This window comes from Podarcis raffonei, chromosome 6 (genome assembly GCF_027172205.1).
Source record: "Podarcis raffonei isolate rPodRaf1 chromosome 6, rPodRaf1.pri, whole genome shotgun sequence".
NCBI classification, from domain to species: domain Eukaryota; kingdom Metazoa; phylum Chordata; class Lepidosauria; order Squamata; family Lacertidae; genus Podarcis; species Podarcis raffonei.
The window spans coordinates 80,350,964-80,462,889 of NC_070607.1; the positions used below are offsets into that span (position 1 = coordinate 80,350,964).

Sequence of the window (111,926 nt, forward strand, 5' to 3'; positions counted from 1 at the left end):
TCATAAGTCATTCTGACGAAGATGGAAAGGGCTACTTTTTCCTATCATGAAAAATGTATGTATTGTATGTACTGCATGTATGCAACGCAGTCGTGGGCGTAGCTAGGAATTTTTTAATATATATTTTTAGGGGATCGCAGTCCCAGCTGATAAGCTGAAGAGAAGCGATACGAAAGGAGAAGGGACCAGGGCGGGACAAGGAATGTCCGCGTCACCCATTCCTGGGAATCCACATGCAACTCCTTCTCTCGTCATCCTTTCCGAGCACAGCGGAACAGGGCGACACGTTTCGGAAGGGCGGGTGTGATGTCGAGCGCCGACCACGCTACGGTGACGCCGCTGCCAGGAAACCCGCGCGCCTCACTCGCTCGATACTCACCCCGCCCTTTTGCCATGGAAACGCCTCGTCCGGAGCCCAGAGAGGCGTAAGCGAGAACCCGGAAGTGTGCCGCGGCCGGTTTAGCCCCGGCTCTCTATGGTGGCGGGGTGAGGGTGGGGGGTGTGCGGTGAGGTAATAGTTTTCCCTCCCCAGTTAAGATCCGGGAGGGAGAAGAAAGCGAGGAAATGGCGGAAATGGAGTGAGTGGGTTCTCCTTGCGGAGTGGGAGGGGGAAAGCGCGCCCCGTGAGAGGGGCTGGCTGGCGCGTCCGCGGGGAAATCCCCGGCAGGCCTGAGGCGGGAGGAATGGAGGCCCCGGTTGCCAGGGCGATGCGGGCGAGAGGGAACGTGGGAAGGCGAGGCCGGGCCGGGCCAGGCAGGCGCTGAACGGGGCAGAGGGGAAAAGAGCCACGGCAGGCGCTGCCCCGCCCCTCAGCGGGTGCCCTCATGGACCTGCTCGCCCCAGGGGCACGCGCCTCTGAGCATATGCAGAGCGCCTTGGGGCCAAAATCCACACCCTTGTTCGCACCCTTGTTTTCGTCTGCCTCAGCCCTTTCCTGAACCAGCCTCGTTGCCAGTTAGAATGAGGATGTTGGACTACAAGCCAGGAAGCCAGGGTTCAAATCCTTGGAATGAAAAATACATTGGGTGACCTGGGGCCAATCCCTGGCCCAGTTCACACATAGGCCATTTGCCCTAACTGGGGGATCATCCGGACTGAGGTTCGTGCCGCAGTTTCTAGGCACAGCTTGTAGGCATGGGGTCAGAGTGGGTTTCTTTTCTTGACTCTCCACTTTCTCTAGGAAAACTCAGGGCTCATCCAGACTTCCTTTTGTGCTGTGTTTCTAGACACGGGCCAGCTTTAAAGAGCCGTATATTGAGTGCTTTTTTGTTTTGTTTTTTGACTCGGTGCATGAGAAAACCTGCTCCATACCACAGAACGGGAGGAAACGGTCATCCTCAGTTTTTTATGAGGAAAGCAATAGGACAAAAACAGAACCACCATTTGGACCCGTGCCTACAAAGCGCTGACCTATGCCTATAAATTATGGCAGAAACAGAAGTGTGGATGCTGTGGTTTGGTGTGAACTCATGTGGATTACCAGGGTGAAGATTGTGGCTGCTGGACATTCTGTGGCCACACTATGCAAGGCTAAACCATGGTTTGGCATAGTGTTGCATCCTGAACTCAGGCTTATGATTTGTATCTCTCAGACAAACCATGCATAGTACGCTGAGAACTGCCTTTGGTTACAGCTTGTGATTTGTCTGGAGTGAGACAAACAAGGCAAGGTTCAGACATATACCTAAGCCGCATCATGGTTTAGTCCTGAGTAGCTCAGCAGCAGTAGAACCAGAGGAGAAGCAGGGCCTGGGTTTTGACTCCAGGAACCTGCTTATTTGTGTGAAAACATGGTTTGGCCTAGGGTTATATCTGAACCAGTTTATAGTATCAGCCTAGTCTACTTTACAGAGGTGCTCTGGGGATGGAAAATTGGGGATGTAAGGGAGAATTGTACATGCCACATTGAGCACCTTGGCGATAAAAATGTAAAATAAATCAACATTAGATTGCTATCCCATCCTTTGGAATTTACGGCAGCATATAAAGTCCTCTCCCTTTATCTGTTGTCCAAATGTAAAATCTACCTTGGGCAGCATGCTCCCATGCATTTAGGAGACGCCTTTTATTCTTCTGTTGACAACCTGAATGCTTGCACACAAATAGCTCATAAAAGTGCTTTTAAGTGTTGCATGTGAATACACACCTGAGTCAGCATATAGGGGCCCTGGGGGTATTACCAGCTCAAGTTCCAGATGCTGGTACATGTCATTTGAGAAATCAAATCACTTATGCCAGATAAGCTGATCCACAATCAAGGACATGTTTCTCCTCTTCACTTCCTCCTGTGTATGGATTTATCTGGAGTTCTTTTCTATAATAGCTTAGTATCTCAGGGTGGGTGCAAATCAAAAAGCTAACCACTGCCAGTCAGCACTTTGCTTTCAGCTAAGATTTGCAAGTATGTGAGAATTGGGGTGATTAAGCGAGAGAATTAAGTGTGGATGCCTGTCACTTCTCCCTTCCCAACAAATCAAACCACCTACAGAATTTTAGAAATCAGAGTTGGTTGTGCTGCATGCAGTCAGCTGCAGCCCCTGAAGATGATCAGCACATGGCATGTCTACCAGTAGGCAGTACTTGCCAAGTTGCTAGGCTGAAAAAGAGCTATTACAGTGGTACCTCGGGTTAAGTACTTAATTCGTTCCGGAGGTCCTTACTTAACCTGAAATTGTTCTTAACCTGAAGCACCACTTTAGCTAATGGGGCCTCCCGCTGCTGCCGCGCCGCTGGAGCACGATTTCTGTTTTCATCCTGAAGCAAAGTTCTTAACCTGAAGCAATATTTCTGGGTTAGCAGAGTCTGTAACCTGAAGTGTATGTAACCCGAAGCGTATGTAACCCGAGGTACTACTGTACTGCCTTGCTGTATACTTATTTTCAGCCTTAGCAAGGCCCCTAGAATTGGTTTGGGGCTATCTTAGACTGGAAGGGAGAGGATGTTTGTTTGCTTCCTTCCTTCCTATTTAATGAAATCATCTGCTCAAAGGGATGGGCACATTAGGTAACTTGCAGGATGGCCCAACACATTTACAGGGAGAACTGGCTGCTGACTGAAGGAATATGGAGCCAGAGAATCTATCAAAACATAAGCAAAGCCCTGGTGGATCAGGCCAAAGCCTTATTATAATCCCACATCCTCTACTCACAGTGATTCCTAGCAAGTAATAGTCAGAGGTGTACTGCCTTCAACATTAGAGAAAGAACTTAGCCATTGTGGCTTGATAGCCTTGTCCAATAATTTGTGTAATCCTTCAAAGTATTATCCAAACTGATGGTCACCAGTACATCTTGTGCCAAGTAGCTGTAAGAAAAGTGAAGGGGGAGAGCAAGTTGACTTGTTTTTCCTCTCCCCCCCCAGCAAAATATTGCTGCTCCCCACTTGAATTTCTTTATGTTGACACACTTTTTGCTAGAGGTTTTTGAGGTTAGTTAGGATGAGGGACAATGACTTGTGGACCTAGTTCACACACTGATGCACTTCACAACTGTTTCACAAAGCAGTGGTTAAGGGAACAATCCTGTATACAGCTGGTGGTATAAATTGAGCCGGCATAAAGTACAGTGGTACCTCTGGTTACGAACACTTCAGGTTACAAATGCTTCAGGTTATGAGCTCCGCTAACCCGGAAGTAGCTGCTCCTGGTTGTGAACTTTGCCCCAGGATGCGAATGGAAATCGCACGCCAGAGGTTCATGCGCAGCAGGAGTCCCCATTAGCGAAAGCGTGCTTCAGAATAAGAACAGTTTCAGCTTAAGAACAGACCTCCAGAATGAATTAATAATAATAATAATAATAATAATAATAATAATAATAATAATTTATTATTTATACCCCGCCCATCTGGCTGGGCCTCCCCAGCCACTCTGGGCGGCTTCCATAAAAACCAAAAATACAGTAAAATATCACACGTTAAAAACTTCCCTGAACAGGGCTGCCTTAAGATGTCTTCTGAATGTCAGGTAGTTGTTTATCTCTTTGACATCTGCTGGAAGGGCGTTCCACAGGGCGGGCGCCACTACCGAGAAGGCCCTCTGCCTGGTTCCCTGTAGCTTTGCTTCTCGCAATGAGGGAACCGCCAGAAGGCCCTCGGCGCTGGATCTCAGCGTCCGGGCAGAATGATGGGGGTGGAGACGCTCCTTCAGGTATACTGGACCGAGGCCGTTTAGGGCTTTAAAGGTCAGCACCAACACTTTGAATTGTGCTCGGAAACGTACTGGGAGCCAATGTAGGTCTTTCAAGACCGGTGTTATATGGTCTCGGCAGCCGCCCCCAGTCACCAGTCTAGCTGCTGCATTCTGGATTAGTTGTAGTTTCCGAGTCACCTTCAAAGGTAGCCCCACGTAGAGCGCATTGCAGTAGTCCAAGCGGGAGATAACCAGAGCATGCACCACTCTGGCGAGACAGTCCGCAGGCAGATAGGATCTCAGCCTACGTACCAGATGGAGCTGGTAAACAGCTGCCCTGGTCACAGATTTGACCTGTGCCTCCATGGACAGCTGTGAGTCCAAAATGACTCCCAGGCTGCGCACCTGGTCCTTCAGGGGCACAGTTACCCCATTCAGGACCAGGGAATCCTCCACACCTGCCCGCCTCCTGTCCCTCAAAAACAGTACTTCTGTCTTGTCAGGATTCAACCTCAATCTGTTAGCCGCCATCCATCCTCCAACCGCCTCCAGACACTCACACAGGACCTTCACCGCCCTCACTGGTTCTGATTTAAAAGAGAGGTAGAGCTGGGTATCATCCGCATACTGATGAACACCCAGCCCAAACCTCCTGATGATCTCTCCCAGCGGCTGCATGTAAATGTTTACGAATTAAGTTCGTAACCAGAGGTACACCAGATCCAAGCTCTATCCAGGAGCAGGGCTGTTGCTGGCTCAGCTGGCCTAAGTCTGGCAGATGGAAAACAAGCCTATAAAACAGTGTTTGAGTTTACTCCACTCTTTTTGTTGGCTTAACTGGGTTTCTGGCTTAACTGGGCGCTGGGTTGCCATGTCATGTGACTAAATTAAACAGGCATAGGATTCAGCCTGTCACCCCTCTGGTCCCACCCGTGCCACATTCCCAAGCAGTACTTCTTTTTCAGCCATGGCTCAGCAAACTGGATCCCAGCTGAGCTGGGATAGGTAAATTAAGGTGGCGTAGTCCAGAAATCCACTCTATCCCTCCTCTCTCATTTTTACATTAGAGGTTCCTTTGCATTTAATGTGCAAGTTTAAGAAAGAAAAAGAAAATATAGCTTTTATTTTTAAAATATGGTTTGTAACGTTCTTTTATTAAGGGTCTCTGAAGGTATTCACAGCAAAGGACTTAGGTAAATAGCTGTCAAATATCAAACAGCAATAAGGATTTTATATAAATGATACGATTTACATAAGTGTAGAAAAAGAAAGAGACCAGAGAACCATCATCCCAAAGTTGTGTCCTTCAGGTTGTGGCTGGAGGGGTGAGCAAAGCCATTACGAAGTCTTTGGGGAAAGTGTGGACATCTCATAAGTTTGTTGGCATACGAGTTTGGGCAGGAAAAAGAGGAAGAAGCGGCAGATTACAGGCTTGATAGTTTAGCAGAAAGGTACAAATGTAGGATTTGTATGCCAAGCTTTGGAAGATTCTCCCTGCCCCACATGCCACCCTCAGCATGTGCCTGTCCCCCACCACTCCAGCAAAGCTTCACCAAGCTGCCAGAATAATGCTTCACCTGATGTGATGTGGGCACCATAAATCATTCTCAATTTTCTTTGAATGTGGGCCTAGGGATGCCTCAGGGCTCTGCTTGCAAACCTCAGAAAAGTCTTGTGTGAGATCAGTTTTTTAAAATTTATTTTTAGTTATGCATTTTCCAGCATACATTATACATACCTTTCCCCATCCTATCAGATCTAATACAGACTTCCCAACCTATCTTTCATTGACATCCTATTACAGATTCATTAGTTTGCTACATCTCCATGGGTTATCTATTCTTTTCTCCTTCCATTCATGATCCTTTATTTTGCCTGCTGCTGATCACAGATTTATCCCTGCTTGTAGATTTATCTTAGTACCACTTCATTTTAAATACCCTTCAAATTGTTCCCCCTCGCTTGTTACTATCTTTCCATCTATATTTCTTATTTTGGCCGTCATACTTGCTAGTTCAACATATTCTATTTAAGCAGCCATTGATCCTTTGTTGGGATAGCCTTCTCGTTCCACATTTTTGCGTACAGTATTATTGCGGCTGCTGTTGCATAAAGAAATAAGTTTTTAACTTTGTTTGGTATTTTCTCACCTACTATTGCTAACAGGAATGCTTCTGGGTTTTTGGGGCACTTAAGCATCTTTTTTAGTTTGTTATATATAATTTCCCGTATTCCCCCCCCCCCCACAAATTTGCATTGCCACCACATGTGAATTAAGGAGCCCTCTGCATCTGAACATTTCCAACATAAATTTGATCCTCTTTTGTACATTTTTTACTCTGTCCTAACCCCACTCATCCTGGTGGCTCTTCCTCTAAGATTGATCCCTTAGTTTTACAGTCACTGTTGAGCCATTGCTTAATGATATTGCATTTTTATATCATTTCCTCTTTTTCTGTTGTTCAGATTGTGAGTATTGTTGCTTAAGTAGCCAAAGCAGCAGTACGCCTGCACAAGAGGGTTTGGAGTAACCCCAAAGTGAGCTGAAGTACATTTTTTTTAAAGGAAGAGAAATTATAAAGGGGGGAACCTCCAAGATACCCCAGTGAGTTTTAGGTGTGCTAAAATTCTGCCTGACTGTTGGCGGTAAAATGCCCCGGAAAAGCAGTAGTGGGGAAGGAGAAATGGAACAGAGCAGCTAGAATCTGAACAGCAGCACCTCACTGCAGCATTTTGAAGCAGGTCATCTTTTGTTAGTATTCTTCAAAAAACAGCACTACATGTATTTTATTAAACATGAGCATTCTTTGTAAATATAGCAAAATAGCCTGAAACAGCAAGAGTAGGCCAGAGTTCCCAGTCTTCAGAAGCAGGCTTTCAAACTGTAGAGATAATAAAAAAGGGAACAGCAGCTTTCTTTGCTTATTATTTATGGTTTATTTTATTTTCTCACTCTTATGTTTATCCTGACTTTCTTCCCAGAGAAGCCCAGGGCAGCAGACAATACAAAACAAAAGCAATACAAACAGTATCAAAAGAATTAAAAACATTTAAACATGAGTAAGGTATCCTCAGGGATGCGGGTGGCACTGTGGTCTAAACCACTGAGCCTAGGGCTTGCCGATCGGACGGTCGGTGGTTCGAATCCCCGCGACGGGATGAGCTCCCGTTGCTCTGTCCCAGCTCCTGCCAAGCTAGCAGTTTGAAAGCACGTCAAGTGCAAGTAGATAAATAGGTACCGCTCCGGCGGGAAGGTAAGTGGTGTTTCCGTGTGCTGCTCTGGTTTCGCCAGAAGCAGCTTAATCATGCTGGCCACATGACCTGGAAAAACTGTCTGTGGACAAATGTTGGCTCCCTCAGCCAGTAAAGCAAGTTGAGCGCTGCAACCCCAGAGTCGTTCGCGACGGGACTTAACTGTGAGGGGTCCTTTAACCTTTACCAGGTATCCTCCTTTGAGCGTGGGCCCTTATACAGTGGTACCCCGCTAGACAAATGCCCCGCTAAACGAAAAACGCGCAAGACAAAAGGGCTTTCCGATATTTTTTCTGCTTCGCAAGACGAAGTTTTCTATGGGGCTGTCTCGCAAAACGAATTTTTTTCCGTGGTCTCCCCTTTTTTTTGCCTTTTCTGAAAGGCGCTAAGCTCCTTATCTGTAAATTGCCGCTTATCCACTAAGCCGCTAAAAGCCGCTAAGCCGCTTATCTGTCAATTACTCCGCAAGACGAAAATCCCTGCAAGACGAAGGCACCCGCAGAACGGATTATTTTCGTCTTGCGGGGCACCACTGTATTACCCAAACAGCACAAAACACATGAAAGGAGGTATCAGCAGACTTTGGGGAACGCCTCCCCAAGCTTGCAGAAGCACAAACTATATTTTAAAAATACATATAAGCCACCCCCCCCCAAAAAAAAGACTTGGTCATTTTTTATACTAAAAGTGGCAGTTGAACTCTTAGGCAAGCATGCTGTACAACCTAAACCTACTTCTTTGTTTCCTTAGCTTATTTGGTGGGTTTCTCTCTGAGAAAAACTTGTGACATGCTGAGGTTTTGCATATAGTGGTTCAAGATATGACACCATAATTCCTGTTGTGAAATAAAATCACTTTGCCCTTTGCCAATCCCTACTCTACTACAGTGGACACAGAATGCTGATTAACCGTTGGATAGATTGTAATGAGAAACAGGTGGGAGAAGAAGAATGAAATGGCATATACTGGAAAAGGGCATCTTTGGCTGGCTGGCACTTTGTACAGGAGCACAATGTACTGCAACATTTTATTGCAGGTTCTAGTTATTTTCACCTTTTATAGATAAAAGCTTATGATACCCTCAGTCCATGTCCTCTTTTAATCCAGTACCTAATGCTAGAGTCCATTTGTCATCATGTGCTACTATTTGTTTTTGCCATGTGCGTGACAATATACCAAATACTCTTGTCTTGTTGAATACTTGAATATATGACTGCACCATAATAATTCAACGTGTATTTCCCCCCTTCACACCTTTTTTTTCTTCAGGTATATTCTGCAACATGTCACCGATTTAATAATATTGCATTAGTGATAGATTTACACTGGACTGTCCACAAACCATTCCACTTTATTGCTTGTTCTGCAATAATTCCCCAAGGTTATGTTATTGCCATTTGGAGGGGCATTATTTTACTATAGTGCAACAAAAGTGGAACAAAAAGTTACAGGATTTCAACAGGAAAGTATGGAGCATGCACTGATTGGAAACAAAGCAGAATGTCCACCCCAAAACATTTGCTGGCCTAAAGCAGTATTGAAAAAGGAATCATATATAACCTCCAAAATACCATCACAAACACAAAACAACATTGATGTAGCGTAAAAAGGATGATTTGAGGAGCCCATTGTGTCTAGCAATAATTGCCCATTATTTCCATCTTGGCATGAACTTGTATATGTTCTGCTTCCTTGAGAACACCTCAGGTTCTCTTGGGGTCTTTCTGTGTTGTTTAGGTAGCACAAGACCACCCTCCCCTGCCAGTCATCAATATCACGAAGTGCATGATCCACATCCGCGCCCCCGCGTGCTTCATCATCCAAGACTGTCACAACCTCAATTTCTCACCAACTTGGCCTAGCTCAGTGGTGTCCAAACTTTTTTCAAAGAGGGCCAGATTTGATGAAGTGAAGGGCCGTGAAGTTGTTGAGCTTTTTAGGGTTAAAAGTTGTTGAGGGATTGACCCCAGGAAATAATTTCTTGAAACAAAGCAAGCCAGATAAGCATCCTTGGGGAGGCATTCCACAAGCAGGCAGTCATTTCAGAAAAGTCCCGTTCTCATGGTTCTCGTGGCCCGTTCTTGTGTTGCGAGCCTCCTGTCCTCCCATGGAGGAGGAACACGAAGAAGGCCCTTAGAGGATGATTGCACAGTCTGAGCTGGTTTATACGGGGAGAGGCGGTCTTTGATGTATTGTGGTCCTGAGCTGTTTAAGATACTGGTTGCATGAAGGTACCCTAAGGCATCTACCCTCTCTTACGAGGTTTAAGTCCAAGGATCAACGTGGTTGTCTCTTCCCTCTCAAAGAAGTAGAACAAGAGTGCCAAGCAAAGTGCATAGCTGCTCATTCATCACAATATTGCCATGTAATTGAAGCATTCTGGGATATCCCTACCACCAATACTCCTGCTTGTTTGCTTGCTTCTGTAACCTGCTTTCTGCAAATTGTGGGTGGGGGTTTTTTTGCATCACATTGGGAAGATTTACATCCAAGGCTGTCAGATAAAACATCAGATACAGGGGTTTTGGGGTGTGTTTTTAATGTCCTTGCTGCTTTTCCTTTCTAAATGCTGACATGGTCCTCAGTTGCTGGACCTTGTGCAGTTGGGCTTAAGCCTTGCTCCATAAGGCACTGAATTTCTGGAAAATCACAGGCCTCCTGGGGCCCAGCTACTTCTGCTGGCTCTTTGCCCAGTTCCACCACTCCCCTCTTTGATTTGTGAATGCCCTTTTTTGTCCCTGTATAAACTTCCTCTTGGCAGCCTTTGCTCTGTGCAGCAAAGCATTTACTATAGCTTCTCTCCTGGCTTTTGCCTGTTCTTGTTATGTTTTGCTTTGCATCTTGCCTCTGCTGGCCCTTTCCTGATATCTCACTTTCACAAACCCTGCTAACTCCTTTACTTCCTGCACTTACCTCCTTTTGTGGCTGCCTTTCTAGAAATGACCATATACCTTGCTGAAATACATTCTATCTCCATCAGCAGCTTTCCCCAAATCACCTCCCCACTCCTGTGAAGATCCAGCTCCTCCTCCTCTTTGTCCCAAGGGACCTGATCCTGCAGGGAACACCTTGAAAGCTGCAGACTATTCATGAGCAGAGAGCCCTTTAAAACACCCACAAACACCCACACCCACACACCCCATCTTCCTGTGGCATCTTTAATTTGTTTTTTGTCTAGGCAGGCTCAGTGCTGCACAGCAGAAAATTTAAAGCAGCAAAACATGTCACCTCGCATACCCGAGGCAACATACTCGTATATAGGAACATGTACTTAATGAGCACTTAATTTCAGTGTAGCTTCTTACTGAATACTCTATTGTGGCATCTGACACATGTTCATTCAGAGCAGAAGTGCAGGACACTAGGGTCTCTGACAGGTGCCCACATTTTCACAATTTTGGGGGGGATAACGGGGGAAAAAAACTTTATCCAGTGAACATTTACTGTGTACTAAATCATTGGTGGGGGTGAGAGTAATTCAGAGATAGTGCTTTGCATGTATAACATCCCAGGTTCAGTCTCTGGCATGTCTAGTTAAAAGGTTCAGGTGCCTGCAGCGGACGGGGAATGACCTTTTCTTGAAAACTTGGAGGTCTGCTCCTCCTCTGAAACTTCAGCAATGGACTAAATCGACAAATTGTCTATATCAGGCATAGGCAAACTTGGCCCGCCAGATGCTTTGGGACTACAACTCCCATCATCCCTGACCACTGGTCCTGTTAGCCAGGGATGATGGGAGTTGTAGTCCCAAAACATCTGGAGGGCAGAGTTTGCCTATGCCTGGTCTATATCAGTGTTCTTCAACCTTGGCTCCTTGGGTGTTACTGGACTACAAATCTGATCCAGCTGTGCCAGTGGTCCAGGATGATGGAAGTCGCAGCCCGGCAACATATGGTGGACTCATGGTTGAAGAATACTGGTCTGTGGTCTTAGGCAACATCGCATGTTCCTAACCTTGTTTTTAGTGCATGCAGCTGAGTGTAGGTAGTTCAGTATGTGGACCAGGATTAACACCATTTTGCCATGTTTATTATATCAAAGATGGCTGAAATGAAAGCATAACTTGAAAATGAGTTTTTAGCTTTCAGTGAGTCATTCAGTAATGATTCCTGCTGGAAGAAAACCAGCTGAGTGTCTCCTCAGTCTGACCTGGGTGTGCTTTGTCTTACAGGTTCTCAAACACTACCCATGAAGTGCTCAGTGCCACCCTCCACACCACGCTGGCGCTCACCACGAAGCTGGTGCTTCCTACACCTGCCAAGCCTATCCTTCCAGTGCAAACTGGGGTGCAAGCTCAACAAGAGGAGCAGTCAAGCGGCATGACTATATTCTTTAGTCTTCTTGTATTAGGTGAATGTGCATCCAAGACTTTCTGATCAGTTATCTTGGCTGCTCTCCAGAGTAAATGCAGGTGGACAAGTGGAAACATAGGAACATGGGTAACCTAAACATGTCTGTTACCCAAGTCCCCTGTTTCACTGTTCACAGGCCACTGTCATTTACATGTTTGCTATTCCTGTCAAGAATTGGTCGCTGGTACAGTGGACGTTCGAGTTACGAATGTGATCCGTGTGGGATGCACGTTTGCAACCCAAAGTGTTTGCAACCTGCGTCTGGCATCTGCACGGGCGGGTTGCAACCGCCGAAACCTGCAAGTAACCCATTCCGGTACTTCTGGGTTTCGGCGGCCCGCAACCCGAAAGGACGCAACCTGAAGCGGCTGTAACCCGAGGTATGACTGTATTATGTTTCTGATCCTTAAAAAAACAAGCAAACTAGTCTGCTTCTGAGGGTCTGAAGTCAAATAATAGTTGAGAAAATATCTCATAGTACTTTCTTTTCTCCTCCCCGTCCCAATCACTAGCTTTATTTCAGTGTGGAGCATTAGTAAACTTTTTTGTTCCTTTGAGTTTTTGCATGGTTTTTGTTTGCATGCTTATTTAGTGCATATGAACTGGGCGATTCTCTATGTGGATTGTTGTATTTACACAAGCCCATGAGATATTAGGGACCCGTTAGGATGATCTGCCCTCAGAGGCTGATAGATTCGTTTAGTTTCCAAATGGCTTTGGGAAATTTTTCCAGATAATATGACTGGCTGTCTTACTGAAGCCCTGGTTGATCTGTGGAATATATGGATGCCCCTATCCCACTTGGTGGGAGACTTGTTGGTGTATACCAGTGTTGACGGCAATGAAACAAACTGGGATTCTGCTTGAATTCATGTGAGGAAAACTCCAGAAGACTGGGATGGAATGACAGTGAATGCTCATTATTGAGCCTGCTCAGTGGCAGTGAAGAAGACACACTTTGCTGCTTCCATTGCATCCTCGCTGTCATGCTTTTCTGGGTACTGCAGGGCCCACAGTCATTTGTTCACTAGTATTCATGCCATCGCAGAAGAAGAATAGCTCTGTTAGCACCAACAAATGTCTCACAAAGTAGTGAGCAAATCTTTTGAGTTCTGGAGAGCTCTTCTTCAGGTTTGTGCTAAGCAGAAGGGAGTGGGAGGGCTGGACAAGATGCTGCTGCCCTAAAGCAGGGAAAAGAGAACCCAAGGCCCTCCAGATGTTGCTGGACTACATCACCCAGTGTCGCTGATCATTGGCCCTGCTGGTAGGGCTAATGAGAGTTGGAGTCCTGCAACATCTGCAGGGCATGTAGAAGGCGTTTGGCAAATTTAATTGCAATAGATTGAGATAGTATTGCCCAACTGGCATTTTCCGCTCTCCAAAGTCATGTACCTTTCTGTGTTGATGGTGATAACATATTTGTACTAGGCTAGAGGAACCTGCCATAGGCCATCCATCACACCTAGTATTGTCTACTTTGGCAATGGTTTTCTAGGGTATCTGGCTGAACTTGACAACACCTGCTACCTGATCTTTTTAACTAGAGATAGAAAGGGCTGAATGTGGGGCTTTCTGCATGCACACCATGTGTTCTGCCACTGAGTTGTGATCTCTTAGGGCAAGGGTTGCCTTTGAAGACCCTTGCTGATAAGTGTGTGGACACCTGGCCACAGACAGAGGAGTTGCAAGGCCACATTTAGCCCATGGGACAGACGTTCCCCACCCCTGCTTTATGCAGCTCCCATGCGCAAAGGTAGTTTCCTGCTAAACACCTGTCACTTGGTGGGAATATTGGGGCGTCAGGGACTGCTGCCTTCATACTTTGCTTGTGGGCTTCCTGGAGTTACCTTGTTGGCCGGGATGTTGGACTAGATGAGCTGATTCTTCAGGACTCTTGTGTTCTTACATAGCGTACCTGTGGAGATGGTCCTGTGCGCTCCATCTTATGTGCTGGTTGGAGACCAGGAAAGGTTGGCACTTGGTGTGTGCATTCTGCTGGGAATACCACTCTGAAACAGAGCCGTGTTAACTTCAGGTTGTTCTTTATTAATTGCAAGTGTGTGTGTGTGTGTGTGTGTGTGCATGTCCTTTCCAGAAAAACACAAACGTTGGACAGTTTTCTGTGATCTTTTAGACGTCTGCTGTAATAAGAATATTCACTTCGTGTGAGAAAGCACAGGCTTGTTTGCAATACCGTAGACATTTTGTATAAGCACAGGGAGGCAGATCCTATGATAAAGTGCCAAGAGACTTTAAACAAAGCAAAAGAAGGCAGTAAAATTGAGATAGTTTTTATTCCAAATAAACGAACATTCCTTGTTTGTGCAAAACAGCCCTTTGTCTTTAGAGGAAACCGGCATCTGCCTTGCATCCAAGGCTAACTTGATGTTTAAGTAGTCATAAAAATGAAAGTTCCAAGCCAAAGGAAAGGGCAGAAGATAATGCAACTCAAAGTCTAAACATCACAAAGAATTTAAAAGGTTGCTTTGGAGTGATGGAAGATTCTTTCCCTCCCTTTTCTAGCAAAATATACTAATATAAACTTAAGACCTGGACTGTATTAAAAACTGTCCTGGAAGCAGCCAGTGCTGCGAGTGCCATCTACCTGCTACTACCCACCCCTACCCCAAGTAGTGGTTTTGTGCCATTAACTGTCCAGCTACTACACCCGTAACAACAGAACTATAACTAGCTGGCACAAAATAAACACGTGGGCTGGGGAGTCCGCAAAGGCTGGCTTGGTGGATTAGTCAGCCATTTTTTTTATGGTTGCCACCAGCCTTCTGCTCTTCACAGAATCCCCTTGAAGTGGGCAGAGGGACTAGCAGAGAGACTTTCATTTGCACTGAGGTATGAAGACGTTAAGAAGCAGCAAGAGCCTCTCATTCTGCTCGGACAAGACTGCTCCTCCTAATAACTGCTCCAAATCACAACTGAGAGATTTGGGGGAACGGATCTGAGCACTCCCATGTACCCCACTTATCAGAGTAGTAGTCTTCAATATTTTCAGCCCTGGGACCCCTTTCAGCCCAAATCTGTATTTGGGGAGCCATTTTTAATGCTTTGTTTCTATCCATCTACCTGTGACCTGGTTATGGGTCCTGAACTACCATTTGCAGACCAATGCACTAGTGGGCCAGTTGTCCTTGTCCAGTTTGTAAATGCCAGATACCAGATTTGGACAGTCCACCACAGCAATGGCACTTCTGCGGAACTGATAGGGATAGTATCAAGAAGTTCTTGGCCTTTTGGCTAAGATCAAGTGTTGCATCTGTTCTTATCAGTTTAATATCTGAGTATGTTTTACCTGTAAGGTAAGTTCTACTGAAATCCATTGGATTAATGGCCATGTAAACAGCTGGCATCCTAAGGTAAGTTATTTTACAGAAGACAGTGGAAAGGAAAGTTTTCTACCCCCTGATTCCCCTGCAGTCACCAATCTTGGGAGAGTCGGGATGTCTTCCTAAGCAATGTGAGATGAAGATAATTGGCCAAAATTGGGCTGGCTCCTAAGAAAAGTTAACTGAAGGACGTTCGTAGAAGGAATATTTCCTTTTCCCATCTCCCCAAAGAGCTCTCTCACCTTATTCCAAATTGTTTAGTGGAGCTCTCCTGACTCTTCAGTGAGGCTTTTGGGGGCACACAGGTGGCTGCAAGAGGAGAAGAGAAATGTGCCTTCTGTAAGCTTCATTTATCTTAAGATTTGTGCCAATGTGTTTAGGATCAGGACTTTTTAGGGCACTCGAAAGCCCTGTTACGCAGGTTCACTGTCATGCATGGTTCTTTGTAATCAAGTCATCAAGAATGATTCTATCCACCTGGGGGATACTGAAGGAGATTTTCTTAAAAATAAAAAAACCCGCACAACACTGTAAAACCTACTATTTCATCTTTTAATGCACTTGTCCCTGTTCTGGCAATATTTGATATTTCTCAACTCCATCGCTACTACATCTTTTTTTGGCTTTGCATTTTTTTTAATTTCCAAAGGGAATCACACAATTTGTTTGAATTGTGCTGTGTAGCTGCTGTTCATACTGTACCTAAATGTTGTTTTGTTTCCCTGCCAGGTATCTGCATCATATTGGTGCATTTATTGATAAGATTCAGGCTGCATTTCATGCCAGAGAGTGTTGCTGTTGTTTCTTTAGGTGAGTACCTCATAACAATGGGGAAAAGGAACTGTATTCTTGTGTACTTATTAATTGTTCAGATAAAACACACCCTTTCTTTCCAGTGCTCATTCTGATTCAGTGAAGCAAATGTGCTGTAAGAGGGAGAAGGGACGGTGCAGGCTGTTTTGCAGAGAATGAACCAGGTCTTGTCTGAGAGCTAATCTAGTTCACAGGGGGATCTGTTCTCTCCAGAGCCAACCATTGCTGTGCTTGGGGGAATTTGTTTATTTATTGTTTATTGCATTTATATCTCACCATTTGTCTCTAAAGAGCTCAAGGTTGCGCACATGGTTCTCCCCCCTCCTTTAATCTCTGCACAACCCTGTGAGATAGGTTAGGCTGAGAGGCAGTGACTGGCCCAAGGTCACTCAGCAAGCTTTATGTGGCTTGGTGGGAGAGCATCTGCTTTGCATGCAGAAGGTCTTGGATTCAATCCCCGGCATCTCCAGGTTGGCCTAGGAGAGAGTTTTGCCTGAAACCATGGAGAGCACCTGCCAGACAATACTGAGCTAGAAGGACCAATAGTCTGACCTGATATAAATCAGTTTCCATGTTCCTAATGGCAGCCATAGCAGCAGGCATGCAGCCATCTGCTTTTCTCATGGACTCTGTGTCAACAGCCAGGGAGATGCTTATCATAAGGATGTGAGCAGCTGGAGAAAATTCAGAGGCACCAACCGGGTTGTGTGTGAGGCCTGATGAATTAGATCATTATTAAAAAATACACAAAAGCAGAGAAGGCAGAATTTACAGGCAGGGGCACAGAGTTCTTATAAACAAGACCCAGTATCATAAAGTTAAGAATTTATGGTGTGAAGAGCTCGTAAGGGGCTTTTTTGCTTGCCTTTTTTTTTTTTTAGGTTTCCTTGATTTTGGAGAGAACTTTCACCCCCAGTTTAATAGTGTCCTGTGGCAGGAGTTGGCCTAGATATAGCCATTGCTTCTCTCTCGCTTTCAGAAGCAGATATACTGTGTGTAGCTCTCCAGATTTCACAGTTCTCTGTAGGCAGATGCATGGAGGTTATGCTTGACTTGTTAGTGTATACAAAATATTGCTCAGCTGAAGGTCTTGGAAGAGGTATGGAATCGAAGAAGCGTTCTGCAGCTGTCTCCAAACGTGTGACTGACAGTTAGCAAAAGACGATAAATGATAGGCAATAGGAAAGTAGGCTATCGTAATAGAACACGAGAAGGAGTCCTGCAGGGAAAAGAGATTGGGAACAATAGACATAGATCTGGTATGGATGTGTAACACTAAACTATGGTTTAGTTTTACATGAATGAGCCTTGGACTCCTGTCCTCACTCCTCCGGTACAATTGTGAAGAGGAGATCAAAAGCCTCCACTTAGTTTCAACTAACTTTGGTTTATTTTTATGTCAGTCTCCAGATTGTGCTCAATCTTAGCTATGGCTTAACCAAAGAAGACAGGATCGTAAACCACAGTTTGATCCCTTAACTATAGTTAACACGGGTCACAGTTTGATCAGGTTTCCACATAATAGCTGTCTCTCCATCGTGAGTATCTTGAAGGGAGTGGAAAAGGAAGTGGGAGTGCTTCACCTTGAGATCTGTTCAGGTGTTTTGTATTTTGTCCAAATGAGACTATAGTGGATTTTATGTTGCATGAGGAAGTCAAGTTTTGTTTACATTGTCAACTGAAAGGAGAAGAGAGACTTTCCTTCAAGTCTTGTGAGGAACAATTGAGGGAGTTGGATATGTTTAGCCTAGATAAAATGAGACTGAGAAGAGATAGGGTAGCCATTGTCAAATATCCAAAGGGCTGACACATGAAAGATGGAGCAAGCTTGCTTTCTCCTGGAGGGTAGGACCCATACCCATGGCTTCAAGTTACAAGAAAGGAGATTCCAACGAAACATCAGAAAGAATTTTCTGACGATAAGAGCTCTTCAACAGTGGAACAGACTACCTTGGGAGGTTGTGGGCTTTTCTTCTTGGGAGGTTTTAAAGCAGTGTTGGATGGCCATCTGTCATGGATGCTTTAGTTGGGTTTCCTACATTGCAGGGGGTTGGACTAAAGGATCCCCTGCGTCCCTTCCAACTCTACAATTCTGTGATTCACCCAAGCTGAAAGTTGGAAGATTTATCCAAGATGGAAAGCTATTTTTAGGGAAATCTGGTAGCTAAAAGCATGAACTGTGCAATTCAAGTCCCTTACATCCCTTACATCTTAGACCAGTCATGAACTCACTGGTTGTGGTCTTTAGTGCAGGTGTCTCCATCCATCAGGCGATGTTGTATTGCAGCTCTCGTCATCCCTGACCATTGGCCATGCTGGCTGAAGATGATAGTAGTTTGCATCCAAATCATTTGAAGGATACAGGGTTGGGGATGGTTCTATTGCCTACCTTTCAGCAGCAGCTCATTTCCATCTTTAGCATGGGTAAAATAGCTATGTCAACACTAGTCTGCCTTAAGGCTTGTTGTTAAGTATTGCTGAGCTAATGTAGATAAATAGTCACTAAACAACTAGCCCTTCTTTTAACTGCAATTATTAGCTGTTCTTCTTAAGATTGCTCTTTTCTCTCCCTGTTCTTATGTTGCATTGTTAAGTTGTAAGCCTTTGGCAAGGAATTCTTTTTCATGGAGCTATTCTACAGGGCCCAGTATAGTTTTAAGCTCTCTATAAATAATCAAGGTCGTAGTGCTGCTTCTTATTAATATGTAAGTAATTCTGATAAGCTTTGAGCCCTTTGGAATTAAGTACTACATAAAGGCCATGTATTAATTATCATGATGCTACTAAAACATTGCATGCCATTGAGGAGCTGCCATCAAGACGCCAAACTGAGAATAAAAATGCCACAAGAAAGGAGCAAAGAAACACAGAAGCTGACTAGGGGAACAATATGTCCTGTGAAGCACATCCAAGTTGAACTGAGGAACACGTTCGAGACATTGTCTGAAGAAGATGGGGATTAGATGCTGAGTTGGCCCTGGAACAAATGACAAAAGCCTTAGGATAAATAGGACTTTAGCAGTGGCTGTGGACGAGCCATGAGACACTTAGGAAAGAGCAATAATATAAGGGAGTGCTGTTTTGGAAAGGCCATTAAAGTACGAGCAGAAAGAGAGAGAGACAGAAAGTACAAGCAAGGAGACCATAAAATATTGCAGTGGGTAGAAGAGTTAGTTCACTTGTGATGGTAAAGCCTAGAGGTGTGGAGGCTGTGGTGAGACCACTGTTGAAAAAGGCATGATTGGATCCCATTGCCCTAGATAATTCTCAGACTGTGTCCACTGTTCTATTCTTGATTAAGGTCCTGGAACGTGGCAAACAACCTCTTGCCTTTCTTGGATGAAGCTCACTATCTGAATTCTTTCCTATATGAGTTCAGGCCTGATTCTGGTTTGTTTAGGACCGACCAGGTGGATGATCTATGCGGGAACTGGACAGGGGAAGCACATGCCTGTTGGTTCTGCTGAACCTCTCATTGGCATATGATACCACCAGCCACATTATCCTTCAGGAGCTGTCCTGAAGGGGGAGGGATGTAGCTCAGTTGGTAGAGCACATGGGCTGAATCCAAAAAGATTCAATCCCTGGTATCTTCAGATAGGGCCGTGAAAGATTCCCTTGTGAAACCTTGGAGAGCCATTGCCAGTCAGTGTGAACCAAGGTGGGCAGCATTTAGACTTGCAGGATGTAAGCCCTGAGATCTACCAACTGGGAGCAGGTACAAAAGACATGTACCTAGAATTAAGGGATTCTGAATTTGTTGTGAGTACCAGAACTGAGCTGAGCTCGTCGTCCTTCATCATAAAAAAAAATTGGTTACTGCCCCCTGGCTGTCATCCTCTTCCTTCCTTCTTTCTTTCTTTCTTTCTTTCTTTCTTTCTTTCTTTCTTTCTTTCTTTCTTTCTCTCTCTCTTTCTCTCTTTCTTTCTTTAGCAAAAAAAAGTATTTTTGGAGGGTGGGGCAGATTTATTTGTTTTTTTAAAAAAACCCTGGAAGTCATAAATCTTATAGGAAATAGATCTCTTATCTGCTTCCTGCCCGCCCTTGATGTAGATAGTACTGAGCCAGATAGACAAATGGTCAGATATGTTTTTGTTCCAGTTTTTATTGCTAAATGGAAAAGCAGAAGTGGTTAGCAGAAGTGCTTTCACTATGACATGCAATGTACCTGCTAACTTTGGACTCAAAATGAAAGAGCTTGTTTCGGATCATATTTGGCACAAAAAATAAATAAACCAGATCTATCCATTAAAGCTTTACTAATCTGCCTCTGAAATGGTTCAGGCTGACTTCTCTAATTGTTTATTACAAAACTGAGATGTGCCTAGGAGCTGGGGAGGAGGGGCACCTTAATCTTGGTCAATCTTACAGAAGTGCTTCCTTAAGGGTGTATGCTACTGAGCTTGCTCTGAGAACCTAATCTTTGTATCTTAAAATTTTACAGCTACTGCAAGATTATGAAGCATCTTCACTGTAGCGTAATGAGGGCTATTTCTGTCACTTGGAGAGTAAGAGATTGTCATCTTAAATCCAGATCAAACTCTGAGGCATTTGCGAATATGTTTGAAAAGTTCAGCAGCTGGATTCTGCTTACCCACTGGTTTGGCATGCTGGTGTAGCATTCCTGATTTCTGAGAAACTATGCCTTCAAAGCATGAGAACGTGTGCCATTGTAATTTTATTTATTTATTTGGGAGTTTTTTTATCCTGCCATGTGGTCACAGGGTGGATCGCAATATATATATAAAAAACAAAACAAACAAAAAAACCCACAACCAATGAGATACAGCTCAAGAGCATCTGTTAATAAAAGCACAATTTAGGAATTTAGCACTGCAAATTCAGTATGCATACCCCGTAAACAAGAACAGAAGACTGAATTTGCATCTAGTGGAAATAAATAAAATAAATAAAAAATTGTCCAGTAGCACCTTAGAGACCAACTAAGTTTGTTCTGGGTATAAGCTTTGCACGCACACCTGAGACGCCGGTATTACAGCCACCAGCCCATAGGGGCCCCTCATTCACGGTAGAGGAGCATGAGGTGAGAAAGGTATTGAGGATGGTGAATCCGAGGAAGGCGGCTGGACCTGATGGCATCACTGGAAAGGTGTTGAAGGGCTGTGCGGATCAGCTGGCGAGGGTCTTTACTAAGATCTTCAACAAGTCCTTACACCAGTCTATTGTCCCACCCTGCCTGAAGTCGTCAACTATTGTCCCTCTGCCTAAAAAATCCACAATCAGTAGTTTGAACGACTACAGACCAGTTGCACTGACTCCAATCATCATGAAGTGTTTTGAGAAACTGATGCGCCGTCATATTATTTCCTGTCTTCCATCAACTTTTGACAACTACCAGTTTGCATACAGGGCAAATAGATCCACAGAGGACGCTATCACCACCACTCTCCATGCTGCTCTGTCCCATCTGGAGCAGCCGGGGAGTTATGTGAGGCTGCTGTTTGTGGACTTTAGCTCAGCTTTTAACACTATCCTCCCCCATAGACTGGTGTCCAAGCTAGAGGCGATTGGACTCTCCAACTCCACCTGTCTCTGGGTTTTGGATTTTTTGTCAGAACGTTCTCAGAGGGTTAGAGTAGGGTCACATATGTCCACAGCCCTTAGCCTTAACACCGGCTCACCACAGGGTTGTGTGTTGAGTCCCCTGCTCTATGCTCTCTATACGTATGACTGTACAGCCACCTATTCCAGCAACAAAATCATCAAGTTTGCTGATGACACTACGGTGGTAGGGCTCATTTCAGGAGGGGATGAGTCCGCCTATCGGGACGAGGTGGAGCGGCTCTGTGTTTGGTGTGGAGAGAACAATCTGGCTCTTAATACGGCTAAGACCAAGGAATTAGTGGTGGATTACAGGAAAAAAAAGGCGGACATTCAGCCCTTGCATATCAATGGGGAACGGGTGGAGAGGGTGGCGGAATTCAGGTTTTTGGGAGTAACTATCGATCAGGGCATGACTTGGAGCGCAAATACCACTGCTCTGGTGAAGAAGGCCCAGCAGAGAATTTATTTCCTCAGACTTTTAAAGAAGAACAATCTGAGTGAGAGACTGCTGGTGTCCTTCTACCGAGGCTCCATAGAGAGCATTCTTACATACTGTATTTGTGCTTGGTTCTCCAGTTGTACAGCTAGGGAGAGGAAGGTGCTCCAGAAGGTCATAACCACAGCACAAAGGATTATTGGTCAACCTCTCCCATCTTTGGAAGAATTGTACGGTTCCCGTTGTCTTAGGAAAGCAAACAACATCCTGCAGGATTCATCTCACCCGGGATACAGTCTGTTTGCACTACTGCCTTCTGGCAGGAGATATAGAAACATCAAGTCAAGGACAAATAGACTGAAAAACAGTTTTTACCCGAGAGCTGTGGCCCTTTTGAATGCTGTAACTCGATAGTGTGACCTGGGAGATTGATGGGTGTGGGTGTGGCTGGAATGTGGTTTGTTGGTTGTTGTTGTTGTTTTGCTTTTGTTGTTTTTAAGGGATGGCATCCAATTTCGTTGCACTTGTGCAATGTTGCACGTGTGTAATGACAATAAAGAATCTATCTATCTATCTATCTATCTTATAGAACAGACGTGACATATTCTGCTGAGTTTACTATCTTGATCGACAGTTATATGGAAGACGGGATGTAAGCAACTTTTAATTCTAAACAAAGGAGCATTTTGTTTAATTCCCTTAGTGTGAGAGCATCAAGTTCTCCTTTTTCTTATTAACTTTTATTTGCACGAATTTTCCTGGAAGTTCCTTCAGTAGGAGTCTTATGTTCATACTGATTGCAATCTCATTTGGAGGGAGGAATGCAAGGATTACGTTTCGGGCAAGTTCTCCTCTCAGTTTCCTCAGGAATCCTGTATGTTGTAACATTTTTAGTGTTGTATCAACAGGATCCTGACAGTTTACTTGTTGAATAAGCAGGGTATGAGTTTTTCTTTTCCCTCCCGACTCTTTACTGGAAATTGGGCTTCCGGGTCCAACCGTGTTTCACAATAAGGGTTGTTACGAACTCCCTCTGCCAAAGAGATCCAAATTTGCATGCCAGGAATGCTTACGTTCTGTGCTCAAGATGAGTTATTTGCATAACCTTCAGGGGATAAAATTCATTATCATTTAAGAGCTTGTTTTAGAAGCAGGTTTTTATTGTTATTATTTCCTTGTACTACTGTAGTTTCTTCCTCCCAAACTCCTTACCATTGGTAACATTGCAAGGTAATCTGGTTATAATTTTGCCATCATCCTAAGAGGTCCAGTTTAGGGTCAGCCTAGCATTAGGCAGAAGGAGGTGACTGCCTCAGGGGGCAGGTTCTTGGTGTATCCACATGGTCTATCCTTGGTCACCATAATTAGTACGCTGCCTTAGGTGTGCTGGAGGATGCTATCCCATTTTGGAGGTTGCATTAAGTTTCAGCTGGCAGCACTAGTGGTGCACGTGCTGGGGGCAGAGCCACCATCCCAACACCACCGTCGCCACTACGTACCTGAGCTGGGTGTAGCTGGAGTTGCATAGTTACATTGGCAGGAGTGTTAGATTGGATCTGTTGGGGCATACACACAGCCCCAGCCTTGCCACCACCCAGCCCCAGCCATGTATAAAGCAGTGAAGCTAGTGTTGGAAAAACAGTTCCCACCACATGGGCCGGTGCTGGTTGCTAGTCCTGTTGCCTTCTGTAAGTGGACTGGGGCTGTAGTGTTACACTGTCCTTTTCCACAGGCAGCAAATAGTCTTGGGCTTGCCCTGGTTCAGCTGAATACACTTTCCCCCTGCATTCAAGATATCCCATTGCAGTATTGCAGAAGGCGACCATTGAAGATCTCTATTCTAGTCAGAGTGGTGGAAGTGCTAATCCCATTAGTCTCCTGTGCTTCTGCCCTCTTAAGCCTCTCTGTGTGCAAATTTTTCTAGTGCTCTGTAATGGTGCAGTTACTACTGAATATTACTAGGAATGGTTCCTCATGGACCACAGTGGGTTAGCACAGAAATAAAACCAGCCGCTTCCCTCAGAATTTGTAAATTGCTGAGCTTATTTACGAGCCAGTCCAAAGTCCCCGTTGAAATCAATGGGGATATTTGAAAGAGGCTGCAGCTTTGAATGTAGCTGGGGGGATGGGATAGCTGGGCGACCTTAACTCCATCCTAGAGCACATGCATTGCATGCAGAGGGTCCCAGTTTCAACCACTTAAAACCCAGTTAAAAGGGTCAGGTATTAAGTGATGGGTCAGAATCCTGCTTGAGATCCCAGGAGTACAAACACTGGGTTTGATGGGCAAAAGGCAGCTTCCTATGTTTGTAGACTCCTTTTTTTAAAAAATATTTTTTATTAAACAGTTTTTATAACCACACAAACATAACATAAAAACAACAAATACATAAACAAACAAAAACAGAAACTAAACAAAAAACAAGTACCATTTCATATCTTAATTTCTTATACCTTTCTTCCCCGACTTCCTCATGCCTCCCTTTTCTGTATTCCAGATTCTAATCGATTACTCAGCAAATCTTCCCTTATTTTACTTTAAATTTAAGCTAATCTTCCTTATTCTCCTTGTCTTAACCATTGCTAATAGTAACCATTTACTTTCCAGTCCAACATCATTCTAACTTTCATTAATTTTGTAATATTTCTTTAGATAGTCCTTGAACTTTTTCCATTCTTCTTCCGCTGCTTCTCTTCCCTGGTTTCGGATTCTGCTCGTCATTTCTGCCAAGCCCATGTAGTCAATCACCTTCATCTGCCATTCTTCCAGTGTGGGTAAATCCTGTGTCTTCCAGTACTTTGCAATGAGTATTCTAGCTGCTGTTGTAGCATACATAAAGAAAGTTATATCCGTCTTTAACACCCCTTGGCCGACAATACCCAAGAGAAAGGCCTCTGGTTTCTTAGGGAAGGTATATTTAAATACCTTTTTAAGTTCATTATAGATCATTTCCCAGAATGCCTTAATCTTCGGGCACGTCCACCAAAGGTGAAAAAATGTGCCTTCCTTTTCTTTACATTTCCAACATTTATTATCAGGCAAATGGTAAATCTTTGCAAGCTTGACTGGGGTTATGTACCACCTATAGATCATTTTCATAATATTTTCTCTTAAGGCATTACATGCCGTGAATTTCATCCCGGTGGTCCACAACTTTTCCCAATCAGCAAACAAAATATTATGACCAATGTCCTGAGCCCATTTAATCATAGTTGATTTAACCGTTTCATCTTGTGTGTTCCATTTCAGCAGCAAATTGTACATTTTTGACAAATTCTTAGTACTGGATTCTAACAATTCAGTCTCCAATTTTGATTTTTCCACCTGGAAGCCAATTTTACTGTCCAATTTAAACACTTCATTTATTTGGTGATAGTGCAACCAATCTCTCACCTTCCCTTTTAATTTCTCAAAACTCTGCAATCTCAGTTTGTCCCCTTCCTTTTCCAGAATTTCCCAATATCTTGGCCACTTCGACTCCATATTTAACTTTTTAACTGCCTTAGCTTCCATTGGCGACAGCCACCTTGGAGTTTTGTTTTCCAGCAAATCTTTATATCTGACCCAGACATTTAATAGTGCTTTTCTGACAATATGGTTTTTAAAACTTTTATGTGCTTTAACCTTGTCATACCACAAATATGCATGCCACCCAAAAATATTGTTAAAACCTTCCAAATCCAAAATGTCTGTATTTTCAAGAAGCAGCCAATCTTTTAGCCAGCAGAAAGCTGCCGCTTCATAGTACAGTTTAAAGTCTGGCAGGGCAAACCCCCCTCTTTCCTTTGAATCCGTTAATATCTTAAATTTAATTCTGGGCTTCTTGCCCTGCCAGACAAATTTAGATATATCTTTTTGCCACTTCTTGAAACAGTCCATTTTATCCATTATTTGTAATGCTTGGAACAAAAACAACATTCTTGGCAATACATTCATTTTTATAACTGCAATTCGACCTAACAAGGAAAGCTTCAAGTTTGACCAAATCTCCAAATCTTTTTTCACTTCTGTCCAAGTTTTTTCATAATTATCTTTAAATAGGTTCACATTCTTAGCTGTCATATTTATACCCAAATATTTCACTTTTTTAACCACAGTCAACCCCGTCTCATTCTGAAACCTTTCTTTTTCGACCTGTGTTAAATTTTTCTCCAATACCTTAGTCTTTAACTTATTCAATTTAAATCCTGCCATTTGACCAAACTCTTGAATTATTTCCAAAACTCTTTTCGTGCTAGCTTCTGGCTCTTGTAATGTAAGTACTAGGTCATCTGCAAATGCTCTCAGTTTATATTGTTTAACTCCGACCTGAATCCCTTTAACCAGCTGGTCCCTCCTAATCATATTAAGCAAAACCTCCAGGACCGATATAAAAAGTAGTGGGGAGATAGGACACCCCTGACGTGTCCCTTTTTCAATCTTGAACTCTTCTGTGACCACATTATTTACAATTAATTTTGCTTTCTGTTCAGAGTATATTGCACCTATACCATTTTCAAACCCTTGGCCTACCCCCATCCCCCGGAGGTTCTTCAACATAAAACTCCAAGATATATTGTCAAAGGCTTTCTCGGCATCCACAAATATCAAAACAGCCTTAGTGTTTATGTTCACTTCCAACTTCTCCAAAATGTCAATTATATTCCTTACGTTATCCGACAAATGCCTTTTCGGGAGAAAGCCCGCTTGGTCCCCATGAATCTCCTCCATCAAAACTTATGTTTGTAGACTCCTTGAGGCAAGAAGTTACTCAGCGGTAACCACTATTTGCTCTGCACCAGCTATTTTGGGACTGAATGAGGAGGTAAACTGAGAACTCTTCTCTAATTTGGCTTCCAATCTGAGCTGGAGAACAACTGAGGGCCTTCTAATTCTTTCCTTTGTGATGAGCATTGCTAAGCACTCAGATCTTGTTTCTGAACCTCTGCCTTGTGAATTTTGCTGGTCCCTCTTTTTAAAAAAGCAACAACCACTTTAATGTGGTTGATGGAAAGTATTTAATTGATTTTACTGGGTTTTTTTAATTGGCTGGTTTTTAGGTTTGCCTGAGGCAGAATTTGTGGTAACCTATGTTGGATTTGCACTTGGTCTCCTATCCACATCCTGGTCTGTCCCAGGCTAAATATGTTTTGGAGCATTCTGAAAAGCTTACAAAAGAAGTTGGTATCATAACAGCTGGTATGTCAAAGTGTGTGTGTTTAGCAGCAGGTTTGAAAATTGGTTGAACAGGCTTAATGTAGCAGGTTCTATTCTTCGACAGATGAATGCGTAATACATAAGAGAATAAAGTAAAATGTGTATGGGGAACGAAAGCATTAATTATGAACAGTTACGGAAAATGTGTCACTCTTGAGATTTCAAGCAATCAGCTATGTTATGACATTTTCCACAGTTCACTCAGTGCAGAAGTGACACATCAAACATTGTTTGGAGCAAGTTGTCTCTCGTTTTGTTTCTCGATAAAAGCTTGCCAGCCAGTGACTAGGCAGAAGATTACATGGCTAAATTCAGATACCTTCCTATCAGTTGCTGAATCTTATTGTTTAAGCAATATTCTTGGTTTCTCCTGTGGATTTGCTTTTTATCACATCCTTCCTGCTGGCTAGGAGATTGCACCCATTCCAAAATAAGCTCACCTGTCCCATTTTACATGCATACCTTTGTAGCTTTCCATGGAAATGCCTGCAGGGCATCATGTTCTAGGAAATGCTTCAGTTGCAATCTCTCTGATTTAATAAGACTTCTTAATTTAAAAAAAAAGCAAACTCTTCTCAGCACTGTGGGTTGTGGGAAATAGATTGAGCTGTTCGACACGGCCTGTCAAGTTTGGAAATGTAGGTCTTCTCTTCCAGCCTATGAAATGCAAACGTGACCAAAGCCTTGTTAACAATTTTTAAAGGCAAAGTAAGCCTAACTTGTTTTAAGTTTGCAGGGTATATGGAAAGCTTGCCTACAATTCTGAAATGAAGGGGTAGTTGTCAAGCCCCACACTGGACAAAAGGTTCTTGCATTATAGGGGTCCCTTGGGGTCCCTTCTGATTCCAAGATTCTATGAATATCTGGAAAGTGGTAGATTGGAAAAGGCTAAGTTGACACTGTTCCATTTGATTGACTGGTTTTGGTTGTATGTTCCTTGGAGGAAGGATGACTTTGCTGGAATTAGTGAGAATCAGCCCCTCATAGCTTCTGCTTCTCAACTATTTCTTTATTTGTAAGATTTATATAACCTGTGCCTCGTCACATGTGATCTTGGGGTGGATCACAACAAACAGCATAAGCAGATAAAACAAAAATGCTGTTTAAAATGAAAATCCACAAAATAATGCAACAACTCAGTCTTGAACACAGAGTTACCCAAAGGCCTGCTGGAAAAGAAATGCCTTCCACAAGTAAATATAAGTTGGGCTTCTTCTTATTCCTGTGTTTAAAAGATTAAGAGAAAAATTCTGTTGCATCACACACTGCTTTCTTTTTGGTTTGTAGCTGCACTTCTTCCCCCCCCCCTTCGTTGCAATCTTTTAAGGGTTCATCCTATACTTAGAAGGTTGTCCCTGAAAGACAAACAAGCTTCATATTTTCACAGTATATTGCGTTACAACACATTCATCAGGAGCAGTTCATGTGATGCTCTTTTGATCACTTCTGTAGGTCAGAGTGGCATCTTCCTCTTCTAAAAAACTACCCTTCCAAACTCTCACTTCCAGTTCTTAAACCATATCTTCCAGAGTTAGAATAAAGAATTGCTCCTGCATCCTAACACATGCTTTTCTGTGTTGAGGTAAATCCAAGCATTCTCCCACCCACACTTATGTGTGATTGCCTCGTGCGCAAGCAGCATCAGGAAATAAATAAATGATTGAATTCAAACCGGGAAATGGTGGGAGAGGGCTAGAGAGGCCTCATGGCTTGCAAGAAGACTCTCCCCAGAGCCCAAAGAGATCAGAGGCGCAGCAGGGCTTTGTTTACGCTGCTCAGCCTCCACGCCTGACAGCTGATGTGTGGGGTAGCTCAGCAGCAGTAGCTGCTTTCCCTTGCGTCCTCCAGCCTCCTGTCAGCCCCAGAACTTCAGTTCTAGTTGTGGATATTTGGGGATGCAGTATTTTCTGTGTGGATTGAAGAGATAGAGTGGCCAAAACGGTGATTAGAGGGTGCCCCCCACTTTACGTGAATTCACTTATGTGGGGAGAGGGTGGAATCTTGTACAAACTATAGATGCCAGACAGACCTGTAGATATCTCAGTTGAGTTAGAACAGTGGTTCTCAAAAGGTGAGGCAGAAGGGGATGGCAAGTGTAGTGGGAAGATTCAAGGACAATCAAAGAAACATTTAAATAGTGTTGTGTAGTGTAGTTTTGTGTAGCTAGACAGACAAGCAGACAGACAGATACAACAGCGTATGGATAGATATTTTTTCCAAATTAGAGCAAGAATATTGGCTATTCTGCAATTCTGTCCAACATATTGTGGGTGAACAGGAGTTTTCAACTTTTATAGTTCAGAAATATGAAAGTTCAGAAATGAGAGAGGCTTCTTTGTGTTGATGAGGATATGAGAGTTTGTTTCAAATTAGATCTAAGATAAATGAGATCACCTCTCAAACAAGGTCACACCTCTCATTGAGTTTGTCTGCATACGTAAAGTACACATGTAAGAGGCTCATTTATAATTATATTTTGGGAATGAGTTATGTTCTTATGCAGTTGCATTGTTTTGTATTTTCTGGGTGTTCATATTATGGAGTGGTTGTGTTCTATATTATAAATCAAGCATTGCGAGGAGTTGTTTCTTTTTGTTTTCCAATGCATTTTTTATCAATGAAAAATTGGTGTGGTGCGAGCAAATTTTTATTCTGAAAGTGTGGCCCAGAGAAAAAAGTTTAAGAACAACTAAGTTAGAAGGAGGAGTTAGAAGGTTCTTTCCTTGAGAGTTTAGAGGAAGAAGGAATGAACTATTAAGGAAGAGAAACCAAGGCATTACCAATCCAGTAGAACAATGACTTCTTCTTCTGCTAAATGTTTTGAAGCAGGAGGTTGTTTTCTGCAGTCAGGCTACCAGGTGGTTGTTTCAAGTTTGCAATAGGGGAACTGAGGGCAAGAGATCTCCTTTTAGCCTCCCTTTTTTCCTTCTGGGTTGCAGGGATTTCCTGGATATGAGGTGGCAGGGAATACCATAAGGCTATGCATCTCCTGGAGCCCTGGCTATTTTGTACTCTGCCTAAAAACATAGGTGGAGAAGGAAAATGGGTGGAAAGGGGAGGAGGATGAGCAAAGCTCACTGAATCTGTACTGACGTCGATTGAAAACAACAACAGCAATAAAAATCCATCGGCAGCTGACGTTAACAATAATAGTCCATGAATCATGTTTATACATTAATATAAGCAGTTTAAATAGGTATCTAAATGAAATGGACAATGATAAGCTATGTGTGCAGACTTAGCCAGCTTTATAACCCCATGGTGTCAATATGCTGCCATTTATATCTTGCTATGATAGTCATGTTTTTGAACAGCCTAGTTCTCGATCCTTTCGGCTCCCGAACACCGCAAACCCCGAAGTGACTGTTTGCGAACTATTTTTGGAAGCTGAACATCCTACGGGGCTTCCGCAGCTTCTGATTGGCTGCAGGAGCTTCCTGCAGCCAGTCAGAAGCTGCGCTTTGGTTTCTGAACGTTTTGGAAGTTGAACAGACTTCTGGAATGGAATGGTACAACTGTATTTGCATGAAATGTATTATCATTGCCTGGATTGTGGAATTGTGTTTTGGAGCTGGGGTGGGCTGAGTCATAGTTGCGATGTGCACAGGATTGTCCTTTAGGCGAGGCGACACCACCCTAAATCTTTGTGTTCCCCATTTACACAAAACTGAGCACCTGAACACTCTGATGGGTCAAGTTCACTCTGATTTTCACGTTTCACATTGTGCTTTTCTCTCTTTCTCCTTTTAGGTATCCTCATGGGAGCATTTATAAAAATTATAGAAGCTCAAAAGCTAGCCAACTGGAAGGTACTCCGACAACATTTTAAACTTCTTGGTTTTTTTTTACCATATCTTTTATGCTGCGCTTAATTTGAGCAAGCCAAAGAAGTGCCACTTAGGGTTCCTTGCTTTGTATCCCTGAAGCAGGACGAATCTTGCACTGGTCATCCCAGCCCAACAAAAGAAGCAGTAGCAACAGCGGCTGCCTGGGGCAGCACCATTTAAGAAGCATTGGGCTAGTCCAGGGGACTCGGAAAGGGGAATGCAGTTGCCTGCACCTACCCTCACCCCTGCCACACAGATTTTATCATTATGAGAGATGTGTGTCCCATTCCTAATAATTTTCTAGTTGCAGCTCATTTTCCTTCCCGCAGTTCAACAGTTTCCTCTCTCTCCCTCCCTCCCTCCTGCCCAGATGCAGGAGAGGATAGGAGGCAGGCAGCACAAGTTTGTTTTTTTATAAAATTTTTATTGGCTTTTCAACATATATTATAAGACATTACAAACAACAAACACAAACAAACAAACATAGAAACATGTATAATTTCATGAATTTTTTCATGTACCCAATTTCAGCGACTTCCCCATGCCTCCCTTTTCTGCATCCCTATTTTAAACTTTTTCAGCAACCCCTGATCTAAATTACTTATAAATTCCTTTCTTTAACCCTTTTCTTTCCTCTTGTCCAATCATTTATCTCTGCAAATCTGCTATGCTTTACCCATGACATTTTAACACTCACTAATTTTACAACAATTTTTAAGATAAAATTTAAATTTCTTCCAATCTTCTTCCACCGTCTCTCTCCCTTGGTCACGGATTCTGCCCGTCATCTCTGCCAGTCCCATGTAGTCAATCACCTTCGTCTGCCACTCTTCCAGCGTGGGTAGTTCTTGTGTCTTCCAATACTTTGCTAGTAGAACTCTTGCTGCTGTTGTAGCATACATAAAAAACGTCCTATCTTTCTTTGACACCAATTGGCCTACCATGCCCAGGAGAAAAGCCTCTGGTTTCTTATGAAAGGTACACTTAAGCACCTTCTTAATTTCATTATAAATCATTTCCCAGAAGACCTTAATCCTTGGGCACGTCCACCAAAGGTGGTAGAAAGTACCTTCAGTTTCATTACATTTCCAGCATTTGTTATTGGGCAAATGATAAATTTTTGCAAGCTTGACTGGGGTCATGTACCACCTATAAATCATTTTCATAATATTCTCTCTTAAGGCATTACATGCTGTGAACTTTATACCGGTGGTCCATAACTGTTCCCAGTCAGCAAACATAATGTCATGACCAATGTCCTGCGCCCATTTAATCATAGCTGACTTAACCGTTTCATCCTGTGTATTCCATTTCAACAGCAAGTTGTACATTCTTGACAAATTCTTAGTATTGGGTTCTAACAATTCTGTTTCTAACTTTGACTTTTCCACCTGGAAGCCGATTTTCCTGTCCAGTTTAAAAACTTCATTTATCTGATAATAATGAAGCCAATCTCTTACTTTAAACTTCAGTTTCTCATAACTCTGTAATTTCACATTTCTACCTTCTTGTTCTATAATTTCCCAATATTTTGGCCATTTAGATTCCATATTAAGTTTTTTAACTTCCTTAGCCTCCATTGGTGACAACCACCTAGGGGTTTTATTTTCCAACAAATCTTTATAGCGAATCCAAACATTGTATAATGCTTTCCTAACAATATGGTTTTTGAAACCTTTATGAATTTTTACCTTGTCATACCATATATATGCATGCCAACCGGCAGGCAGCACAAGTTGTCACTTACGGTTCCGACATAGCTTAACTGGGCACTCTTCATCTCTAGCCAACCTGGAAATGCTGCTAAAAACGAGCCAAATCAATGAATGAAAAATAAAATCCAGTAGCTAAAAACTGTCCAGCATGTTCCTTTAAGGCATATGCACTTAGGTTCAACCCTACCTGTTTTGGCACACCAGCCACACCAGCGGGGACCGGCTGGTGCATCTGAACCAAGCAGGATTGAATTCACGGCTTCGCGTGACATCACGTTTGGTGCCACATAAGTCATAAGTTGTGGGGCAACTGGGCATGGTTTGGGGAAAACTGCCTCGGCAGGCCAAGTTTTGTCTATGTGCTGAACGTTTCCCACCACTGCTTTAAGTACTGCCAGCTCCCAACCAGCCCCATGCTCTTTTATACCTTTAACTACTACTTTTTATATCTCAGAAGCATCTCTTGGGCTTCAGTTTCCCCACCACAGGCTGCTGCAGTTACACAGTGCTTTGACCCACTCTGTTTTTGTCTAGTTTCAGAAACAGCTAGGGAAGGAAGTTTGCATACAAACAGATCAGTGCTAATCTAAGTGTTGTCTGCTTTGCCTAACTGCAGCTCTCCAGAATCTCCCAAGAAATATTTTGTGGTCCTGTTACCTTAAACTGGAGGTGCTGGGGATCTTACTTGGAGCGGCAGACGTCATTACTTTATGGAATTGCCTTGCCACAGGATGTGGGGATGGCCTTTTTGATGGCTTTGGGAAGGGATTAAGAGGTGTTTAAAAGCGATTACTGTCTCCACCTCATTAATTACCTGGGGGTGGGCATTGTAAAAGGTGGGTGCTATAATAGAGTTTTTGACATTAGGGTTGGGATGGACACCCTGGTCCTTAATCCCAACTATATTAAAGTATTGGGTTTCTCTATTTTTATGGGCAGCTTTCACTTCCCCCCTGGTGCAAAATAGCTCTTCACTGTGAAACAGGAAATAATCTGTCTAGACAATGAGATAATTCTCTCTACACCTTTTATATCACTATATCTCCTTTTCCATCCATTTGATTCAATTCTCCAACCCACCTGTAATGGTTATATAACAATACCTAGTTGCTTAGATTTCTTTTTTAAGAATCATAATAAAAAATGTGGTCTACTTCAAATCATAAAATGTGTTCAGCTCTTTTTAAAAAAAGGGTTATCAGCACTTTACAAGCCTGATATTCAATTGGAATGACGGACTTTAAAAGTCAGCACTTAAAAAATCTGCAGCCCTATGTAATTTCCAGTACAAATGTTGCACTTGTAAATATAAAATGCGGGAGAAAGCCATGAGAAATTGACAAAATGGTTTTGCTGATGTCAGCTTGCTGCATTTAAAAAACAGAAAGTGTGGCAAATGACTGTTTAAAACCAATTTGTCTGAGTTAAGCTTTTCCCCAACACCCACAATATGTGAGCTTTTAAGCTCCATCAATTATATTAATATCAGAGATTTGCAATATTTGGAAGAAAAAGCAGCTGTTAGTCCTTCCTGTGTAGCTTTGTGGATCACTGAATAACTTAGTATTTGAGGATTTGACCTGGAGCCACAATTCTGAGTTTCAAAACATCTTACTACACCCTCCTTGATTCCCCACTCTGCCCTAGAGCCACTATCTTGTCCTTCATTTTAACTATGGAGTGACTCTTTTTGACCCCTCTCTATTGACTAGTTCCTTTGCTGTTGCCTTTCTCCCTGGTGAGATCTCCACCTGTGCCTAGGTTACCTGTTCGGGCTAGTGAGCCAACGCTGAAAACACTTGAGGTTTCAGTGCTGGACCATTATAGATTGTGTATTTTATGTAGCTGTTTCCCTTAGTGGGTTTGGGCAGAAAAAGGGGAAGCAGCCTTAGTACTGCTACTAACTATGCAGTATTACTACTCTATGGCCCCTGAAGAATGAGTGTGAATCTGTTGCTTGGGTCATGCAGCCTCAGAGAGTTGGTTAGGGTGCCTCCGCTATTTTGTGTTTGGGGGGGTGGTTCAGGCACATAAAGCTGGAACAATTAAAGAGGATTAAAGTACTCTGTCACTCTAGCACTACAAATCCACTTGAAAAAAGAAATCGACTTTTTGCGGTTAGGAAAGTGATGGAGAAATTTTGAACAATGTGGGATGAATGGATGATGAAGGGAAGACATACGAACACCCTGCAAGCATATCAGGATGAACGTTCATTGTTACATAATAGCCCCACAAACAGATGCTCAGTAAAGATCAGATATAATCTAATGTGTCAGAATGCACACTCTTTCTTTAGTGTTTGTCAGAGAAAGGGAAATCTCTTAGCTCTGGACCAAGAAGTGACCATGCTGCTTATAGTCCATTATAGTTCACCAATAAAATGCCATTAAGAGTATTCCCAGCTGATGGTAGGTGTCGTGACTGGGCTTTAGGAAAGGGGTGGTACCTGTGGATTGTAAAACATGGCATTTAAGACTTCTTGGTCAAAGCAAGCCTTTTGAAACATGCTTACTTTCTATAAGGAACCAGTGCAGATGCTGAGCTACAAGAACAATGTATTTCCTTTTTTAAAAAAAATAATATTTTATTAGGTTTTAACAAGAAAAAAGGTTACAGAATCAACAAAAAAAGAAAAATAAACACCAGAAAAATGCAAAAACCAAAAATTCAACACAAAAAACAAGAAAAAAATAAAAATAAAAACCCCTCCTTTCAATTTGTACCATTCTTTTACTTATTTTCCTGACTTCCTCTCACCTCCCTCTTTGTATTCCATTTAGAAATTTATTCAGCAAATTCATACCCTCTTATCTTACCCTTAATTATGTATCCCCATATAATATTACTTCATCTTTTCATTTATAATCAAACCATTCTTGCAAATTCTTATTTCGCCTTATTACTCAAACCACTTCATTTTTGCATTAATTTCATTAATTTTATCTTTTAACCTTTCTGCTAAAGCCAATTACTTCCTTTCCAACATCTCTTAAAATTTCATTAGTGTTACACTAATTCCATAAATATAGATTCATTACAAAAACATTTCTCATTCTAAGTTTATCGAACGTCCTTTTTCCTGATTCCGGGTAATGTCAGTCCTTATGTCATTATATCCTCCTCAGTCAGGTGTCCTAATATCTGAGGCTCTCAGGTCACTTCCAAGCCCCTTCTGGGGGTTTTCTTGTTTCTGTTTATAGTTGCATACCTCCTTGTTCCCTGTTGGGTTCTTTCGCATTTTCTTCTCTTTCTCTTTGGGGAGCCAATCACCGGGGAGTTCCATACAGTAGTATTCTTCATTTCCTTTTATCCAATTGTCCCATTCCCCGGTGTTGCACTCCCCAGTGTTTAGTTTGTAATCCCAAGAGTAATTGTTCCAAAAAAGATCTTCCACTTGTTTCACAGTCCCACCAGAGATAGGAATTTTCTTAAATCCAATATTCAGCCAGTGTCCTCCAAGTTCCATCTCCCAGTGTTGCAACTTTTGGTCATGTAGGACTTGAAGTCTCTGTGTCTTTTGAGGTGCATTCACAACCTCTTCCATCTTTCTCTGCCCTTGCACTTGCGCTGTTGAACCAGTTTCCTGGGTAGATTGTTGTGCAGTTTCTATAACTGCATTTCCCGTTGGCAACTCTTTGCTGACTGCAGCTGTTATATAGTCCATCTTTTGATTCATCAAAGACACTTTCTCATCCAGCTGTCGCAGCACATCATGTATTTTGTCCAGGGCAGATAAAACTTTCTCTCTAATCATTTCTGTCAAGGTCAGGGAGCTGGTCCCATGGTCTGATTTTCCCAGTTACTATGTTCTCTTTATAAATTGAAACAGACACACTGGTAGACTTCCTCTGGGGGGGGGGTAGTTACTTTTTGACATCCATTTTTAAAATGTATCCAACAAGGGAGAAAGAAAAAGTTACTTTCGATTTTCAGATATTTTGTTTCCTTTCAATATAAAACAAACAGGCAGAAAGCAGCGTTGGAATTATTTTTTCCCTTTTCCAATTCTATCTGACAGTTTTTCTATATTCAAATTGCAAGCATCACCGACAGTTTCTTTCCTGTCATTCCGTCCCCAGGTTAAGGACAATGGAGACTTATTTTCTTAACTCACTCTCTGCAGGATTAGAAAGTCAAGTTTTTTCCCCCTTTTCCTCCTGCTGTCTGGGGGGATTTGGTGGTTAAAAATGCAGGAATTTTCAAGCTTTCAATTTATCCGGCTTTTAGCTTATAAAATCTTTGCTTTGATCTTTATACAAGGAACGGGAGGCGGACTTCCTGTTTGCGCCTTCCCGTCTCGGGTCAAATTCAGAGGTATATTTTGATCCAAAAGTTTCAATTGTCCTACTCATGGGTTGTTGTTTAAAATCCGAATTGTCACAGGAAAAAGGACAGCGCTCTCCGACATCAGCTGTGCAGCTTCGCTCCGCAGAAGTAGCGATTGACTCTCAGCACCACGCCAGCCCCCGTCTCACTCCGGAGCCCTTTGTAGGGTTCCTTTGCCAAACGGGGGGGGGGGGGCGCAAACGGTGCCCGCCGAGTCCCACGGCCGCAGGCTTCTTCCGCCTGCGGTTTTCAAAGGGTCCCCGCTTCGCTGCAGCGGTAGGACCCGATTTCTGCGGAGCTGTCTCCCTCTGAATCAGAGGGAATCCGCCATTGTCGGAGGCGCCGCCTCCGGAAGTCCTCAAGAACAATGTATTTCCTGTATCTCATCTCTGCCTGGAATTTCTGCACCTGTTGTGGCCTCCACACTGTGGAAGAAGGACTTTCCATAGTATGGAAGCCACCTTTGTCAATGTAGATAGCGCGCATCTGTGACAATCAGTGACAGAACCCATCACAGTTCCACATCCATATTAAAGTTCCACTTATTACTGATTGCATTTCTGATTCTGAAAGCCAAAGATAAGAATGCTTCAGTATTTCCCATAGTGAAATGTAGTTTTTTGCGGCACAGTAGGCTCACTTTCCCTCGCTATTTATTTGGATGTAGCAATTCAAATTGTGCTTCCTTTTTTCAGCAATTGAATGAAAGGCAATTTAAAGGTAATCCTGAGGATGTTTGCTGTCCCAAAGCCCTCTTCGTGGTGGGTTTTGAGGCAGATTAATATAAAATTCCTTTCCTGGTGTATTTGTTTCTTAAAATATTCCCATTTTGGTAGACGCTTCAAAAAAGCTGGAGTTGGGTTTGTTTGTTCCAGATGTGCTATCTTTTTAATTACAAATTTTGAAATTTCCTTCTCATATATCTTTTTGTCTGCTGTATTTTACAGGAAGAAGAAATGTTTCGCCCAAATATGTTTTTCCTTCTTTTACTTCCGCCAATTATATTTGAATCTGGGTATTCATTACACAAGGTGAGAAATCGTAGATCCTTTGTAGCTATGCTTGTGTTTTGGGCAGTGCTGTGATTACAGCTACATTGGAGTTGACAGGAGACATTCACTAAAATTTCATCATTTTATGTCAAGTGTATCTGAGGGTTGGCTCACACATCACTTAGCTACTAAAGTGCTGGAAACTCTTGGGAAAGACAGAATGTTGATTTCTCATCATGGTACCTCAATGATGTGATGGGCCATTCATACATGTTTGAACCAGCCCTTAAGAGAAGAACATGGGTGATCCTAATATTGAGGCTTGTATCTTTCATTACCATGCCTTCATTACTTATGCCTTGATAAAAAAAAGTCAAAACCAAAGAGCGTTCTAGTTCAGTCCTTTGTTGCAAGGCCTGACTATCTCCATGCCCAATACCAGCATTGCAGTCCACAAGATTCCACTAGATCCACTAAAGAAAGATTCCAACAGGGCAGAATTCCAGAGTGCTTCCTGAAGTAAGGGAAAGAGAGTACCTTAGTCTTGGTTCATCTGGCTCAAATGCATTTAATAATCATATCACTACTGATCTGAGGAAGGGAAGTGCCAAGATTGTACCTCCTTGCAACAGCTACACAGGCAGTTTGTTGGGCGAGGTGGGTGGGAACAATCTATTTCATCTTGGAGTAAGCCCTGTTTCTGCACACTGATTGCTCTCATCAGGATGGGGCATGTAAGTGCCCCAGCAGCTTTAAAACCAAACAGTTGTGAAAGCACTTGGTTCTTTGTTTGCTCTAATAGAATGAAAAAGTGTCTGCACTTTGCAATTAGCTTCTAAGAACATGAGATGCTAGGCCTTCCTGAAAGTCAGCGCCCCAGGTTCTGAAAGCCCTGTCTGCTAATCCTAGCCATGCATGGCTGAGCTCTGTTTACTTACTCATGGGCAAACACATTCTGTGCTTCTCCAGTACATTATTCTTTATGATTACTTCATGCGTTCAGAGGCTGAGCTTCCAGGTTCCGGATCTGAACCCAGATGATTCCTCACCCAGATTTAAGTCCTCTCTAAACTCACTATTGTTTGTTCCTCCCCTCCACCTGTTTTTAGGGCAACTTCTTTCAGAACATCGGCTCCATCACTCTGTTTTCTGTGATTGGGACAGCAATTTCGGCTTTCATTGTCGGTGGAGGAATTTACTTCTTGGGTCAGGTAAGGTCGCCTGAGTGCATGCTATTTGTTGTGGTGTGAAATATTGGGCCGCTGCCAAGGGCTGGGTCCTTTGACCCACATACAGGATTGTGGAAAGAAATGGCTGAAGACACGAGATTTTGTGGCGCTGGAAAGATTGGCATCTCAGACACACAACTAGGAAGCAGACTTGGGTCAGCAGACTTGGCTGTGATGACATTCGGGGTGCAGGGTTGGGCTGTTACTCTGGCTGATTTGTCAAGCAGATCAGTGTAATGTCAGACACAACCTTCAGAAATGCACATTCCCTCTTGGACTGAACGTTGCATCGTACCAGGATCAAAGTATCTTTGGTGATGTTGATCTAGGAATAGGGCCAAGCTGAATGACATGAGGGATTCAGAAACAAGAGAACTACCTTCCCACAGGGGCAAAAAGCAAGGGAGAAATATCCAGAAGTGCTGAGGAAATTCTTTTTTAAAAAAATACTTTTTTTAAAGATAAATTTCATAGGTGTGTGTATACAGAAATTTTAGAGTAACTTGATGGCATATTAGAATATTCCCTTCCTTTTCTCTCGAACCCCACCCCCCACCTGGGCATTCATAGAATTATAGGATTATAGAATTGGAAGGGACCATGAGGGTCATCTAGTCCAACCCCCTGTAATGCAGGAATCTTTTGCCCAATGTGGGGCTTAACCCACAACCCTGAGATGAAGAGTTTCATGCTCTACTGACTGTTCAGAAGCACTTTCAACAAGTTATCATCTCCATCTTACACATTACAGATACAGTGGTACCTCGAGTTACAAACAGTCCTGCTTACGAACACTTTGGGTTACGAACTCCACAAACCCGGAAGTAGGTGTCCCGGGTTGCGAACTTTGCCCCGGGATACGAACGTGATCCACTTCCGGGGCCGAGGGAGGCCTATGTAGGGAATGGGCACCTTGGGTTAAGAACGCTTTGGGTTAAAAACGGACTTCTGGAATGAATTAAGTTCATAACCCGAGGTACCACTGCATTCAGCTTTTCATGCTGACCATGTTGGTATTTTACATGAGAAAGAAACTGCTGGTGATAACCGATGTTAGTTATACTCAGAGTAGGCCCACTGAAATCAGTGGACCTAAGCCCATTGATTTCACTGAGTCTGAGTATGACTAATGTTGTATACCACCCAGTAGTTGCTCCTCTGCCTTATGCTACTTTAAGCAACTACTGTATTCTGAACTGCAGAGACTTTTAATAAATCCCAGGGCAAAGGGAAAGAAAGCAAATTTTTCACACTGGGGAACTTCTGGTAATTAATTACACCGCACCAGGGACAGAATCCTTACCTAGCATCATGGTTAAGGCAACCCTGCCCTAGACTACAGCATCCCAGAGGGCCATTGTACACAGAGGAGAAAGAGAGAGACTTTGCAATGTGTCCAGCAGTCTTTGCAAGGGAGCCATTACAGTGGTACCTCGGGTTAAGTACTTAATTTGTTCCGGAGGTCCGTTCTTAACCTGAAACTGTTCTTAACCTGAAGCACCACTTTAGCTAATGGGGCCTCCTGCTGCTGCCGCATCGCTGGAGCACAATTTCTGTTCTCATCCTGAAGCAAAGTTCTTAACCCGAGGTACTATTTCTGGGTAGTGGAGTCTATAACCTGAAGCGTATGTTGCCTGAAGTGTATGTAACCCAAGGTACCACTGTATAAGTCAACTTTTCATATCACTTTCTCGTTGTGTTCTTTGACAGGCTTTTCATTTGCTTGCCAAAAAAATGGAAAAATGCGGTATTTTACACCTTAAATAAAACCAATCATTGCAATGCAATGTCTGTAAATTTACAATTGTAAGCCAAAGGTAACAAAATAAATTTCAGTTGGGACAGATGCAAGGTCCTGCACTTAAGCAGGAAGAACCAATTGTACAAAATTCAGCACCCCCTGCCCTTCCTCTCATGCTCCTCCAGTCTAACTCACAGTTGTGGTGCCCCTGAGGCTCTGCACCCAGTGCGACTGAACGAGTTTTGCGCTTCCCTAAATCTGCCTCTGCATGGTCTGGCTTATTCTTTTTTCTGAACGCAGGATCATGGTTTGTTTCATCCCAAACAGACCACAAGGAAAGCCACTTAGTGCTTGTAGTTTGAGTGAAACAAGGTTCGGGTAACACAAGCCAGACCACAGCTTCTTTCCCAATAGGAGTGGAGAAGGCGCGTAGTGCTTGTGATTTCAGTGGCATAGCTTATTTTAACCACGATTTAATGTCGCAGGAGAACCAGGCCATTGTCTCTGCTTTTTCAAGTGGTCATACATCTTCCTTGCTTTTGCCCTTCAGATCTGTTTCTTGTATAAGAGCTTGTTTATATTATGAACATTGCAAAGTATGAGCAAGTAATTTGCTTGTTCTGCTTACGACTCATGCTTCTGCAAGCAAATGTGCTCTTTACTGTTGCCTTGCAGATATATTTTAATTAATTCGGATCTTCCCCGTCCCTCATTAAAAGTGTTGTATAACCTAATTGGATAGCTTAGTCTCCTCATTCGAGCCCCTTCACCGATCACAGCATTGTCACATTCATTGTCCCATACCAAGTTTAAGTCTTGCATTTACCCAGACATGTTTCCCAATGAGGCAAATAGCAGTTTCAGGAGAGAGGATTTATTTTAGGAAAATTGTGTAGACAAAAGGCTTAAGCCCCTTCCCTCAGTGCTATTACCCTAATCTCCCTCCTGTCGTCAGTAGCTGCTTCTTTCCTCCCCTTTTAAGGAAATACCAGGATATCTATTAATAGATTTCTTATGTCTGGTCCAGTTTGATTCCAAATGTGCCAAGAAAACCACCACCGCCCATTTTCGCACTCTGTAATTTATCATTTGTTGTAGTCAGCAGGGGATCAGTCCTTCTGTGGTCTTCTGATTCACCTCAGTAAAGCATCTCTTGACCACCTCATTCTCCATAGGCTTCTATGATCCATTTATTTCTGTTAGCATCCCACTCTTGTGCGTTTTATGTTAGCTGTGATTCCTGCAATGCAGGGGGTTGGACTAAATGACCCTTGGGGTCCCTTCCAACTCTACAGTTCTATGATTCTATGTCATACTACATTTTATTCTATTTTATGTTAAGCATGATGGCAATATATAGCCTTCTGTGGCCCTCTTTATTTTGTGCAATGTGCTCTAGGGAAGGCATGGGAAACTTCAGGCCCAGGGGCCAAATGCATCCTTCCAGGCCTCTGTATCTGGCCCTTAGGACTCATGCCAGGCCCCCTTGGCCCTGCTCTGTGTCCACCTCAATAATGTGTACTTGAACGGGGCATAATTCCCCTGTTTGCCTAGATGGAGGGTTTGTCTGCCTGTCTGCTCCCCCCCGGCACTTTCTTGGTTAACTTCTGTCACACCCTTTGCTCCACCCACTTCTTGCCTCTGGCTCCTCCCACCATAGGCATGCAGCCTTCAGAAGGTTAGCCAAGAGGAAATATAGCTCTTGAGTTGGAAATGTTCCACCAACCCTTCTCTAGGTGTCAAAATAACACTTTGCCAGAAGCGAACCAGCTTTAAATCACACAGAATAGGTGAAGTTAACTCTTTATTAGAAAAACAGGATCTACACAGCAGTGCCATGTCTAATGAGCACAGCAAGTCCCTTCAGTTGGCCTTGCTCCTATGAAGCAATTGCAGAGACTAAAGGTCCCCACCTTCCCACAGCTGCCTAACTCTCCTTCTCTCCAGGGTTTTCCCCAGGCAATCTGAGACTGTGCCAGCATGCCTATCTTTGCTCTTCTTGCTTCATGCCTCTACTGGTCCTGGGGGAGCAATGGGGAGCAAAGTTGATCACAGCAAGAGGAAGAGACCCCCACGCTTCCTCACTAGCCTGACTCATCTCTACCTCTTGGCCTCCCTCCTTTCCCGCTTCAGCTTATGATTCTGGATTTCTCTCTGCCACACACTCTTCCTGTTCACTAAGCCCTGTTACCTCTTCATCTTCCAACACCTCCTCCCCCCAGGCTTCTCCCTCTTCTCCCTCTGACCACTTGTCTTCATCCCACCACCACACCCCAGGCTCTGAGTCTTCTTCCCTTGGGGATTCCCTAGCTGGTTCCCCCCCACAATTCCTCTGAATCCAACCAGCCCATGACACATTCATTAGCATTTAACTTGTATGCATTGGAAAAAATTAAAAATTAAACAGAGGGCAGAAAGGAGGCAGGTGTCCGGGAAAAGGGACTTTGTCAATCCCACCTGCTATTGAACCCAGTGTGTTTTGACAATTTTAGCTATAAACACATAAGTTGTGGGGTTACTGTATTGTCTAATACTATACCTGATCATGTTTTGGTTCACTTTTTAAACAAAATTGCTGTAGCAAGCTGTGCTGCTTCCTTATGCTTCTCTGAACAGTAAATTAAGATTCTGATAACCTGTAATGCCAAATAGTTATCTGGTCTTCAGTGTTCTCAGTCTTTTACAGAATCTGCTTTTCACACTATGGCAGTATATAAATTAATTAGGATGTATGAGCTGTGATGGTAAGTGTTCTCGTTTGTCAGAATTTTCTAGGACGCATGCCTCTTTCATGGCACAAAAATACAAGTTTTTGTAAAAGCACAAAAGTTAATTTTTTAAAAGTCTTCTGTTTTCGTTGCTTTCCCCCCTCTAGGCTGACGTTATTTATAAGCTCAACATGACCGACAGGTAAGCTTTGGGCAGAATGATTTTGCAAAGTTTTTTGCAGATAAAATCGCTCAGATTCGGGAAGAAGTAGACTCCACCGTGGGAGCAGGGCCGGGGCGGGAGAGTGCTAGAGTTCTGTCTAGTCAAGTTGAGTGGGATCAGTTCCAATCTGTTACCTCCGAGGATGTGGACAGGCTGCTTGGACGAGTGAGACCAACCACCTGTCTCCTGGATCCTTGCCCATCCTGGCTTATAAAAGCTAGCCGGGAAGGACTGGGCGATGGGCTTCGTGGGGTGGTGAATGCTTCCCTCCGTGAGGGAGCCTTCCCAGACCCGCTGAAAGAGGCGGTTATTAAACCGCTTCTTAAAAAACCATCTTTAGATGCGGCCACGATGGCCAACTATCGCCCAGTCTCAAATCTTCCATTCTTGGGCAAGGTGATTGAGCGAGCGGTTGCCGAACAACTCCAGGCACGCCTGGAAGAAGCGGACCATTTGGATCCCTTCCAGTCGGGATTCAGGCCTCATCATGGGACTGAAACTGCCTTGGTCGCACTGGTTGATGATCTCCGGCGGGCTAGAGACAAAGGTGAGAGCTGTTTCCTAGTTCTGCTGGATCTCTCAGCGGCGTTTGATACCATCGACCATAACATCCTTCTGGACCGTCTTGAGGGGCTGGGAGCTGGGGGCACTGTCATACAGTGGTTCCGCTCCTTCCTCCTGGGCCGTGTTCAGAAAGTGGTGGTGGGGGATGAGTGTTCAGACCCCTGGGCTCTCACTTGTGGGGTGCCTCAGGGTTCTGTCCTCTCCCCCATGCTTTTCAACATTTACATGCAGCCGCTGGGAGAGATCATCAGGAGGTTTGGGCTGGGTGTTCATCAGTATGCGGATGATACCCAGCTCTACCTCTCTTTTAAATCAGAACCAGTGAAGGCGGTGAAGGTCCTGTGTGAGTGTCTGGAGGCGGTTGGAGGATGGATGGCGGCTAACAGATTGAGGTTGAATCCTGACAAGACAGAAGTACTGTTTTTGGGGGACAGGAGGCGGGCAGGTGTGGAGGATTCCCTGGTCCTGAATGGGGTAACTGTGCCCCTGAAGGACCAGGTGCGCAGCCTGAGAGTCATTTTGGACTCACAGCTGTCCATGGAGGCACAGGTCAAATCTGTGTCCAGGGCAGCTGTTTACCAGCTCCATCTGGTACGTAGGCTGAGACCCTATCTGCCTGCGGACTGTCTCGCCAGAGTGGTGCATGCTCTGGTTATCTCCCGCTTGGACTACTGCAATGCGCTCTACGTGGGGCTACCTTTGAAGGTGACTCGGAAACTACAACTAATCCAGAATGCAGCAGCTAGACTGGTGACTGGGGGCGGCCGCCGAGACCATATAACACCGGTCTTGAAAGACCTACATTGGCTCCCAGTACGTTTCCGAGCACAATTCAAAGTGTTGGTGCTGACCTTTAAAGCCCTAAACGGCCTCGGTCCAGTATACCTGAAGGAGCGTCTCCACCCCCATCATTCTGCCCGGACGCTGAGGTCTAGCGCCGAGGGCCTTCTGGCGGTTCCCTCATTGCGAGAAGCAAAGCTACAGGGAACCAGGCAGAGGGCCTTCTCGGTAGTGGCGCCCGCCCTGTGGAATGCCCTTCCAGCAGATGTCAAAGAGATAAACAACTACCTGACATTCAGAAGACATCTTAAGGCAGCCCTGTTCAGGGAAGTTTTTAACGTGTGATATTTTACTGTATTTTTGGTTTTTATGGAAGCCGCCCAGAGTGGCTGGGGAGGCCCAGCCAGATGGGCGGGGTATAAATAATAAATTATTATTATTATTATTATTATTATTATTATTATTATTATTATTATTATTATCTATTATTTGTGCAAGAGATTCTCCAAAATGATACCTCTTGATGAAATTGGTACTTATTTGAGGAGTGGCTGGCAGATCCTCGAAAGGTGGGAACCCAACTGCCTGCAACCACAGCTCATTCCATGCTGATTCAGTTCTCAACTATGGCTAATGTGGAAATTTGTGCCAGGGAGGGAAGGGGATGCGGGAGAAGGAGGACACAATTCTGTATCGAGCCCTTCCAGTCTGTTAATTGTGGATAAGAAGTCACCTTAGTTTCATCTGCACCACTTTGTTCTGTATTAATTAATAACGTTTCAGTTGGCTTGTTATTAAGCATCACTTAATAGTGATGCTTTGTGTCTAAAGAGAAATGGCATGGGTAACCATTGCAAATACTGCTCCCTTAGGGAAAGCGGGATCTACCCTCAACCAGCCCCCACTTGCATGCCTTCATACCTACAACCGATCCAAGGAGCAGGACTGCCTATCAACTTCTTCCTTCTTCAACTCTGTGTTATGCTTGTAGATCTCAGCAAAGAGGAGGGTGGAGACAAAACTAGAATTAGTTGGCTATGCCTGCCATTGCCTCAGGCTGCACCTGCTGTTGGTCTCCTTGCCTTCTGCCCTACCCTCCCAGGAGGTACAAGCCACTACTGCTAAATATGAGGGACGTTTGATCAAAAATACGTACTTGCAAAAGCAGAAGTGCAACTGCTGAGAAATCTGAAAAGCAGGTGTAAATGATTTCTCAGCTTATGATGATCACTGGCGAGATAATGCCTGCTGGTTTTCACTCAGATTTGGTCAGTTAATGGGTAGCAGAACTTTCCCAGCTGCTTCTTTCTTTGTTAACAGTGCCCTGTTCTTTAAAACTTAAACATTATTATTATTATTATTATTAGTAGTAGTAGTAGTAGTAGTACCCCACCCATCTGACTGGGTTGCTCCAGGATGCTCACAACCTTCATTTTGAATTAGTAACATGGTGAGAATCAGTTCAAAGTGACACACAGACACACACATTTGATCTGGTAATAGTTTATTTCACTTAACAGATTGATCAAAAGGATTTTGAAAAGGATATTGCCACTTAGTTTTTGGTAGCTGTTGTCTTCCAGTGTGAAAAGTCACTCCTGTTAAAACTGATTTATTTTTTTTAATCCATTGATGCATCCCAGGACTGCTCAGCGATGCTTATTATTACATGTACAGTAGCGTTAAATAGTTTGAAAACAATGCTAACACTTTTGTTTATTCCTTTTTTGTACAGCTTTGCTTTTGGCTCCCTGATCTCCGCTGTCGATCCAGTAGCTACCATTGCTATCTTTAATGCTCTCAATGTGGATCCTGTGCTTAACATGTTGGTCTTTGGGGAAAGTATTCTCAACGATGCTGTCTCAATTGTGTTAACAAAGTAAGTACATGGCATAATGTTCCTCTTTGCTTGTCAGGGAGTTGTGATTTTTGGCTGCAGCATTTTGCTGTCAGACCCCCCCCCCTTTGCCTCCAGATAACATATGAAATAGCCCTATTCCCCAAGTGTACTTAGCTTTATGACCTGATGCTTTGTTTATAATCCCAAGGGTCTCAGCCTTCCAGTTTTATTCACCTCCAATGTCCTGATCTGCCTTTTTCCTTTGATCCCTGCTTACACACAGAATGCTTCCCTCCCACATTCTCACCTGCCTTGTTGATCAAAGGAAAGAGCACCTTCTTTTTCGTAGATAATATTTTCCAAGGAGGCAGGATCTATCCAGCATTGTAACACACACACACACAGAAAGAGAGAGAGAGTGTGTGTGTCTGGGCCTTCTGCTGGTGGGTTTAGTCTTAAAAAGTGCATCTCCTCTTTGCTTAGACATATTCCCATCTATTTTGCTGCAGCAGGCATCTTCCTGGCTTATTTTGTACCATTGCTTAAGAGCATCACACAAAGCGAAGCTAGACTTCCAGATTATTGTTGTTTTTTCAGTAGAGTTGTGTTTCCCCCTGGGGGGGATTGCATCAGCACTTGATTTAATGCCTCTTGACATTCTACTTGTTATATCACAGTAAAAGCATTTTAAGAGCAGTTTCAACAAAGAAATAGAGGTTGATGAGGTTTTTTTTTATGGTGCGGAGCTTGCAAGTCATAAGATTCAAATATGTAGCCTCTTTCCTTGTCCTTTTTTTTTTTAATTGTTCCCAGCACAGCAGAAGGCTTGACAAGAGAACATACGTCAGATGTGAGTGGATGGCAAACTTTTCTGCAGGCCTTGGGTTACTTTCTGAAGATGTTCTTTGGTTCCGCAGCGCTGGGAACTCTAACCGGCCTTATTTCTGCAGTAATATCCTTCGCTTTTAGGTAAAATAAAGCAGATGCATAAAGCAGAATGCCTTTCCATTTTAATAATGACCCTCGGTCATGTTTCATACGGAGATTATCTTTTTAAAAAAAAAACAACAACCCAAAAACCTCAAAAGCCTTTTTGTTAGCATTCTGTTCCCTCTCTTCCATTTCGTTTTTAATTGTAGCAGTGCCAGTGGGCGGTGATTTTGGATCGCATTAAACAGTTGCATTTCTATGCAGCTCTCATTAAGGCATAAGCTACTGTATAATAGCTCATCACACATACTAATAGAGGGGTATAAATATGCAGATTGTTTGCTGTGCTAGTCCTAATGCAGTAATTCCATTTTCAGTAATGGGTCATTTTTGTTAGCATATGCTCCAGTTTTCATATGTATAAAACATCCCATAAGCAGATTAGGGATTCTGCCCCACTTCTGCCCAATTTTGGGAAATTCTTCTGCCCAATTTGGGGAAATTCCTCCCCTCCCACTATAGCTTCATATGATTCAATGCTTAGTAAGTTGTCCTTTAACTCTTGGGGGGGGGGAGGGGAGGGGGGAGGGGAAGAGAAAGGGAAAGATTAATTGTGCATCATAGCCCCAAATGTATATACGGCTTGTTGGACCATCATTCTCATTCATTAAGGATTTATGTAAAACTGAATTGGCTTTTCATGCTAGCTTGAACTCCAGAGTCCCTCCACTAGAGTTGCAGAGATTGTGTCTCCTTTGTGCTGACATAGTCTTGCGTTTTTAATGATGCTTGACTTCATCTCCAACTGACTTCATCTTGCAAAGTCAGGGAAGTGCAGGTGGTATGTAATTCAACACCAGTTAAGCAGCTTCAAAAGATTTCTGGAGGGGAAAAAATGGAAAACAAGCTGGCGATTTCAAAATAGTGCAGTGCATGTATATTTCAAAGGCAGAGTATATTTTTAATGTAAATAAAGAAATAGATTTTTTTTTATAAAAAAGCAAACTTTAGCCAAAGGATCTTTTTCATGTCATTCCTAATGCAAACACTGAATGGGGTTGTTTTGTAAAATTAAACCTTTGTGGTTGAGCTGGGTTGGTGGGAAGATGACCTTTTCATCTTTTGATCATTGACAGCTGATAACAGAAGAACAAAAATGAGGAGGCGAGTAGTTCAGTTTCCCTTCTATTAAATTTTTCCATTTCAAAAAGTAGAACCTTAGCTCTGGAGCATAATAATGTGTTAAGGCAAAAGGCAACTTACATTATTTGTTACATCATACAGCTGAATGATTTGGATGAAAAATGCATGTTTCTGGGTCACAGGCTTTCTAATAATTTTATTTATTTAGGTAAAGCATTTATTATACTGTCCTTCCCTAAACTGATTCCAGTGTAGTTTGCAAGGTGAAAAACACAGGGGGATATCCTACTAAGTCATATTCACAGTAGATCCACTGAAATTAATGGACAAATCCTTCTTTCACCTTGTGGCGAATGAGGAGAGAGCTTAGCCAGCCACTTGTCCCAGTTCGGACAACATGCTAGGGCAAACCTTGGCTTAGTGCCATGTGGCATCAAAAAGGACCAGTGAGGAGCAAAGTGGTTGCAAGCTCCACTCCAGGAGCCTGGACAGTTGTGCGATGTTGATAGACCATGATTTGGCCTAGCGTGTTGTGCAAACCAGGCATTTGTATGCAGAGTGGACCAGCCCTGCTTCTTGGAGCCTTTAAAATTCAATTCTTCCAACAGAGCATCACCACATGGCAGGAAAACAGCATCTGTTGTTCTACCTGAAACTATATCAGGCATACCCTATGTGGTGCCCTCCAGATGGTGTTGGATTACAACTCCCACCATCCATGATCATTGGTCATGTTTGCTGGGGCTGATGGGACTTGGATATCTGGAGTGTACAACATTGCCTGCCGCTGCACTATACAGCACGCAGAGAAGAATACCAGAACTCTGCTTTGCACAGGGTATATCTCATGGTTCCTATATATTGGTTCACTATGGGACCTCCACCACCAGCCCTCTTGTTCTCCTCTGGTCAAAAAAGAACTGTTTTTGTATTTATCCAATTTTCCTGCTCCCGTATCTTTCTTTTATTTTGCTTAACTCTTTGATATTAACGTGCTGAAGCATATTGATTTACGGAAAACTCCTTCCCTGGAGTTTGGAATGATGATCATCTTTGCTTATCTTCCCTACGGACTTGCAGAAGGCATTTCTCTCTCAGGTAAGTTGCAAAACGAATAAGCTCAAGGCCTCTTGAGATTGTCAAAAAGATATACAGTCTGTTGGGATCGTCAGAACTTTCTGCTTCTTTGGCATATTTCTTGTCCACAGTTTTCTGCAAGGGCTGTAGAGCTCATGTGCCAAATTTGTGCTACAGAGTCTTCAGTAGACTCTGCGTCCGCTATGTTGCGTCCAAATAAAAAGCTCTTCTACTTCTGAAGGTTGCTTGAGCTCTAGTACATTTTGTAGAGAAACTCCACAATGTGGGAAATGCACTGTTTCAGATCAGTGCATGCTTTTGTTCTACCCCAGTAGCTCAGGGTAGAAGGTATTACCTAACCAAGACTAATGCTTGGTTTATTTGTGTCCTGGAACCCAACCTCCAGTCTGAGACTGAAAGAGAGGGGATGGAGAGTGGGTTTAAATCCCCAACACATATAAACCTGGTGTTGCTCTGAGTTACTTTTACCCATGGGAAGGAACAAGGTGGGGTGTGTACTCAGGCTGTACATTCTAGGTACACTCATCCTGTACACTCAGGCTGTACATTCTAGGTAGAAGAAAGAACAGCTGTACAAGAGCCATGCGTCATATGAAGTTGATACTCAGGTAGTACAGTCATACCTTGGGTTGAATATGCTTCATGTTGAGCGTGTTTGAGTTGTGCTCCGTGGCAACCCAGAAGTAACGGAGCGCGTTACTTCCGGGTTTCGCCACATGCGCAGAAGCTCAAAGTGACGTCACGCGCATGCGCAGAAGCGGTGAAAAGCGACACGCGCATGCGCAGACGTGCCGTCGCTAGTTAGGTTTGCTTCTGGATGCGAACGGGGCTCCGGAACAGATCCCGTTTGTATCCTGAGGTACCACTGTACAGTGGTACCTCAGGTTACATACGCTTCAGGTTACATACACTTCAGGTTACAGACTCCGTTAACCCAGAAATAGTGCTTCAGGTTAAGAACTTTGCTTCAGGATGAGAACAGAAATCGTGCTCCAGCGGCGCAGCGGCAGCAGGAGGTCCCATTAGCTAAAGTGGTGCTTCAGGTTAAGAACAGTTTCAGGTTAAGAACGGACCTCCGGAATGAATTAAGTACTTAACCCGAGGTACCACTGTATAAATAAAGTTCTTGGTTGAACTTAGTCGTGTCTATAGGAAGAGAAGAAGAGGAAGTTCCCACCTTATAGATGGATCTAAGCCTGCTTTGTAGTCGGTTCCAACACTTTTTGCTCATAATGTAACCCGTGTGGTTACATTAGTCCCAAGGCTAATGCTACATTAGCACCAACAAGGGTGCTTCAGGAAACCCAGGTCCCTTTCCAGAGTCTGATATAATGGAACTTAAAACACAATCTCCTGTTTTTAACACCATTCCTACTCTCCTCCCCACCCCTACCCCCGCCACCAAATAAGGGATCTTGAATTAAGACTTGGAAGGAAATGCATGTTTAATCATCATAAAACATAATGTAAGGAGCCTAAGTGCTCCTCTAAAGCATCTGGGGGGTTGTGACTTGACATAAGTCCATTTGCATTTATTATATTCACAGGTGGGTGGGTATGAAAGATTACAGTCAAATAGTGGTGGTTTCTGCATATAGAATTTGAAACATTCTCCCTCATTCTTTCTGCAAATACTTAAGAAAACTCCCATTTGATTTGCCACAAGTTTTATAGTTCTTATTATTACATTTCTTTCCATCTTTCCTTTTTAAAAATAATAATAATATTTATTAACAGTTTAAAGACTATAAAAGAAAAGAAAAAAAAAGAAAAAAAATTCAACAAAACAATACAACACTCTAACACTAACACAAAACATTGGATTAACAAAACAAACACAATTTAGAACACATCCAATAATTTCAATCTCTTAACTTTCATTCACTTGTTTCCACGACCTCCTCACACCTCCCTTTTTGTATTCCACTTCAATTGACTGTTTCAGCAATTCCTTTTCATCTTCCTCTGTTTTCTGTCCTGTAATTTATCTTAACGTATTCTAACCTTATTTTTTCCCTTTAATACATTAAAAATCTATTTGTACTTAATTCCTTATTACATTTCTGCTAAAGCCATATAACTTCATTCCAACATTTTTCTAACATTCATTAATTTTACAGTATTTCTGTAAATAATCTTTAAATTTTTTCCAATCTTCCACCGACTCTTCTCCCTGGTTCGGATTCTGCCAGTCATTTCCGCCAGTTCCATATAGTCCATCAACTTCATCTGCCATTCTTCCCGGGTGGGTAAATCTTGTGTCTTCCAATACTTCGCGATGAGTATTCTTGCTGCTGTTGTTGCATACATAAAAAAAGTTCTGTCCTTCTTTGACACCAATTGGCCGACCATGCCTAGGAGAAAGGCCTCTGGTTTCTTCAAGAAGGTATATTTAAATACCTTTTTCATTTCATTATAAATCATCTCCCAGAATGTCTTAATCCTTGGGCATGTCCACCAAAGGTGAAAGAATGTACCTTCAATCTCATTACATTTCCAACATTTATTATCGGGCAAATGGTAAATTTTTGCAAGCTTGACTGGTGTCATGTACCACCTATAAATCATTTTCATTAAATTTTCTCTTAGGGCATTACATGCCGTAAATTTCATACCTGTGGTCCATAACTGTTCCCAGTCAGCCATCATAATGTTATGTCCAACATCTTGTGCCCATTTAATCATAGCAGATTTCACCGTTTCATCCTGAGTGTTCCATTTCAACAGCAAGTTATACATTCTTGACAAATTCTTAATTTTGGGGTCTAACAATTCTGTTTCCAATTTTGATTTTTCCACCTGGAAACCAACTTTTTTGTCCAAGTTGTATGCCTCCATTATTTGGTAATAATGGAGCCAATCTCACACTCTGTTTTTCAATTTTTCAAAGCTTTGCAGTTTTATTCTATCTCCATCTTGTTCCAGAATTTCCCAATATTTCGGCCATTTGGCCTCCATATTGAGTTTTTTCTGTGCCTTCGCTTCCATTGGTGACAACCATCTTGGGGTTTTATTTTCTAACAAATCCTTGTATCTTATCCAAACATTAAACAGTGCTTTTCTAACAATATGATTTTTGAACGCTTTATGTGCTTTTACCTTATCATACCACAAATATACATGCCAACCAAATACATTATTGAAGCCTTCTAAGTCCAGCACATCAGTGTTTTCAAGAAGCAGCCATTCTTTCAGCCAGCAAAAAGCAGCTGATTCATAGTAAAGTTTAAGGTCCGGCAGGGCAAATCCACCTCTTTCTTTGGCATCAGTTAATATCTTAAATTTTATTCGAGGCTTCTTGCCCTGCCAGACAAATCTGGAAATATCTCTCTGCCACTTCTTGAAACAGTCCATCTTGTCCAAAATTTGCAATGTTTGAAACAAAAACAACATCCTTGGCAAAACATTCATTTTTATCACAGCAATTTGGCCTAGCAATGATAACTTCAAATTTGACCATATTTCTAAGTCCTTTTTCACTTCAATCCAACATTTTTCATAGTTATCCTTAAATAAGTTCACATTCTTGGCAGTCATGTTAACCCCTAAATATTTCACTTTCTTAACCAATGTTAATCCTGTCTCCTCCTGAAACTTTTCTCTCTCATTCACAGTTAGGTTTTTCTCTAAGACCTTGGTTTTCATCTTGTTCAACTTAAAACCTGCTACCTGTCCAAATTTTTGTATCAGTTCCAGTACCCTTTTAGTACTAGATTCTGGCTCCTGTAAAGTCAATACTAAATCATCAGCAAATGCTTTCAGTTTGTTCTGTTTAGCTCCCACTTGTATACCTTTAACCAATTGGTCCTTTCTAATCATATTTAGCAGAACCTCCAGGACCGATATAAAAAGCAATGGAGAGATTGGGCAGCCTTGTCGTGTTCCTTTCTCAATCTTAAACTCTTCTGTCACTACATTGATCACAATTCGTTTTGCCTTTTGTTCTGAATAAATTGCACCTATACCATTTTCAAAGCCTTGACCTACCCCCATCCCCTGTAAATTCTTCTTCATGAAACTCCAAGAAATATTATCAAAGGCTTTCTCTGCGTCCACAAATATCAAAACTGCTTTAGTATTAATATTCACTTGTTGTTTTTCTAGGATATTTATTATGTTCCTCATATTGTCAGACAAATGTCTGCCCGGGAGAAAGCCCGCTTGATCTTTATGGATTTCTTCTACTAACACCTTTTTTAGTCTTTTAGCCAAAATGTCTGCAAAAATTTTATAATCCACATTAAGCAACGATATGGGGTGGTAATTCTTAAGCTGTGTCTTTTCAGTCTCTGTTTTCGGTATAAGTGTAATATAGGCTTCCTTCCACGACTCTGGTGCCCTTTTCCCTTCCAATATTTCATTACAGACTTCCTTCAATGGTTGTATTAACCATTCTTTCAAAGATCTGTAATATCTTGAAGTCAAACCATCCGGCCCTGGAGAGTTACCCAATTGCATGTTCTGAATGGCCCCTTCCACTTCCATTTCTTTCCATCTTTCCTCCAAGAAGCTCAAAGATGGCACATACAGTTCTTTCTCAGTTTTATCCTCTCAACAGTCCTGTGAGGTAGGCTAGGCTGAGAGACAATGACTGGCCCAGGCTCACCCAGTGAGCTTCATGTCTGAGTGGGGATTTGAACCCTGGTTGCCCACATCCTAGTCTAACGCTCTAACCTCTGCACCATGGTGGCTCTCTGATGTGTCTGTTCCATCTAAGCCTGCCTGCCATTCATCTCAAGCATCAGAGCTTGAAATCCATCTTGCTTTACATGTAAGAGGTGCCCTATTCCTTCCCTTTCTGGTTGTTCCTTTATGATTCCATAGGAGGCATGATGGACGACTGCTAACAGCTTACACAATGACTCTAATTCATCTAAGGCAGACATGAAGCAGCTCTTTTGATGACCACTTCCATTTCACTTACGATGGCAACACTTGTGTATTGGCACATAGAATGTAGAGTGGATTTTCAAGCTCTTCCCCATCCTGTTGTTGTTGTTTAGTCATTTAGTCGTCTCTGACTCTTCGTGACCCCATGGACCAGAGCACGCCAGGCACTCCTGTCTTCCACTGCCTCCCGCAGTTTGGTCAAACTCATGCTGGTAGCTTCAAGAACACTATCCAACCATCTCGTCCTCTGTCGTCCCCTTCTCCTTGTGCCCTCCATCTTTCCCAACATCAGGGTCTTTTCCAGGGAGTCTTCTCTTCTCATGAGGTGGCCAAAGTATTGGAGCCTCAGCTTCAGGATCTGTCCTTCCAGTGAGCACTCTGGGCTGATTTCCTTCAGAATGGAGAGGTTTGATCTTCTTGCAGTCCATGGGACCCTCAAGAGTCTCCTCCAGCACCATAATTCAAAAGCATCAATTCTTCGGCGATCAGCCTTCTTTAAAAACCTCCCCATCCTGAGGCGACCCCAATGATCCCATGTTTACCCATCTGTAGCAGTGCATCCCAGATGAAATCTGGGAAACCGTGGAACTATTAATAATTAGAAATTTGGAGCCCATTCAGTGATTTAATAAACACTTAATGAAGTGTTAGGAATTACATTGGGCAAATTGAGTTATTACGTAACTGAGCATTTTTAAAAAATCAGCCAAGGGATTATGGAAACACTGAGGTTTACTGAGCCTGTCAGCTACTATCAGATCACTATCTGTGTTCTAATGCTGCAGGGGCTTGGCCCCTTTTTGTGCCTGTAGCCCAGTCCTGATTGCATAGGAAGTTTTTCATTTCCTTTGTCCAAGCACTTGCACATCTGAGTGAAATTCCTCAGAGCTTGGCAAATGCTGTCTAGGTGGAGTTTGGTGACGTGTCATGTGTGACCTCACTTTCGTGGATGGTACATGCGGTGATTTCCCTGCTGGAAAATATCTCCGCCTGCTTCCTCCAGCTCTGTGAATACATAGAAAGTACACAGGGACTTTGAATCAATGGGCTTAGCTTTAAAACCATAGTTCAGGATCTTCGGTGTACTTTCAGATGGCCTCTGAGACCACAGTCACAATTGGGGGGGGGGGATGCCAAAGAATCATGGCTTTAGCTACGTTCAACCCACTTTTGTGTCTGCTTGAAAAAATAAATTTAAAAAATCAGTTCCGTAGAAGCTTGAATGAGTTCACCTGCTGAATAGTTGGCAAGATGCCTTTAGTTTGATAAGTCACAAGTTATGCAGTAAATCTTATATAAATTTTGTTTTAAAAATTGAAATATTAAAAAAATAGTCTCTCAAAACTAAGTTACTAAGAAGCATCAACTCGAAAAAATTTGGGCTTCTGTAATTATAGTAGACTCCAACCTTGACTCAAAGTCCCAAACTACATACATATATACATACATAGAATCAGAGCTGGAAGGGACCCCATGGATCATCTAGTCCAACCCCCTGCAATGCCAGAAAATGCACCCATACGGGGATCAAACCTGTGACCTTGGCATTACCAGCCCCATGCTCTAACCAATTTTGCTGACCGGCAAGGCTATAATGCTCAAAGTAACTTGCTCTGAGCCATATTCTTTTCCATTCCAGCTCAACCAACTTGTAGCCAAACCTCACCAGTCCTTTAAACTGCTTTTGCTAAAGAAAGTACCGAGTTAATAGTGCTTTCTGAGTTTCAGTGGGCTTTCACCCAGGAAACCTTGTGCCACAATAAATGGGCTCAACTTGAAGGGACCACTTCAGATTCTGCCCCTCCCACCCCCTGAGCTGACTTACTAACTGCATTGAAGGGTGAGAATATTGTTGATGATGAAAGCAGGATATTCACAGACTGTATGTAGTCCAGCGTTATCTGCTATCCCAGAAAATATTTTATTTCCTTCTTGGTTTCTTGCAAGCTTTCCCCCCTGAAATCTGGGCAGCCCATGCTGTGGAAGGACAGATGGTGCCGTTTCCTGGCCTGTAGATGTTTTGATTTATAGCTCTTCTACCCCTAGGGCAGAAAACATGTGGGTTCAGCCTCTCATACGGTGATGCAGCTCGGTAGCCCGATCTAAAGTGCTTTAGGAGTTCCAGCACAAACCTGAGGCTCCGTCATAAGCAGGGACTGCCTCCCATTAATCTCAAAGATGCCTAAACATCAGCATCCATCCTCCGAGCTGTCTCCGATTTTGAAAGGAATAAGGAAGCCCTTGCATATATAGGAGCTTCTGTGTGTTTAGAGCTCATAAAAATGTCCTTTAAGCCTGACAGTGACAAGTCTGGCTATGTTTGCCCAGGTTGAACCAGATGATTGAGGCGCCTTTGGCAGCTGGCCAAACTAATTGTACAATGTCGATGCAACAACAGACACCCAAAGGTGGAATAGGGCTCACTCCCTAATTTATTTTCCCCGTTCCCTTTTCTGCATCACAGAGCAGTGTTGATATTTGCTAATTGGTCTGGGATGAGCAAGAGCTGGGGGGAGATTTGTAAGGTTATGCATTGATACGTGAAATAATATTTATCTGATTTGTGCTGTTGTTTCTCCAGGTATCATGGCTATCTTGTTCTCTGGCATCGTGATGTCTCACTACACTCACCATAACCTCTCGCCGGTTACACAGATCCTAATGCAGCAGACACTGAGGACCGTTGCTTTCATGTGTGGTATATGCTGTCTTCTTCTTGGTCTCCTTAATCTGAACTTCAGCTATTCAGACGATTCCTGATTATCCAGACACTCATGTAGCTCTCTTGTAGCTATAGACTGACTTGCCATTATTATTACACTTGTGCATTGGAAGTCAAATGGAATCCATTCTGGAAGTCCGTTTGACTTCCAAAACGTTTGGAAACCAAAGCGTGGCTTCTCATTGGCTGCAGGAAGCTCCTACAGCCAATCGGAAGCCATGGAAGACTCTTCAGATGTTTGGCTTCCAAAGAACGTTCACAAACCAGAACACTCACTTCCCGGTGAGTTTGCGGCGTTCAGAAGCCAAAACATCTGAGTACCAAAGTGTTTGGGATCCAAGGTATGACTGTATTATTATTATTATTATTATTATTATTATTATTATTATTAATCATTTATATGCTGCCCATCTGACTGAGTTACCCCAGCCACTGGGCAGCTTCCAACAAACTGAAACTCAATAGAGCATCAGACATTAAAAACCCCTGACCAGGGAATTGTTTTCACATTTGTATCCTGCCACGGAGCTCAGGGCAGTGTGGTTAGGAGTTATTTTGCACAGCATGATGCGTGAGAGGCAGTGTGGCCTAGTGGTTGGAGTGCTGGACTAGGACTCGAGAGGCCAGGGTTCAAATCCACACTCAGCCATGTAGCTCAAGGGGTGGCCTTGAACAAGTCACTCACTGTCTTTCATCCTAACCTACCTCACAGGGTTGTTGTTAGGATCTAATGGCAAGGAAGAGAACCCTACGCCCCACCCTTGAGCAAGTAGCAGTGGTTTCAAGTTATCATAAGAGTCCCACTGGATCTAAGGGATGTGAACCTCCAGATGTTGGACTCCAACTCCCATCAGCATGACTAGGAATGATGGGAGTTGGAGTCCAGCAACATCTGAAGTCACACAGATTCTCCATCCCTGATCTAGTTCAATGTCTTGGACATCACTGGGTATCCAGATGTTTCTGGGAAAGCCAGCATGGAGGTGATGTCTCGCCTCTGCTGTTGTCCCTCAGCTAATCGCCTCCCCTGCCTGTGAACCTAGACACTTAAGATACCTTGGGTAGCAGCCACTGCCAGAATGATCACATCTGAATTCATCTAACCACCGTTTAAAGCCATTCAGAGACATGAATTATAGGCAGAGAGAGAAGGAGAGAGAGAAATGTTCCTGTAGCCAGGGGAGTATCTCTTCCACACATTTCCGACTTACTAATACGGAGTCTGCCAAGCAGTCTAAAGTCACCTTTACTGCCAAACAAGATAAAATGTGCAGTAAATCTTTTTCTCTCCCTCATCCTCCAGGCTCTGGCTAAGACTTGCCACAAGATTGATAACAAAATAGATCTCTTTGACTCCTTTCCCCCTCTAGGCTATTTTTAGATTTAGGAGATGCAACATGCCTGCATTGCTGTTAAAAGCTTTTGGATATAAAGAAACTTTTTGGGGGGGGGGGCCTGGTAACAAATGAATACAAAAGAATATAAAGTGACTAAAAAAGTATTCTCTGCATAGCCCATCCTTTCTGATATTGCCTTATTTTAGCCATTTGTGTTTGTCATTTTAAGTGGGGATTACATTATTGTTATTATCACCATCACATTTATGTCATACTTTTTATCCAAGGAGCTCTGGGTGGTGCACATTATTCTCCTCCTGCTCCTTATTTTATCCTCACAATAACCCTGCGAGGTAGGTTAGTCTGAGAGACAAAGGATTGGCCCGAGGTCAGCTAGTGAGCTTCATGGCTGAGCCCTCTTCTCACTGGTCCTAGTCCAACACTCTTAATTGCTAAACACATTAATTAATTTTAAGCACATGCAGTTGTCTACTCCTGATCAACTAGTTACGTGAGCCCAAATGTAAGGCTCTTTGTGTCAGTACATCCAAAGTATAATCCATTTGCTCTCATCTGTTTCTCTGCTGTCCCTGCTCTCTCTCGCGGTTTTCATACAGGTAGCATATGCATGCAAGGTCTTTAATTATTGTCTAAAATTAAGTGGGGTGGGTTGCTGTTGCTTTTGTTTGCCTGTTCAATATATGCTCCCCCAACTTAGAACATAAAAGGAGATACAGCCCGATTTTAGAGCTTTCTACAAAGGAAGCAGAAGAGGAAACTCCTACTCCCTGTTTCCTCTTCTACTGCCTTTAAGAAGAAAATAGAAAATATCAGGGTGTCATGAATGCTTCTTTCCATTTCTCTTTACAACACTATTCCTGCTGCCTGTTCATTTATGCAGCTGCATACGTATCAAGCGGTCCTTTTAAGAATTCCCCACACCGTTCAGGCCACAGTAATTCAGTGCTAATAAACTGCAGCATCAAAGGGTCATGCATGTGGTTTTACATTATCCAGCCTGATTGACTGTTCGTCTCTGTTTTTTCTCTTTCAGAAACATGCGTTTTTGCATTTCTAGGCCTATCAATATTTAGCTTCCCTCACAAGTTTGAAATGTCCTTTGTCATCTGGTGCATAGTAAGTACTTTCTTAAGGGATAAACATTCAGAGAGGTGTTATGTTGAGCTCCTTTGGTGCTGTTTCAAAGAACCCCCAAATTTTAATGGTTCCATTTTCTGATGAGTTATGAACCCACTGAATAGCCATCGTGTTTTGTTTTGGTTTTTTTAAAAAAAGATTCTCTTTTGAAAAATAGGAATAATGGCAAAGCATTCTTGGTCACTGCACTTAGGGGCACCATGTCAAAAGCCTGAGACAGAGCTTTTCAAAAGTTCTATCTTGGTCAAAGTTCTCAAGGGTCTGTGATTTTGGCATATATTCTCTTTGTACTATATTTATCTGGGTATATGTGAAAAGTCCAGAAATGCAGGTCTCAAGAACAGGGTGAATGACAACTCTGGAGTTGTGGGATTTTCATATAATTCAGAAATGTCCACCCTAATGAAATCTCATTGACTTTTAGTGGCTGTGCTCTTAGCAGAGTTAGCAGAGCTCTGTGAATAGATCAGATTAACAAACAGGTTTTTAAAGTCTGCTTAAAGGTTTGTTTGGTCGAGGCCACCCTCACTTCCATGGAGGGGGAGTCCCATAATCTGAAGGCCTTTTCTGTGGTGGCCCCTCAGTTCATGGAACTGCTATTTGTCAGAATAGAATTTAGCAGACTAACAGAAACCTGCAATTTACTCTTCGGGGAGGGGGGAGGATTTGGATGGAGCTATGTCCTCTACCCTCACAAGCTGATGCCTCTGGCCCTAACTGTTCCCCTATGAAAAAATTCACCACACGCCACTACTCTTTTACCAACCTCTAAGAGGCTGCAGCAGGAGCCAGGGTGGGGCTCTGGGTTAAGAGCCTCACTACGAGGCTGGGAGAGCAGCTTGAACAGCACATTGCTACTAGCACTATATCTTGGCCCTGATCTTGACCCACTGCTTACCTGAACAGCCCCTCAGTTTGCCTTTTTCCTGAGCTCTTCATTGACCCTCCGCTTCCTGGGGCACAGACCTTGCGCTGCCCCTTGGTTTGCTTTTCCCCTGAGCCCTTATTGGAGCAAATAACTTGCCTGGAATTGGACCTTGGAACAGCCTTGGACATTCCTGCCTTGCACAAATCCCCTGCAACCAGGGACCCAGCAAGGACAAGACATTGTGACTTGTCCAGTCCCGCATCCTGTTTCCAGCATTGACCTGCTGGGTGCCTCCATAATAAGCTCACAAGCATGACAAAGCAGTGATGGCTACCTTGTTTTGCCCCCCCATGTCTGCTACTGGAGAGATACTTCCTCTGCCCATTTCGCTCTCTGGAGGCCTTGGGAGCTAGGCATTTGCTTCTCTTTCAAAACAAAAGGTGCACAACTCAGAACACAGCATATTGTTTTGCAGTGGTTGTGCAAGAAACCCATAGATCTTGGCTAAGCTGTGACAATATATAGTCACAATTACTTAGTATGCACTCTGCTCCCTTGCATATTTCCTTGGAAGTGTCCCTTTTTATTTAGAACTGCTTTATTTCCAAGTAAATGTGGAGATTATTGGCTGCCTGCTCCATCTCATAGTCAGAAATAGTTAAGAGTGACAGAATGATGGATTCCCCTCCCTGCTTTCAGTGGGCAATTTAAAGAGAATAGTCTACAGCAGGGACTGCTGCTAGCAGGGAGTGTTATTCTGTCACTGTTGAACAGTGAATTGCCAGAGGGAGGAGCATATGAATGATCTTTGAATTGTAGAGCTGGAAGGGACCCTAAGGGTCATCCAGTCCAACCTCCTGCAATGCAGGAATCTCAGCTAAAGCATCCATGACAGATCCCCATCCAACCTCTGCTTAAAAACCTCCAAGGAAGGAGAGTCCACCACCTCCCAAGAAATACCATTCCACAGATAAGTTTGTGTGTGTGTACGCGCACAAACACACAAGAATATATATACCTACTTTTAGGACAATATGGGAAGTTGTCTTTTGATGGGGTATAACTGAGAAATAAAAAAAAAATACATTATTCTTTTACATACATCACACACATTATTGTAAGCTATATCATGAGCTACATCCCACTCCCCTTTTTAAAGGAATAGTTTTCATTATCCCTTTAGTTGGGGCAGTGAGCTTCTTATTTCCATGGATGCAATTCTTCCTCTTCCCGCACAGCCCCTAAATATGTTCTGTGTTTCCCCCTGACCCTTTTGAGCAGATTTGGGGAGGGCACGGGGCATACGCAGGGACAGGAGAGGGAGGGGGAATTGTGCAAAATAGAAATCCTTTTTCCGGTGGAAGCACTTCCTTGGCAGAAGAGCTGGTGTATAATGGGTTATTTGTGACTCTTGATTGTCAGCTGATCTGAGGAGTGTCCTCACAAGCCGCTTACAATTTGGACTGCTCTGATGCGTTTGAAACAATGCTTCCCCTTGCCCAGTGGCTAATTTGCTTGCCTTTTGACAGGTGCTTGTGCTTTTTGGCAGAGCTGTCAATATTTTCCCCCTCTCCTACCTGCTCAATTTCTTCCGCGATCACAAGATCACCCCAAAAATGATGTTCATCATGTGGTTTAGTGGTAAGTATTTTGGCTTACTTGATACTTTAAAAAAAATAATCCTAGTTATTTCTTCATATTGTACTACTGATCAACGTTTATGGAGCAATGCAAGCAAAAAGACAGGTCCCTGCCCTGAGGAGTTTACAGTTTCCATTTATTTTATTTTTGTATGCTACTAATTTAACTGCCCTGCAACAGCCAGCAGCAAAGCACAAGTTTTGCATGCCGAAGTTCTCCGGCTGAGGCATCTCCAGTGGAATGGCCAGGTAGAAGGTTGCTGTGTGGATGCTGTGTTTATGGAGCCAGGTAGGAGGTGATGGGGAAAAACCTCCAGGTGGAGACCTCCGGGCAGCGTTACTGCCAGTCAGAGTAGGCAATACTGGGCTGGATGTGCCAGTGACCTCACTCAGCATAAGGCAACTCAAATGTCCAACGTTTTGTGAAGGAGACACTAGGAACATAGCAAGCTGTCCTATACCAATGGTCCATGTAAATCAGTTATGTCTGCACTGACTCGCAGCAGCTCCTCAGGGCTTCAGCCAGGGGTCCCTCCTAGGCCTGTCTGGAGATGCTGGGGATTGAACCCGAGACCTCCTGCATGCAAAAACATGTTACCACTGAGTTGCAACCCTTTCCCCAACAGAGACAGGGTGAAGGGTAACAAGGGATGACAAATGCAGCCTTGTCAAAAGTCTGTGGGCTGCAGTAGATGAAACCAGGGTGCCGGGCATGGGATGTGCCCAATCTAAAAGCAACAAGCAAAACAACCAAATCATTTCTGTAGCTTAAGAAGCCTGACTATTGGTGAAGAAATTGCTTTCCTTATTTGGCGGGCTTTTCCTCTGCTCATCTAGGCTTGCGTGGGGCCATCCCATATGCCTTGAGCCTCCATTTGGGCTTGGAGCCGATCGAGAAGCGGCAGCTCATTGGCACCACGACAATCATCATTGTGCTGTTCACCATCTTGTTACTGGGAGGAGGAACCATGCCCTTAATCAGACTGATTGACATTGAAGACTCCAAAGCCCGGCGAAAGAACAAGAAGGACATTAACCTCAGCAAGACAGAAAAAATGGTGAGCTCCTTTTCCTTCCAGGCTTGAGCAGGGCGGATCCTTCACTTTCGCCAAACTCTCTGACCGCTTCTGCCACTGTATGGGAATTAAAGGAAAGGAGAGGCCTTCAGGCCAAAAACTTGATGGCCTCCTGAATGTTCTGCATGGAACATCTCTGCCCTTTAATCCTGGCTTGACAGAGCCCTTTCCCAGTTTGTAATACCACTCACAACTTGAAGTTTAATTGCAAGTTATTTCCTTTAAGTGAAATAGCATTTCTGCTGAAATTCAGTCATGATAGCACTGGGTGGACTGAGTCACATATAAGTGGATGATAATAACACATAGATAGTGAGTCACACATCACTCAGGGAGACAGTGGTGTTCCCCTCCGCCATTAAGCAGCAGCTGTAAATCATTGGTAAGCTGTTCAAAATGGGGATATGCATGGCTCTGTTCAGAGAAAGGCAAAGAGAGTTCCCCAAAGAGTAAAGGTTGCTTACGTCCACTATCTTGCCAAACCAGAAGTACTGTGAAACAGTTGGCTGTACCCAAGCTGTTCTGCAATGTACAGAGCAGGTAGCAACGTTCAGAACAGGCCAGTGCTGTACTGAGAAAATGACTTGTACTGGAAGAGCATTCAGATCCACACTTCATGTGAACCTTCACATAAAGCCTAACATGTCTGTTGCACCTTATCCAGGTGTTGTGTCAAACAGGGCATGCCAGTGTGGTTCCCATGGGTGAGATGCACTTGAAGTCTTCCTCTAGTGCCCTAAAGCCTCTGAACTCACCTGTCCACTCCAACTCACGGCCTCACTTGATCATGCAGTGGTTGAGGACGCTTACCTTGTTCTCCCCTGAAAAGCACCTAGAACTGAAGCAGGCATTTGGAAGACTGGTCCTTTCCCCACTTCCTCTTTCATCTCCATGTGCTTTTCAAGGCCCAGGTTCATTCTACCTGATCTGACTTTCACCTAGATCCATTGAAAAGTGAGCAGTGTGTGTTTGTGTGTGAGAGAGAGCGCTCACACACGCACGCACACGTATGCTTTCTTTCTCTTGTGTGCAGGGGGGAGCGGGGAGCTGATCCAGGCTAGGGGGAGAGAACCAGAGCAGTAGCTCCCACATCACTCACTCAAAAATCCGAATGCACCCACGGCCCTTAAAACACTGGTGACTCCAACGTCATTATCTCCCATCGAAGACACTTAAATGCCTAGTTTACATGTTGTGCTAAGCCACAGTTTAGTGGCATGTGCATGGACCTCAGGGGGTTTCGCCCCCCCCCCGGCCGCGCCTGCGTTAAATAGGGCAGGCCACACCCTCTGAGCCAGCCGATTGGCTGTCCAGGGGATGACGCAGCTGAGGATTCCCTCAATCGCGTGGAGGCTGAGAGCCAGCTGCCGCACGCATGGTGTGGGCATGAAGCCCGCAACACCACCTCCTTCTGCAGGTGAAAGTGGCTTTCTTGACCATCCACCTACTTTGATGCTACTGGTGCAAATCCAGACTGGGCAAAGCTCAGTTGGAGGCTTCATTCACAAAAGAGGCAAGCAGCCTTGCTGGATAAATACCAGGTCCCTAGCAGGTGCGCTTGCCACTTTCCTTCTCCATGTGTTTGGCACAGCCATAACCGTCAGCAGTATCAGAGCAGGACTGATGAATGCCATGGCAGTTTTAGCCTCCTCTGAACACACATTCTTGAAATGGTCTGCTGGAAATTGGCATTTCATTACCCGAATGATCGTTATTATTTATATTGCTGCTTTCTGTGGGGAGTATTGATTGGCTTCAGTGAAGTATGTGAATGGGAAAGGCTAAGAAGTGACCGAGGAAACAATGGTTTGGGATTCTGATGTTTCATTTCCCTTCTCTGATCTCTCCAGGGTAACACCATTGAATCTGAACACTTGTCCGAACTCACCGAGGAAGAGTATGAAGCCCACTACTTAAAGCGCCAGGACCTCAAAGGATTTATGTGGCTCGATGTTAAATACTTGAATCCTTTCTTCACTAGGCGGCTCACACAAGAGGTGGGTTCGGCCATTGTGCCTCTGAATACCATTTGCTGGGAATTGCAGGTGGGCAGAGTGCTGTTGTGCTCATGTCCACCTTGCAGGCTTTCCACTGGCATCTGGTTGGCAGCTGTAACGCTGAACTAGATGAGCCATTGGCCTGATCCAGCACATTCTTAGGAATCACTTTGCACAGCAATGTCCTGAAGCAGTTTAGAAGAAAAATATGTAGTGATACTGTAAAAACACACACCCAACTTATTAAAAACACTATTAGTGTAAAAACATTCAATCATTGTTTCTTAGGCATCTAGGCAGCACCAAACAAAAACAAACAAACCTATATTTGCTTGGTGCTGAAACAGTGACAGCATTGGTGCCATTCAGGCCTCCCTGGAGAGAGAAGGTAGGTGTGGGATTCAGGAGAGAAAGGGCATTCCCCAGGCTGAGACAGACCCTGGCAGGGAAACTCCTTCCACCTGCAAAGTTTCTTTATTCTGTGTGAATGTTGCCACTATGCTCCCCTTTTCACAGTGTGGTTGGATGAGCTACAGCAACATTTTGTAGCATACAAAGAAATCTTTCATAATTGGTTTAGATTCAGTGCCTGCTTTGTTCAGAACCCACATGTTCAAAACTCGCACTTCTCAGCCACAGGCTGTTCTTCCAACACAGGGAAAGATAGAAATGCTGTCTTAAGCAGTTGCAATGTTCCTTTGCCTTAGGACTTACATCACGGACGCATACAGATGAAAACCCTCACCAACAAATGGTACGAAGAAGTGCGACAAGGGCCCTCCGGTTCTGAAGACGACGAGCAGGAGTTACTGTGACAGGGTGGAGTCCCTTGCGTCAATGACACCAAAAATTAGATTTATGACAGTACTTGAGTTGTGCAGAATGTACTCAGTATACATCTTTGTAAGAGTGCCACCTGGAAACTCCTTTCCTAAGAAAAGGTTGCACCAACGAAAGACGATCTCTAATGCCAAATGTCTCTGGGAGTTATGTCGAGTCCTTGAACAGCAAGCACCATCTACTTTGGAATAATGAGAAAATGGGCTGTACCCATTATGATTTGTTCTGTAAATGTACATTAGAGAGATTTCGTAGGACTGTGTCAAAAAACAACAACCCGTAATGCACTTTATCCTATACTTTGTCAAATACACTGACCCGTGGTGGGAATGAACAATGAATAATACTGTGAACTTCTATCAGTGGGGTGAGCAAGTTAAATTATTATTTCAGGTCGATCTTTATATTTGCTCTGTTAGTATATTATGGGCTAGGGGTGCGGAGCAAGAATGGTACCAGAAGACTGTTACTGTGCATGAAGAAAAGCACCTAATTAAAACCTCATTGTCTCTGGTATTTCAGAAGACGTTGAGCTGTTTTCTTATTTCTGAGATTGAAATGGCCTGACCTTCTCCTTTACTTCACCTTCCCTGCAGTTGCAATGTAGAACTTTGCTTGAATTTAATCCCCAGCTCTCTCTACATAGCAACTTGAGAACATGTGTATTATTCATTCATTTCCTTTCTTACCCACCCTTCATCATAAGGTCCCAGGGCGGGCTTACGTAAAAATGCAGCATCAGTTAAATCAATCTACAATCTGAATAATAGGGTGGGGACTAAAATGTATACCTCTGAGGTGTCTTAAACCTGGGCAAAGAGTTAGCATATAATGAAAAACAGACAGTCAACTTGCCAGACTCGCCTCCCTAGGGAGGGAACCCCACAGCCAAGAGCTGCCACCTCAAATGCCCCCTCCCAGGCTGCCACCCCTTGAACCTACCAGGGCATTGGAACTATGAAGGGAGCTCCATAATGACAAAAGATTAGGCCCCTAATCAGCACTGTTGGCTTGGAGCCAAAGCAAGGCATTTCTGAACTGTCCATCCACTGATGGTTTGCAGGTGTAAATTGGTACCTAGGACAGCTGGAGTCTCTAAAGCTAAGTGATGGTCCTTTCCATGGCTGATGCCATCAGCAACCTTAATGGGGTAGGAGAGCTAAGGGGAGGGGGGGGTCACATCTGGCAACCAATGCACCCCTTTGGTATCAGACAGTACATGGGTAGACATTTCTGAAAAGCCCGGTACACAAATTTTCACAGCCATCTAGTTTCTGTAGTGGCTTATTTACAGGAATTTAGTGTTTACAGGTATTTAGTGTTAACTCTGGTGGTGTGTACTTGATTCTGACCAAACTAAGCCTCCTAGAGCACAATACAGTGGTACCTCGGGTTACATACGCTTCAGGTTACATACACCTCAGGTTACAGACTCCGCTAACCCAGAAATAGTGCTTCAGGTTAAGAACTTTGCTTCAGGATGAGAACAGAAATTGTGCTCTGGTGGTGCGGCAGCAGCAGGAGGCCCCATTAGCTAAAGTGGTGCTTCAAGTTAAGAACAGTTTCAGGTTAAGTACGGACCTCCGGAACGAATGAAGTACTTAACCTGAGGTACCACTGTATATAGCAGGAGCCTTAGTCTAGGTTATTGATCAGGCCTTAACTTCAGTGACACTACAGCGTCAGGTGTTCCCAAACCATTCACGAGCACTATAGAACAGCCTTTGCCCACCTGATGCCTGCCAGGTGTTTTGGACTACAAATCCCATCTGCCCAAGCCAGCACAGGCCTGATGGGAGTTGTAGTCCAAAACATTGGGTGGGCACCAGGTTGACCAAGACTGCTGTAGGAGGTTGTATACTTGATGGCAAGGCAGCCAGGCTCTAGCCCACACTGTCCCTGCCATGACCTATTATAAGACCTCCACAAGATCTAAGGTATTTTTTTGCAAAAAAACCTCCTTATGCTTTACTTCAGAGAAAAAGATTGGGCTGCACATATCAGAAGCTGGCAATGGAAACTGGAGACAACTGTACCTAACCTGTTTCTGTTACCCTGCACCTTTATGAGCAATGGAGTTTTTAAGGAGAGGTTGGATGGCCATCTGCCATGGATGTCTTAGCTGAGATTTCTGCATTGCAGGGGGTTGGACTAGATGACCCTCAGGGTCCCTTCAGCTCTACAATTCTGATTCTATGAGATCAGCCTTACCCAGCAGAGCTACGTTTCTGATTCTAGAGCTTATTTTATCATAGCTGTAAACATCTGGCCCAAACTAAGGAACTTGCTCCAGCTGCCCATCACCAGATGGTTTCATTTCCTTGTTTGTTTATTAAAAGCCCAGCATCAATTAAGTGATATGCCCAAGCCCGTACTATGTAGTGTCTCCATGTTTTTCCAGAAAGTTATTTAACCATGCCATAAATTTAACCTCAAAGCCCTGGGATGGGCTGGTGCTGCAAGTATCAGCAGGCTCCCTGAAAACATTACGTTCTGATAATGTTAAATTAGCAGTTGACTTTTTAATATTGCCGGAGGCCTAATGCACAAATAAAAAACCCCAGAAAAACCTCTCTCTGCTCAGACTTTGACCTCTGGCCTCACCCACCACTGGAATGTTTCCATCTCATCCAAGTTCGCTCTTCCCTGGGCAGGAAAAGGTTCATCACCCGGCACAAAGAGGCAGGCTATTTTGAAATAAGTCTCCATTCAGGGCTGGATTAGGAGTTACCTTCTACTTCCTCATTGAAGCCAGTCTGTTTTTTAATCTTGTGCATTATAGTAAAGTCAAGGACGAGTTTACTGGCAAGGCTGCAATGAGCAGTAGAAGGAGATGATGTGAAAGAGTGGTAACTTTCATCACCTACGGGAGCATCTGTCTCAAGAGACAATGGAGTGCGCCTCGGGGGGGGGTGAAGTCTGCTGTGTTAGCAGCCCTGAAATGACTTTCCCGGAGTGCAATCCTGGGCAGTGTGTATGGAGGTTCTGGGCTGCCCATATGACAAGACTCCTCTCTTGGCTGACGTGGTGCAAAGGAAAGTAGAGCAATATCTTTGGCACCAGCTTGGCTGCAGGAGTTGCCAGGAGGCGTACAAGGCGCCATCCAACTAATTTAGGGACTCCACGCTGGATTTGTGTAGAGTTTACTCCTTAGCCTTTTCTTCTCCCGAAAATTCCCAACAAGGCAGTGGAGGTTTAAGATCAGTTTTCCTTCTCCTAGATGGGCAACTTTCCCAGCTTGATGAGTCGCATCTGCCCCTCACTTTCCTCTACAGCACGTGCAAAATATAACAACAACAACAACAACAACAACAACAATTATTATTATTATTATTATTATTATTATTATTATTATTATTTATACCCCACCCTCCCCGGCCAGAGCCAGGCTCAGGGCGGCTAACACCAATAAAATCACAGTAAAAACATAATAGGGGGAAAGGGAAGAGAAAAAAAACCCAATTTAAAATACAGGTTAAAATGCAGCCTCATTTTAAAAGTAGCCAATAAATCAAGACCATAAGGGGAGGGAAATATAAGGGTCAGACTGAGTCCAAACCAAAGGCCAGGCGGAACAGCTCTGTCTTGCAGGCCCTGCGGAAAGATGTCAAATCCCGGAGGGCCCTAGTGACAGAGCGTTCCACCAAGTCGGGGCCAGTACTGAAAAGGCCCTGGCCCTAGTTGAGACCAATCTAACCACCTTGCGACCTGGGACCTCCAAAATGTTGTCATTTGTGGACCTTAAGGTCCTCTGCGGGGCATACCAGGAGAGGCGGTCCCATAGGTACGAGAGTCCTAGGCCTCCTTGACAGTTGGATCCACTATTGGTCTCGTCTGCGGAATCCGCTGGAGCCTGGGTTCACATGCAGGGGAAGTCCCTAACTCAACGAGGGGTTGAGACCCATTGGCTACCCTCACCTGGTTTAGCCAGTCAGTCGAAGCTGTTCCCAGGGGGTGGTCGCTGACAGTTTTTAGGAGCCACAGGTGAGAGCTGAGGGCAGGGTGGAGACCTAAGGTGGGCAAACTATCCCAGAAGGAGCGTGGTGGTACTAACCCTCCCCTAACACCCCGTACACCCCAAGTGGGCTGCTGTTAAATCCCATTGCTGTGGCCATAATGCCTTTCATGTGTCTCTTTTGCCTCTGGATTGACCACTGGGATCAGTTGCTGATCTTCTCAGTGCAGCTTCTGCCAATGTTGCCAAATGTTTTACCTTCCATTAACTTTTTCTGCTTGATTTAATTTGCACGCTGGAGAACTTTATGACAACGTTGCTTATGTTCTGCTGTTGCTTCCCTACACAGAGATGTGTCGTGCCCTTTATGTGCAGAAGACTGCGCACGTGGACTGGCATTATTTCATTGCCAGCGTATAATGGATTGCGATTGCTGCAAAGAATTAAAACACACTGCTCCCATTAGGCATTTCCTTCCCTCATCATGGAATAGTACTCTAATCAAATTTAATGAGTTGATGGCTTGCTAGATATGTGAGCCTGTCTAGACTTATTTCCTCCTCTCTGTTCTATGCATTGAAGTTGTTGTTATTGACAGATGAAATGCACCGCAAGGTTATCTGTTCAGAAATCTTAAAAGGTGTCATATGCAACTGATTGTTTCTTGCTTACAGTACTCTTCTAAAAGCAAACCACCAAATCCTGAGACCTTGTTGCTCCAGCATATAAACCAGCCTATAGCAATCTAGTGATCTTATAACAGGGGTCGGCAACGTGCGGCCCATGGGCTGGATGTGGCCCACGAAGACCATTTTACCGGCCCACGAGCCACCCCCGAACCGAGCCGCTTGCCCGGCGAGTCCACCGCACGCTGCGCTAAACTGGCACAGCACGGTGCAGGGACTCGCTGAGCGGCGCCGGAAATCGCATCTGCACACGCACAGATACTGGAAATCGCTTCTGCACATGTCCAGACGCCGAAAATCGCTTCTGTGCAGGTGCAATTTCCGGCGTCTGGGCATGTGCAGAAGCGATTTCCGGCGCCACAGACATGTGCAGATGCAATTTCTGGCGTCATGCTGTACCAGTCCGGCCCACGGATGATCTCCGCGGGAGTGATCCAGCCCATGGATTTAGGTTTAGGGGAGCTAGTCTCAAACGTTTGTTGGGGGAGATATAGGTTTATTTGGGGGGATTTATTTGTCCTGTCTTCACGCTTTTTATGATGGAGGACCGCTGTAGTCACCCCCAACGACACCTTCTCAAGATGGAGGGTGAGGGAACAGCTGCAGTCGCCTGTGGTTCCTGCGCAATGTTTGCCATCTTGCCAAAGGTTGCAGGCAGCTTTACCTGCAGCAATTGCATGTTGATTGCCCTCTTAAAAGACAAAGTCCAGCAACTGGAGGAACGTGTAGCTACGCTCCAAAGAATTAGAGAGCTGGAGCTCTCCTTGGAAGCAACAGAGCACACCGTCTCCACCAAGGAGGAGACAGGGGACTCCCCTGAGAAGGAGGCTAGTTCACCAACACAGGAGCCAGATATATGGAGAAACGTGACTCAAAGAAGTAGGAGGCCCAGGGTTCGCTCTGATTGTTTAGAAATACGCAATCGCTTTGAGGTCCTTTCCCCTAGCATGGAAGACGAAGAGCAGACTCCATTTGAGGATCTCTCCCTCATTACAGTCGATCAGGTATATGAAGACGAGCAGCAAAGGCAGTCTTCAGGGAATGTGCAGGCGACCTTGGAACGGACAGCTCACGGAAGAACCCCGACCAGACCTAAGAGGAGGTGTGTAGTGGTGATAGGGGATTCCCTACTGAGGGGAACAGAAGCAGTGATCTGTGGGCCTGACAAGATGTCTCGGGAAGTGTGCTGTCTCCCCGGGGCTAAGATCCAAGATGTAACTGAACGACTGCAAGGAATCATAAAACCCACTGACAAATACCCCTTCCTCTTGGTTCATGTGGGAACCAATGACACTGCAAGCAATAGCCTCCAGAAGATCAAAAGAGATTACGAGGCTCTGGGCAGGAAATTGAAGCAATTAAATGCACAAATTGTCATCTCATCTGTCCTCCCAGTTGAACGACGTGGCCCAGGGAGAGAGGGAAAAATAGTGGAAGTGAACAACTGGCTTCGCAAATGGTGTAAACAGGAACGGTTTGGATTCTTAGATCACGGAATGCAGTTTCTTGAAGATGGACTTCTGGCAAGCGATGGGCTGCACCTCACAACGGTTGGTAGGAATGTTTTTGCAAAAAATCTCAGAAACCTCATCAGGAGGGCTTTAAACTGACTAATGTGGGGGAGGGAGACAGTGTTCCTGAAGGTAGGAGTCTATCAATTGATGAAGATGATCATCCAAATGTCATAGACCGAATGGAGCAAACAGCACGCAGACCTAGTGGTGGGAGGAAAAAATCCTTAAATAAGAGACACGGGGGAATGATTAATGGACTTCAATGTCTGTACACTAATGCGCAAAGTATGGGAAATAAACAAGATGAGCTTGAGCTCTTGGTACAGCAAACTAAATATGACATAATAGGCATCACTGAAACCTGGTGGGATAAGTCCCACGATTGGAATGTAATAATGGAGGGATACAATCTATTTCAGAGAAACAGACCAGACAAGAAAGGAGGAGGAGTGGCGTTATATGTCAGGGATGTGTATACCTGTGAAGAGATCCAAGATTTAGAACCTCAAAGCCAAAGTGAGAGCATTTGGGTCAAAATTAAGGGAGAGAAGAATAACAGTGACCTCATTGTGGGAGTTTACTATAGATCCCCAAGCCAAACGGAGGACACAGATGATGCCTTCCTGGAACAGATGGCCAAGCATGCAAAAGGAAGGGAGATAGTAGTAATGGGGGACTTCAATTACCCGGATATTTGTTGGATGTCAAACTCAGCCAAGAGCATAAGGTCAAACAGATTCCTCACTGGCCTTGCAGACAACTTCATTGTCCAGAAAGTGGGAGAAGCTACAAGAGGAACAGCCATTTTAGATCTGGTCCTAACCAATGTTGATGACCTGGTTAGTGGGGTAGAAGTGGAAGGATCATTAGGCGCGAGTGATCATGCTCTTCTGAAGTTTACTATACAGCGGAAAGGAGCAGCCAAGCATACTAGGACTCAATTTCTCGACTTTAAGAAAGCCGACTTCATAAAACTTAGGGAAGTGCTGGGTGAGATCCCATGGACAGTAATACTAAAAGGAAAGGGAGTTCATGATGGCTGGGAGTTTGTTAAGAGGGAGATAGTAAAAGCACAACTTCAGGCAATACCAATGAGACGGAAACATGGAAGGTGCCTAAAGAAGCCAGGGTGGCTATCTAAAGAACTTTTAACTGAGTTAAGATTAAAAAAGGATGTGTACAAAAAATGGAAAAGGGGGGAAACCACCAAAGAGGAATTCAAACAAATAGCCAGCACGTGTAGACACAAAGTCAGAAAAGCTAAAGCACAGAATGAACTCAGGCTTGCTAGAGAGGTTAAAAGCAACAAAAAAGGCTTTTATGGGTATGTTCGTAGCAAAAGGAAGAACAAAGAAACAGTGGGGTCACTCAGAGGAGAAGATGGTGAAATGCAAACAGGGGACACAGAAAGGGCTGAACTCCTCAATGCCTTCTTTGCCTCAGTCTTCTCCGATAAAGAAAACAATGCCCGACCTGAAGAATTTGGAGCAAATGATTCAGCAGAGGAAACACAGCCCAGAATAACTAAGGAGATAGTACAAGAATACTTGGCTAGTCTAGATGTATTCAAGTCTCCAGGGCCAGATGAACTGCATCCAAGAGTATTAAAAGAACTGGCAGATGTGATTTCAGAACCACTGGCAGTCATCTTTGAGAATTCCTGGAGAACAGGCGAAGTCCCGGCAGACTGGAGGAGGGCAAATGTTGTCCCTATTTTCAAAAAGGGGAAAAGAGAGGACCCAAATAATTACCGCCCAGTCAGTCTGACATCAATACCAGGGAAGATTCTGGAGCAGATCATTAAGCAAACAGTCTGTGAGCACCTGGAAAGGAATGCTGTGATCACCAATAGTCAGCATGGATTTCTGAAAAATAAGTCATGTCAGACTAACCTGATCTCGTTTTTTGACAGAATTACAAGCCTGGTAGATGAAGGGAACGCAGTGGATGTAGCCTACCTTGATTTCAGCAAGGCATTTGACAAGGTGCCCCATGATATTCTTGTAAAGAAGCTGGTAAAATGCGGTCTTGACTATGCTACCACTCAGTGGATTTGTAACTGGCTGACTGACCGAACCCAAAGGGTGCTCATCAATGGTTCCTCTTCATCCTGGAGAAGAGTGACTAGTGGGGTGCCACAGGGTTCTGTCTTGGGCCCGGTCTTATTCAACATCTTTATCAACGACTTGGATGATGGACTCAAGGGCATCCTGATCAAATTTGCAGATGACACCAAACTGGGAGGGGTGGCTAACACCCCAGAGGACAGGAACACACTTCAAAACGACCTTGACAGATTAGAGAACTGGGCCAAAACAAACAAGATGAATTTTAACAGGGAGAAATGTAAAGTATTGCACTTGGGCAAAAAAAATGAGAGGCACAAATACAAGATGGGTGACACCTGGCTTGAGAGCACTACATGTGAAAAGGATCTAGGAGTCTTGGTTGACCACAAACTTGACATGAGCCAACAGTGTGACGCGGCAGCTAAAAAAGCCAATGCAATTCTGGGCTGCATCAATAGGAGTATAGCATCTAGATCAAGGGAAGTAATAGTGCCACTGTATTCTGCTCTGGTCAGACCTCACCTGGAGTACTGTGTCCAGTTCTGGGCACCACAGTTCAAGAAGGACATTGACAAACTGGAACGAGTCCAGAGGAGGGCAACCAAAATGGTCAAAGGCCTGGAAACGATGCCTTATGAGGAACGGCTAAGGGAGCTGGGCATGTTTAGCCTGGAGAAGAGGAGGTTAAGGGGTGATATGATAGCCATGTTCAAATATATAAAAGGATGTCACATAGAGGAGGGAGAAAGGTTGTTTTCTGCTGCTCCAGAGAAGCGGACACGGAGCAATGGATCCAAACTACAAGAAAGAAGATTCCACCTAAACATTAGGAAGAACTTCCTGACAGTAAGAGCTGTTCGACAGTGGAATTTGCTGCCAAGGAGTGTGGTGGAGTCTCCTGCTTTGGAGGTCTTTAAGCAGAGGCTTGACAACCATATGTCAGGAGTGCTCTGATGGTGTTTCCTGCTTGGCAGGGGGTTGGACTCGATGGCCCTTGTGGTCTCTTCCAACTCTATGATTCTATGATTCTATGATTCTATGATTCATGGCCAGTAAACCTTGCTGACCCATGGCTATTTCCAACCATGGAGGCAGAGCATAGCCAACACAGCTAGCAGCCACCGATAGTCTTACCCTCCATGAATCTGTCTAATTGTATTTTAAAGCCATCCAAGTAGGTGGCCATTGATGCATCTTGTGGGAGCGAATTTCATAGAATCGTAGAGTTGACCCCCATGGCCATCGAGTCCAGCCCCCTGCAATGCAGGAATCTCAGCTAAAACATCCATGACAGGTGGCCATCCAATCTCCGCTTAAAAACCTCCAAGGAAGGAGAATCCATAATCTCCCGAGGGAGTCCATTCTCCTGTTGAACAGCTCTTTGTGTCAGAAAGTTCTCCCCGATATTTAAGCTGGAATCTCCATTCTTGGAACTTGAATCCATTGGTTCAAGTCTTACCCTCTTGAGCAGGAGAAAACAAGTTTGCTCCACCTTCTGTGGGACAGCCCTTGAGATATTTCAAGATGGGTCTCATATCTCCTCTTTCCTAGGCTAAACATACCCAACTCCCTCAACTATTCCTCATGCGGCTTAGTTTCCAGACCCTTGATCATCATGGCAGATTAACTATTGGCTATGCAAAGAAGTCCTTTATTTTAGCAGCCTTGAATCTTCCAAAATTCGGTGGCACTGGATGTCCACAAGTTCTAGAGAGGAAGGAAGACAAGAATCTGCCCACTACTCCTAAAGATTATAATGTAAGGAGCAACGTGAAGTATAGCAACTAAAACCTGCAGGTTCAGGGCAACCCTCCAATTAAAAATACCAGAGTGCTGGAATCTCTCCCATCCTGGCAATTTTATAGAGTCAGTGCATTCAAATGTAGCTCTGTGAATGATTTAGTGAAGGTGGCTGAAAGGGCAATGTAGCGCTTAGCATCTTTTCTCCAAATCAAACTTCTGTTGCTCATGAATCACTCTCACACCTTTCTGAATTGGACGGCCTCTTGCCAGGATCATGCCCTGTAAAACACACACTCATCCTGAGAAAAGACACCCACAAGGCACAGTTCTTTGTGGCTCTCTGCCAGTTTACAAATGGGATAATTTGGAACTATATCATTGCATCTCTCTCAGCTCATTAAGAATGTCACTGTAATTTGCACCTCTTCCAGTTGTTCTCTCAGAAGACACCAACCTTCTAATGCACTCTGTGGCCACCTGATATTTCAGTCCTGCTTAATCTGGCTTTCTGCAAAAGGTATTTTGAAGGCCAGCTGGAGTATACATTGCTATGAAAGAAAGTCACTTTTAGTTCTCCTTTTTAAAAAATATATATCAGCCACAGTATCATATGAAAGAAACAAAGTTAATATTTATAACTGATTTCATCCCAAGTCTTTTAACTGAAGCTTGAGTTGAGATTAATTGTACTTTAATTCACCTGTAACAATTATGTTTTTCTTGGAACAATTTATTTAAATCAAACATTAACACGGACCTCTGAAGAAGAAAAAATACTGCATTAGCTTATGCTTTGTTGTAAACGTTTCATTAAATGCTTTCAGACTATTCATAGGAGTGGGGAAACTAACTTTCACTTCCTAAAATACTCCTCTATAAAAAGGTTTGTTTTATTTTACTTTCTTTAAAAAATTGCAGTTATGTGTTAAACCACCTGAATGGTCCCTGTTTATTGTTGGGGGGAAACTTCTTAGTTTCCTATTTATTAAAGAAAGACATTGTTCTTTTCTTTACCCAAGGTTCTAACATGGACTAACTTGTTCTTTTTATTGTATTGTTTCCTATTTATTAAAGAAAGACACTGTTTTCTTCTTTACCCAAGGTTCTAACATGGACTAACTTGTTCTTTTCATTTTATTGTATTTTCAAAGGCAAACCTCACCCATAAGGCGTATGAACCTTTAGTTGACAGAAATGTATATTATCTTCTTTTAATAATCATTTAAATAGAGACACCTGATCCTATTTAAACACAGCTGAATCCTGCCAATGACTTATTTTCTCCCCAGTTCCACACCTTATCTTTGTGGGCACAAAGGCATCTAAGTTTCATTTTCCCCCATGCAGATTGGTCATTTCTGCCCTCTGCTGGTAGCTTGTGGGAAAGAGCCCAGGTGATAATTTGTCCGGAAGTCTTTGAAGACTTATTTAACGTACACCTCAGTCAAAGGACGTTTTCAAACCAGAGACATGTTCAGATTCCTAGCCTGAAGAATTAGTGTGTAGTTGTTGTTTTTAAAGCACATGTAACTGTGTTAAATGGGATGCGGGTGGCGCTGTGGGTTAAACCACAGAGCCTAGGACTTGCTGATCAGAAGGTCGGCAGTTCGAATCCCCGCGACGGGGTGAGCTCCCATTGCTTGGTCCCAGCTCCAGCCAACCTAGCAGTTCGAAAGCATGTCCAAGTGCAAGTAGATAAATAGGTACCACTCTGGTGGGAAGGTGAACGGCGTTTCTGTGCACTGCTCTGGTTCTCCAGAAGCGGCTTAGTCATGCTGGCCACATGACCCGGAAGCTGTACGCCGGCTCCCTCGGCCAGTAAAACGAGATGAGCGCCGCAACCCCAGAGTCAGCCATGACTGGACCTAATGGTCAGGGGTCCCTTTACCTTTTTAACTGTGTTAAAAGAAACAAGGGCATTAGCATACCTAGCAAACCTCATCCCTCATTCACACTAAGGAAGCAAAGGGCCAAAAATTCAGAGGTGAGCAATAGAGTCAGCCCAGAAAAAAAGGAGTGGCATTGCAGGAATGAGGAAAGCAGAGGCACATTCTCCAAAAATAAATTAAAGCAAACTCTTTTATATAAGCAAGCTCATTATTAAGGTCTCTGTGGGTTATATTCAACCTTCTGCTAAGTTGCTGGTTGCAACGGTGCAAGGATTTCCCTTGGTAAAACAGAATATTCTCCCCCTCTCCTCCCCTTCTGCACCCCCTAAATCCATTCTGGGGGCTCACAGAGCAGATTTGGGGGTGGTGTGGGGTGCATACAGGGGGAATGTCCCCTTGGTCTAGTGCTAATTCTTGCAGGTGCACAACTACTTAGTTGAAGACCGCCCTGCCGATCAATTTCCACACAAGTTCCCTCCTTCTGGAAGACATCTTGCTAACAGGGCCTCAGGAATGGGCCATGTCTGAATAAGTTTGAAGGGAAGCGAAGGCCATGTATGATGGGGACCTCTGGTAAGGGCACACTTGAGGCAGTGGACAGAGGTACACAGAAAGATAGGAAGCTACTTTAAACAGTGAGTCAGATTATTGGTCCATCCAGCTCAGTATTCGTGTCACCAGCTGGCCTTAACTATGCCGAATTTCAGACTGGGGGCGTTCCCAGCACTGCCGGAGCTGCAGGGGATTGAACCTATATAGACAATGGCCTGAGGTGAATGGACCAGTAGTTTGACTTGGTATGAGACAGCTTTCTATGCTTCCCCCCCCCTTTGAATTTTTTTTAAATTAACAATCACAACATAGCAAATTATCAAAACAAATCATCTTCCTTCCCCCCCATTTTTCCCCTCCCACCTCCCCAGCAAGCCCTCCCTCCCTTCCCCCTATGACGTCCCTCAGCTCCTCTCTCTGATTTCTCATCCAGTGTTAACTTCTGCATATTATAAAACTGTAGACATCCTTATATTATCTATCTTCTATGTTGTCCCTCAATAAATTTGTGTATGTTTATTCAAACCTGCCAGGGAGTCCAATTCATTTTGGTTGGGTTTTTTTAGATAATCTGTAAAAGCGAGAAGAGAAAGGTTTTCTCTGAAGTCACAGTTGTCCATGTCTCGTATTTTGCATGTCAATTTCGCCAGTTCTGCATAGTTCGTCAATTTCTCTTGCCCACTGTTCTTTCGTTGGGATTTCCTCATTCTTCCATCCTTGTGCAATCAAGACCCTTGCCGCTGTTGTATCATACAAAAATAAGTTCTTTCTTTTCCTTGGCAGGTCTTTTCCTACAATCCCTAACAAAAATGCTTCTGGGTTTTTAAACAAATGTTAATTTAAACATTTTCTTCAACTCATTATATATCATTTCCCAATTTTTAAAAAAATTATCTACATTCCCACCACATATGGTAAAAAGTCCTTTCTTTTTCTTTACACTTCCAGCATATGCTTTTAAACCTCTGGCTCCAGGCCTCTTTATCTGACTTTTGGAAGTCCTCGTAGGGAACAGTCTTTTCCAGGCCGCACCCATATCCCCAAGCTACACCTCAATGGCCTGGTTCTCCATCCCCTAAGTGCCTTTGGCTGGATAAGTGTTCTCAAGATGTGCTAATGCCTCTCGCTTGCCAGGACGGGGAACAGAGAGAGATGCATGAGAGAGATAGAGTAACAGTTGCCGGCATGTGGCTCCTGGAAGATGGCCTCTGAGGGAATGTGAATGGGGCTCCCCATCCCTGCCCTGAACGCCAACAGTTTCCTGCCTGCCAGGGTATTGCAGAAAATCCACGCTGCTGTGTTTGATGCCGCCCTTACGCATCTGACGGCGTCAACCCTTCCCAGCAACCTCAACAGAGAGACGTTGCTGTCACGGCGTCTTTCAGTTAAAGCAACAGCCTCGCCATTTGGGCCGCTCTGCCGCAGCACTCCTGTTCCTAATGACTGCCATTGCTCAGAAGGTTCCAGTCGATTAGTTAAAAGAACCAGAGCAGCTCCCATTGGTCATTTTTAGCCTTAAGGCCCCTCGGAAAGCGAGCGGCAGGCACTCGCACATCCATCTTCCTCAGAGGTGAAGACGCCCTTGGTGATTCTCTTTATAGTTGTGGGCCTATGAGAAATCACACTCCCTCCTGCCAACTTTTTGAAAAGAAGAACAAGTCTTAAGCTTTGTCCTTTTTCTGTTACGAGAGAGAGAGAGAGAGAGAGAGAGAGAGAGGGAGAAGATCTGCAGGACTGGGCTTACTGGGACAATTGCAGCTCTTCACAGTACGCAGAGTGGCCATCGAGCTGTCAGAGTAAATTTCCATGTGATTAAAAGGTGTGCCTGCTGTAAGTAAAGAGGCTGCTTGTGTGCCCTAATTTAAAGAGGACAGTTGGAGTCTTCTGGTTGAAGGTCTACCCAGCCCAAGGCTAAATTAAAGCAGCGCTGTGTCAAAGTCTGTCCTGTAAAAACATAAGAAAAGCTGGCTGGATCAGGCCAATGGCCCATTTTAGCCCAGCATCTTGTCCTCACAGGGCAACCAGATGCCAGTGAGAAACCCCCTGAGCACAACAGCACTCTCTCCTTTTGTGGTTACCAGAGATGGGTATTCAGAAGCATTAGCTACTCTTCTCCACCAATTTGTCTTATCTTTTTGAAAGGCACAGTGAGTTGGTGAACTTCACTGCTTCCATATTTAAGTAGGCACTGTGTGAAGAAGGACTTCCTCTGGACAACAGTCCTCAGATGAGGTAAAAATGGGAGCGGGTGGCGCTGTGGTCCAAACCAAAGAGCCTCTTGGGCTTGCTGATCAGAAGGTCGGTGGTTCAAATCCCTGTGACGGGGTGAGCTCCTGTTGCTCTGAAAGTACACCAGTGCAAGTAGATAAATAGGTAGGGAAGGTAAATGGCGTTTCTGTGCACTCTGGCTTCCGTTACGGTGTCCCGTTGCTCCAAAAGCAGTTTAGTCATGCTGGCCACATGACCTGGAAAGCTGCCTTTGGACAAACGCCAGTTCCCTTGGCCTGAAAGCGATATGAGTGCCGCAAACCCATAGTCACCTTTGACTGTACTTAACCATCCAGGGGTCCTTTACCTTTACCTTTTTACCTCAGATGAAAATAGGGACATTCCTCACTTCTCCCCACAACTGACCCTCCTTGACCTCCCATTTTTTTTTGTGTGTGTGTGTGTCCCCCAGCATTTCCTATCAAGACTCCTTGCACTCCTCTCTGCTCCCCTTTTCTTCCCACCCAGAGGCCTTGGAGGCCCCTGCCTCTCCTCCTCATTGCCCACTCTCCAGCAACCACTATGAGCTGCCTAAGGCGGGAGGCCATGGAGAGGTGACAGGATTCTCCCTCGCCACCGCCGCTCTAGACAAGTACTGGCTCATACTCTTCCTGGAGCCCTGGTGGGGGAAATAGGGACATTTCAGGATCAAATCAGAAGCTTTCGTAATTCCAGGACTGTCCCTGGAAAATAGGGACACTTGGAGTGTTAAGTTGTGGGTGAACATATCAGATGACACAGCAATTCTAAAACAGCTCTTGTTTATTCACAGGCCAGAAAAGAACTGAACTGAAGGGTTCAGCCAGCCTGCCTTATATAGAGCTCCACTATAACGCAACAGTAACAACTTTCTGTAACTATCCAATCACTGAACATCACTTTCAATTCCTTATTTGCATATGTGGACCAGAGTGAAAACTATCTGCAGTATCCCCCCTGCTGGCCCAGGGTGAGAACTTCAGTACATAACATGGAGGGTATGGGGATGGAATGAGAGTTTTTAAAGATCTTCCCTGTCGATTAAATGTTCTGCTGGTGAAATACAAAACTTTATTGCCAAGGCTGACTAGTAGAGTGAACCTGCTGTAGTCAACCTGTTGCAACAAAGGAATGCCTGGCCCTGACCAAACTCATAAAGGAGATGCTGGGAATTGATCCTGTGACGTTCTGCATGCAAAGCAGCAAACTTTCCCTTGAAGGGAGTAACAGCAAGGAGGAACAGCTGCAGGACCAGGAGGCTCTGCGGAGGGGGAGGGCCTTGGCAGATACCTGATGATGCCAACCCCTAGTGCCTGCTCACGGGCAGGCTGCTTGTGACAATAGCAGGTGCCCGCCCATCTATCTGTTCCCCTTCCCCTTACTCCCATGGAGCTCCTCCACCCACCACTGTAGCAACCACAGGAGAACGCTGAATACACAAAGGATCCATTGAAAGGCAGCTCAGCATTACCAAACAGCATTCTTGATTTGTTGTGAACTCTTCCAGGAAATTGTTTTTCCAAGAACAAGCAAAGTTTGAAAGCCTGGGATATTTGTTCTTTTGTCTCATACTGGTTCCCCTGGAGAACAGCCTTCAGGCCTGAAACATACCCAGACCTGTTCCTTACAAACACTGTAGGTTCCTATGGGTTCATCTTTCTGTTGACTGGAAACCCATACTGAACTCGAGAACTCCAATATGCCTGTAAGTTAGGTCCGCAGTTGCATTTTAGTTCTTAGGCCAATAGCAATACAGTGGTACCTCGGGTTACAGACGCTTCAGGTACAGACGCTTCAGGTTACAGACTCCGCTAACCCAGAAATAGTACCTCGGGTTAAGAACTTTGCTTCAGGATGAGAGCAGAAATTGTGCGGCAGTGGGAGGCCCCATTAGCTAAAGTGGTACCTCAGGTTAAGAACAGTTTCAGGTTAAGAACGGACCTCCGGAACGAATTAAGTTCTTAACCTGAGGTATCACTGTATTTGCCTCCTGGTACCACAACTTTGGCCAAATATCTCTATGTCTAGGTCCAGAGACTTAAGTCACATCCACCCATGGCTTTCTCCCAACAATCCTGAGAACTGTAGTTTGTTATGAGTCCTGGGAACTGTAGCTCTCTCAGGGTTAACTATGGTTCCTGGTATTCTTTGGGGTAGCCATGTGCTTTGAATGTATGGTGCAGATGTGACCTTAGATTTAAGGTCCAGTTTAAAGTAGGGATTCCCAAGAGGGAGGGAGGGAGGAAGGGTGTGAATGATAACCCTTGGGCTATGTTGTTGTTGTGTTTCACAAGATGATGCCAGCCTGGGATTATTTTCTTGGTGTCAATAGAACATCACCCACACTAGTCCTCTGTATGTGTTTGCTTCATTTGCATGAGCGGGCGAGAGCAGGAGCATGATGACATCAACATGCGCATCTTTACAGCAGTGGTTCCCAATTAGCTAAGTACTGCGGGCCCCCTGCTTTTCAGAAGCCAAGCCATGGACCTCCTGTTTTTGAAAATGTTGACATCTCTGTGGTAGTTTTTGACATGTGAATGGTGCCACCATACCCTCCAACATGTCCCAGAGCAAAACTGGGAGTGTGTTTCTGGGCTGCACTCACATGTGAGTCATGTACCTGCGCGAGAGCACAGCACCCCAAAGTGTGTGTTTGGGGGCACCACGATCTTGCACAACATGCGCACCTGGTAGGGTTACCATTTTTCAAACGGTGAAAATAAGGACAGAAAAGTTGTTTTTGAGCTATTTTGATGGAAAAACTGCAAAAGTGGTACTGCTGGCATGAGCTACCATGGATTTTTCCGGACATGTGACAAATTTTTGCCTGGATACTGCTGTCGACCGCAGTATTCCAGGAAAATCCACGCGTATGGCAGCTCATGTTGTCAGTGCCACTTTTGTAGTTTTTCCATGTGAGAGCAAGCCCCCCCCCCAAATGGAATGTCCCAGACTCATTGATGGGTATATTCCATGAACCTCCTGGGTGGGTTACATGGACCCTCTGGGGGTCTGATCTATGGTCTTCCCACTGGCCATTGGTCTTTTGATGCTGCGCCACCTGAGCAGATGCTCCAGTGTATTTGGGCATTCTCTGTGCATGGAGGTCAAACCACATCTGAAAAAGGCTCTGTTCCTATTTTATTAGTTTACTTCGAGTTTGAGTCCCCAGCTTCATCAGTGTTCATCGGCTAATGGACTTACGAGGAGATTTTGGAGAACGGATTGCGCTTCTGCTATTCTTTGCCGTGCTCTCAGCAATAAAGCCCTGTTTGTGTCCGACTCCATTGCGTTACGTACCATTTGATGCTCTTTATGGAGCCATTCTGAACAGATTCAAGGGCTTCTGATAGCCACCTATTCATGCCCAAATGCTTGAATATAGCACTAACCGGCTCATCAATTGGATTCAACCTGCCCATCTGCTTGTGCATTTAAATCTCTATGAGAATAGACATGGCGGATGGCTTGAGAATTGCAATGTTACAGGTGGATAACAGTGAAGCATCAGTGGTTAAATTTAGCGGGTAACGACATGTCTAAAGCTATAAGTGTACAGACCTGACATTGAGGAGGCCTAGTTAACTGCTGTCCTGCTTCATCCAGGCTGCAGTGCCAGGAGATGCTAAGTAAAGTTTGAAGGGGGTCTAGCACTCAGTGCAGGGGTAGATACCCCAGGGCCTGCAGAAAGCGTTCAGCTCCCATAAGGGGCTCTTTGTGGTCCTTCGAGACTACCCCAAATTCTTTTTTATAAGAATTAACTGCCCCTATGTGGTGCAATGCTGAAAAAACTGATCAATTCTATGAAGACTTACAACACCATCTAGAAATGACACCAAAGAAGGATGTTCTTCTCATGATAGGGGATTGGAATGCTAAAATAGGGAGTCAAGAGATAAAAGGAACAACTGGCAAGTTTGGCCTTGGAGTTCAAAACGAAGCAGGGCAAAGGCTAACAGAGTTCTGTCAAGAGAACAAGATGGTCATCACAAACGCTCTTTTCCAACTACACAAGAGACGACTCTACACATGGCCATCACCAGATGGGCAGCATCGAAATCAGATTGATTGGAAGTGAGAGGTGGACCATAAAAAAGGTCACCGAAGAATTGATGCTTTTGAATTATGGTTCTGGAGGAGACTCTTGAGAGTCCATTCTGAAGGAAATCAGCCCTGAGTGCTCATTGGAAGGACAGATCCTGAAGCTGAGACTCCAATATACTTTGGCCACCTCATGAGAAGAGAAGACTCCCTGGAAAAGACCCTGATGTTGAGAAAGATTGAGGGCACAAGGAGAAGGGGACGACAGAAGATGAGATGGTTGGACAGTGTAATTGAAGCAACCAACATGAGTTTGACCAAACTTCGGGAGGCAGTAGAAGACAGAAGTGCCTGGCATGCTCTGGTCCATGGGATCGGACATGACTAAACGACTAAACAACAAATGTGGTGCAATCATTCTGAAGGGTCTTTTTTGGGGTCCCTAAGACACTTCCCCAGACATGTGGCCCCCAGAAAGTTAACTGTGGGTCTATGTGGCCCTTGGCCTGAAAGAGGTCCTTGTTACAATATAGAAGCAATGCACCCGCGAGCTGCTGGTAGCTTGAAAGCAAAACATAATGGGAATGTTGGGACTGTTCCGTCGGAAACAGAGGGACAGTCTATTCACAGTGCGAAGCACCGGAATTAGCTCAGAGTGTAATATGAGCTGTACAGGAAGTACAGGAGGAGTTTCACACTCGACTGTTGGAATTTGAAGAGAGCAGTCATGTTTTTTTGTAACGCTGCAAAGACAGAAATAAAGGCATGTAAATACGTTTCTGTCTATCTCTTTCCCCTGCCAGGGGGGGGCAGGAAAGAGGGGTGTGTTCTTCTCACGCTGAGAAGGATCGCCTATCGCGACCTCTGCCTGGATCTTGCCGGGAAAGCAGACAGGGAGGTCAACAGGAGATCAAGCCGGGTGCATGGGAGAGTTGCCAGTTTCTCCTGATAAAGGCTTGATTCCCGACAGTCCTCCACTCCTGCTGCAACGGGCATCATCCACAACAGAGAGCAGGTAGCAGATTCCAAGCCACTGGGAAAGACCAGCAGTGTCCCCACCAGGCAGGACTTGGGGCCAGCAGACCAGGGAGCCACGTGAAATAAGCAGGAGGGACCCCCAAATACAACAGAGCTGACACGACACATTTTGATGGGGTCAAAAAGTACACGCTGCCATCTGAAGGGAAGGGCTGTGAGACTGGGAAGTCCGGAGTCTGAAATGACTCAGCTGCACCATGGAAACTCAGCCTCTCCCTTTCAGATATTTTTACAAGCCGAGAGCAGCCAGCTCCTTAGTTCTTGCGGCAACATGTCACCTCTAGTTTACCTGACAAAAGGAATACTTGCCAGGGCTAGTAAGGTAAACTTCAGCCATCTTTCCTGCCTGAACCTCAAAGTTAGATAAATATGATCACGGTGGCTGTGTACATACCAGGGTGTTTTAAATGCATATGTGGGGATCCATCAAGCCATTTTGTGTGTATGTGTGTGTGTGCTTTTGTGTGCTTTCATCCACACACGAGTGCTTTTAGTTATCTTGGTGTTACTCATCCATAGCACTGGGCTGTGCTCGCTGTGGTGAATTTGCACCCTGTCCTGTTGTACCTTCCTCTCAAATACTACTTCCCTGCCCTCCATAAATTCCAGAAACCTGAGGTCTACTGCAGGCATTGCAAGTATTTATTTTATCTGTCCACATGTGCCTGCTTTAAAAATAAAAATAAAAATTCTCCTTGGATTAGTGCAATAATGATTTTTAAAACTTTTTTATTTTGTGAAAGCCAAAGTTTGAAACACGTTTCCCAGTTGGAGGGCAGAGAGAAATGGCCAATTTTAAAAATAATTTTTTAAACACATGTTTTTTAATGTAATTGTGCCAAACAGAAGTTTCCAAAATAAATTTGCATTTGTGTGCTGTTTTCATTGGGGCAGTGACTAGGGATGGAGAGGAGGAGGACATAATTTCAGTTTGAAGGATCGCTTTCAGAAGAGGGGATTTTGCTGTATAATTTAATTATTTTTGAACATGTTCACAATAATCTTCATATATTGCATAGTTACGTTGTTTCATAAAATGAATTTCCCAACTCCACAGTGTTCTTAATCAAACATTTTCTACTGCATTGTATCTTTTTCCATTACGAAAAGTTACAGTTATTTTATCGTATTCCGCAGCTCTTATCTCAAGTCCTGCCCGCAATTTCATTTGACTACGGTGTGTGTGTGTGTTTAAAAAAACAGTCCATGAAAGGCCCTCCATTCTTATATAAGAAGTTCATCATTTTGATCTCTTAATTTCGCTGTCAGCTTTGCCATTTCTGCGTAGTCCATTACTTTCAAAAGCCACTCTCAGAAGAAGGGTTTTTAAGGAGGCAAAGCTCAGAGGAACATTGCTTCATCTACTGTCAACACTGAATAGTTTGGATTTGATATCCCGCTTTATCACTACCCAAAGGAGTCTCAAAGCGGCTAACATTCTCCTTTCCCTTCCTCCTCCACAACAAACACTCTGTGAGGTGAATGAGGCTGAGAGACTTCAGAGAAGTGTGACTAGCCCAAGGTCACCCAGCAGCTGCATGTGGAGGAGCGGAGACACGAACCCGGTTCACCAGATTACGAGTCTACCGCTCTTAACCACTACACCACACTGGCTGGCAGCAGCTCTCCAGGTTTTCAGACAGAGGTGTTTCCCAGTCCTACCTGGAGATACCACCGGTTGAAACCATGACTGTGTGCATGTAGAGCCACACAGGGGACTACTCCCCCTTTGCATGGCAAACTGCACCCATGGCACAGTCCCAGGAGAGGTCCAGCCAGGCAGCCTCTCTCCAGACATCCAGCCTCCTTGATGCAAACATATTTCTCCTGACCGGGTGTCCTATTAAAAACTGGAGCTGTATTCCGCTGGCAGCGAGCGTGTCCGTGCCTCGCTGATTGTTTTCTCCAAACCTTCAGTTTAGATTATTAACCACGTCGGAGCCCAAACATTTCCAGTCTGTGGCGGAGTTTTAGCATTCCAGCCTTGCTCCGCCGTGTTCTCGGCAAATTATTCAGGCTTCTAATCCAAATGACACATATGGGGGAAACTACATTTCAATTTAAGCTCAAGTTAATAGAAGCAAAAGTGCAGGCAATGGCAGGCCAAGCCGATCCCGGCTGTTTGGTGCTGTATAGATTTGTTTGCACCGGTTCGGGGTTTTAAATTGCCCTATTTGCATACATAAGCATGGAGCGTTTACTTGCAAATGAGGCCTGTGCTCCTGCGAAGGAGAGCCAAAGTGTCTCTCTTGCAACCGCCATCTGATCACCGGGAGAATTGCAGTCTCTCTGTGTTTTTATTAACACTCACACATCTGGGAAGTTAGCTTTATTGCCACTTTCTTCTTAGCTTGCCCTTTCTTGGCAGGGGGAGGCACTGGGATGTCTTAAATCCCAGAAATACGTGGCATGGGATGCTTATAATTCTATACAGCCCTTTATTTCCTTTAGGTACAAGTATCGGTAATCTTGCCAACAAAGGTCCGTATAGTTAAAGCTATGGTTTTCCCAGTAGTGATGTATGGAAGTGAGAGCTGGACCATAAAGAAGGCTGATTGCCGAAGAATTGATGCTTTTGAATTATGGTGCTGGAGGAGACTCTTGAGAGTCCCATGGACTGCAAGAAGATCAAACGCATCCATTCTTAATGAAATCAGCCCTGAGTGCTCACTGGAAGGACAGATCGTGAAGCTGAGGCTCCAATACTTTGGCCACCTCATGAGAAGAGAAGATTCCCTGGAAAAGACCCTGATGTTGGGAAAGATTGAAGGCAGAAGGAGAAGGGGATGACAGAGGATGAGATGGTTGGACGGTGTTCTCGAAGCTACCAGCATGAGTTTGACCAAACTGTGGCAGGCAGTGGAAGACAGGAGTGCCTGGCGTGCTCTGGTTCATGGGGTCATGAAGAGTCGAACACGACTAAACGACTAAACAACAATCGGTAATCTGACTCAATGTCCACCCAGTTTGCAGCGTCTCCTAACAGACCTAGGAAATGATATACAGTGAAATGAAAAGGATGTTTAGAATAACATTTGTAAAAACACACACACCCAGAAGCCTTTATCTTGGGAATTTTAGGGATAGAACTACCTAAATTGTATAGAAATTTATTCATGTATGCGACTACAGCGGCAAGAATGTTACTTGCCCAAGAATGGAAAGAAGCAGAAGTCCCAGCAAAGGAAGAATGGATACAAAAACTTACGGAATATGCAGAAATGGCGAAACTTACCGGAAGAATAAGAAATCAAGATAGCAAACTTTTTATAAAAGAATGGAAATGGTTTATTGAATATTTACAGATAAATTATATACAGATAAAAGCACTGGCAGGATTATTGTAATAACCTTCAGCTACATAAGAGTATATATTTAAAGAAGATAAATAAATGAGTAAGTTTAGTTAATTTGGATATGCAGAAGATATTAAAAATAAATGTAAGGAACCGCAGAAAGAGGGGGGAAGGAAGTCAAGTTTTAAAATGTCAAAATGATTGTAAAATCAGTGAAATGTACATATCATATCTATTTATCTCTCTCTCTCTCTCTCTCTCTCTCTCTCTCTCTCTCTCTCTCTCTGTGTGTGTGTGTATGTGTATGTATATATATATATATATATACACACACACACACACACACACAATGGTACCTCAGGTTACATATGCTTCAGGTTACAGACTCTGCTAACCCAGAAATAGTGCTTCAGGTTAAGAACTTTGCTTCAGAATGAGAATAGAAATCGTGCTCCGGCGGCACGGCAGCAGCAGGAGGCCCCATTAGCTAAAGTGGTGCTTCAGGTTAAGAACAGTTTCAGGTTAAGTACAGACCTCCGGAACGAATTAAGTACTTAACCCAAGGTACCACTGTCTGTGTGTGTGTGTGTGGTAAATTCCATTGTAGGGGTGACTGGTGAGGGCTGGGCTCCAGTTGTCCTTTTTATTGTGCATCCCTGATGACTTGTGAACCATGCAATTGTAGAGCTGGAAGGGCCCTGAGGGGATCCAACTCCCTGCAACGCAGGAATCTTTTGCCCAACGTGGGGCTTGAACTCCCGACCTTGAGATTAAGAGCCTCCTGCTGTACTAACTGAGCTATCCATGTGGTGTTCCCTCTTACAATACTAATAGATTTCAGGACCCAAGCCTGAGAACTAAGGGTATCCCCAAGTGATATTTTCCCCCCTCTCCATCTCTCATATTACTAAAACCAATGAAGCTGAACATTGGGGAGACTGTCCTGAATTCCCAACATTTGGCTTCCTTGAATGCCCACAATTTCTAGTGTTCCCATCCTGGAAGTTACCAAAGTGTGGAAAAATGTAGGCAGGCTATCTCTAGCCAGATAAAGCGGACACGTCAAGCAAAGCTGGTTGGAGATGCTCCTGTTATTAGCGACTGCCATTTCTTTGGGGGTCTCTGACATCATTTGGGACAAACAATCCAAATCCACTCCCCTTCTCTTACCGTTGCATACAAAATTTAATGCCTTTAGTAACAATGCAAGATGCTAAAGGCTATAACACTGAATGCAAGGGGCATCCATATTAGCCATATTAACTTTGGAAAAGTTGCAAATCCTAATACTAAGCCAGGCTTCCTCAAACTCGGCCCTCCAGATGTTTTGAGACTACAATTCCCATCATCCCTGACCACTGGTCCTGCTAGCTAGGGATGTAGTCCCAAAACATCTGGAGGGCTGAGTTTGAGGGAGCCTGGACTAAGCTATACCCCCACAAGAGTGCCCTGCCTTTGCTTAGACCAAGCATAGCCAAACTTGGCCCTCCAGATGTTTTGGGACTACAACTCCCATCATCCCTAGCTAGCAGGACCGGTGGGCAGGGATGATGGGAATTGTAGTCCCAAAACATCTGGAGGGCCAAGTTTGGCCATGCCTGGCTTAGACCATTTACTTATTTCTAAGCTATCTAACACCCCTTCCCTGCTCCAGTACCTAAGGGCACACAGCCTGTAGCCAAAAATGGGAAATGCAATCTTCTGCCTCCTTTAGGGTCATCCTCACTGGAGCAAGACTCTTCCCTCCTCCCCACTCGGCCCATAATGTGCTAATACCCTTGCAATGTCATATTTACGCGGATGGCGTCATGTGATCCCCAGATGACGTCCTTTGAAACGCAAGCTGCTGCACGGTATGCGATCTTTTGGACTACCACTAGAGGGCAGCCCATGCCCATATTTACATTTCTCTTCCTTTTTAATCAAAAGAGAACTATTGAGCAAAACGATGTATCCTAGAGAGTGAAACCAGTGTTTTGCAGGACAAATCCCCACCCCATCCCACTCCTTGGATTTTTCTTTTCCTCAACTTTACAGAATTTCCCCCAAAGAAATTTTATTTTTCTCATCTTTACAGAATTTCCCCCAAATATTATCCGCTTCTGTTTGGATGGCAGCAACCATGCTACACCCCACCCCCCAGAGAGTGTCCAAGTCATTGTGGAGGAGGCAAAATGGCTGTGAGGCAGCCAACACAGTTGCTGAAAAAGAAAGGGAGGGAGGGAGGGGCTGGGGCAGAGGGGAGAGAAACTGCTACAGGTGAGTTTTTTCCCTGCGAAATGGTTGGAGAGTTTCTCCTCTGCCTTAGAGAAACATGGTGAAATGTGTGGCCATTTTGTACGGGCAAAACCATGTGTGCTTTTGTGTTGCTATGGTCCATTAAAAGTTTTCATAGATGCAGAGCATGAAATCTTAAGGTGCTTTTAATGTAAAGGTATTTTGCATGCAGACAGGCTCATTGCAAGCTGCTTGTTTAATGTGAGATTGTTAACTTTGCGTGGCAGCCTTACCTATGTAAAGGTAAAGGGACCCCTGACCATTAGGTCCAGTCGTGACAGACTCTGGGGTTGCAGCGCTCATCTCGCTTTATTGGCCGAGGCAGCCGGCGTACCTCTTCCGGGTCATGTGGCCAGCATGACTAAGCCGCTTCTGGCGAACCAGAGCAGCGCACGGAAACACCATTTACCTTCCTGCTGGAGCGGTACCTATTTATCTACTTGCACTTTGACGTGCTTTCGAACTGCTAGATTGGCAGGAGCAGAGAATGAGCAATGGGAACTCACCCCGTCACAGGGATTCGAACTGCCGACCTTCCAATCAGCAAGCCCTAGGCTCTGTGGTTTAGACCACAGCGCCACCAGCGTTCCTTTTGACCCACCTTAGGCCTCCGCATGTCTCTCCCTGTGACCTTCTGCTGGTCATTGAGCGATGGTTCCCTCCCTTTGGATGACAGTGACACATTCCTGTGTGTGTTAGATAAGCTTCCTAGTTAGATAAGCTTGTGAGCTTCAAAAAAGCAGTAGGAAGAATATATACGCTCCTTTTTTGTTTCTCAATAAAGTCATCAGCTTTTCCCTCTACTAGAGCTCCTGCTGCCTTGGCAGAGGGAAAAGCAGAATTTCAACAGGTAAAACGTTCTCAATCTCTGCATGTTTATGCTGGGGGAAAGCTTTTGTGGTTGAATTTCAGCTTTGCAGTCCATTATCAAAGGCACAGGAGCCTGCATCCTTGTTCTCATTACATGAATGTCCAGTGGTGCCATCAAGTTGGGAGTTTAGGGCAGACATCCAGGGTCCTGATTCAGCAGAATAAACAAAAGGCCCCCAAGCATAGCTTGGCCGGCCGACCACATTTTGAAGTGAGGTAATGCCATCTAAGATTCTCTCCCATAATGCCCTCCCTAGTGAGTTGCACCTGTCCCCAACACTATTAACTTTCAGGAGGAATTTGAAAATGTCCCTGTCTACCCAGGCCAATATACCTGGAGCAGAGTCTTCACCCCAGTTGTTTAGTCCCGACACTGAGATCCAGCTCCGAGGGTCTTCTGCCAGTTCCCTCACTGTGAGAAGTGAAGCTACAGGGAACCAGGCAGACGGCCTTCTTGGTAGTGGTGCCCCATCAGATGTCAAAAAGATAAAGAACTACACAACTTTTAGAAGACATCTGAAGGCAGCCCTGTATCAGGAAGTTTTCAAAGTTTGACTTTTTATTATGCTTTTATATGTGCTGGAAGCCGCCCAGAGTGGCTTGGGAAAGTCAGACAGATGGGCAGAGAATAAAGAATGAAATAATAATAATAATAATAATAATAATAATAATAATAATAATAATACTAAAATAATTATTATTATTTATTTATACCCCGCCCTTCCCGGTTCAGAAAACAACAAATTTTAAACACTTAACTGATGCAACAAAAACAGCATAAAATACAGTATAAAACGTGAATAACAATAAATTCAGAATTCAAAATCAATTTAGGGGGAAAATCCATTCAATAAACATTAGATGACCACCAGGGCTAGCTGGCTAAATTAGTCCTGTTTGGGCCAGCGAGGAGACCAGGGGAGAATTAGCTGTGGGATCCCAAAGTGGGTAATCTTCATAAAAAGGGGAGGGGGAGGGAAGGAAGAGGAATAAAAGATAATGTTGTTGTTGTTTAGTGCCTGAAAGGTACAGATCCTTGAGATCATTGATGGAACACTGTTTTTAATTGCAATTGCTTTTATAAATGTTTTTAATTTTAACAGCCTTCAATTCAAATTGTTTTACAATGCCTTTGCTTTGCTGTTGTTTCTTAACAGGATGTCTGCTTGCTTCCCCAGGTTCCTTGGGGAGGAAGGGTGGGAGAGAAATTCAGTCTCGGATCTGAGAATGACAGCTCTCTTCTCTTTCTCAAGGAAGGCATTCTTGCCTGAATTCGCTGGCAGCTCCAGCCACCAAGGTATCAATCCCATTTCCCAGATTTTCCTGCCTCTAGTTGTGCAACAGAAGAGGAGCAGCTGCTGGAAGACAGGGAGCAGATAGGTGCCACCGACGAAGAGTTTCAGCTGCTCACCGGCAGCAACTGCAGTTAGGGAAAAAAACAAACCTAGATGGCAAAGCAATTCTGGAAGGAACATTCCTGCCGTTGAAATCCAGCGGTCTGATTTTCATCCGCCACCTGCCTGCCCCCCCGCTGGGCCCCAGGTGATGGGCAGCAGTGGGGCCCAGCGGAGGCAATTGCTTTGAATTGCTCTTCAAGAGCTCTCGAAGCTCATGCGACAGCTCTCTGCAAGGCTTTGACACCTTTCTGGGCTTTTCTGGCTTGCCAGTCAAAGTGAAGCAGGCAGTCGAGAGCAAGGAAGTTAAAAGTCTTCAGAAAGCGAAGGGGTGGGGGAACAAACCTTTGCCGGGAGTGAAGAGTGCCGTATGGAAGCTGGCACTCAGAAGAGGAATGGGGAGGGAGGCTCGTGTCAATACTGGATGTAAGAAAGAATGATTTGCAGTGCTGGAAATCAAACGATGGCCTAAGTCACCTTAGGCTTTTCTCCTCTTAAATATATTGTTATAGGTTTGGGGGGACCCCCTAAACCCTAGAAATTAATACAGTGGTACTTCGGGTTACAGACGCTTCAGGTTACAGACTCTGCTAACCCAGAAATAGTACCTCGGGTTAAGAACTTTGCTTCAGGATGAGAACAGAAATTGTGCTCCGACGGCGTGGCAGAAGCAGGAGGCCCCATTAGTTAAAGTGCTTCAGGTTAAGAACAGTTTCAGGTTAAGAACGGACCTCCAGAACGAATTAAGTACAGTGGTACCTCGGGTTACATACGCTTCAGGTTACAGATGCTTCAGGTTACAGACTCCGCTAATCCAGAAATAGTACCTTGGGTTAAGAACTTTGCTTCAGGATGAGAACAAAATCGTGCTCCGGCGGTGTGACGGCAGCGGGAGGCCCCATTAGCTAAAGTGGTGCTTCAGGTTAAGAACAGTTTCAGGTTAAGAACGGACCTCCAGAACGAATTAAGTACAGTGGTACCTCGGGTTACATATGCTTCAGGTTACAGACGCTTCAGGTTACAGACTCTGCTAACTCAGAAATATTACCTTGGGTTAAGAACTTTGCTTCAGGATGAGAACAGAAATCGTGCAGTGGCAGCGGGAGGCCCCATTAGCTAAAGTGGTACCTCAGGTTAAGAACAGTTTCAGGTTAAGAACAGACCTCCGGAACGAATTAAGTACTTAACCCGAGGTACCACTGTAAATGGTAGGATTTTGGTTAATTGGGATAAGGATGAAAGTACAAGCTCCAGAGCTGCGTCAGACAAGGAATCCCTGGGCTGACTTAATGCAAATCAGCCTGGCTGGCCTCGCGAAGAGCAAATCTGTTAACATAACAAAATATGTCAATGGACCATCTGAGAGGGATCCTTTGGCCTGGGAAGACAGATGTTGCCAAGGTGATGGGGTGTGTGTTTGAAGGGAAAGAGAATTTTTGAGCAAGGTGTTCTGGGAAGAAGGAGGGAGAGAAAAGACTGGGATCCATCTTGGGCAGGCTGGCTGAAGGCTGTCTGCACTGCTGTGGGGGACGTTGTAAGAGATGGACTCCCTCCGTGCAGATTGAAGGTGTAAATGGGTGAATAAGCCATATTTCTTAAAGCTATGACAGTCTCTGTTGTGTCTCACTTCTCCAAAGGAACACAGACTCTGAGTATCTGGAGCCCCATGGACTCTTGCTACTGCTCAGCAGTGAGAATGGGTGGCACCCAACTGCAACAATATTTTGTGCTTCTACAAACCTGATGATCCCACCCTCTCCTTCCCCTTGGCACCATCAAAGGAAGTGATTTGGGACAGCAGAAGGAGGTAATCCCAAACCAGCCTCACCCTGAGCAGACCATAAGAGAGCAGAGAAAGGCAAGGGATAGAAAAAGTTATATGAATAAAATAAAATCCATTGGGGGGGAGTTCTTTTAATACCCTGGACATGCCAAGCCATCAAGCAATGGGCAGTGGGCATTTTCCTTGGTACAGCAAAGAACCAAATTAGCAAGAGTCTTGCTATGCAGCGTAAGATAAGCTTCAAATGAAGATGTTTGGGAGATAAGCAGTACAAATGCTTGATAAGAAAGCAATTAGAATTAACAAAGAGTTTGCTAATCACTCACCCACCAGTGACGCAGAAGGAAGGTGTGTGTCTCTCCGCGTGTCTCTAAATATATACCTATGTGGACCCCATGAGAAAGATTAAAAACACACACATTTCCTCCCGCCCCTGCCCCATACTTTCCTGCTGCTTCATGATAAACAAATATCCTCACACTGATCCTGGGTGTGCACTGCAATTTTGGTACAGGTCACAGGCTGCAAGAAGCACATTTAAAGTTTGGACCCCTCATCCTACCCATCATGGACTGGTTGGATGCAGAGGGAGGGGGGGAAGAAGCAGCTGGGGGGCCCCCCCCTCAAGGGAAGAAGGCTCAGAGCCTGGGGAATGATGACGAGACTATAAGTGGCCACTGAAGACGTAATAGGACTTAGTGAGCCAGGAGAGTCTGTGGCAAAGAAGTCCAGGATCAGGCAGAAGCCACAAGTGTCTCCCCCTCCTGCTGTGACAAGCTCCCCTCCCCCTTGTTTCCCAGAACCCGAAGAGGCATGAAAAGGGCTCAGGAGAGGTTGGCTTCACAGCTGATAGATTGATTTGTGTGTGGAGGTCCCCAAGCCACCCCTAAATAAATTCACACCATAATTTTTGTTTAAGGTTTTTGGCATAATTTTGGCCACAACTTTATTAAAATGCAAACAAAGTGACTGGTTGCTTAGGCATTGGTTACGACTATCTGTCCCCACCCAGGGACAGAACTGACATCTGCAATCCTGCAAAGTCAGTAAGGGAAAACATTTTATGGGGAGTAAATGGAACTGGGTACCAGACCCTCACCTCTCCTCAAATGCTCCCAGGGGCTCTTGCGTGGCCCTATCCCCCTTTACAGAGGTGCGGACAAAAGCATGGTGAGCCCCTGGATTCCTTTAATGGAATACCCTTGCAGCAACAACATTGTAGGGGTAGGCACAGCCAATCCATACCCCTCCACCAACCCATTTTTCTAAAAACCAATGCCTAACCGCAACCTTACAAGTTGTGACGATTTGCTACGCAGTAGGCAAAAACCAAGTTGGGACGCGGGTGGCGCTGTGGGTAAAACCTCAGTGCCTAGGACTTGCCGATCGCATGGTTGGCGGTTCGAATCCCCGCGGCAGGGTGCGCTCCCGTCGTTCGGTCCCAGCGCCTGCCAACCTAGCAGTTCAAAAGCACCCCCGGGTGCAAGTAGATAAATAGGGACCGCTTACTAGCAGGAAGGTAAACGGCGTTTCCGTGTGCTGCGCTGGCTCGCCTGAGCAGCTTCGTCACGCTGGCTCCTGGCCTCTAGAGTGAGATGAGCTCACAACCCTAGAGTCTGTCAAGACTGGCCCGTACGGGCAGAGGTACCTTTACCTTTACCTAGGCAAAAACCAAATGGCACCAGCCAAGCAGCCAAATGGACAAAATTCCTACCAGGCCCGTGCCGCAAAAGCAAGTGACCCCATGACAGGCATAGCAAGGTCAAACGCAACAAACTCTCTAAAAAAAGGAGGGTGGGCGGGTGATCCGATGCGCGCAGCGAAAAAGAGGAAGCTCAATGCTGCGCGCAGGGAATATATATCAACCGAGGCTGTCAATCTATATTAGCAACATCACATTCTCCCCAGCAACCCAAGGAGTCCAATCACACAGTGGGCCAACCAAACCAACTTGCCCAGCAACAGGGGGTGTCTGGTTAACCCCACTGCAACCCATGCTCTCCATTAAGGAGAACACGCTTAATAAAACAATGAAAAATGGAAGAGCATCTTTGGTAGGTCCTGGCACGCGTAAGGGCGCTGAGCCCACCCAGGGATGGCTGTGGACAGGATTCCTTCATTGCAGAGGGTTGGACTAGATGACTCTCAAGGTCCCTTCCAACTCTACGATTCTGTGATTCTAAATCAGGGCACCCTCTTTCCCAGACTGGCTGTCTAGCCATGATGTTCGCTCGCCAGACACAGCACCTCCCTGACCTTCTCCGCCATTTATTTAAGGCTACAGCTCTTTAAAAATGTATAAAATACAGGAGTCATGGTGGAACACAATCGGCTCCCCAGTTGGGCTGTGGTTCAGTGATATGGATGGAGTGACAAAAAGCAGCCAGGGAGGAGAGACTTTGGCATCTAAGCCTCCCGAGGGAGCCTCATGCATTTATCGGTGTCACCAGAGCTAAAAAGGTAGGCAGGGAAGAGACTTCTAGGAAGGTTAAACCTACCGCGTGAATTGTGTTTGGGAGAGCTTTTCTAACATGCCTCGTGCAGCTGAGCACGAAACCCTCCGAATCTGTTCAAAATGCCGTTTGTGATGACAGAGGGGTTAGCTGACAGCGTGCACGCTCTGTCTGGATCAAATAGACAAGGCTTATAGTGGAAATTCAGAGGGATGGGGAGAAGATCTTCTTTTACTGCTAGGGAGTCTAGAAGGCTCAAGGTCAGCTTCTCAGGACATCAAGGTAAAGCACACTTTCAGGTTTGATCTCGCAGCAAGGGTTGCCAGCTTTTCAAGGGGCACCTGCAGAAGTAGCATGAGCAACGGTTTATAGGGTAGCACCTTGTTGTTGTTTAGTCGTGTCTGACTCTTTGTGACCCCATGGACCAGAGCACGCCAGGCACTCCTGTCTTCCACTGCCTCCCGCAGTTTGGTCAAACTCATGCTGGTAGCTTCAAGAACACTGTCCAACCAACTCGTCCTCTGTCGTCCCCTTCTCCTTGTGCCCTCCATCTTTCCCAACATCAGGGTCTTTTCCAGGGAGTCTTCTCTTCTCATGAGGTGGCCAAAGTATTGGAGCCTCAGCTTCACGATTTGTCCTTCTAGTGAGCACTCAGGGCTGATTTCCTTCAGAATGGAGAGGTTGGATCTTCTTGCAGTCCATGGGACTCTCAAGAGTCTCCTCCAGCACCATAATTCAAAAGCATCAATTCTTCGGCGATCAGCCTTCTTTATGGTCCAGCTCTCACTTCCATACATCACTACTGGGAAAACCATAACTTTAACTATACGGACCTTTGTTGGCAAGGTGATGATGTCTCTGCTTTTTAAGATGCTGTCTAGGTTTGTCATTGCTTTTCTCGCAAGAAACAGGCGTTTTTTAATTTCGTGGCTGCTGTCACCATCTGCAGTGATCATGGAGCCCAAGAAAGTACATCTTGGCAAAAAAGAGGAGGGGCATGACCCCAAAGACAACAGGTACGGGGGGGGGGGAGATTCAATTCCAAAAGGCAAACCCCTCCAGTTTCCCCTTTTCAAAACAATATGTGAACCGAAACACAGCCACCCTTCTTCTAAACTTGCGCTTCTCTGAATTTGGCAATGCAGTTCTTCAGCCAAATAATTTTTTTTGCAATATTCCATATACTAGCGTAAAGTGTGCATAAAGAGGCATGGGGAAAATGACATGGAGAAATAGGACAAATTCGCTGGTGACTTAAAGAGAAAACTGCAAGAAAACTGAATTAATTAAGACTGGGAAAATGAGAAACCAAAGTTGAAAGATTTGCCCAGCCCTATTGAGAAGACACATATTTCTATCACATATTGCAGCTCAATCACTGAGATCAGTGGGGGTGTTTCAGTGCCCCAACCATGCCTTAGATACACATCGAGAAATATATTTAAGGTAACATTAAAGGGACCCCTGACCATTAGGTCCAGTCGCGGACGACTCTGGGGTTGCGGCGCTCATCTCGCTTTATTGGCCAAGGGAGCTGGCGTACGGCTTCCGGGTCATGTGGCCAGCATGACTAAGCCGCTTCTGGTGAACCAGAGCAGTGCACGGAAACACTGTTTACCTTCCCACCAGAGCAGTACCTATTTATCTACTTGCACTTTGACGTGCTTTCGAACTGCTAGGTTGGCAGGAGCAGGGACCGAGCAACGGGAGCTCACCCCGTCGCGGGGATTCGAACCACCGACCTTCTGATTGGCAAGCCCTAGGCTCTGTGGTTTAGACCACAGCACCACCAGCTTCCCCTAGAAATATATTTATGAGAGGGCAAATAGGGCGATTTCCCAGGGCGGTGAATTTGAAGGGGCATGGTTTGCAACACCCGCAGAAGGGCCTAGACTCTTAGCCTTCATTTAAAAGAAGACAAATAAGTTCCTATTTGATATATAGGACAAAACTACAAACCTAAATCCTGTGCGTATTTACTCAGAAGTAAGTCTTACAGTATTCAATGATGCTTACACTCAAGCAATGTACATAGAATTTCAGCCTCAATCTGGGGAGAGAGGGGCTTGTTCTGTACCCATTGCTGTTAGCTAGGCTCCCTGCTGCCCAATTTATCCTCATCACAGCATTGTGAGGTAGGCTAGGCTGAGCAAGAGTGATTTGCCCAAGACCATCCAGTGAGCTTCAGGGCTGAGTGGAGATTTGAAGTCTTAGATCCTGGGTCCAGCTCACTTACCCCACAAGTCTTGAAAAGAATATGTAGAACTGAACAAGCTGGAGGGGTGGGAGGAGTGAAGATGCTTTCTCTGCCCCCCCCCGCTCTCCAGGGCGCGTTCCCCATTTCTGCTGTGTAATTAGAATCTTGTATGCCTGTTATCTTCTGCCACAGCTCAACTGCGTCTGTTCGGCTGGTTCTGTCTTGGATATCTTGCAGTTGCATCTGGCTCCCTGGCACAATTGCCTGTATGTTTAGGTAGCTTGCAGCTCTGTCAATTACCACTTTTGGATACTAAAATCCAAGGCTTTATCTCAGTCAGAGCTCACCGGAGCTCAGCTCAGGTGTGCGCCATTGCCATTCTAAGAGGACAAGGGAGAAGTTCATGGTGAACTCCGGCAACTCTTTTTCTAGAAAAATAGCTCTGCTAAAATCTGTCTCCACCATTCATTATACACCTTTAGGTGAAGGCATTCCTTTATAACCAAACTTCCGACTGATTTAGGTGGGTAGCCATGTTGGTCTTACGCAGTAGAAATATACCGTATTTTTTGCTCTATAAATCACGCCAGACCACAAGACGCACCTAGTTTTTGGAGGAGGAAAACAAGAAAAAAAATATTCTGAATCTCAGAAGCCAGAACAGCAAGACGGGTCGCTGCGCAGTGAAAGCAGCAATCCCTCTTGCTGTTCTGGCTTCTGGGATATCTGCGCAGCCTGCATTCACTCCATAAGACACACACACATTTCCCCTTACTTTTTAGGAGGGAAAAAGTGAGTCTTATAGAGCAAAAAATACGGTATATATAAAAATAAAAAAATTGTCCAGTAGCACCTTAGAGGCCAGCTAAGTGTGTTTTTGGTATGAGCTTTAGTGTGCATGCACACTTCTTCAGCTACAGTACACTGAAACAGAAGTTATCACCAGACCCTTATATATAGTGGGAGGGTGGGGTGGGGGTTTTTCTCAGGAGGGTAGTAGGAGATGGGAGATTGACTCTGCTTTTACACATCTTAATAAGTATTTCCTAAATCATCTGTGTCATCAGTAACTGCTGCTGCTGCTGTTAGAATTCTAAGATTGTTCTTTGGTTCAAATTTTTCAGTGTATCTGAGATTTCAGGGCCAAAATCTGAGACCTAGGGACAGTACCGTGTGATGCCTTGAGGCAGACCTTGGAAACGGAGGTTAATTAGGAGAGGAGGAGGGCAGATCTCCCAAGTGCCTGTGCTATGATTTGCAGCCAGCTCCTGCATGCAGTCTTCTTAATAATAATGTTTTATTATTATTATTAAAGCAACTCTCACCCACCTGGACCTTCAAGCCCTCCACCTGCCACCTGGAAGAGGCCAGGCAAACCTTCAGGTCAGACTTAGAGGTCTGGCAACCCTAATTTAATTCAAGAGGAACCAACTTAATTCAAGAGGAATTTGACTTATGCTAGCTACCCTTCTTGCCAGCTAAGTTCTGAAGGGTTCCCAGGTCATGTGACAATTAGGAGATAATAATGTTGATCTCAGGGCTGTAAACAAACAAACCAAACACTGCTGACGTTTGCATGTCAAGCTGCAAACATTTTGTTTTTCTGCTCAGCAATCATCCCTCGGTGGACAGCCGCTGCAGCTTTCTAGTAATATGTATTTTGTTTTTACAGTGGCAGTTTGAGAAACTTTCCACATCTGTAAATGGGGAGTGAAACAGGCACATGCTTTTCTTTGAATCGGGATTTTGGCCCACAGCTCACTCCTGAGGGTGGACTTGGTGGCACTTAATGTGCGAAATGGTTCTTAAAACCCGCAGGACTGGTGATGGCCACAGAATTCTAAGTTGATCTCTGCAGATTAACTTGACACCTGCAGTTAAACCACGAGGAAAACCAGCTTGCTCTAAAGGCCACGCATTTGAAATATGCATAGCCACACTCAACCACCGTCCGCAGGAATAATTGTACCGACACCGGTTCATTATTTAACACCACATATGCATGATTTAAAATTGTCCTAATAAAAAAGATGTTGGCCAGGAGAATTGAAAATGCATACCTAGACTGATTGGAAGTGTGTATGTTTTGACACATCTGAAGCACAGAACAAGGAAAACGGGATGGGGGTATAGGAGGTGCAAGGGAAGGAGTTTGGTAAGAGGGGTTGCCAAATTTTCACAACTTGCCCTTGGAAAGAGCAACTCTGCCTGGACTGAGAACAAAGTTCTACCTCAGTTCTGGGACTGCACAACTGCTTAAGATCCCTAGCCCAGGGCAAACTGAGCAGCAGCGGAGTGGAAATTACTGTTTGGGATTATAAATTTCAGCCACAGGGACTTTACAACCAGATCCCTCCCTCACTCCACCTCAATAAGCTATAAGAAGGGAGCTGCTAAAATGAGAAGACAAAGAACCCCCATCTTCTGTGCGGTACTTGATGGGCTGAGGCATCGCTGCGCCCATTATGGCTGCAAATTGATTGCCTTGTCTATCATAAAATGAGCCTCTTTAATACACTCAGACCATTTATGGCCTCTCTTTCTCCAGGCCCAGGAATGAGGCTTCCCGTTACTTGGTCTGCATCTGTCTGAGACGGCTGGAGGACCAGATCAATTGCTTCCTCTGCCGTGGAAAGTTTGCCCTGTAGACTAATACAATCCAAAGTGACACTATGTTTTGAGGAGATGAGTTTTTGTGACTTGGGCTGGGGTGGAAGAGAAAGGATGCAGGGCCAGGTGCCCATAATGGAAGAGAGGAAGAAGCCAGACCAGGAAAGATGTGCGAAGATTGCTAATGTCGGTTCACGAGCACCGGAGCGCATAGGTTTCCAGAGGGGTAGCCTTGTGCAATTAACTGCTGTGAAACAGGTGCAGATTTCTCCTCAGTGGACCAACACTGCACTTGTAAGTCCTGGCTGTTCCATAGTTGTTAAAGGTGTAGGATCTCTGTTGGCGAAAGTGGGGAGGAAACCCCTAGGAGTGCCCCACACTTGTTGGGATAAAATGTGGTCATGCATGCAAACTCATACCAGAATGCAGGGGTACCTCCTGGCCCATCTCTGTGGAGAACCTGAGGCTCTTCAGTTGTTTTTTGGACTCCAGCTCCCATGATGCTGAGCCAGCTCGGTCGACAGCCATGGATGATGGGACTTGTAGTCCAACAAGATCAGGCTGACTACAGGCTCCTAAACCCTGCTGTGGGGCTAATGGGTTTGCAGCTGGGTTGCTGACAGACAAGGCGGCTTCTTCTGCCCACTCCAACTCCTCCTGTTGTTTCCAAGACTGCTCCACAGGGGCACTCTCCAGATTGCAGACCAATAACCCCACATCTCTGCTCTGGGATTGAGAATTTCGCAGAGCACCACAAGCAGGCAGGAGGGGAGGTGGGGGGGGGAAAGGAAAAGTGCCTGTTCTAAGGGAGCAGGGCAGGAGGCCCAGAGCCACCTTGCAGCCTCTTCCAGAGGTAAGCGGAGACTCCACACTTGTGCCTGACTGGCACGTATAGTTGCATCGCCAACTTTTCACTGGCATTGTTACTGTGCCTTTATCAACAACTCCACAGACAAGAATTTAGCAGCCTCAGAGTTTCCTTCTGTGCCAAGGAAAGCTCCTGCTGCCAAATTTCTGCATGCTGGGCTGATGAGTAAAGCTAATACAAACAAATAGTGCTAATAGAAGTTGGCAGGCCTCCTTGGAAGCTGATTTCAGGACTTAAGATGCTCTCCCCAACTTCCTCCTGCCCCGCAGTAGAATTTCTGGACTTTTAACAGAAAAACCTACAAAAATACTCTTCTGTTCGCACCATGCTGAAAAGTAAAGGGTCCCTGTGTTTCCCTGTCAATATTCTAGTTGACTTATTTATTTTTTTCTCAACTCCTAAGTTGAACTCCTAAGTAAATGTTCAAAACTATGACATTTACTTTCTGCCTTTTCTTCCGGTTAGTGTAAACTTTCCTCTACCCTCCTTTTGCCTCATTTTTTTTAAAGACTGGGAGTCTGTGGACAGACATTAACTTGTGTGTGTTGCTTGCAAGTTTCCCTGAGCCACTGGACTGATCCAGGCACAGCATTCAGCATAAAACAAGCATTTTAACAAACAATAATAAATGAGGATGGTGCCCAGGTGTGGTTGGTGCCCACTGGACTGGTAGGGCAAAAGGCAAGGAGACTGACAACATTTGGCACCAGTGCAAATGACAGACACAACCATTTCCTGACCAGTTGTAAGGAAGAAGGCAGGCAGTTGGGGCATGGAAAAGGGCAGACTAAGGTTGTGGGGCAGCGCCCTACTTGCCCTAACAAAGTAGTCTCCACAGATGATGGCCAAGGCTGCATCCAGATCCCTCCTTCTTCTCCCTCTTCCAAAGGGCAATCAAATAGTGTAATGGAGGACTAATTCCATATAAGTAGTAAATACTCTGGATTTATTTACTTGGATCAAAAGCCACAGGTCTGCAAGGGACTGAACTGAGGGGGGAAAGGTTTGTCCTCTTTGCTCCTTTAAACATTCTTCAATAATTCAGGGTTCAATCTATGAACGGAGGGTGAGCTGAAACTGATCTGTGACAAATGGTCTCGAAGTTTCCCTTATAAAGTCTGGAGAGTTGATTGTAATCCTCGTTACTGGAAGCAAGAACAGAACTAGGGAGTGGTGTTTTTAAAACTAATCTCAAACCAAATAATCCGCGCTGGCCAACTTTTCAGCATTATTTATGTCTCTTGGACCTCCGACTGTTGTGTACATGGGGCCATTCCCACATACACCTGCAGGAAGGAGGGTGGCGCTCAAGGAGAGTCAACTGGCTCTGCCTGCCTGGACTCAGTCTGGCTCTGCCTCCTGGTGGATTCTCTGCCTTCTGACCCCCCCCCATCCCAACAGGCACCAGTTCCCACTGAGCTAACCTCTTGCCTGCTCCCCATGCCCCATGGCATAAAGCAATAAGGCCTCACAAAGAAAAAGAGGACAACAGAGGAGCTCTGCATAAAATGTGTATATTCCAATTCATGGGTGTAGATGCAAATTGAGAAATATTTACTACGATTACAACAGATACACAGTGCACCTTATCATATTGGGGGAAGACTGTGTGACAGGTCCGTCTGCTGTCTAGGTTATCCCTACTGACAAGCAGATTCAAGACTCTCGCTCCCCATCTTATTTATGTTATTATCACATTTGTAGTCTACCTTTAGGGACGCGGGGGGCGCTGTGGTCTAAACCACTGAGCCTCTTGGACTTGCCGACTGGAAAGTCGGCGGTTTGAATCCCCATGATGGGGTGAGCTCCCATTGTTCTGTCTCAGCTCCTGCCAACCTAGCAGTTCAAAAGCACGCCAGTGCAAGTACAGAAATAGGTACCACTGCAGCGGAAAGGTAAACAGTGTTTCTGTGTGCCCTGGCTTCCGTCACGGTGTTTCCATTGCGCTAGAAGCGGTTAAGTCCCGCTGGCCACATGACCCAGAAAGCTGTATGTGGACAGACGCCAGCTCCCTTGGCCTGAAAGCGAGATGAGCGTCGCAACCCCATAGTCGCATTTGACTTGACTTAACTGTCCAGAGCTCCTTTACCTTTACCTAGTCAACCTTTCCTCCAAAGAACTCCGAGTGGTGTAAGCGGTTCCCTATTTTATCCTCACAACATCCCTGTGAGGTAGGGGTGCGATGGGCAAAGTACAGGACGGGTCAGGGGGTGGAGATTGGAGGGCACACACACACTCATGACATCAAATCCTCCCCGCATTTGGCTTCCCGCCTCCCTCACTACCCTGGCCTGACCCTGCTCTTCCCCTTGACTGGCAGGAGCCATGGGTAGATGGCTCCCACAGAAGATTTGAGCCGCAGCTCCAGCCTCTCACTGCTGGAAGACACTCAAGCCTGGGGGGCAGGTCGGGGTGGTGGAGGGGGCCAAGGAGTGGTGGACCTGCACCTTGCTAGACTGAAGGGTGGCGGTTGAGGAGGAGCACCAGCAAGAGGAAAGGAAGGAGGGGCGAAGGAAGGAGAAGGGAGGTCGCTCTTTCCCACTTCTCTCTATTGTCACTCGCGCTGGGCCAGGCTCCTGGTCAGCTGCACCAACAGCAACACAACTGCTATTTTGGGTTGGCCAAACTCGAATTGGGGGGGGGGAGGCATTCCATTTTGAAATATACTCGGAGTCTAGAGTGGATTTCATGCTCTTTATTCAGCTCATAGTGGTGAGGAGGAATGGAAGTTCCCCCAGGATGTCTGCTTTATATACATTATTTACACAATGGGCCCCACGTGATTGGCTAATTCCGGGATTCACCTGTAGGCGAATCAGGTTGCGGATTCACTTCCACCTGGAGCTGGATTGGGTGGCTCCTGTGGACCAATCAGACTGCTGCATTCTGGATCCTGTTGTTCTAGGACCAATCAAACTGCTGCATTCTGAATCCCATTGAACTCAGTACATAACACATTTGAAGTCATAACAGGACACTTTTGTCCCAAAATGGGGTGGTCCTGTTTTTCTAGGGATGGGTGGCAACCCTACTGTGAGGTAAGATAGGCTGAGAGGCCTTGACTGGCCATCACCCAATGAACGCAGTGTCTGGCTGGAGATTTGAGCCCCGGTCTTCCATGTCTAGACCCCTCAAACAGAAGACTGACCTCTGTACAGTGGGACATATTGGCAACCCCAATGCTGAGGTAACCAACTGGCAAGAAAGAATATACCTGGCTTGCTCTCTGCCACAACTTTTAGGAGAGGGCTGGCGTTAATACAGAGATCAGCAAGTGAACATTTACTTGCTTGGAGTTAAATATAATCACCTGATAAATGTAATCACCTGCTAATTGTTGCAGCTCAAACTGCTGCTGGAGGGGCAGCCAGAGGAAGGGAAAGCTGGCATCTTGACTCTGGTTTCAGAACTACTGGGCCTTTGATTTATTAGGCTGGCCAGATGGAAAGGAGGCTGGGGCTGCATCCTGCACCTTTTAATAGTTGCAGAAATGAGGGGGATCTGGCTGGTGCTGCTTGCCAGGTAGACTTGCCAGAGAGAAGCCAAAATCCCCTAGTCTGTGTAACCGCTAGGAAAAGTACTAGCCCAGAGCCCTCACTTTCAGCATAGATAAGTGTGCAGGTAATTTGGGGGCTTTATCCCTTCTTGATTCAGGATCGTGGACCGTTTCTTTCTCTGTCTCCTTCCCAGCGTTTGGGAAAGGGACGTGCGTCGAAGCCGTCCAAAGCCCTGCCAAGTGTACGCAGAGGCTCCAGGGGCAAGAGAGACGCTGATGATCTCCTATTAAGGTCTGTCGGAGCAGATGGCCTGTTCTGCTTGCTGATTCTGGAGAAAGCAGCAAAACGGCTTGCGCCTTGCCCAAAAGCAAACAGGAGTTGTCAGCTCAGGAGTTTGCTCCCTTGCCTGGTATTCAAGCGGGTTCATTTTAGCAAGGCTCATTGACCGAGGGTAATTACAATGGCCCAGCAGCTGCAGAAGGGCCCACACACCCCAACCGGCCGCTGTTCAGGGAGCCGGCAGAGATGGCAGAGGAGACGCACAGCTCTGCGTGTTATGTGATGAGCTTTTAGCGCATGCGACAGAGCGAGGGTCCCAGGCGGCCACGGGGGCTGATTTGCACAACCGTTTTGACACGCAGGCGACACGATGGAGCTGCTGCCGTTGCCAAACTCTCACTTTACTGCAGCCGAGGAAATCTTATTATCGCTCTGAAAGGGGCGCTGCGGCTCAGGCAGTCGTTTGCCAAGCCGGGCAATATGTTGCCAGGAATGTCTCTTGCTCCTCGAATGGGTATGTAAGCGTGAGCAGGGTTGCCAACCGGCCGGAAGCAACAACAAAACACTGCTCCTGTGCCTTTTGCTGAGAGCTGATGGTGCAGAAATCAGCATTAGCTAAGTATAGGGATTTCCTAAGTGCTGCAGAATTAAACTGCTCCCAGAGAGATGGGGACATGCAGTCAAAGCCTGCGCTGCTCTCTCATTTGCTGTGCACCCAGTGCATATCCAGTGCTGGGTTTTTGGCCCATTTTCATATGACCTTATCTAAAAGTGCATATGTACCTTGTACTTTGTTACAGAATGCTACTGTTTGATGTGTTGTTTCTCAAAGCAGCCTCACTCCAATCAGTGTCTATATTGAGCCATTCCTAATTCTAGCAAAGGTCTGGACCACCTTTGCGTAGGGGAAAGATGCCCCTGCACTGTCAGCTTCCTCTGGTGTGCACACAAACAAAAATAAACCTCACAGCAACCACAGAATTGTAGAGTTGGAAGGGACCCCAAGTTATGGGTAGGCAAACTAAGGTCCAGGGGCTGGATGCGGACCAATCACCTCAATCTGGCCCGCGGATGGTCCGGGAATCAGTGTGTTTTTACATGAGTAGAATGTGTCCTTTTATTTAAAATGCATCTCTGGGTTATTTGTGGGGAATAGGAATTCGTTCATTTCCCCCCTTCAAAATATAGTCTGGCCCCCACAAGGTCTGAGGGACAGTGGACCGGCCCCCTGATGAAAAAGTTTGCTGACCCCTGATCTAGTGCAACCGCCTGCAATGCAGGAATCTCAACCTATGGTCCCCCATCCAAACCATTAGCTTGCACTGATGTGAACAACTGGGGGTGGGGGGAAGAACTGTGAAACTGAAAAAGCAACACCGTGCCCTAAGAGGGCAACTGAGGTGTTTTTTTTTTATAAACACACATGGCCAAGTTTCCAGTCCTCTTGATCACACGGTGGGCAGGGGAAGCTGAGTGTGGAAGCATTGTCTGCTGGCTCAGAAACTCATGGGATTCTTGCAGGGGTGCAAAATAGCACGAAATTCCCTCATCTGCACAACTACATATAGGGGCCCTATACGTAGTGGCAAGGCTGATAATTCAGATACATAGACTGACACCACACTATTATGTTGACTAGTTTATGGCATGTTCTCCTTAGGGAGGCTCACATTTTGGTTTTCTGGCAACTACATTATTGTTTTCCTGGCCATTTGGGCAGTACCGACACTATTACATTGTTAAATCTGTTTTTAATCTGTTTTTTCTAGTTTTATTATTGTATTGTATTTTTACTTGTTTGCAAACATTGCTTCAGTACTTTTAAAAATGCAGACCTCTTAAGGAAATGACCATTTGGATCCCAAAGCATTATACTGTCTGTCTTTGCATCTGACCATCCTAACCTGACATGAAAATGTGATCTGGGGGCAATCTTGCAGTGTGCAGAAGTATCCCACATCTCATGGCTTGGTGTTCTAGTTTCACCCTGGATACTTGAGGAGAAGACATTGTCCCAGGATATGCAGACTGAGATATCTTAAGTCCTACCACTGAGCTTCACCTATTACATATCAGGCTTCCATTGATGGCGTAGCAGTGGGGGCATTTGTAGGGTGTCGTGGGTTAGCCTTGGTGCTGGATCACACTTTTGGGGTTGCATTAAGGAATGGTAAAACGCAGAGAGGCAGTAGGGTGCTCTGTTTGTAGGCATCCTTGATTTCAGGTGTTGCTAAAGTAGGACTCTACTTTTGAGCATGCAGGAATACTGTGAATATGTTGGTCTGAAGCGTTTGTGTAATAACTTAACACTAGCATGTCCCCTACAAGGGAGAAGCAACTTCTCTTCCCCATTCCTTCCCCACCTGCTGCAGCTCAGGGTAAAAAAATTGCAAACTTTTTGCTAACTGGCTTGATCATAGCATAACTGACTAGAAAAAAAGCTCTTCGGTCTGCTCTTGCACCATTTAACCGCACCTTGATGTGCAAAAATCAGTGCAACTTTTGTTACAGCTCCTGAACGAACATTATCTCCTGCTAGTGGCTGTGTACGACTTCCCATTTACTCCACATTCAATGCACTCCTGCTTCTGGTTCAGGAAGCTGGTGTGTAAACACGGCATTAGCCACAATCCGTATCGATCCTGCATCCATCCTATCCTTTCAAATGCTGCGTTTTGATGCGTCCCCCCCACCCCCAACCAGCTGCAGTCCAAATTGAGACATAGAACAACCCAGCTGTGTTTTAAGCTAGTAATGTGTAAACAGCTTTGTGTTTCAGGCAGCTGTTAAAGGCACAGGGACGGTGGCATGTTAAAAAGTTGACAACCCTCGTCCAGGCAGCTTCCCTCCCCTCTCGATTAGTATTCAGAAGCCCGAGAGGCTGAAAAATAGTCACAGTTCAGCTGGAATGAGAATTTGGCCCGTACTGGAGATGGAGGCAGTAATTTTTGGAGAAAGCAGATTTGTCTGCCAACTTAAAAGCACAGTATTGGTCCCCAGTACCCCTGACAAATGAGCTGTCCTCCCCTCTCCTTGATACGGTGTCATTAACCAAGGAGATTGAAACCTTTCCATATTCTCATGCCCTGCAGGGACTTGCATTTGCAGTTCTATTAGTTCGGCAGAAGGTGGAGCGCAGCGAGCAACAGAACTCACACTTAATTGAACCACAGCTTAATAGTTTTGCACGAGCAAATTTATTTGGGGGGGGAGGGAGGGCAGGGAAGTACAATTTCTGCGCAACAATCAAGTTCTTAAGCAGAGAAATAGAGGGTTTGGGTTGGTGGTGTGGTTTCTTTTGTTTCCATGTGGCAGGGATGGGTGGTGCTGTGGAATTCACAGCTGTAGCCCTTGGTACTTCAGTGGTGGCCACTGGGTGGTCAGTCTGGAGTGAGGGATTCAGGTTTTGGGTAGGATTTCCAGCTTTTAAAGGGTGTAAAAAAGATAGGCTCGCAAACCGTTGGAAGTTGTTCTAGTTTGTTTGCTAGCTACCCTGATCTCAAGAGTTTTGCCTCTGCATAGCACCAATAAGGTCTGAAGCCCAGAACATCTCATCTAACCTGGCCAGCTGCTGGTGGAGATCTGTGTTTAGAAATACGCAGGCTGCCTGGCTAGATGTTTAAGGTTCCAGTTGTGCAAAGATTTGTGTGTGCGCTTAAAACTTGTTCACATGGACCCAGCACCAGGTTACAGAATAGAGGGGTCATGAGCAAACCATAATCTGGGGTCTCACATCTTGTTACCTTCTCTGTCTAGCCACAAATTTCCTGCCCTGTGATTAGGAAGCTGCCCTCATGGGTTGCAGTGTGGGTAAACCTCACAGAAGCACCTGAAGGCAGAAAGATGCTATAGCACCACTCATTGAGTTACTGGGTCACAAGTCTGTCATTGCCCATGGACCTTTAAATCTCCTGCTAAATCAGGGCACGGCACACT

At 44.7% G+C, this 111,926-nt stretch overlaps 1 protein-coding gene and 1 non-coding gene across 5 annotated transcripts; both read left to right on the top strand.

Moving 5' to 3' along the window:
* The first annotated feature begins 378 nt into the window (after nucleotides 1-378).
* SLC9A8 (solute carrier family 9 member A8) lies at nucleotides 379-66,836 on the top strand. 4 transcript variants are annotated; one of them, XM_053394216.1, is made up of 16 exons: nucleotides 379-425; nucleotides 11,550-11,728; nucleotides 15,801-15,881; nucleotides 30,833-30,891; nucleotides 37,901-37,984; nucleotides 39,055-39,156; nucleotides 43,791-43,825; nucleotides 46,926-47,069; nucleotides 47,844-47,982; nucleotides 50,096-50,201; nucleotides 57,673-57,789; nucleotides 60,205-60,287; nucleotides 62,706-62,817; nucleotides 63,654-63,874; nucleotides 65,743-65,889; nucleotides 66,597-66,836. In XM_053394216.1, exons 1-16 carry the CDS (start codon nucleotides 394-396, stop codon nucleotides 66,702-66,704), a joined length of 1,749 nt encoding a protein of 582 aa, XP_053250191.1. In that variant the 5' UTR covers nucleotides 379-393; the 3' UTR covers nucleotides 66,705-66,836. The 4 variants fall into 4 exon arrangements, with proteins under 4 accessions (XP_053250191.1, XP_053250192.1, XP_053250190.1 ...); XM_053394217.1 differs by lacking the exon at nucleotides 379-425 and adding an exon at nucleotides 484-578; XM_053394215.1 differs by lacking the exon at nucleotides 379-425 and adding an exon at nucleotides 1,411-1,459.
* Nucleotides 14,963-15,149, top strand: LOC128416767 (U2 spliceosomal RNA). The gene has a single exon (XR_008331289.1). It is a non-coding gene; the product is annotated as a U2 spliceosomal RNA (small nuclear RNA).
* Nucleotides 66,837-111,926: the final 45,090 nt, after the last annotated feature.

Coding starts and splice junctions, on each gene's coding strand:
- SLC9A8 (XM_053394215.1), top strand. CDS start 1,413: ATGCCTATAAATTATGGCAGAAACAGAAGTGTGGATGCTGTGGTTTG. Junction 11,729..15,800: donor CTTTAGTCTTCTTGTATTAG/GTGAATGTGCAT, acceptor TTTCCCTGCCAG/GTATCTGCATCATATTGGTG. Junction 39,157..43,790: donor GAATTTACTTCTTGGGTCAG/GTAAGGTCGCCT, acceptor TCCCCCCTCTAG/GCTGACGTTATTTATAAGCT.